Genomic DNA, 121896 nt, shown 5'->3' on the forward strand with positions numbered 1-121896 from the left:
TTATTTTAGATGGAAATGAATCATGCTCCTGCAGTGAAATGCCTCTTTAAAATTGCTCAATAGAAATAATAGGCAGTCAGTTTTAATGGTGATGAAAACAACATTCTGATAGAAAGACTGGTGAGGGTAAAAGCACTGCTAGATTTCACACTCATGAAATGGGAGAAGATTTACTCACACATCACTGAATCTGCAACCAGTGGGTTGCAGCATGAAAGCAAGAAGTCTGAGGGCAGTTACAGTTCTGGTGGTGGATTTTACAATTATTTTTAACAGCACTCAGTCATCAGGACAGTGTACTGATTAAATAATTAGATTTGTTGTGGATGCCAACAAAAGAGGCAGATGTGCAGACTCCACCAGGAAATAGAAGTAACCCTTCAGAGTCATGAGGGTTTGCCAAGAAAATTAAGACACTCTCACCCCACCCTTCAGACTGAAGCTGATGAGGATACAGAGGGCTCTGACACTGTAGGTATGACAGACAGGCAACATAAAATAGAAGAAAAATGTATCCAAGGTGAAAAATTGCTCAGAGCCAACATGTATTTGCCATGCGTAGCTCCAGAACTAGATTAGCATTTTTATGGGGAGGGACGTGAGATTGGGAGAGAAGGTAATATTAACAATGGATTATATTATTTGACTGGGCTTTGCAAATGACAGCAGCGTGCACAGCATGGACTGGGGGATTGAAAACACTGCCTTAATTCAAAAGAATTAGAGCTGGACACAAAAGATTACGCTGCAGCAAAAGACAAACTAGCAGCCCAAAAGCACATACAACATTTGCAAACCTTGAGTTGGATCAAGAAGGTGTAGAGGCAAAAACTGTGCAGAAACAATAATATTAGCACTACAAAGATGTTAAACAGCTAAAAGCTGGGCTGTGTAACGTTGGTCTTACAATAGAAGATGTGACTATACAATAGAGGATGTTATTATACAGGTAAATACCAGCTGGTAAAGAATCTGTTCTGTAACAATGCTGAGGAAAAAGGTGGTTACATGACTGTGAAGCTCTTAGTTTCATCTACAGTGCTGCTGCTGGAAGTGTGTTAAAGTGACTGAGGAAGATACTCAGGGCAGTAGACAGGACTCAAACCTTACAGACTAAAGCTGAAAAGCTCAATAACCCAAGGTTAAAACTCTAGGAATGTTACCATTGCCTTAGAGCAATATAAGCCATGGAGGATGGGATTCAGGCTGCAAATAAAATACCTCAATTAAGAAATACATAAATATTTGCTTATGCAGAAGTTGTCCAAGCTCCTAGTAAAGTCAAAAGAGATTTGGAATTAAGGTTGGTCACTCATATATAAGCATGTAACCCTCTCTAGTGAGACATGGATTACCTACAGGTCATGTTTTCACGTGTTTCATATTAATGTCTCCACTACCCAAAGGAGATATACACTGGGCAGCATATGTTTGCCTAATCATGAATGTTTAATGTCATTGTAGGTCGATGGTTTATTTTACTGAGCCTCCAATGGCTGCACCAGCGACGTACAGATTTCTAAGTGGGTGCTGCACTAATTTACCAGTCCTTTGTGAAGTTTATTTGATAGCACTAGAGCCTTTCAGATGGCATGGTACCCATGGTTAGAAAAAATTAATTCTAACTCTAGCAACTGATCATGGTGCTGAGGAAAGATCTTTGGGCAGAATGTAGGCTCTGATTTGCCAAGCTACCTCCAAGAAAAATTCAGGTACTTAGTACAACAATGAAATATTTGATCTTTGTACGTCAGCAAATACCAGTATTCTGTTGAAGAGTTATACTACAGACACTTTTAATACTTTTCTCTAACATTGCAAAAAGAATATGTAAATATCATGTACAAATTTTAAAAACTCTGTGAAGAAATTCTGTGTTTTAGTCTCGCCTTAGATAAATGACTTTGTTATAGAAATGGTCAAGAGTATTTAATATCTCAGAAGTTGGGTGGCTGGAGCAAAACAGACTGGGGAGAAAACTTGTAGGAATGACACCCTATTCCCAAAATAAATTTTAAAAAATAACTTAAATTCACCCTTCCTGGTGCAGCCCTGGCACAAAACACACCAGCTGGACAGAACCCTGTCTAAAGGAAACATGCTAGACATGTCACTCAGCTCACTCACCTCATATTGTCTCTGTGTTTCTCTTTGCCCTAATCCCTAAATATGCATGTGTGTCTGTTGGAGGGAGGCAGAAGGGAGTTCATGTGGAGGAAGAAAGCGGTGCCTGCAAAGTTGTCCCCCGTGTGGGGTTTGCCCTGGCTGCCCCTGAGGCCCAGCTCCCAGCCTGGCGCAGCTTGTACATTGGGTGGCAAGAAGGAAATGGCTGCCTATGACCTGCGTCACGGTTCTATCCCCAGCAAAGGGAATGAGCTGACACTGCTGCACATTGTACAAAATCCTATTAATACCCACTGGAGGATTTCTTCGGCGTCATGAATTTGCTCTTGCTGAAGTCACAGCAGTACTTAAATGCTACTCTGCTGATGAATGCAGTTGCATCAGCGTGATTAAGTAATGAGGCAAGTGAAACTTTACATATTAAAAACATAATTTCTTGTGCGATAAAAATTACTTTCATTGCTTAGGTAGCATACTCGTAGTTATTTCAATGAAAAATCCAGGTGTTACAAATTATCAACTTAGAGAATTTTGCACAGTGCAGAAAAGACATTAATTCTTAATTAAACTAAATCTTTTTAATAAAGAGCTAATATTGATTTGTCAGACTACAAGTACAAACTTCAATTATAATTGATAAACTACTAGGCATTCTACTTATGTAGCAACTATGAAACAATATCAATAAAAGTACTAGAAAAAAGGTAGTCTATGAAAAGGATTAGATGAAAGTTGCTGTCTTGATCCAGAGAAAATGCTTGAATCCAGACATAGACCCTGCAGGTAAGGGTGACTACACAGGAGGTAAGGCATCGCGAATAGAGATAGTACAACGGCATCTCGTAGACCTTGATTCCACAGTATAAAATATTGTAACTATTTCCATTCCAGAAGCCTCAGTGTTAGCTGAGCTACCTGGGCCTCTTTGCATTCTTGCGTGTGTTGGTTTAAAAAAGAGTCTTTTTACCTCTAAGTCAGGATGCAGTGATGCAAGTTCCACATTGAGCAAAACATCTGTGTTTTCAATTCCAGTGATGAAGATTACCCAGGTCTTTGTGTTAGAAGACTGTATTTGTAGACAAATTTAATTCAAGTGGTTTAATGGAGGAAGAATGACTTTTATCAATTTTTGTACACTTTTTTTTTTTTTCCAGTGGTTCTGGCTCTTTCATACAACTGCAGTTCAGATCTAAATTTTTTTTCCTGCTCTCAAATGTCAATCACACTTTTGCCAATAGGAGCTATAGGTATAGCGAGAAAGCTTAGCTGTATATTTGGCCTTTCTAGACCAAAATATTGTATTTTTAATTACTTAGACCATAGGGGAGACATTTTTAACTTTCATAGATTTCTTACTAATTTTCTGGATTTTTTAGCATGATACTTTCCGGCTGTCAAATGTGAGTAATAGCTGATGTATTCTGACAGTGACATGGAGCCTACCTTCTCTTACACTTCTGCAGAGGTGAGCAAAATGGATTCAGACAATTTTAAATGCTACTATAGATTTTTAATTCATCTTCTGACACAAGCTCACAATGAATCATGAGAATAACCTTATTTCTTAGTCTGGCAATTCAAAAGCTTATTTTCTTTGCTAGTAGAACTAGTGTACCTGTGTTTTCACTCTGGTTCATCTTCTCCCAGAACCCTGCAGCCTTATGATATGGCAGCAGAAAATTCTTCTAGCCTAATGCAGAGAATTAATTGACAAGAATAATTGTCTGCTGTACAATTATTCCATTTAGTTCACCTTAGTCTATGATATTGATTATAAAATGAATAGTACATGGCCCACCTACTCTCTTCTTGGGCCCCATAAATTTTTCATTTTATGTGGGTCCTGAGTGAATTTCAATCTAGTACCAAAATTCTGTGTGCTTCAATGGTTATTAGGATACATATTTTCTTCCGAATTTCTTTATTTACCTGTCACTGTACCATCAGGTTATTCTAATACAAACTTTCAGAAAGGGAAAGGTTCATATTCCCAGTAAAAGAGTGGCCAGAATACTAAAGACATTAAGATTTGTTGGTGTTGATATAAGGAGATACTGCCATAAACAGAAATGTAAATGGAGGTCTTCCATGTCTCTACTTATGCCAAAAATATGACTTCTTTCATCTTGTTCTCGTGATGCAATAAATCAGAGAAAAATGGTCACTTGAAAGAAATTCCTGTTAAAATTGAGGTCAGAATTTTAAGACTGTTGACATCATTCCCTGAAATGTTTTTGTATTTCTCCTTATTTAAATCCACTTTTACCTTTTCTGTCCAAAGAATTTTTAGAAGAATCTCATAGCTCTGTTGGCTCTTTTGCAGATGTAAGAGGATGACAAGTAATTCTCCTTTTATGAAATCTGTCTGTTGCTTCTGTGGTACTTCATAGTTTATTATATCTAGTCTATTACTATTCTTTCAATTAAAACAACCTTTTCTATACATGACATATTTTCTTTGCACTTACTGAGACCACACATGAATGTGTCATGTCACTTCACTCACTCTGAGTTTCTTGAGAGGAAATCTGGGTATTTTTCAATGTTCTTCTCTTCAGACTGCTGAAATAAACAGCTTTTGGCTAATTCCTGCAATTCAGTCTGTAAACTAGTCTTAGTTACAATTGCTATAAATAATGACCAAACGGGAATGAACTGATTTTAGTGAACTTAAATAGTTATGAAACACAGTTATCAAAAAATGTACAAGTCTAGAGTGAGCTCTCATAAAAGTTATTATGATAGAGCAGCAACTATCAAGATCATCACATATTATTACACTGGCAAGTACATTAAAAAGCATATTTCTGCAGGTATTAAAATCATATGATTTTAATAGTTTTAATATTTGCCTTTAAAATTGACAATATAATGGATTTCATGGAAGTGACTAAAGAATGAGTGCATTTGGCATCACTCCCTGCCTCAAAATTTTGGGCAAGCAGTTCTAAGAATCTTAACAAAGGAAAAAAACCAAACAACCTGACGTAAATCTCCATGTTATATCTTATGCCAGTGTTACCTGTAATCTGGAGATATGATGCACCATAGAACAAAAATCTGAAGAGATCTCAAACTGGTTATTTAGTTCTGAGAGCCCTATTATTAGCAAAGTTTTCCTAATATCTGACGTAAGTCTTTCTAGCCTGTCTAACATGAACTTTTCAAACTTGCTACTACTGGAATAATTAGGTATGAACATGAACAGCAATTTCCCCCCCTTCCTTTTACATAAATCATTTATCATTTTATTCTCTGAAGCATTCCTAGTATTTAGTGTTTTCCTTATAGTGCAGTTTCCAAAGCTGGACACAGTATTAGAGCAAAATCTTTACTAGTGTGGTGCAGAGAGTAAGGATTGCTTCTTGTGTCTTACAGGCCATATTCTAATACTACATTCTTTTTATATTAAGATGTTTTTAACATTAAGATGTTTTTAACTGCTTTCCAGCTTGTGATCTCCTTGAGTTTCTAATGAAATATTTCCAATGAATTGTTTCCCTAGGCATTTATAAAATTCATATCCTTAAATAAACACCTTGTACTTATTCTGGTTGAATTTTGTCCTTGTTTTCCAGAGCACTCCACAGTAGCTCATTTTGTACTGCAATTCTGTCCCCAAGGCAATCTTTTTTTTTCTCAGGCTCTTGTTATCTGCAAATTTAACAGCATGTACCTTCTGTTCAGTTGTCCAGGTAATAAATGAGGTATTGAGTAATATAGAATACAGGACATATCATAGAACCTCAGATTGGTTTGGGTTGGAAGGAGGACCTTAAAGCTCATACAGCTTCAATCCTTCTGCCACGGACAGAAACACTTCCACTAGACCAGCTAGCTCAAAGCCCCATCTAAACTGCCTTTGTGCACTTTCAGGGATGGGGCATCCACAGCTTCTCTGGGCAATCTGTGACAGTACTTCACTAGCCTCACAATAAAGAATTTCTTCCTATTTAATCTTACCCCTCTTTCTATTTGCAGCCTTTATCTCTTGTCCTATCCTTATATCCCTACAGAATAGTACAATCTTCAGTTTTGATAAGCAACGAAAGATAACTACTATCTGAATGAAGTTTTCTAATATGCTATATCCAAACTATGGTAGTCGTATCATATTTTAGAAAAGTGAAGCCTAATTCTTGTTTTGCTTAAGAAATTCTATGTGATACTTGACAAGAACATAAAGGGCTTGTGTGAAAACAAGTGCTCTTCTGCCTGTCATGCAGTCATGGAAAAGCTATACGGGTTTCAGAGTATTTGTTCATAACAAGTTGTGTTAGTGTGTCTTAATTTATATGCTTATTTAATTATTTTTAGCAGAATATCTATGATAAGTAGGTTAGTTTGTAAGTTTGATTCCTCCTTTTAAGGAAGGACACTGTGTCTACTTTCTTTCTCTATCCTTCACAGCTTCTCAAATAGAGCAGGCACTCTTCTGATGCTGCTTTGACAGGTTCTAAAGTGTGGTTTATTAAGCATGCTAGTCCTCTACTCCACTCATTGAAAGCTGTAGTTACGGACTGAGAAATGAATGTGTGAAAACATTATTTGCATTTTATTATATCCTGTCTGTATACAGTTTTGGTCAGGGCACAGAAAACGTACAGTTATAGTGTTGGCTGGTAGTGTAGAAAAAAAATAGCTTCTTCATTCATACAGTTATTTTTTTGCCATGTTCTGTGGCTTGAAACATGCACTAGGACATACTGATGATCTAATACTTTGTTCCAAACTCCCTTACTCTTAAAAAAAAAAGGAAAAGAAAAAAAGAAGGCTAAAGGAAACCAGGAGAATATTACATTTGCACTTCAAGGACAATATTGTTTTCAAGTGCCAGCGGGATTCCCTTCTGAATTGGGAAGCCCTTAATGTAATTACCTGAAACACCCTAATCTAACTGTGAATTCCTTACTGAGATTGTAAGAAGGTAATTAGAAAGTAGTTTGATTTTATTTATATAATGTGCTACATTCACTATTCCCTGTTCCAATAAGATTATGTCCAATTAAAATGCAATTACTTCTAGATTTCCTCAGAAAAATGACTGCACAAGGGAGCCTTTTTCAGGCTTGGGGAACCCTTTCTTGTCCCTATTCACCCTTCCTATTAAAGTGTGATGGCATTTTGGTGGGTTTTTTGTGGATTGGGGATTTTTCTGATTGAGGTTTTATAATGAAGATAAATCAGTAAGTAACATCAGCTGGTGGAAGTAGATGTTCGAATTATCAGAGGTCTTTAAACATTAGCAGGATTTTGTGCAGTAATAGCTGGACTTTGCTTCTTGGCATCTCTGTCTTCAGCCTCCTGTCTGTTCACCTTTATCCTTACACAGCCTTCTAGGCTTTCTTTTTATATAGTGTCCATCAGAGTAAGTTTTCATTCTGCTTGCTTTAAAGTGTCATAACAAAACCAATGTCACTAATAATGAGTGAAAAACTATGGCAATGCAAATTGAATTGGTCAAAGCAAACAGGTTATGAAGATTGTGAAGATCTGTGAATTTTGTGCAAAGAATGGTGGTGCTTTTTCTCTCACCAGCCTGCGTATCTCCTCTTCTGGAAGGCCTTCCCTCAAAACACTTGAAGTTTTAGATGGCTTTGTGAAATTTGTGGTAACTAGATTTCATTGTTAATTTGGGTTCATTTTTCAGACAGTACTTTCACAGGCTTTTTTCTTGTATTCCATATTGTCCATTTTCAACATTCTCAAAGTTATAAAGTGATCCTTAGGCTTAAGAATATTTTGTTTAGAAACAATAGGCATTATATGCAAATTAGGGTTATCTCCTTCAAAAAAAACCTGGAAAAAATCTGGAGAAGAATTGCTTATATATTTAAACAATTATATCATTTTCATAGGCTAACTGCAGTCAGGTGACCTTTAGCAGGATGATACTCTACTAGGTTTGAAAAACAGGAGGAAGGATAACATCTGCTCCCAAACAAATGTTTAAACATATGAAACAATTTGTCACTGAATATAGGAACTGTCTGTCTTTTCCTTCTGCATCATTGGCCTTATGTATAGCAAGCATGAGATTCTCTGCCAATGAAAAATATTTCTGACACTGGCAGATGTGTCATCAAAGGCTTAAAATAGCCAAAACAGGCTACCCTTCCTCTAGAAGACATTTGGACAAGGCTGACTTGCAATGCCAAACATCAGCATAGATCTAAGTGAAAAATTGGCTGTACTGTGGATTTTCTTTTTTCTCTCCTTCCAAGAAATGGTATTAGAAACATAACCATGTAAATTCATGAAGTTCCATATTTTGTATGTAAAAAGACTCGACAAAAGGAAAGAAAGATATCCTAATGAGAGAGGTCTTCATTTGGTTGTGCAGCCTGTTTGTGTTGGATGAGTATGGGCATGCGTGGTAGACATTACTGGCATTTGTAAAGTTAAGTCTTGGGAAAGCTTAGGAAATTTATATTGTCTTTCACATGCTCTTGCAAAACTCTGGGTGAAGCTTTCACTTGTGATTTAAGAATTTACAGACCTAAAAAGTAATACATATTTTTAACATAAGGAAAGAAGAAATATTAAGAAATGTACCTAACTGTTCTTATATTTTTGGTATATTTTCATAGATATCATCTGAGTCTACATCCTTTGAAAAGGACACTGATGTAAACTTAAATCTTTGCAAGCACTGTCTTTTCTTTTTTCTCCTCTTGCAATTTTTGTGATGGAGATGATTACCATAACATCCCATAACCAGTTTAATAACTGAGCTTCCTATGCAACTGCTACAACTATTAGGCTCTGTCAGGTTAATCGTCCTGAAGTAAGTTATTAAAAAATCTCCAATGAAAAGAACTTTCATAGAAAACCAAAGCAGAGAAGTAGTCAGTGGTTGTGTCCAATAAGTACAACCAAGAGACATATATTTGCTCAAAACATGATTCAGATCCATAGATGATGCATAAAGCACATGTGAAAGTTAAGAATGTGTTTTCATTTATGCATTTCATTTTTGGTTGAGATCTGACTCTAAATTATTCAGCAAAGATATCTCTCAGGTTAACCAACCCTGTTAATACTCCAATAAGAGTATTATTTCCTTTGATAACATTTGGAACATTTAGATGATACTTCACTTTTAAAAGATAAAGTGGTTCTTGTAATTAGCTTGTAAACCAAAAGAACAGTTCATAACCTTAAAGATTATAGAAATACCCACTTTCAAGTACTGTAAACTGACGCATAGCTCAAACATAAATACACTATGATGAAAACAATTGAGGTTGCTAAGAGAAAAAAAATCCATGAAAAGTAAATCACCAGTTTTAATTCAGTTTATTCAAGCAATGAAGTTGAATGTATTCTTGTGTCACTATCTCATATGTGCATACCAAAGTCTATTACACCCTGAGAATTTACAATTCAAGTGCATATATTCATAATAACAATGTTCTTTCACATAAGCATCTCACAGCTTGAAAAAAAAGCCAAGGTTTCAGTTATAGGAATTCATGTTCTCCATAGATCTCCAGTATATCTCTCATTATGCATTGAAATGATGGACACTTTACTCCACTGAAAAAAAGTTAATAGGTCCCTGTGCCTTATGCCTGAGGAGTAATTGTCAGTTATACAACGCTATTTTTTCCAAACAGGGAAAATTTTTCTTTCAATCTGTAATACTGCTATTACATAGACCCACATTTAGAGGGCTGTAAATGAAGCTAAGGCCTAGCGAAAACAATTAATGAATTTAAAAATCAAATATAAGAATCAATTATAAGTTTCTGGATAACATGTTCACGCATTAAAAATATTAAACACCTAGCAGAAGAAAACTATAACTGTATTCTCTGCTTATTTAACTTTAATCTGAATTTCTGGGTGCTAAGCATTGGCACAGAAAACCACAGCTGCAGTAACTTTAGGCAGAGACAGGTTCAGATGCTTCTAAATCAGAGAAACTGCAACTGATCGTGCCTCGATGCTCTTCTGCAGCCCCTAACCATTGAGGTTTCAGAGCACCTACAGTGTTTAATGCTCTATCTCTCATAATGGTGCCCAAAGATAAGAGCAGCTAAAGCAAATTGCCTGGGAAGCCGACTAAGGTCAGCCTGTGCAGAAACAGTGAAAACAGGATATGTATTAAATGTCATTTTTCTCCAGGGCTGAGATACTTCATGCAGGGTGGCAGATAAGTGCCACTTGAGACTCTCACCGCTGCATCTTTCAGCAGCAATGGCACCTCCACCACTTTCTTTCTAAAGCAGAAGGAAAAGTTTCTTCTTTTAAAACTGGAACTTGAGTCTTATGCTGCTGTTCTGGTGCAGTATTTTAGCACTTACTCAGAATGTGGTATCCTCACATTTAATTACCTCTTGTACCCAAGTGTACCTCTTTTGTCCCTGGAAACATCCTAGCTTTAAGTTGGGTTGTGATGTTCTCCACTTCTCTGGGTTTTGTACTTGCTGAGCAGCAACAATTCCCAATCGGAGATGACGTAACTTCCAGCTTCTGCCCTGCTCAGCAGGGTGAGAGAGGTGGAGCTGCAACTGCCTCATGGCTCTGTTCCTACAGAATTCAAAGACAGAAAGAGCAGGCCCTATAATTCTATAAACTGCAATTCACCTACGTGATTTTTTAGCTTTGGTTTATCACTAATTACAGTCCCCCACAAACACAATTATAGGTCATTATATTTTAGCGAGGCAGCAGAATTTTCTGTGAGCGACAGGCTACGCTTTGTGTGGTATGACTTGGATCACAATGTCCCACACAGCATGACTGTATGAAGTGCAGAAAAATTGGATATAACAGAGGGAGGAGATAATTTTAGACCTTTGACTTGGATGCATGTGTTGGGACCTCAGAGCCACTTTGTAGTAAAGGCAGCCTTTAGAGAGTAATTGAGAACAGCAGAGCTGGGAGCCTCCCTCACTCCCACATGGGCTCCCACCTTAGGCACAAAGTTAAATCCCTCAAGTAAGGAGAGCAAATGTTGCCATTTTCATTTAGCTTAGTAGAAAAGACAAAAAGGCCAAATTATCATGTGCTGATGCCCTAGCAACCTTCCCATGTAGTGTCCTTGCTGTAACAACAGACAATTTGGTCCCATAAGATTCCTCTACTGTTTGCCAAGAGAAAGGTTAGGAACAGATGAGAGCAAATATCCTGAGAGAACAAAATCTTTGGGATTTTGCATTGGATTATTCCTCAAATAGTGAAAAGCTACATGGAAAGCCTGAAGCTAAATATTTCAAATCTCCATTTTGCTGGTGGAAATTAACCCCCTCCTGAAAAGCATAACCCAGGATTCACTCCACCTCCTCAGTGTGTGCGTCTCAGCTGCAGAGCTCATCACTCCAGTAACCTGGATGCTTTTTGAGACACCAGGTGCGTTTATGAAATTCTGAGTGGCTGCTGCTGCCATTTATAGTACCAGGGCTACTGCACTTCTCTCAGTAGCTCAGTTGAGCTGGAGTGTTTCAACCACATTCACTTGCAGTGGCAATGGACAAAGGAGCCCACGAACCACTTTTAATTCTGCAGTTTCACATTAAGGCAACTGAATGCAAAAATGCATGGATCTTTACTGGGGCTTTAGAGGGGGACTTCTGAAACTTTGTGTATAGTAGCACTGCAGAGGAACTTGCACTAATGCTAAACTGTGTTATTGGGGAACTACAGGCTGTGTCCATCCTGGTACGGTCATTGTGGAAACAGAACTAGTTCAAGTTAGCTCAGGTGATGAATAGGTGATTTTCCTATAGAAAGTCCAAATGGGATTTGGGATCCTCATTCACACTGTCTCCTGAAAGATCTTGCCATTATGGGCTACTTTTGCTGGGCATTTTCTGTTAAAGTTGCCATAAATTATGTATTATCCTCAAGATTTCTGGTTGTTCTTGTGGTAACTTTTTGAAATAGAGCTGTGGAAATGCAGAGGTTTGTTCAGAACATCTTATCTGAGATGCTGTAACACTTCTTTAGGTTACAGCAGCAATTTTAGTTTCGAGGATAGCAAGGCTACAGCAAATACGCAATCAGCATAGGAAAAGCATGCATAGGTAAGAAATCAAAAGTAATGCTTCCCATCTATTGTTGAAATGGGTAAAAAGTGTATAATATTTTTCCTCACACAGAATTAAAAAAATAAAATATTAAAAAATTAATGACTGCACAAGGAAATAGGAGTAGCATTGTAATATATTCATAATTACTTTGGAAACACACGTGCAGGACTTGCAGAGTTTCATTTGACTTTGCAATATTGCACTCAGTGATTCCAGTGTGTCATAATTGTAGATATTAAAAACTTAATACTAGATTTTATGGTATATGTATATGTAACAGACTACATTTCAAAATTCAATATTGTTTAGATTATTTAATTCTAAAAGAATTAACTAGAACTGGTGATCATTGAGTAATGCAAGTACAAGAAAGTCTGTGTTATTCTTTCCTTTCTCACTTAACATTAAGAAGGATGTTATATATATGACGTCACAAACAAGCACTAAGATTGAATTTTGGATATTACCAAAAAGCGGAAATATCAGAAGTATCTCAGAGAAGTCTGAAATATATTTTGGCCTTTCTCTAATTTATGAATGTGTTGAAATGTTCCAAAATCAAGAGAAATGTAAACATATAAGTAAAAAAATTCTGTGTGTTTTTGTTTTTTCTTTTAATCAAGGTGAAAAATAAGAAGATAAAGCTACTGTAAGTAGAAGACTAGACTAGATAACCTTCAGAGATTCACTTCAACCAATGTTCCTGTGAGTAAATTAAAATGTATTTTGTCAACCTTCAATACATTACATAATTTTGACTTTCATCTCATTAAAGCAAGAATTCTTGCCTCAGCGTTGAGCCAGCCTGGGACTTCATTGTCCTGGATTCAACTTTGTGCTCAGGTACAGACTTCCTATGAGAAGCTTTCTGGGAGTTGAAAAGCCCTTTAGCTCATCTCAAGGTGTGTCTCTAGAGATATGTAGATGCATCACTTCTTGATGTGTTCTCTCCTTAGTCCAGAAGCCTGTAACAGCATGACCCCTGCACTGAGCTCAAGATAAAGCAGAGTAATCCCCCTCCTTCGTTATGACCACGACATTTCTGGAATAGCACAGAGGAAGCATATCGGTGTGGAGTGATTTGATTTTTAGTAGAACATACTTATACGAGCTGGTCTTCACATTTATTACAGAAGGATTTCATGGATTTACTAACCTTGGCCTTATATAGTTGGTGACAATATTGATTTTTGCAGAACAGGAGAGTATGAATCCGGTGAATGATTTAGACGAGTGATTTGAACACAGATTTTGTTCCCATAACAAATAAATATTAGATTATTGACTCTTATAAAGACATGACATCTACATGTCTGGCCATTGTTTCTCATTTCCTTTATTTCTCTCTCTTTCATTCTCTTATTTTGACCAGAGTTTTCATCCAGGATGTAATAAATGTTTTCTGAACAGAAAATTATAAGTTTCAGGGAAATACTTGGGTTTCATTAAAGAAAAAGTTTTCTTCAGGTCTAGCTGACATTACAAAAATATATTCTTCCTGTAACTTTGGAAAAAATTAATAATCTAGTTTTAGAGAAATACAGCAGAAGGATTAACCTTTGTGCTCTTGAGTCACCCACTTATTGGTATCTTCAGACCACTTTGCTTCTGCTTCTGTTAATGTCACTGCTTGCACTGGGAATTACTGAACAAATAATTTTGCTTTGTTGAGGCTATTTTATTTCCAAATCAGTACAAAATATATGTTTTAGGAGCTCTTCACAACAACAAGAAGCAACATTTTGTCATTATCGGGCTAAGGTTTTTTGGTGTTGTTCAGTTTTTCATAGTGGAAAATATCAAAATTCTGACCATGGACTTTTTGAATTTGAAATTTGAAATTTAATTTTAAAGGTAATTTTATCTTGAACAAGCAGTTCTCCCACCAGAGGCAAGTTAGATCAATGTATTCCTGCTGTGAGAGATGTAACATCTGAGAAGAATTTACCAACAAATCTACATGAGTAAGAAATGTATATTTTAGGAAAAACAGGGATTTACTTGCTTAGACTTCTGAACAAGTTCTAAAAATAGGATCATAACTGTTGTTTACTCTGTTTGATTCTTAGGGTAAGATTTTCCCTGTTCCAATGAAGTGATTTCTGGTGTAGATGGTGTTTTACTTTCATCATTCATGACAAAATACAAGGTTCAGCTTATTCACCCAATAGGAATCTATACGTGCATTAGTTTTCTGCCAGTCTGTTGAGTTGGATCAGCTCAGAGATCAATCTGCACAAGGTGCCAGAGGTAGCAAAAGGCAAACAGGTCAGTGGGATGGAGGAGAGTGGAGCGGAGATGAGGAATGGAAACTCTTCTGCTTGGAAGCAGTGAGTAGCTTGGTTAGTTCATCCCCTTTTGTGAAACAGCATCTACAGTTAGGTGAAACATGCCCACAGTTGGATTTATATCTTGATTATCTACATCTGAACAAGAAAATCCAGACAGGTTTCAAAACTACTGTAAGTGGTCAGTGATGTCCAGTGACTTGGTAGATCCTGTAAAGCAGACTTCTGGCTCAGCTCTGAGGACGGGAAGAAATGACAATCATTTTATCTTGATTTTGCTAAAAATCAGGAAAGCACTAATTATTAAATTCTGAATAGCCATCTATAAGTGTTTACTATCACTTTTCAGGTACCCCTAATGATCAAATGAGATTCCACAGAGACTTCTCAAGATTTCTTAATTAAGAAATAATTATTGTGCAGAGAAAGTCATAAAGGGTTTTTCAACTGAGAGTATTGGAAAAAAGTTATGCATGTATGTACACGACCCTTTCTTCACATCTGAAGATTGAAACACTGAACTTGCAAGACAGGCACAGATTTGTAACAGCTACTCAGTTTCACTAAACTATAATAATAATAATGTTTCAGACCTTCATTAGGCATTTGCTGACTTATGCAGTGTTGGCGAGTTTTGGTAGGGTTGTCTTGGAAATGTGCTCAGCAGAAATCCAACAAAATTCATCACAAAAGTAGCTGGTAATTACGTGTGATACGGGTATGAAATGAGTTCCTCCATCCCTGTGGATTTACATATAACAGAACAAAGGTAAGAATCACCTTGTCTTGAAGGTTCTGGGATGTGGGGATGGTACTTGTCCCGACCCTTGGTTTAGGGCAAAGTCCCCACAGACATTAAACAGCCCAGCACAGTGGAGATGGGGCAAGTGGTGCATGGTGAAGGGACTGTAGGCAGACAGAGCAGGAGAACTGCTCATGCTTCTGAAGAGTTTTTATTGCCAACTAGCAGATTTCCAGAGTATGCTTTGGGACTGGGGACTGCATAGTTATACAGATGTCATTGCAGACTTAAGCATTTCATGTCAATTTGTCTTTTTTTAAAGGCAAACTGCTCCTGTGATGGGAGATCATACTTGTACTCTGATGTACCTGGTAAGGAACCGACTGGCTAAATATTGTCCTCTTTCAGGCCTGAAGTAGTTATTTTCTTTGTGCAACAAAGTTTTCTTTGTTTTTTTGCCAAAATGTTTTAATGAAGTATTTCTGTCAGAACTGCCAGAGGCATGAGATGGGCATTCCCAGCTCTCTCAGCTCAGCTCACTCTCTCTGGATGGGGTGAGATGTGTCATACTGTCTATAGAACAGGGTGACTTCACAAAGATGGAACACGAATCATGTGTTCTTGGAAGAATGCATTTTGGATTAATCTGAAATTAAGTTTTCTGGAGTTTTAAAAAAGTGCTAAAATATTCCCATTTCATAACAACTTTGTTTCAGCTGTTGGGTTTTTTTTCTCTCTTCATTTGGGCATGAACTAAAGAGGCATTATTCATACAGCTGTACATTTTAAGTCACTTGCATATTTTACACTGCACATACCATCATTGAAGATAAAGGCTTTTGTCTCTAATCCTTTCGAAACATTATATCATTCTGTGTTTATAAAATCTAAGTCAAGAAAAATAATCCAGAATTTGGGTATTACATTTACAGGATAAATTGCTATTAGTATCTCTGGGTTTTCAGGTAAAATCCCTGAAATCTGGAGAGGTTAAGACACTCACTCTGGACCACACAAATAGCCCAAATGAGATTCTGCATAATTTTTCTGGTTTTTGGCACAAAATAGCGTCATCTGTGTTTTCTTTGCTATAGGAAGTATAATTAAAGAAGTTATGCAGATAAAACTTCAAGCACACTTTATCAACTTATTTTTTTTCTGAGGTATTGCTCTGGGAGATCAACCAAAACCAACCGTAAATAGCAATTGATTTACAGAGTTTTTACTAATACTCTCCGTGTTTTCTATATTATAAATCTTCTTTATTTTATGGCACTCTTCAACTTGGTGATTTGGATAGGAGCACATATGCATAGTCAATTTGGCTCATAAAGTACATAAAGCAACAGCATTTCATCTTACTCTAGGAAAAGATTATGATCTGTTTTCAAGCAAACAGAGGCTGGTGATGCATAGAAGCAGCCTCATACATTTCTCTATTCTTGTTAGTTTTATCTTTCACTGTAGAATTTCCATGATCAACAGTTTGATTTATATCTCTCAATTGCTGCTCTTTTCCTTTACAGGCAAAAACAATGTTTAAAGGCTCTGTTCACTTTACGTGAACAGTTCTATCTGCGGGATGCATTTTAAATCATCAGATAAAAAAGTGTTTCACAAAGTACTGAAAAAAAAATCAGACATAATGAAGCCTCTGTCAGCTTGTGAATCTTCTCATTTGGGGATGTTTGTATGAAAAAGAAATATCGCATTTGAATTTTCAAAAATACCACATGATTAACTGAAATGTAAGCATAGCCTGCTACTCTTTCAAGGCACCATCCAACCAGAAGGAGAAGGGATGGGCCTGCCAGATACATTCCTGCTTAAGCATGGGTAAACCATGGCACTTTGCTCTTTCTCCATTCTTGGTTATAGACTGCAGATAATCTGGATCTCATAAATACTTGACATACTTAGTAATATTTCCTCGTAATCCTTTCTTCAAAGCGGATATTGAAGAGAGCATAGATGGAGTCAGGTGGATTTTTCACATTAATTCTTCTTTAAAAAAAGAAAACAAAGCTTTTTCAGATTTTATTATTCTTTTTGTAGGAATATCTGCAATGTTGTACACAAAAGTTTTAATATGACCTTACCAGAAATCTTTTCTCCCCCTGAATGCCAAGCTATAGACAAGCCAAAATCAGATTTGTATGGATAGAATGTTTTGCATATGAAAATTTATATCGTGATATGCAAGTCATGATATGAAAGATGGTTTGCTTGTGTAAAATAACATTAACATTATTAAAATATGAAGATTAAATTTCTAATTTTTTTCTTCAATAAAAGAATGCTCACCCACATCACAGAACTAAAAACATTTCAGGCCTGTAGCAGATCTGCAAAAAAGCACAGAGCATGAAAGAGTTTCCAGAAATCTACTGAAAAGTGTTCTAAGAGACTGAATGCCTCATCATTTGGGAAAATGGGGAACATTAAAGAATAGTTAGCTAACTCAGACTTTTGTATAATATTATAATCAGAAAGCTGAATTGTTGCACAAAATCAATGGAAACAAATATGTTCTTATCACTCGGTGTTTGAGTTGGTAGTGTTTTGTTGGTGCATCATTCACAAGTCTGCTGAAAAAACAGGGCTGAGCTTCTGCATCAGCCGAGCAAGGGAGTTCTCTGATTCTGCTGCTGTAAAGCTCAGAGGCTGGGGGGAGTTGCTGAGGAAGCATTAAGGTATATGCCATCAAAGGACAAAAAAAATCCATCTGGAAGTAGTAGGATTCCCCTTCTAAAAAGTAGTTTTACACCAGATAGTGGATATTGAGTCAAGGAAAAATTGCTGTTCTCTGTCTTTTGTTGGGATTCACTTCATCCAGCTTCAACTATCTGATTTGTGCAAGCTGACTAGTGTCAACAACAGAATCAATATAGGAGAGGAGCTGTGAGAAAGCAATGGAACAGAGCAGGGTGTGTGTACCTGACTGCAGCTCTTAGGACATCCAAAAGAAAAACCAAAAATATTTTAATGAAGTTTTAATATGTACTATTGGAAGGTTCTTTCATGGTAAACTGAACTTTTAAAGTTCCTTTAGTAAAACAAATAAATAAACAAATGTGTGGTGTCCTAGGAATTGGTAGTCCTTAGCTAAGTTTGTGCATGTCCATGTGCTTGTGTGTACGGACAGTCACATAAACACATGGACAAAGCTCAGTGGCTCCCTTCAGTCTTTTCACACCCAGAACTGAGAAATCTCTGAAGTGACTATCTTGTGTTTGAAGACCTGTTGTCAATGCTGCTAAGCATACAGAGCACCCAGTGCACTGCATTCAAATTATCTTCTGCATGACAGGAAAAGGACACTGCTGTTCCATACAGGAGAACTTTCTCAACATTCTCATTGCTCAAAAAAGGGTAACGAGCCTTTCTAGAAATGCTTTAGAGGTGGTAATGTTGTTGTATGTATACATAGAATAGGACAGGACATTCTTTCTCAAGAAAACCACCTCATCTAATGGGCAAAGGCATTATGGACTTGAGAAACTATAATGAGATCAGACTTCTGCTTCTTAGTTTGAATTTATTTTTAATGACACTTACTGGCAATTTGAAGACTAGAAAAGGATAAAAAATGAGCTTTTGAGAGGCTTTTCAGGCAGGGACTCATAACTCACACAAAAGATTTTAATACTGCATGGACAGTTGTGGTAAGTTGTGCAATGGAAGGCACAGGGGAAGAGCTAATATACATAATAGAAACAGAGAAAATTTATTTGTGTGAGTTACAAAGACAACCAGGAATCTTGATACAGACAGTGTTGTTCTTCTTTCTGCTTCTCATCTGTATTGAAATTGATTAAATCAAAATTCTTCTGTGCCTTCATTTATCCATAATTTATTCTTGTCTCTCAAAATTGCTTTAAAGATTCATTAATTAATTGGTGTTCATGTAGTAATTAAAGTCCATAGCTGAAGTAATTTGTAAGTGCTGACATGATAGAAAAAAATACGTATTGAAACCTATAGAAACTGAGGAGGGAGTTCAGGGGTAGTGCATTTTATCAGATATCAAAATAAGAAATATAGGATTGTTGGTAGTTTTATTATTTATATTGCATGAGAATGAGAATGTAAAATAAAAAAAATAAAATCAAGCAAGTAATTGTATATGATAAAAATTAAATATAGTAGCACACTAGATTTGACATTTTTCAATACAAGAAATGTAAGAATGCTAATTCCCACAAATTAATTATTTAACACAGATGGTTAAATTATTCTGGTTTGACAATACACAAAGCCATGCATGGCAAAACTTGTTGTGTGTTACACACGAGGTAACTCTGCGAAAAGCTCTGAGATCTTCGTTCAGCCTTTGCTCAGCCCAGATTCCTATCAGAAACTTCTAGTGGAAACTTTGTTGAGCGAGGGTAACACTGGAGCATTCTGTGAGGATTTCACAGTAGCTGAAGAAGGTTTAGGTGAAAATAAGTATCAATTGTTTAGGGTTTGATGATTAAGAGAGGAGAAATCAAGTTCTTAAAACTACTCAGATCTAAGGATTTCACTGGGAAATTAAAGCTTGGCTGGGCTGTTCTTCTAATACCCTAATGGTAATTAAGAATTAATGGTTTAATGTGACAGCTTTAATGTGCATATGTAAACTGTGATGCAGCACTAAATCAGTGCCAAAAAAAGACTGGAACAGACTCATAAAAAAGGAGTGCATAATAATTTCATAATACCATGTTTCAATATCTTCAGAAACAGACTGCATAATAGTGAGTTATTGCTAATGGATAATTAATCAGGAACTTAGATTGCCTCATTTAAATTTGATATATCATGCACTCAATTAGGACTGTTGAATGGCTTCCATCTCTACCGTATACCAGCAACAACATCTAATAGCCTAATAAAAATTGGTTGATATGCTTGGGAAATTGTATGGTGCTGTGAAATACCACCAGGATTTCTATGCTTTTGTCACAGCTTCAGAACTGCCAACGGTTTCTGCCTAAATGATACAATGAAGTAGCTAGCAGTATTTTAAATTTTTAAGGATTCTTATTCAGATAAACTTTCACACCTCCTTTCCTTGATTAAGGTAAAAGAAACAGTTAGCTCTTCTTCAACATTTGTTTTTGGCATGCCTGAGAGTGCTATCTGTGTCATACAGATGGAGAATGTAAGGCATGGGGAAACAAACATCGTACAGCAGCTAATGGCAGAATTAGCAACAGGTCCCAGTCAGATGCCAACAGGTCCCAAGCCTGTGCTCAGCCCATTAGATTGTGTTTTGTCTGTTACTAAACTCCTTCATAAAGTCAAAATAAATGGCTTCAATGGGACTGAAGATGAGAATGGGAATCACTTCCATAATTCTTTGGAAAGCTTTGTAATGCCTCTGTTGCTATGGTGGTAAATGAGATTTTGTGCATCACATGAAAAAGAAGGATAAATATGGTAGTCAGAGATTCCTTTGTACTGAGGCAGTTACAATAGCTGCACCTGAATCTTTATGTTGTTGATATTACCTTTTTTTCTTTTGATTCAACATGATTACTAGTCTTATCATGACTTGTCATTCCCCAGATGAGCACAATCTTTGCAGTCATAAGGTAGGAAGGTGTTGGTGTTCAAATGAATCATATAAGACACAACACTACCACCAAAATAGCTTGGAGAGCTGCCATAAGCCCATTCAACTCACTCCTTTGCTTCAGGAAGAACTGCTACGAGAAATTTTCCAGGTATAAGGTTTAATTCCAAATGTAAAATGTAGAATATTTCACTTCGGTTAAAATTTTCAAAAGGTGCCATTTCAGAAGCCAAGCAGCAAGGCAAATGAGCCTATGACTGTACCTTCATTGGTATCTGAAGTAATTTAAAGCTAATGCCTATAACCCTTTACTACTCTGTCATTAAATAGTTGGCTGATAATACAAGGGAGATCAGGGTGCTTTCATGTATTGGTCTATACACAGAAATTTATTCCATCTTCAATTTGACTTAGACTTTCAACACACAAGTTCAAAAGTTATGAATGCCTTTTTGAGACCAAGTTCACCAGTACTGAAAATCTATCTAAGATATATTTATCCAGGAGGGAGACAAGATACAAAAGAGAACTCCTGAAGTGTGTCATCCAAGTTCCATGAGTACCATACTGATTTTCTCATAACGGACAATTTTTTCAACTAAACAGAGTTTAGTGACATATTACATCTAAAACTGAAATGAGAATGTAAGTAAGGAGCAGCAGGGAACTAGGAAAGGAGCTGTGACTGTAGTGGCAGTAGGATCAAGTTTAAAATAGGGATTGTCACCTGGTCTTATGTTATTCAAAATAATAAATAGCTGTGTTAGAAATCCTTGGTGTGAAGAGATTTAGCTAATATCTGTCCCTAAGGATAGCTTTAAGCTGCTACAAAGCCATCAGGTACCCAACCTTGCCACCGGAGCCCAGAGTAGATGGACTATGAACAGGGACTCTGGACACAGAAACTCAAAGCAGGCACATCAGATTGTAATGAAAGTTTAGCACTCATGAATGTCCAGGCAAAGGGTCAGGACTAAAGCTGTTACACCTGCCCTATTAGGGTTTTTCAGGTAACTGTTACAAAACAGTAAGCAAGTAAAATGGGTTAACAGAGCAATCATAGCTATAGGAACACATCCCACAGTTGTAACATCTCTATTAACTCCTTACCTTGAGGATGAACTTGTTTAGAATTTGGACCCTCTTTCTGCTTATGGTTCTTTAGGTTGTATATATTTTGTAGAACAGGTGAAATTTGCTCTCGGTTACAAGGCACTGGAGGAACCTGTGCAACCTCCCGGCTGTGGAACAAGAGCATTGGAGGCATCAGCAAGTGTTAATCACAGAGAATGCTGCACTCTCAGTTCCCCTAGAAAGTAGTTCTGGACTAAATTATTACAGTTGTGTTTAAATCAGAATGAGAATCAATAGTGTAGGAAAAAATATTAGTATTTCTAAGAGTAGAATTTGGAACATACGATTTGTGGACTACCCAGTTGTCAGAGACATATATTACCTTGTGTATTATTCTTATATTTCTCTTTCGCATCCTATGCAATGCAGCAATATCTCTGTGTTTGGAAATTTATACTTTCTCATATCCTTGAGCAGCTGCTGCCTGTTCTCAGCAGGATGGCAATGGATGTTGCTTAACATATAACTTTAAACAGAACTGTGTAATTGTATTTATTACAACTAAACTATTCGAATTTTCTAAATCTGTTATGACTGCTTGTCAAAGGTCAACTCTAAGACTTCTCAGTTCCGCAACTGGAGATTCAGCTCTTCTGATTTAAATACTGAAACCTGCAAAAAGAGCATCTCAGATCTTCTGAATTGCAAGATATGGTTTCGAACACAACACTTCATAACTTAATGTAATTTAACACTCCTGTGTGAAAAAAGAGCTTGGAAAGGCCCTTTTGTGGCTTCTTCAGTGGGTAAGAACAGAGTATACAGGCAAAAGGAACTTCCCAGAACTGTTGTCTCTACACTGGGAATCTCTGAATTTATTTTCCCCTTATAACTGGAACCAATTCCTATTCTGCTTGGAGTCAAAATCAATCTTAACACTAAAGCCTGAGAATTATTTTTTAACATAATTCCCAAGCGAATTTTTCTTTTCAAGTCCATCTTTGCAACTCAGAGTCCCAGAAGCTTTTTTCACTGAGAACCCTCATGCAAGTAACATGGTCCCAAGAGATGATAAGTGAAGATGACCAGATTCCTTAAGACTCAGGTTTCCAAATAGCAATTTACAATATGCAACACTTTACTCAGAGACAAATAACAGCAGTCTTGTGGTTCAGAAAACAGTTCCATGGGAATTTCATCCATGAATTTATTAAATAAATCAGTTAAACCACAAAAATTTAGTGTCTTCAGTGAAAATGAAGTTCTGAAGCAAACCATTGTCTGAAAAATCCTCTTTAGAATGCTACTGTGATCTTGGCAATCTTAGCAGTTCTTAGAAATCTCAGTGCTACAGAAAAAAAAAAAATTAAGGGAACAGAACCCGAGGATTCATTTTTTGCAGGTTGCTTATTCCCAGCCTTATAGCTTGCATGTTCCTTTCCAATGGAGCAACATAGACTCTCAGAAAAGTATCACAGTTGAAACGACTTACCAATATTTATCCATGGTATCTTAGCACAGAATATTGATAGAACCCATTATTATGGAATTTTAAGAGCAATTCCAAAAACCTTCAGTCCTGCATAGTTCATGTATTGAGAACTTAGCATACACATAGTGCCATCATAGTGAACAAGGTTGCCCACATAGACCTAAAAAAATCTATAAAATGTCAAGATGCAGCAACTCATCAGGAATTTGGTGGCTGAACCTATAACTGGTGATTCTAAATCCATCCATCAAACATTCATGATATAACAGATTATAAAATTGCAAGCAAAAATAATTCATACAATGACAATTTTCAAAGTAATTTTCAACAGTTCTCAGTAAGCAAGGCCAAAACAATAAAATGTAATCCCTGACTCATAGTTGTCAGAGTTTTTGGTGTTATTACTAAACATTAATAACATAAAGATGCTGATCTAGCTCATCCAGACAGATGAGATTTGCTTAAAACTTTGTCTCAATTCTGCTAATACTCAGGATAAATTCTTAGTTCTGTTTTAGTCCACTGATGGCATGATTTCCATGGATTCCAGTGGGATCAGAATTTTGTATCAGTAGTTAGCTTTCTGGTGGACTATCTATGGGGGCTGACACCAGTACTTTGTCAGTAACTCAACACTGCCTGGAAAAATAAAAATGCTAATTAATGGGGAAAAAAATCGAGTTTATTTGGCTGATTTAAGTATTTAACTCTGATAGTGTTTAAAGTACTTTGAACTGATTTCAAAATTTCAAGTGTAATTACTAAAATCCAAATAGAGTAAGCACAAAAAAAAAAAATCAAGGGGATATATTTTGAAGTTACCAAGAATGTTTGTTTTTCAACTAGGGATTTAATTTCTTTCCAAGACAAAAACCTCTCTCAAGTAATAACTGAATATTTTTGCAAGTCTATGTCTGCTGAACATTGCAGAGAAGAGTTTTGTGTGAAAATTTTCATCAGCTCTAATCAGAATATAATTAACATTATGCAGGTTAGCTCATATATCTTGGATATGCAGATAAAGATTCAACATTCATGTATTTTTAAATCCTTCAATATCCTTTCTTTCTGACTTTTCCATAGAATTGTTTGCTAAAGGCACAGATTACTTTGACAGAATAAAGTAATCCTTTTTAAAATTAACTTATTGTTGTTATTAATCAACACGAAGCAAAACTAAGGGTGTTGGCTACTTGGTACAATATGGATAGTTTTGTGGGTACTATGTATTTCAGGTAAGTTTTTGGTTTGCCCTTGTTTTTTCACAGAAATGTGATCTACAAAAATGATTCTATGGAGACCAGCAGAATATTTAGTTAGTCATATTTTTAAAGATGTAGAGCTAAAAATACAGTGGTTCATCTATTTATATTGATAAGGAGGATTTTTCTAAGAGGAGATTAATTGATGATGCAGTTTGGAGGACACAGACAAGATTAAAAGTATATCATACAACTCTGGACCCATATAGGTGACATGGAACGTAACAGGATCAGTGCAGGACAGTCGCATAGTTTTTATTACAAATATACTCCTTTTGGAGTAAAATCTCAGTAACATCTAATTTAGTAAAAAACATCTCAGAATCACGGTGAACTGTGCAGAACAAACTGTTCCACATAACTGACATGTGTGTAGCTGTGTGCAGTAGATCACTGCTGTAGTTTGCATATCGTTAATGTATTTTTCGCAGTCTGTTTTCTTAAGCTTTAAGGAATCAGCAGACTGGTGAGAATCTTAGAACTGTGAAGTCTGGGACATGATGTTTTGCAACTGCCAAGTTGTTTAACAACTTCACCTTGGTGAAGAAAACAGAGACCTGCTGAATAAACACTCAAAAATCTGCTAAACTTTAACTGGAAATATTGAGTGAGTAGCTCATCTCTCAGTAGGTCTGAATTATTCAAATTTATTTCAATATATTTCAAATATTAAAAAAAAATTAAAAAAATTTCTTTATTCCCAGACAAACTTTCTTTGGGAGAATTTCTTCAATGTATTAAACATAAGTAATCTTTCAAAAATTGACCATGTCCATAAGACTTAACTTTCAATCCCATCTTGTTTTTTACATATGTATTTATCTGTTCTTCATTTATCCTACTTGTCAGGAATGAATTGAACATCCCAGATTCCTTTTGTGGTGTTTGTGCATACTGATAGTTTGCAGAATCTCATCACACATGGTACATCTGCTCTCAGAGGATAAAAGGAAATCCTTGCATTTTCACTGAAAGGGAAATGAGCATAACAATTCAATGCCTTCATCTTTACATGTTATTCCTTTGCTAGCATTATTTACAAATACACTCACCATAGAGATATTTTACAAAGCCTAAACAAAAGTATCCAACGAGATTTTAATATTGGCATTATTTGTTGCTACCAAATGTAAGAAGTCAGTATTTTGGAAAGTCTTTCTAGATATCAGTTGTCATAAGAAAATGGAAAAAACTTGAACCTTTCTAAAGATGTAGATTTTCTCCGATTCTTAACGAATATTTTTAATCAGAAGGGGAAAACAGTATTCCTTAGAGCTACTCTTCTCTCTCTCTACCCGAACCTCATCCCACTCCTTTAGCGGTATAATTTTATATTAAAAAGTCTCTACTAAATTCTAGAATTGTTTTTCTCTTTCCTTTGAGGGTTAAGTGGTCACGGCATGAAACACAAATACTATTTCATCATTGCCATTTGCAAAAGGGGAGTCTGGAAATATATTCCTGTTTAACATTTTCCCAGTTTTTGTTTCTCATGCCTTCATGGGATGTGCATACATCTATTACTACAGCATGGTCTAAGTTTTATGTGATGACTACTGTGTGAGGGCCTATATGGTAACAGGTAAATGATGAACTGTGGACCAGAATTTATTTTACTTACCTTTTGTACATTTGCAATGTAAGAATCTACTTCTGGGGTACTTATCTCAGCTTCCCTGAAGATCGCTGGTGGAAAATTTCTTCCTGCAGCATGCAATTAATCTAAACCTAAATAGATAGACAATTTCCTATAGAAGAAGCCTAAATAGCTATATGTCTGTGTTGTAAACATCCAGATAAGTGAAAATTACTTTCCCCTGATATGATATTCTTAAAAGGCTAAGGATGATGTGTCTCTGCCTCCAAACATACCTTACATTTTTATTCCCAGCCAGTATCACTTCATTGTTACTGCAGATATTTTGGTAACAGATTAGGCAGATGAACACTGCAGTGCATTTTGGAAAGTCTATCAGAAGCAAAGCTTTCTTTAGAGAAACTGCAGATGGGTCATAATCTATTTCACATTTTAACTTTTCTAGATTGAAGTAGATTTTACTTACATGATGCTGTTTTTAATGGATATGTTTTTCACAGCTTTCAGTGGACTGCAAAAATTTTATATGTTCTTAGTTGTCTGTTATGGTTTTATAGAAATCCTTCCAAGCTATCGAAATTTTCACAGAACAAATAATAGGAAATTTTGTAAAGCAAATGTCCTGACTGCAAAACAGTTGTGACTCAGACAAAGAGGTGTGTCTTGTATCCTGAAGTGGATCTGAAAAGTCTGTCTTAAAGAACAATCTGTTTTATAGGCTTTGCCTTTACTTCCTGGAAATATTAAGGAAGAAAATCCTCAAATCATTAGACTTTACCATAGCTCATAGTATATTTATATCAAAACTAGAAGTTGAAAGCTTAAATCTATGTCCTGGGTCTCAAACCAAGACAATCTATCCATCAGTTAAACTAATAATACCAGTATAGGACACACTTCAACAGCGGAAGTAGCTTTGTATCTAACAAAGGACTATGAGCCATTATATTTTTTTAACTAAGTGGTTTGTTCTGGATGAAAGAAATTTCACAAACTATGTAAGCAGTGACCAACTTTCCTGAAGTGCCATGATGTAAAAGGGGTAGGTAAATGCTATGCATTGTGGTGTAGATAAACTTGTGGCACCTGCGAATTACTAAAATAGTGCCATCAACATCATCATAAAGTATTTTTTGACACTGTGGTGGTATAGCCAGACACAGTGAATAAGCATCTTGCTTGTGTCAGTGATCTAAACTTTGAAAGGGATAATAATTTAATATTTTTAGAATGATCCTGTTTGACAAGACCAACTAATCTGTCAAAACTTGTGTTCTGCATCTGACAGTAATAGATGCCCAAACACAGTGCAAAATAAGCAAACATAAAATGATACCTCTCTTTTGGTTATTTCCTAAAGGTCCAGTGAGTAATGTCTTAGAAGCATTTCTGGGGTCAGAGTTAATATCCTTTGCTTACTGAAAATTGGTATTAATGCATTGAACTAAACACTCTGCTGTCAGGGTAGCAGTGTTCTCTGATTATAAATACCAAGCTTTTATCATCTGGAAACTCTACAGTGCCCATTCACTATCACTTACTCCATCTCAGGGATGCCCAAAACTGTGAGGCTGGTGCTCATGGAATAAAACACAGTGTTTGCCTCTCAGAGGTGCACTAATTGCTAGATCCATCATGCCATGAGCAGAGAAATATTACAAACAGACATGATGACTCCAAGCAAACAAAATGTAAACAAAATCTACAGAAGTGCTGCATGATTTCTGTCCTGAAGTAATGCCATTTTTGCCCCAACCCAAAAGCGTAACAATCTAAGACTTGTGTAAAAACTGGCAGCATCTAACGTATTTTAACATCTTATATTCCAGAGTTTATATTTGTCTGAATTTTAGAAAGCAAGACTAGCACTTTAAGAATAAATGAGATGAATAAGACATGGCCTTCTTTGATAATTGCTACAGAAATTAACAAATTTCCCAAGGGAGATCATGAACAGAAATGCTATGACATAAAACTGAAGGGAAGGAATAACATGAAAGTCTTCCATGCTCCACATGACAGTTCATACACTGCTACCACATGCAATTTCATTTTCATAAACTACAGGTAAAATGTAATTAATAGCTGACTGTCCCATGTGGTGTCAGGGCACAGAGGGACTACTCAGGGTCTGAAATCATGATGGGTAAAACTGATTGTTGAAACATGTCCTGATAGATGCCACCACTGCTCAAACTACTGGAAGGAGGACATATGCAAGGAGAATATATTCGTAAAAGACTTTATCTTATCCAGAATATTGGGTAGAACTTGTCAAATTGTTTGTCACAAGCCCACTATGTAGCAGATTGAGTTGTCTTACATTTTCTGCATCAGCCCTGTTTTCTTTCTCAAGATATATGTATTGCTATGTTATATATAGTATGTATTATATATTTTATAATTTAGTTCATAGAATTCAACAATTAAGATATATAAACAAACTTCATCCCAGAAATCTGTTTGTGTCATTAAAAGGGAAAATTGAAAATATTTTATTTCTTTCTATAATGAAAGAATGTAGAAAAAAAAGAAAAATCTAATTTTGATCTCACTTATGCTGTAAGTCTATCGATTTCTGACCAATTAGTCTTGCTTTTCACAACACATATGATCTCTGGTCCAATGTTCCTTTCCATACTCTACTAATTGGAAGTTTAAATACTTTTCCATTTCCTTGGAAACTTGCAAGACATTTTCCACTTGATTCTGTCTAGTTTTGACTTTAAATGTCCTCCTACTCACTTGTAACAGAGTATCTTATTATCTGTAATGGGAAAGAGGTTTGATGACTAGCAGTGTTCTTTATCTTTGAGCAATAAGCCTCAAACTGGGTTGAAAACACAGTATTTATTCAAAACCCACAAAATTGTGAGCAATGAAACTGGCTTGGATTTAATGACAATATTTCAATTGCACTGCCTTTCACAGTGTAGATAAAGTGGGTGTTAGTGCATTTCAAAATTGTAAAATTAATTGACAATAATTAATAACACCATATAAATCAAGATAAATGTAACATGACAAATCTTGTGTGAAGGTGCGTAGAGAACAATTGAATGTTTCTGACAGCGAAAAAGGATAATGGCTGAGTGGATCCTGCAGGGTGTGTGTGTGCACATATGTAAGAATCCCTAGCAGTCCAGCAATAATGATGCTCCCACAAATCTATGTCTCCCCACAAACTAGAGTCTTGAACATAAATGTCCGTGCAGGAACGCATCACTAAATTCATTCTTTCCCATTGCAGACCCTACTTCTCTCTCCAATCTCTTACAGTGCAAAAATCCTTCAGTATCTCTGGCCCCTGAACATCCCAGGATCTTCTTAGCCAAGACATTTTGGACAACTTTTGAGCATGTTCCTACTGTTTCTGTGATCCAGTCCTAGTGTTCTCATCTGGCTCACTAGTCATCTGAGCTCAACTCCTCATCAAGCTCTCCTTTGCAGAAAAAAGGCCCATCTGTAATTTTTGACAGTGATTAAAATTGGCACATCAGTTTCATAAATGTATCCAGGAAAAGGAATACGAGTATCACAGCCAAACCATAAAATCATAGAACAGTTTGTGTTGGAAGGGTACTTAAAAGATAATCTAGTTCTGGCCCCCTCCATGGGCAGGGACACCTTACACCAGATCAGGTTGCTCAGAGCCCCATCCAGCCTCCAGGAATAGGGCATCCACAGCTTCTCTGGGTAACCTGTTCCAGTGCCTCACCATTCTCATAGTGAAGAATTTCTTCCAAATATGTAATCTGAACATGAAACAGCATGTTGGATCATGGCCAGAAGAGACTATACAAGGGAAGAATTTTAGAAATAGGAGAGGTTTCTAGGTTGGCACAACAGGATTCTGTCCTAATTCACATTTAGACAAAAACTAATCACAGAAATTAGCTGTGATTAGAATTAGTAGTTGACAATGGTTATTCCGGTTTTGTTATGAAGAGAACTAATAAAAAGTAGAATGGTTCGATTTTCAGGCTTTCTAAAAGCAAGCCTTGAGTTCTGTACTACGCAGTAGGAAACAATTCCATCAGGCAGCTTACACATCTGTGTAAGTGTGAAACTTCCAAGAAACCAACATTCCATTGCTGTATAGCACTGCTCTTTTCTTTCGAAATGAGGCTCACATCCACGCAGCGACACTGCTTAGCTGTGGCACAATTATGCTGACTTGCACTCTTCCTGTTTTATTCACCAGTGGTTTTGACAGTATTCCCAATGCAGAATAGAAAACCAGAAACTGACTGTGGCATGTGCTGTAGTACCTTTGTTAGTACACTCTAATCTGCTTATGTAACAAGACTGTGGTTAAACATGAGCAACCAAACATCATTCCGTGAACCCTTGAAAGTTTCCCTGAAAGTACAGGTTAATGTGTCCACTTCCTTTTGTTCCTGAACAGGTTTAGGTTAGTCTGCAAGTGAAAAATACAGGTGCACATATATATATTGTACTATATAGAGATAACCTTTATGTGAGTTATTCAGTGAGACTGAATCATGGTACTGTGCTATTCTGCATGGCTTCTTTTGCAGCTTTCATTGCCATGGTACCCAAGTGACTTCTAGTAGTACATTAAGCAGTGTGCCTGTCACTCGTCAAGAGAGTTCATTTCATCTCTCCTCCTTTCCCTTGTACAGGGAATAGGAGCTTTCAGCTTTTCTTTTTAATCTTTCTGAGTGAAATATCTCAGTCACTAGACTTGACTGAGTGAATGATGATGGAACAGTTTGTAACTGGCTGTCTGCAATGAAACCAATTAAACCAACTCTAAACTACACTTCCATTTCACACTAAATGCATCAGTTCTTCTTATCTGAGAAGACATGTATTTTCAGATTATGTACTAAAAAAGGTTCACGTAAGGGGGATAATAAGCAGGTAAATGTTGCAATTTTTGTATCATCAGTCAGGGTTATATATTTTTTACTTCAAAAGAATGAAAGGTTAACACGTGTACAAGTCAGATAAAACTCAGTGGTGGGTTGACCCTGACTGGATGCCAGGTGCCCACCAAAGATATTCTATCACTACTCTCCTCAGCTGGAGATGGGAGGCAAAATATAAAGAAAGGCTTACAAGTCAAGACAAGGACAGGGAGAAATTATTCACGAATTACCATTACAGGCAAAAGAAACTCACCTTGAGGAAAATTAATTTAATTTTTTACCAATCAAGTCAAAGTAGGATAATGAGAAATAAAATTTAAATCTTAAAACACCTTCCCTGAAGTGGTACAGGGGGACAGGTAATGGGAGTAGCGATCAGTTAATCACATGTTGTGCTGCTCCTTCCTCCTCAGGGAGAGGACTCATCACAGTCTTCCTTTGCTCCAGTGCAGGTACCTTCCATGAGGTGCAGTGTGTCAGGAACAGGTTGATTCAGCATGAGTCCCCTTCATGGTCTCAAGTCCTGCCAGCAAAGATACTTCAGTGTGAGCTCCTCTCTCCCCGGGGCCACAGGTCTTGCCAGGACCCTGCTCCAGTGTGGGCTTCCTATGGGGTCACAGCCCCCTTTGGGCACCCACCTGCTCTGGCACATGGTCCTCCAGGGGCTGTAGGTGGATCTGTGCTCCACTGTGTGCCTCCGTGGCCTTCAGGGGCACAGCTGCCTCACCATGAGCTGCTCCATGGGTTGCAGGGCAATCTCTGCTTCAGAGCCTGGAGCACCTCCTCCCCCTCCTTCTGCACTGACCTTGGTGTCTGCAGGGCTGTTCCTCTCACATATTCTCACTCCTCTATCTGCCTGCAGTTGCTCTTGTGCAGTAATTTTCCCCTCTTCTTAAATCTGTTATCCCAGAGAAGCTACCACCATTGCTGATGGGCTCAGCATTGGCCAGTGGTGGGTCTGTCTTGGAGCTGGCCGGCGTTGGCTCTGTCATACATGGGGGAGGCTTCTGGAAGCTTCTCACAGAATCCACCCCTGCAGTCTCCCTCCTCCCACTACCAAATAACACACAAACTATGGGAAATACCGCCGTGAAGATCTGATAACTTTTTCCAGAACAGCAATTTCATTGTAATTCAAGTTTAAATAATAATAAAACACTAATAAAACACTAATAAAACACTGCATAAATATCAATAATGGCTAATTCATTAAAAACAGTATATGTTCCTCTTTGCAACAGAAATACCAATGCATTAGCAAAGCCAGAGTAATATATAAGTTTCATTTTGGTGTTGGAAAGACCTGCAAGAAAGATAATGAATACTTAAAGTAATACTCTGATAAGAATCTCCTTTCTCATCTCTCACAAAAGGAAAGGACCACTCCTTGCTTCTTCATCTAAGCATCTTGGCATCACAAGTAATTTTCTTTAACCTCACTAGCTTTCAGATAGTTACAAAATGGAATCATCATCCTTAGACTATTACTCAAAAAAGGAAATAGATGCAAGTTCACTCCTCTGCTCTGGAACCATTCCAAAACAAATATATCAAAAGGACTGTAAGGACACATCACCTTTAGCCAGGGTTCCCTGGCTGTCTTGTGACTCAGACATCAGAAGACCTGTGCTTGTCTGACCTCTAGTAGAAGTATGTCCCACTCCTACAGTGCTGTGTGTTTTTACCCTGTAAACAGACAGTGGAGACAAGAGAATTGCTACAGTGTGTTGAAAGAGAACTTTTAAAAATATAAATCAGGTTGAAAATATTCAGAATTTCAGCTTAGCATCCTTTTCTCTTTCAAGGGTGCTGAACATTTTATATTCCTATGACTTGGTCTGCCCAATGTTTCTGAAAAATCACACAGCTTTGTCATCACTGCAAGTTATGAGTGTGGCTTCAGAATTTGTGAAAAGTTTGGGACCTACGAGAAAGTAAGAGTACCTCTTGGAATACCAGAACTTATGAAGCTGAAATAAGAATGAAGACTAAGGAAGGTTTGGGACGTAGGAAAGGCTGCAACTGAGAAAATGAGAAATGTCACCTGGAAGCTGAGAGAGATGCACAACTATCATGGGGAATATGGGAAATAATACTAGAAGCACTCAAACAGTAAGCACAAGATTGAAGGAAGCAGCAAAATAAAATAGAGAAAGTGTCTATGAAGGCTCTGAAATTAAAGGTAGGATAGTATTAGCTTTAAGAACGAAGAAAATATTCCAGAGGGGAGTAAAAGAAGGACAGAGGGAAGGGGGGTAAAAAGGTGGCTGGAAGAAAAGATTTGAAACATCAGTTTAATATCAAATAGACTAGTTGAAATGAAAGGGAGAAAAAAAAAAAACCTTCAAATATTTTGGGAATATAGAAAAAAACACTAAGTGGAGAAGCACTGTATCTTCATAACAGAGTAGAACAAGTGAAATTAAATGCAAAAGAGCAGTGGAATACATTAAAATTCCTCCCATCACAAAATATTCTGTTACTGGCAAACAATTTTCTTACAATAAAAATGTGAGATATTATCAACAACATATTTCTCAAATGCAAAGACTGCTCATAACTTTGTAATATCTGTTTTTGTAGTAATATGAAATAAGAATCAGCATGAGAACTATAAAATACACATAGTATCATTGGTACTAAACCTCCTATTTAAAACAAAATATTCTTTAACAGAAAAAAATTATTTTCAAAGAAAGGAAGATTTCTAAAACCCATTAGAGAGTGATTTTAAGAACCATAACTAGGAGGACAAAGGAAATTTCAGAAATTTGACTGCAGGTATTTCTGAACCTCCTCTAAAGACCACATAAATGAGCTGTGGATCTCTTTACACACCTTCTCCTCTTGCAGTTCAGTAGGTGAAACGAGTCTCAGAGGCTCAGGCGCTTGTTAAAACCGTGGTCTGGCAAGGGCTGGTGGAGAGTACAGGCAATGCACGCCTGCTTTGCAAATGACTGTACTGGGGTTAGCCCAGTTATTTTCTCAACACATCACCAAATCAAGGGAAGGTGTGCATGCCTAAAGAGTATAGGGCTGTGTGCTGTTCCAACACAAACACTGGCAAGAATTTCAATATGTGAACATAACCAGGAATGAGGGAGCAATTTTATTTAGATGCACTAATTTTTTAACTGTACACTTACATCATTTAGCTCTAAATATTCCCTTATGAAATAGCAAGTATTATGTTTAATGTAAAAGATGACTATAGGTCATGCTATCTCTTCAGTGCCTTACATTGTTTCCTAGTAAAGTTGTAATTATGTTAGTATATTTCAAGTATTACAATGTATCTAAGTAAAATATCATCCAACAAAGTGCTACCAGTGAAACAGAATTGAGAAATACAAGTGGACTGAGTTTTGCTAAAGGTTATTACTGCAAAACTATTGGGTTTGGGTTGGTTTTTTTACTATGATATGTGATATTTTGCCCCTGCACTTAACTGAAATTATTAGAAGTGATTCAAAACTGGTTCTTCACTGAAACAAGTGAACGGCACTTGTAAAAGGATGTTTCAGAGATGAAAGAAAGAGGCAAAGAGCCTGAAAAGGAAAAGGAATTTGCAGGGAAATATTTCAATTTCTAGGGAAGACATAAAGTTGCAGATTTGCTGCGTTTGCTGGATTAGCATTAATTTTCAGTTACGCTCTCCCTAGACCACTTACACCAGAGCACCAGCACAGAGCAGGCTGAATTGCCAAGCCACAATAAAGTCGAGAGTTCTGCTCCCCAGCCGCGGGGAGACACTGTCAGTCGCTCTGCCGGTCCTGCCGAATTCCCAAGGGAGATTTCGGTGGGATTCATTGTAGACCACCGCGGGCCGTGCTGCAGGAGAGCGGCGGGAGGTTGGCATTGTCCCCGCCGACACGGTCAGTGGGACATGGCCCGTCTCTGGGGCAGCGCTCCCGTGCTGGGCTGCCCAGGGGGCTGCGCCGTGCGGTCGCAGGTGAGGCGGTGTCACGGCCAGCTCCGCTCTGCCGAGGCGCTGCGGGCCCGGCCGCCACCGCCGTGCGGGGCAGGGGCGGCCGGGAGCCGGCGGGGGCGGCGCGGAGGGGGCACCGAGCGCCCCAGGGGAGGCGAGCGGAGCCCGCCGCCCTCCCACCTCCCGCCCCTTCCCGCCGGCCGGGGACAGCCGCGCCAGCTGACGCCCGCAAACTTTCCTGCTCCCGCTCCGAGCTGCGCCTCGCCTCCGGCGCGGCGGGCGGCACCGGCTGCCGGTGACCCCTCGGCGCAGGGGCACGCAGGGAGCGGCCCCGCAGCGCTGCCCGCCCGCCCGGGGGACGCGGAGCTCCGAGGGGACACCCGAGCCGCGGTCCCGTGCGGCGGCGGCTGCCCGGGGGAGCAGCGCCTCGGCCGCGGGACAACATGAGCCAGCAGCAGCCCTATGGCCCGCGGAAGAGCAGCTCCCCGGCGCCCGGGACCCGGCGGAACGACAGCCAGGACTACCTGCTGCTGGATGCGGAGCCCTGCGAGGAGAGTGCCCTGCCGCCCTACGCCTTCTACCCCGTGTGAGTCCCGCCGGCCGGAGCCGGGGATCCCTCCCTCTCTCCCTGCGCTGGCGCGGAGATCTGCGCTGCCTCCCGTGGGAAGGGGGGAGGCAGCGGCGGGACAGGTGGTGGCCGGCGGGGGGCACGGCGTGGGGCTGGGGCTGAGCCCGCGGCGGGCACCTGTCATCTTCCCTCGCCCTCTCCGGAGGACGAGCGGGGTGTTTGTGTTTGGGAAAGGCGGAGGAGCAGCGTTGGCACAGCCGTGCCCAGCTGGCACCTGTGTCCTCCTCTGCGCAGCCCGTGGTGCCTTCCCCACTGTAAGGGATGCGGAGGGTGGCTTGGGTTCAGCTGTGGAGAGTGGGGCGAGAGACGTCGGTTGTACATAAACCCAGCAGATACCGTGAGTTTTAATATAATTACAGAAATTTTACCTCCTGCAATCGGTTGCTCCGACTGAGAGAGCACACACTGCAAGCATATGCATAAACCCGTCCTCCTTTCATTACTGCATTTCGTCAAAGTCGTATAGCCTCACATAATTTCATTATGTGAGTTTTGGCGGGTGAGTTTTGCCAAGTATTTATCATTTAAAGCAAGGTATAAGAACATATGGAATAAAGCTAAATTACATGAGCATAAATTACAAAGGTTCCACGAACCACAATTACATCCAGGTCGCTTAACGTTCAGTGTTGATAGAGCCCTTCTGGTTATGTGTGGTTAGCATGACTTCTGTAATTACCACTTGTTAATGCCTCTGAGGAGAAGCTATGCCACAGAGGGGGAAAATGGATATTAAGCGGTGTAAGATGAGTCCCAAAATCTCAGATGATTACCAGAAGATGTGTACTTTCCTTTGTACAAATTGTATTTTGTTGCTTAACTGGTAAATTTCTATTATCAGTCTTTCCTAATATTTGCTGCTTTATCTTTGAGCAACTTATCAACCACTTACCAATTGCTTGGGTACAGGCAAGGAATAAAAGCAATGAAACTGGGAACACTCACAGTGTTTGAATATTTATAAACTCAGCTAAGAACAACCAGAGTTTTCAGAATTCACTGCTGTTATTGCTATTACTAAGTGTCTTTGTGGATCACTAATTCACTATGCTCATGTAGCTATAACAGTATACATTATGGCACATTGGACTTGAACCTCACCTCAAAATATATGAACACACCTGTTTAATGAATCCTTTCAGAAGAAAAAACCTTATGATGGTTAGTTCAGAGTTTGGTTCTCACCAGTAGGCTTCAGTTTTGAACTAATATGGCAATTCTGAAGTTCCTTTGCCGTTTGCTCATTCAGAATGGTTGTGCAGCTGTGAAAGGATAGATCTTGCATACATGTTTCAAAGCTTTTCTTAAAAAAAAATCCACAAGTCTGCGGGGTCCTGCTGTCTTAACTTCAGGAGTATAAGGTCATGGTCCAGCACACTCCCAGTGTGGAGTTTGCCTCTCATCATCTCACAGTGGCCAAAAGGAAAGCCTACATCCCAATCAAGTTGCTCTATGGAACAAGGGGAGCACTAAACACAGGAATTTATCTCCAATTACGTCATGTCAGGAACCTAGATGACTGCTTCTGTTGTACAGGTAAGTCCAGTACCCTGGAGTCCCTCACTGATAGAAGATGTTTCCATTAGTCTTTGAGAGAATAGACAGAAGCTACTTGATATGCATAGAAGGTGTTAATTTGAGAAATGTGCCCCTTCTCAAATTTATATAATCACTGCTTAAAAAGGGTGCTTTAGTAGGCAGTGCTTTATTTTACATGCACATTAGGTGGGGGAAGCTGTCCTTTGGGGTTTCTCTGGATATGGAAAAGAACCACTTCACATACATCCATAGGCAATGCCTACATATGGGCACTGCAAGGACTTCCTTGGCTGGCAGGGATGAATGCAGTGAGTAAGTGGGCTCCCCCAGGATACAGTGATTACCAAGAATAGTTTCTGAATTTTCCTGCCTAAATTCCACCTCCATCACATTTGAGGTACATTTTGCAGATCTGTCTTTTCAGCCAGAAGACATTAGTTTTGTTAGCGGCCTTCATAAGGCCAAACATATAATCAGATGGGCAATGTTTAGGATATAATTTTTTTTACTCTTTATCATTTACATTCAGTAATAACACTTTTATCTACTTTTTTTTAAAATCCTCAAATTACCAGTATTTCCTGATACTATTATGGTGATTAATGCAGAGTACAGCTGATGTCCAAAAAAAGCTGAGTTGTACCTCCTTTTAAACATTGCTGAGAGGGTAACATGCTTACTGGTGTAATATGGCATGTGACTATTGTTTGAAAAGTAGTTTGATACTAAGGAATAGTTTTTCTCAAGTGGTGATTTAGTGCTAATGCTGACTGGGTGTGTTGTTTGTAGAAAATATTTTTCATATGTTGTTTTGTGACTGCTGTTAAGTGATATAGTGGCTGGATAATAATAAACATCCAAACCATTTATAGAGAGCCATTTCTGGTGGTTTTAGCTCTTCTTTCTGGAGAACAGTTCTATTGTGTCCAAGGTAGCTGCTACCTTTGTTGTAAACAAGACTTCAAGACTGTACCTTGACCTCATCAGCTGTGCCAAGTAGGGTCACACTGTCTTGTAGCAGTGGATAGAAGGTTTTTACCTTTATTTGTGGTATGGTGCAAAACAAAATTCTAATGGGATTTTGTGCTGAAAAATCTTGCTTTTCTTTTGAATTCAGAACCTTTGATAAGAAAATCACAATTTGAGCAATCTGTAGAATTCTTTTCAAGAATTTAACAATTATGTGTTATAAATTATATGCAAGAAATACTTTCTTTCTAATAGTCCTCTTCCATCTTGTCATCAAGTCTTGCCACTTATGTATCAAAAAACATATTGCAACCTATATGTCAGAAGATTGACTCCTGAAATGCAAAAATGTGGTATGTTGGTTTTTTCCCTCTTGTACAAGTATTTCATTGGCAAAGAGCCCCATTTTAAATTTTAAAATAGAATGGAAAGTACACTTTAAGGTCTAACCCCAAATCCTAGTGCTGATGTGCAATGGGATTTGAAAGTGATAGCACTTGTATGTAAACTTCCCCACTGAACAAATGTTATTGAAGAACAGATTGTTAGTGTATTAAGCTAGTGAGAAGACACTAATTCAGTCAGACATCTGCTTATATTGCTTATTTATACTTTAAAGTATTTTGTATTGTGAAAAATAAATGTTTTCTTATACGTGTGAGGAGGGATAATTGTGTATTAAAATGTCAGTTGTAAAGTAAATGAGGTACACAAATTATCAGATGAAAACAGGGGAAGAAAGGTTCTGTTGTGCATAACTGTCTTGAGGCATAGATTATTCCTCAGCATTTGTGGTTTTCTGATGAAGTGTTTCTTGGCGTTATCAAACCTAGTACATTTAAGACCCATTCTTTGTTAAATAATATATTTTACGATTTCTTTTCTGTCTGCAATATAACAGTGTTTGCTATTGACAGCATAATTTTTATCTCTAGTCTCAACTGTCTTGCTTGAAATGACCTGTAAAATTATCTTCCAGAATCTTCATTAGACATAATCTCTTCAGGGAGTACTGTACAATGTGGCAGCTGTGTTTCAGATTGCCAGTCTCTTTGCTGAGATGTTATGTCTTCTGAAAATATGCTGTACCAGTTTTGTTGAGATCAAAAAGGTAAAAGAGTTGATATGGAGGGGGTTCATTTCCTTTTATAGCCTAGTGTATGGAACACTTTCCTATGATTTAGGATGATTTAGGATGGATGGATCTACTTCGTAGTGGGCACTGGAAAAAAAAAATCATGTCTGAATCTCTCATATTCTGAGTGACTGAATGTAGTCTCTGAGGTCTTGAGTAAAAGAACAACACCATTATTTCCAAGGCCCAGAAAATGCAGCCTTTAGTTTGCTTTGCATATCCTGCCAGTATTAAGAGAATGCTTCGCTTTCAGTGTTAAGCATATCTTTATTTCAGTTAGGCTTTTTCCCCACATATGTTAATTTCTGGTGAAGGCTTGTGGGATTTCTTGGGTTTGGTTGTTAGGCACTTTTGTGTTCACTATGTACACTCACTAATTTAACAGTGAACCTCTTTGGTCAGCTATAATATGTGAACAGTTTCCTATGCTAATACTTCATAATCAATTTTGCTTGAGCCATTGCAATATATCTGTAAGTTTATTTATACCCTAGCTCTTACATAGTTACCAAACAAATGAAAGTCACCTCCCTGTGGGACCTAATTTTATAAAACTGGAAGATTTCCATGAAAATATAAGTCATTTTTTAAGTTTATGTGAGGAAGGTGGGGTAATGATTAAGAAATGTGTGGGATGTATATGGGATACTTTTCACTGTAAATGTTAATAACAAGCATGCTCTTTGTCAAACACTCTCCCAGCAGTATTTACCACCACAGAAGCTGAAGGTTGTAATAACTGGCTACTTGAAGGATTCCTGCCAACTATCGGTATCCCCAAATAAAGGCAACTTGGCATGGTGGGTCTGCGTCATCAAGCTGTGTTAGATTTTCCAGCTCTGTAAACATGAACAAAAGAAAATTTTGGCAGTTAAACTGTATTCATGAAATTCTTTATAACTCGGTTTCATATTTCAAGCTGTGATGCAGTCCAGGCAATGACATAACAAAAAGCTTCAAACTTAAAGTGCATACAATGAGTCTTACATACATGTTTGTGCACATACTTGTGAGTGTAGCCACTCGCACACAGGGTCTACTCAATGGAAGGCTTAAAGGATTTGCATTGATAAGCAGTATTTAAATGTAAGTTTTGTTTATTAAACGTTGACAAAAAGCTTAATGGTAATTAAATGACATGTAGTTTTCTACAGAATGGATTAACATTTCTGTCTTGCAGTAGCATGGTTATTATTTGTTTAGCACTGACAAAGTGCAAGCAAGTATACTATTTTTAGTGGAATAAGTTGTGGAGTATAATGTGAAGATGACTGAATGAAATCTGGGTTTATTTTTTATATCCATTTCTATACAACTACAGTTTTTCATACTATTAGTACAATTGTCAGCACTGCTCTATTGTACCCCTCCAACCCAATATGTTTAAATAAATATTTGTCAGTATTGGGGGTGGGGGGGAAGCAGGCTTTGACACTAGGAAGGAAATGAGAGATTTACTACAACAGCCCCGAGTAAGTGAAATATCAAGTATTGTCATTTTTAGGTGTGCTCTCAAAGCTGTGTGGGAAGTGTGGATAGCTTGTTTTCTGCAAGAGTTGAATGTAGGTTCCTTTTATTTAAAAAAAAGTTACTGATCTGAGCAAAATGCCAGTGTTGTAGATGTGGATTTGCTGAATGAAAACTTCATTGTGGATGAGCCACTTTTTTAATGTGGAATTGCAATGATGAAATAAAACATGAAAAATAGTAGTAATAATAATAGTAAAAGTAAATCATGACGAAGCAGTGCGACGCCCACCTCTTTGCTCAAACATTCCTTCAGTAGTGCTCTTAGTCATAATACTGTTATTAATTAAAAACAAAATGAACCTTGCCCACTACCAGCTCAGAATAACATGACCAGAGTTCTTTTTTGTCCTTAGAACTTGATTAAATACTGGTTTTGATGTCAGTATTTACCTTATCGAAGAGATTAAAGAACTGAGGATATTTTAAAAAATATTTAGAATCTGTGAGGCCTTACTATGCAGGTAGAAAGAAGGATCATAAACCAAAAGATCATGGTTGATGCACAGAAAACAGAATAGAGACCAGAAGGTCTGGTGCTGCTGCAGCACTAACAATTTTGCAGAATATTCAGTCCAGAGGGTTTTTATGAAACTTTGTGCTTTGTTACAAAATCACAGTCATAGAATGGTTTGAGTTGGAAGGGACCTTAAAGATCATTTAGTTCTAACCCATCTTCCACCCACTAGATCAGGTTGCACAGGGCCCAACCAGGTTGGCCTCATATACTTCCAGGGATGAGACATTCACAACTTCTCTGGCCAGCCTGTTCCAGTGCCCTCTGAGTAAAGAATTTCTTCCTAACAGCTAATCTAAAATCTTTCCTGTTTTAGTTTAAAGCCATTCCCTCTTGTCCTATCTGCATGTGTAAAAAGCCATGCAACCTTGTTTTCATAAACCCCCTTTAAGTACTGGAAGGTCTCAATGAGGTCTCCCTGGAGCTACCTCTTCTTCAGGCTCAACAACCCTAACTCTCAGCCTGTGTTCAGAGCAGAGGTGCTTCAGCCTGCTGATCATTTTCATGGCCTCCTCTGGACCTACTCTAACAGGTCCAAGTCATTCTTGTGCTGAGGACTTCAGACCTGGGTGCAGCATCTGCTGACCATGCAAATTTTGAAAAAAACAGTGGATCTCTTACAAGTGGCACCTCATATTCTTTTGATTTAAGTCCTGGTCTATTGACGGTCCTGGGAGTTATCCTAGATGGCCCAGGCTTTCAGCAGGTTCAAATTACAAACTGACTCAGTTGTAAGTGACCCCCAGCAGCAGCAGCCCCTCCTGACCTTGTGCACAGACAGGTGTTGTAACAGATCTGCGCTCGGCCCGGTGTGGTATGCCAATAGATGTGCACACGACAAGTTGTAGTCCCTGAGCTGCACAGAGGACCTCATATATTTCCAATCAGGGCAAACTGCTATACAGTTGAATTGTTATTTTGAAGAGAGAGAATCTTGATTTCACCATAACACATAGGGACCCACCACATGCAAGAAGGCAGTGTCTGACTTGGAGCTGCACAGTAACTAGCCTGAGACCGAGGAGTCATTGGAAAGGTTTGACAACCACAACCATCTTGTTTTCTCCTCAAATGTATTTTTAAGTTGATCAGCTTAACTAGCAAATAGGTATGTGCCCAGCAGACTGAAGGGGTGGACTACTGAGCTGGTCTGTTGCCTCCTGTTGTCTGCTGTCAACACTGGAGTTAGTTCAGATGGACACTTGGTTGCGCTGATTTTCCTCCTGGCCCAGTCTGGGTTTATCCTGTTGTGCTTCTGATTTACATTTTCTTTCTCTTCAGTAACATATTTGACTGTGGTCCACATGTTTCAACTTTTCTAGTCATGATTTTTCTCCCCTTATTTAGAATGGATAGCCAAGTCATACTGGTAAACTTTGTTAGTCCTACTCTACGTGTACATGTCTTAGACCTGCCAAGTGGTAATAACCCAATACTTGGAGCTTTTTTCACACAGTCCAGCTTTCAGCTTTCCAGCTGCTGGGTGCTTGGCAGCAGAGAGCAGTTCTTACAACAGCAATGCTTTAAATCATGGATTGCATCAGTCAAACACCTCTACAGCACCTGGCACATCACAGGAGAACTTAACATCAGTACCACCAGTGTGAATCTAGGAAATAGTTTTAACTGAGGTGCAGCCTGTGGGAGGATTCTTTGGAAACTGGCATCATGAAACTTGGAAGGTCTGTGCCATTGAGGCATGAGCTGTGAATGTCACAATTAGCATTTCTGTGCTAACTGTGGTGTGGGAAAGTGCCTTCCCTTCCCTATGTGCCCACGCCCTAGTGACATGTAGCAGAAGTCCACTTAGAGTGGGGGCTTGTGTTGGGGACAGTGTCTGATATGTCTGATCACTTAGCAGTGGGCTCCTGCATCTGTCCCACATGGAACAACAGAACTTGAGACAGAAATACGTTTTAACTTGCAAGTCCCGCCACATAGATAGCTTACTGCCATGGATAATCCAGGTATTAGTTAAAAAAATGGATTTTAGTTTTTTTTCTAAGCATTTACAGTATGTGCCAATGTTTGCAGTCATGAGTTTCTAACCATATTTAGTGATTTATTTGAGATAGGAACCATTGTATTGATTTTTTTTTTCCTTGGTAAATCTTTCAGAAAACATAGTAAACTTCTATAAGTTTTCTAGCTAACTGTTTTTCAAGACTGAAGACTATAAACCAAATTTCCTTTCTGTTTTGCAATGCAATTTTTGATTGTCTATACTAGTTTAATTCCACTCTGTTAACTTTTAGTTTTATGCTTTGCCTCCTTAAGCAAATCTAAAATTACTTTCAATTTTCAAGTGTTTTAAAATTTTTCCTAATGAAATATCACATGTACTAGACATTTCTAATTTATTATCTGCACTTGCTAAGTTTTTTGGATTATACATGAGCTGAAAATATGTTTCTTTTGTTTTTTTTTTTCTTTCTGGATTTATTAATTTGTAGTTAATTCGAGTAGAACTACAATGATGCAAGTATATTAAGTACAGAATCCTACTTTTCCCCATGTGATACACGATTTTGTTTTCCTCTCTCTCCTTAAGTGTAGAAATCTGAGCTAAAAAATGCAACCAAAGTGCAGTAGGGCTTACAAAACTTAAATAATATGACTTATTTTCAAGTAGTGGGCATGGATGAAACTTTTCAAGGATACTGGGTGCTTTGTATGGCTTTATGTTGGTGTTCTCACATCAGGATCTTAAAAATTAAAACACAATAGCAAAATCTTTAGAAATCTTGGGCTGTAATCTGTGTAACTGTTCAAGTCCCTTGGATGCTGGTGAGGCTGAGAGTTTCTAACAGCCCCTTGCTGACCAGGGAAGACTAAGGAGTTACGGCAACATGGCAGATATGGTGGAGCAAGAATAGCAGTCTTGAACTGACATCTAAGCAACAAATAAAACTACCAAAAATTAGGAGGGGCGAGGGACTTACGTTTCTGAAGATGCAGTCTGTGTTATTTGAAACATTCTGTAGGGCACTGCTAACAAAAAAGTCAGCAATAGCAATATCTCCAGAAGGTCTGCAGAATGAATGCTGCCCATGGTACTGTAGAAGTTAATGTTCTCCATGTTTCTTCAGAAAGGAATTTTAGAGGTTTAAATCATTTAGCTCATCTGATGTGAGCTCATAGGTTGGTAAATAGCAAATGATGTGATAGTGAAATTTTATTTGTATAATAAAATACAATACCTGACAAGTTGACATATAAAATACACACTGGGATTTCTTACCCCACAGCCACTTCCACCCAGAATTAACAACGGCATTTAATGCCTAACAGGAAGAGAAACTCTAGGCAGGGATTTACAGAGACAGCAAGGCTGATGCCTCTTGTCCTACAAAGCTGTCTGAGGGTCTTTCATGACCTCATAGGTTTCTATGTTACTGATTTTACATCAAATCTAAAAAGCAGCAAAAATTACACTAGTTATCAGTGAGAGCACTAATAATACCTTAAAGGGAAGGAATTTCCTTTGTGGATTATCTGGTTTCATGCAGGATTTGTGACACGACTCCATGGATGAATGAAGAAGATGCTGCTGGCAGCACTGCTAGGTGTGTGTGTGCCTTTTTCAACCTCTGTCCATGACAAGAGTTCTTACTCCCTGCATACAGGTATTGATATCTCCAGAGGGTCAGAAAAGGCATGGAGGTACACATCAAGAAGGAGGGGAAATAGAGACACTCACTGCAGGAGGTTCAGGATGTTATGGTGAAATTCCTGTCTGTATTTCCTTTTCATTGAAATTGAGTGGTGGGTAGGAGGGATGGTGCATGTCCAGGTTTCACCCCAAGGACAGCATGCATGCATGTGTGCAGGAAGATGCAGGATTGGTGATGTATGCTCCTGATTGCTTCATATTCCTAAGTTCACCAGTTCCTGATTTTATGAGTTTGAACTTCTAGATGAGGTTCTGGGTATTCCATATTGTGGATAAAGCATACTAGGATTGATAGAAACTCCACATCCATCCATGGTTTGTTTTCAAATCCTTTATAATTTAGTAAAAATGTCAGGAACTTTACAATTTTCTTTCACTTTTGATTTAGTCACAGTATTTGCAGTTGGAAAGTAGAAATCTTGCTGGTGCCTGCCTTTATCTCAGAAGTGGTCTTCAGACTTTTAGTTAAAGATTGCTGCTCATGAGGCAGGAGTGGCAGCAAGTGTAGGAGATGCCAAGAGATTTGTCTGAAAAATAACATCCAGCCTGACCTTGTGGTCTGGGCTTCTTCTCTATTACACAAAAGGGACAAGCCCTGAAGGGGCTTGGGAGATCTGTCAGATCTCTTTCAGGACTAGGTGAATCATACAGGTGAATAAAATATTGTAGAAGGCAAATGAATGGCAAATCTATATCCCTCAACATCCAGATGCTCTGGTGCTAACTTCAGTGGAATTCATGTCCATATGCCTGTGGAGAATGTATCCTCAGTCTTCATATCCCTGAATGTACATTTTGTCCTATCTTTCACTGTTTCTGTTGTAGTGTAACTCTTATATAAGGAAGATGATCTATTTAAGGACTATGAAAATGAGAAATATACAGTGAAAATCAGCATGTATTTATTTGATCAGGGCTAAATTCTGACAGACATGTATTTATATAGATGGATTTTCTGGCCTTTGACTACTGAACGATACAACATTTGGACTTACATTTTTTTTGAGAGAAGAGTTGAGGAATACTTTGTGTGTTAATCATGTAGTCTTCTGTACTGCATTAGCAAGCAAAGGCAGGAAGAAGAATGTGATATAAATGTAGACCTGGATGGCTTTATCTTTTGACAAAAGTAATTTTGTTTCTAATTTAAATTCAAATTTGAGCCAAACAATGCATAGTGTTCCATTTTTACTAAAAGCTTTACTTACAATTTGCAAAAGTATTGGATCTGATTTTTTAGAAAGAAATAAATCATAATGGTAGATTCCATAAGCATCACAAAATATTTTGTAAACTTTTGGATATTCTTTCCTGATTTTCCAGTTGGTTGTGATCAATAAAGTAATATTGTCAGTGGTGATATAATTTTGTGTCAAAATAGACTTGCCTACAATTAAGGCTGTTTCCTAATATGCTGTGATGTTGGATTGTATTCTCCCATCTTGAGTTCCATACATGGCTTGTTGACATCATCTTTCATTAATTTAATGTTTCTGCAGTCTGCATGCAGGCTAGTACAAGCTGAAGTTGACAATGTACCTCAACCGCAAGCAAGATTTTGCTCTGCAATTATTTAAAATTTTAAAACATTAATTGCATAAAATTTGCATTAAGTTTGCATAGAAAACGGGAACATTTTCTGTTCAGGAATGAATAAAAATCTTAATTTTCAATGTCTTGGTGACCTGTCTGTTCATACAAAATTATTTTCTTCCATTAATAAATTATTTACATGTATACAGATTTTTGTTTTTTTCAAGGTGGCTAGTGACTGTCTGTTGAGTTTAAGGAAGGATCCTACCCATTACTAAGCAGAGGGGTAGCATAATGTTTTTTCCTCAGACCTGAAAGACAGCAAAGATAAGCGTCATATTTAGAGACATGAGGGCTGTTTTGGGAAATCAGAATTACATGACAGATGCAGCCACAAAGTGTCTTTTCTGAGTGAGATGTAATTTCTGAATAATTTCTGTATCTGGAGTAGTTCTTTTGAATCTATCAATATTGTACTGGGAGAGGGCAAATGTTTCCCCAGATATGAATTTCCAACCAGACAGCCCCTGGGCAGTGGTACAGTACAGCTGACTGCTCTTTATGGTAAGAAGCATGGAACAAGATTTGTAGTGCTGAATGGTGCCAGAAAATTCAAGTGCGCCCATCTTTGGAAGCTCACATCCAGACTCAGAAGGAGTTCTGCTTGTAAGGGATGTGGGATGACTCTTTCAGTGTGTAATGCAAGTCTGGGATCCTGCCTCTGTATCTGCTGGGGTTGTAGTGCTCTGCTGTGTGATGACAGCAAGCAGTCAAGATAATTGAAACTTTATCATCACATTATATGCCTGTTTGTACTAGGTAAACATTTTTTTGTAATGCTCATTGGGCCTTTTCTCATGTTGCTGTACTTAAAACATTTTTCCTGAACATAGACAATGGGTCATTAGTGGAATGTACTCACAGGTATCACTATCTTGCCTGAAGATAGGATCACCTTACCTCTTGTTCTGCTTGGTAACCCCTAAGTCCAAGACTGAGACAGATGGTAGAAAAAAACAAGAAAGCATCTATTGCTGTTCTGTATTCTTGAAACTACCAGTTCTGAGGATGTAAGAGGTAGTAAATATCAAATTATGACTGCTTAATACTTACAAAAAAAAGGCAGGGTGCTAAAAATGCTTTAACTAGAAGGGATGTTTAAAATGAATTTAGAAAGTTAGGGACGTACAAAATAAGAATGCTGTTTTTTCCACCTGTCTCCCAGTCATCAAGCAACAGTTTACTAAAAATTCAAGGTAATTTCCAGAAAAAGCAAAGTCATGTGAAGCTGCTGCTGTATATTCTTATACACTGGAGCTGGATGTCACAGAGTGGGGGAGAGAGGCAGTGAAACTATTTTCATGACACATTTCATATGCAGCATCTAGAGAAATGATATGTTGACTAGACTAACTGTATATCCCAGAATATTACTGCTGCATGAGAGCATGATTCTCTGTTCTTCACACTTCTGCACTTACTGCTGCTCCAGAGAGTACACAATATAACACTTACAAGAGGATCATGAGGAAAAAAACCCAACTTCTAAGTAAACAAAAATTTTAAGTAAAACTCTGAAAGTGCATGTTTTGTCTTTTTTTTTTTCTCCCTTCTTCTGTTACCTTATAGACTTGGCAAAGTAGAACAATTTCATTTTTCTGATAGAGAATATATATGAAGGCTGTGTTCCCATTTCCCAACTCCTATGTAAAAATGAAAGCTGATTAACTTTGGAATTTCAATTCACATAAAATGTTATTGGTTTTGTATCTGTTTTCATGGTTAAAAAAATTAGTATTTCAATTTTTTTTCCAAATAAGTCTTGACAGTGTTGTTCTCAGAAGTATTCACCTTCTACTTTTTGATCAAAATTGTTTAATTATGTCTGAAGTAAGGATGTTTACATTTGGCTCGTTGAAGCCACCATAAATCATACATGAGTCAATTCAATGTTAACTGCTTTCGAATTCCCCCTTGGATGTTGTATAGAGGACAATCTCAGCTCTCTGCTGAACTCTTTCCCTCAATGTGTACGTGACTCGACTCCCTTGGCACTCAGCAGTATTCAGGGTGTATCTGCTTGTTTGTGTTCAGCTGATGATGTTCTCTCAAGAGACCAGCTCAGGCAAAGCAATTGTGACCAAAACTACAATTCTGTCTCCTTTCAGTAGGAAAATATAGCCAATTCTACTGTGGAACTGATGCAAAGGGGTGTGTTTCATTTGGAGTTACAAAACAACCATATGAATGCTTTCTTCTCTACACCATGAAATTTTAGATTCAAGTAACAGAGCTTCCCCTTCTCTGCTTCATTTTAATGTATTTGGTTAAAATCTGATAAGTGAAGTTAGACAGTTAGACAAGCATGAAGAATTCCACATGAAAGATTTTGATGTTCAGAACCTGTATTCACCACCAAATAAATGAAAAGGCCACTTTGATTCTCATTTTTTCCCTGGTTTAGTGTATTTCTCCAACAGAAAAGTTTCCTTCCATCCCAAAGAACTACTGTTGGATGGGTCTTAACTCTGCTAGTGTACATGCAATTTTATTGTAAAAAATGCTGTGCATTGTTATTCTGCTTTGGTTCACTGAATTCTCTGGATGTTAAAATCATCATTCTTTACCACTTAACACTATGTAACTAAAAAAAGTTTTAGTTAAATTATAGTTCTCTGGAGTATGTTGGAAAACCGTATAATTTGCTAGTAAGGAGAACTATGTAAAAATTGGTTTTGTTTGGTATTTACCTTGCATTTGAATGTCAGTGCTCCTAAATCTGTGCTTATGTGTCAGTTTGAATAAATACAGCTTAGGAAGATTTCTCATGTCTATATTTCACCATAGGGAATTATTTAGTGGTAAGGTACATTTGTGGGGTATCAAAGACCAAGTTTCAACTCAGGAAGAACAGAAATCTCAGTCCACAACTGCTACCTGCCAGAAAAATATCAGCAAGTCGGAACCATTCTTCTGCCTGTTTCTTATGTTTTTTTTTCTTGAAGATAAGGGTCTCAAGGTTTTCTCTGTATATTCTGAAACTTTATTTTTCCCCTGTGAAAATAAACCCCTTGATTTCATTTTAGCTATAATAAGAGTCTCAGTTAAGTAATTGTAAAAGCCTCTCTGTGTTCTATTATTATTACCTAACTGGAGAGCAACAACAGCTAATGATATCGTCACATATGCTAACTAGCTCATGGATTTCTGCTATTCTGTGGGATCAGAGGTAACATGGTGTTCAGTGGAGGCCAGGGCTTTATAATCTCTGTTGAGTGGTGGGGGGTGGAGAAGATTCTTTAAATTTTACAAATGTCACAGGAAAATATTCTGCATTTATGAAGTAGCAGTAACTGTTAAAGGTCTCATTTTATGTCTCTGATCTATCAAATCAGATCATCTCTCTCTTTTACACTGTACCATGTAATGGAATCACCATTACATGTCAGGTCTGAGAAAGGCAAATGATCTTTTCCTGATGGAATTGCGTGAGTGACTTGCCACCAATTCTGTTTTCACTAAAAGTGTCACTGAGGTCATGATACCAAGTACTTTATTTGTGCATAGTGGGGAACAATAAACATAATTGTTTCTTTATTCTTATAAAGAAATTAATTTTTAATAACAGTAATTGCAAATATTAGAAGTAAACCAAAGTAATTCCTTTTTTTTGATTGTTTTACCTTTTATGTATGCACACACTGAAATGCTAAGCTCTTCTACAGGAGCTCTTCTTTATCCTGAAGTTATATTGTGCTAATTTATTTGGAATTTGTGTGTGTGTGTATGTAGAAAGTATATTTTTTCAAACCACTTTGCAACAGATAGTGCAGAAGTAACTGCTCCCCCCTTTTTTCATGGAATTTTTAACTCTTCTTAGTTTTCTTCTGAGTCACAGCATTTATGTTCTTTTTGTTGAATACTGCTTTGTTTTTAAGCAGTTTTAAGGTAAATTTTATCATATTGCATGGATTCTCCCATTTACTTAGCAATACATCATCACATTTACATAATGAAAATGACTTTTTTCTAACACAGATGCAGGAAGAGTATATATAGACACATTTCATTATTTTCCCCACAAACAGAGGAGGAAAAAAAATGTATTCTTGTACATGAATGGCGTTTATTGTGCAAATCTTTATTTTATCTAAGAAGGAAAAATTTGTTTAAATCTAGAGTTCTCTGGAGTTGGTAGTTAGTGCCAGTATTTCATCATTGGTTGAGCTACAAATGCAGTTTTTCAGTGAAATTTTAATTTTGTAGAAATACGTGGTTAGACCAAGATTCATATTAGGTGATGGATACATTTCATTGTGCTACAGAGTATAATGAATGAACAAATGGATACATGTTAAGTTCTTGAATAAGTCAAATATGACTGCTAGAATAATCTTACCCATTACCTTTTTTCAGTTGTATTTGATATATTATTGCATATCTGTGTTACAGGAAACACAATTTTCTCTAGGTTAATTACTGTCTTGAGTATAGTTATGCTCTCCTGCTTTTTTTGCAAAGCAGAGACAACATACTGTTTGTTCTTCCTCAGGTGCTGAGCAGAAAATGTACATGCTGCTTCTGCAGAAGGGAATTCTCTGTCACTAGACCCTAATCATTCATCCAATTCCAATAGGTTTTCCTGTTGCTCTTTTCAGACCTTTGAAAGACCTTTAGTGCTTTTTCCTGTACTCTGAGTAGTCCTGAGGTTGTCAGTTGTCATTTTCCTAATTAGTTGTTTACATGGCTTTCATTTCATATCCAATCCCTTTTATCCACAATTACATCCACTCATAACTTGCCATATTATTCTAGTTCTCCTTCAGTCATGAGGCATGTATTCAGCATTGATGGTCTATGATATTAATATCCATATTTTTCTCTCATCGTTATTTTATTGGCAGTTTTCGTCAGTTCAGAGCCCTCACCCATGACAGGTAGAGATAAGTGAGAGATACACAAAGAAGAATAGCTTGAAAGATATATTTATAAAAAAGAATGTGATCTGAAATTAAAAAAAAAAGGCTCTGAATAATATTTCAGCATGAAAAACTCTGAATTTGGGGACTATACCTAGGAATTGATGTTATTTGATAAGATCTTAGTGTTGTTATATTTCATATCTGCAGTTCTCAGTTTCTCAGATTTCAGCTACATTTGGTGTTAATAGTCAGATTCTCAAGAAATAAATAGAGACTGAATAGATCTGAGGATAAAAGAAATACTCAGTTTTTTGCTACAACCCGAAAACTGACAAATCTGATTAAAGCATAATTTATTCTTATGTTGGAGTGCTAGTTCAGTGGTGACTGGAAGGCATGTTGATCTGCAATATGCCTGTTACAGGCTCACTGGTTTTTGTTGTACACTGTAGGGTTTGTGGATAAACCGTATAGGTGTATTTCCTCTCATTCAATTAACCATTTTTTCATTTTTTTCCCCACTCTTTTCTATCTTCACTTCCACTGCATTTGAAAATAGATGGCATTAAATGGAATTTAAGGAAATTACACTTTGTCATTAAATGGTCAAGGCAGTGAGAGATTAGCAGAGCTCTTGTCAATGCCAGGACAAACTTGTGTTATCTTGTCAATATAATTTCATGTTCCTCCTCATCTGCTGAAGAGTTCTGTGAGTAGATGGTGGCTGGACCTTACATGGTGTGATTTGTGTAAAGGTAGTCAGGAGTTCCTTCTCCTTCTCCATCACATGGCATCACTAAGGGGCCTTGCAGCTTCCAAGCTCAGGAAATGCATGGCACTGCTGGCAGAATACCCTTCAGCAGAGTGGAACAGGGAGAAGATAAGAGCATGTCTCTCTCACACTCATAAAAAAAGTGGCCAAGGTACCCAGCCTTGTGGGATGTAGAATAAGAGATATTTTCCACCTTTTACATACACAACTCTTTTATTTGGGTAAGTTTTTGAAATGTGATGTTAGCCACCACATGCTCATTCAGATCTTGTAAATGCCAGTTGACACTGTTTAGAGGCTTGGACAGCTTGAACATGAGTTTAGGGGAAGCCAGCATGTCCTAGCATCACACCTTCTAAATACAAGTCTACAGAATGTCTGAAGCAGAAAGTCCCAGTGCCAGAGCATCCCCTGTTATTGCAATAATATAACTAAGTGCTGTGCTCTAGCACTTGTTAAGTGATTGCAAACATAAGCAAAGCAGTTGAGTCACAGTATGGGGAGTATGGCATTTTTCAAACAAGGTGCTACAGAGCTAAAGACACAAATATTTACTGCTTGATCTTAAATCTGTTGTCTGGAAAGAAGAGAAGATTCTAGAGTCTTTCTGTTGTCCAGGCATATAAAGTTGAGAGGAAAAGCAAGTGCTGGCAATCATTGTCGCAGATGGGTCTTGTTTGCAAGGCTGAAATCAGCTGTACTTCCTCTGTTTCAGTGTATGTTGGCTAATAATTTCATACTTTCTTGTGGTTGCCAAAACCAAGTTGTTATGGAGAGAAAAAGAAAGAGCTCTGTAAAGCTCACGTACTGCTGGTAAATCATGATATTAATAAGGTAGGCAGTTAAACAATGTTTAAATATTGAAAAATCAGCATATGTCAAAGAGGCTGAGAACTGAAGAGTAAGACATATAGCTTGTAAACCTTTTAAAAGAGAAACGTACTAAATATGCGACTGCAGTAATGCAGCAGCCCAGCAGAATGTCATAGAATCTAGTTTGACAAAAGCAACAGTAGCTTTATAATGCAAATGATAAGATGGAGGATGCCACAGTTCTCCTTATGGTTTGTCCAGTTTCTTCATTCTGCTTAATCACTGCTGCCAGCCAAAGCAATATTTATGTCCAGGGAGGCAAAATCTCAGGTAGTGTTACAGAAGCTACTGCCTTGTCTGAGGCTGTGTCTAAGTATGGGGGCTCCATTCAAGCAGAATAGTTACTAATTTGTGACCAGGAATGCATGAAAGAATTGTTGTTAGTAGTTTAAAAATGAGTGGACTACAAGGCACTTGATAACTATTAGTTTGTTTTGACAAATGTGATTCTACGGACTTAAGTCAGTTCTGTAAGCTTTTGAATTCATCTGTACAGAAAAGGTGTAGGGAGCAGTGTAAGTAATATGAAAATGTAAATTATTTAAGCTTACAAATAAATGTGTATTCAACCTTAAGACCCCTCCAATTCAGAAAGCACTCGACCTTGTGATTGTCCTAATGTTTTTAATAGAACTAAGGTGAAAAGAACAGTTTCTTTTATGAACTTAGAGTTCAGTAACAGTAAAGGAAAGGGAAAGAACTCATTCTGATATCTTACTACTCTCATGCTTCTACAAAAATATTTTTGCTAGTTTCAGATGTGTAGTATATTCATTATACAGACCTTAAACAAAAACATAGCTTTAAATATATTAAAACAATTCATTTAATTTTCCTAGTGTGTATATTATATCACATTCCTGAACATGATTCTGGAATTCAGTGCTTCTAAAATATTTTAATTATGCTGATATTTATTTTTTTCTATGATTTATTACATTTAGAAGCAGTAAATTAAGTTTTCTGTAGTATTTATTTGCACATTAATGATAATATGAATTAGAAATTTTGAAAGATGTAAAAATCTAGTTCCAGCATGTAACAGTAGTGAACAGTGTTCATATGATTTGATAGAAGGATGGGTAGTCATGACAGTAGTGCACATATATTGAGCTAACCTGTTTCTGTATGTGGATTTTATAAAGCATGTTATAAGGCTTTAATGCACTTGTCAGTTTTGGAGATTTAAGGGGTTAAAACACGAGTTGATTTGCGTAAATAGAGATTGACAGTTGATTTAACATAGATGAGCAGTAAGACTTTTATCTGCCCAGAGGTTTTATTGATTGTAAAATACTAGAATGAGAATTAATTTAACACTGATGCTTTCTTTTTTCTACCTGAGATGATTCAAACATGTCAGCACTGAGTAGTGGAGAATCACAAAGTTTCCTGCCTAGTTGAAGAAGAAGAAATTGATAATAAGGACTGTTGATTACAGGAAAAGAAATTGTCCACTGGATTAATTTCAAAGAGCAAATGGGAGTATTTAAGCACTAAGAAGCAAACCTAGATATATCTGAGAAAGTCTTTAAAAACACCGTGTATCTTGGCAGTAGTCAAGTTGTTGAAGTATCTACTTCAGCCGTTCTTACAGATGACAGTGGAAATGGGAACACCAGTGCTGTAATTTTATAGTTCTCCCGAAGTAGACTTGAAACTTATGTTTTATAGAGAAGTAAGTCATCTCACATCTCTGCAGTTTGTTTATTGCAGGTAAACTGGATTTGACTGCGTATTGCTGTATTTATGCAACACTTCATTTTTAGTTATAAAAATTGTGATATTTTTTCTGCACTTCTCCAGACATTTAGTGGTTGACTTTTTCTTTTGCAGGCTGTGTGAATTCTCAGTTACCTGGATGACTTACATTCTTACTGATTAAACTGCCTTTTGTGTGTGTGTTGTGAGGGATGTTGTGTTTTGATTTGAGAACCTTAACAATTTGCATTTTTAGTAGTTAAGTATGACTGGATGATTTCTAATTTACAAAACTACAAAATAATAATTTAGTGTTATCCACTTTCTTTGATGAGAGTTCAGGCCTCTTTATGGTTATCTTTAGAGTTCCTGTCAATTTATAGAAACAATTCTGTAGGATAATGATACAGGCAATGTCATAAATGCAATAAAGTGAGTGACAGGTAAATACTGTGGTCATAATGGGACATTTATTCATGCCAGCATAACTGGGAAAAAATCAGCTGTCTTGTAACAGTTTACACCATCTGAAGATTACCCTTATTTATGGCATTTATGGCTCCATTCCCTGTGGGAAGAGAGTAGAGTTTGATAAGGTTTATATAAATGGACAACATTGAGAAATATTTTATTTTAAGACCAACTTATTATGAAATTTAAAAAGCCATTTTTTCATACATGCAAAGCCCTCCAATTAGTAGATTTATTTTAAAATTATGAAGATCAGTCTTTCTGATTATGGATGTTCATTTTGTAACACCACTTCTAGAATGAGTAACTTACTGTATGGGCAATTATAACTACTGCAGAAATAAATGTCCTCAGTTTTTTGTATCTGACATTGGATTTACAAGATTTCTGATTCCGTGACTTTTGAACGAGTTTCTTAAGCTTCAAGGTTTGATAAAGTTGCCTGTGTATGATCATGGTAGTATGTTTTTATGTGCATTTGGTCAAAATTTTATCCTGAATCTAAAAACTGTAATTACTAGTCTGTCAGCAACTCACTACTCACTTAGCTATATTTTTTCAATTACAAGTGTAATAACTTCAAGGAAGGTTAATGGTGACCTTCAAGTGTGAACAATACTGAAATATTTTGAAGTTACATTTCAAGATATACAGTATATGTACAAGCTGGGAGCTTTCATTAGGGATTTCTATACTGTGAGTTGATGTGATTTTGATTTTGGGGGTTTCTGAACCAGATAGAAGCCATTATTTGTTTTTCTTCAATAGGTGAAGTTTTTCAACTCAGGGCAGATGTATACTCTTTGACAGCCTTCTCTTCGAGTGAGCTTAGTGAAGCATTTATAGTTGTTTTCATACCCTTTGCTAATTGTAACTTTACACAAACTTTGGTTTACCTAGCTCCATCCATATGTGTTTGGACAGTATCTTTGTATTGAATCAAATAGCTTCCTCCTTATTCCATCATCTCCATGCTTCCTTTTTACACTTACACTCACTCAGGACATTGTTATTTATCCATGCTGGTCTCCTACAATGCTTGTTTGACTTGTGGTATACCACGAAGGGCAGTTTTCATGCTTTTGAGGAAGATGTCCTGAAGACAAAGTTCTCCTTGACTTTTTGCCCTTCTACAGGATGCTGCTGAGCAGGTCTCTGAACATTTGCTCTCCTGAAGTTCAAGGCTAATTCCAATATCTATCTTGCTACCTTCTTTCAGGATTTGGAACAGCACAACCTCACCATCCCTTCTGACAAGGCTGTTGTTGACATGTTAACATATCTTTAACCAATTCTTTCTTTGTGAGTAACAAGTTGGAAAGTTCCCATGCGTGCTTTTTACCTAATCCATCTACAGTTTCTCAAGCAATTCCCTTCACAGTTTAGGAGTGTTGCTGGATCTGTTTGCTGTTTTTGGTTTTCATTCAGCCACCCTGTTTTCAACAGTAAAAGAGTTTACTGAACTGAGCACAGTGGTTGTAGTTGTGGGCTACTAGCAGCTGACTGGCACTAATGACCTGAAACATTCATTTTAACCTGTGTAGACGTAGCTGAGGATTAGCCTCACAGGTCTGCTGTGCAAGCAGTTGACTAAAATTGTGAAATACTCTGCACCAGCTAGTGCCAATTAAAAGAACTTATTTCTTTGTTCTGTAAAAGAAGACTTTCTTTAGCTCTAAAATGGGAAAGATACAGAACAAATGATAGAGAAATTTGTGTGTCTGTATGTGTTTTCCCAAACACTCAGCCAGTCCTGACCTGGGGAAGTTGTAAACAGAGAGTTTGTTGATAATAAGAGACAAGTGGTCTGTCTTATCCCCCCCATACCTCTGTTGCTATACTGGTTTTCCTTGCTCCAAAAGTTTCCCATTGGACTTTAGTTTGCTCCATGCTGATTCTAGAAGGAAAGCCTGAAAGAATAGCTGATGCTCTTTTACTCTGTCTAAATTGGTCCATGCACGTTTGCAAAACCCTGCACCTGACATATGCCCTTACAGGATCACAGTGTGCTTTCCCAACTTCCATCCTTCCCACCCCTCTCCTGCCTCCATTTGGCATTACAGGAAAGCAGCTCTTATATGCAGTTTGGAGGGAGCCATAACTGCAGTTTTCTCAATGCTTAGTTTTGACTTAGTCTTAATAAATAAATCTTCTGTGACAGTTTAATTTAGCTGCATATTATAGCCACAATGTAGCCATTGAAAAGAATCTTCTCTGACAATACATTGAAAGGTAGTGTATTTATAGTTGTACAATAGAGGTTTAAATGTGTTCTTAAATCTCTCTAATAAAAATGTGTTGCAGTAAAAAAAAAAAGAGAAATTGGCCAGAGGAACACTTGCATATTTATTCTATAATAGTATTTCATTGAAAAATTACTCTGAGAGTTCTTGGTAGAATTTATGAGTTTTTTAAATTTTATGTATATACTTCCACTGCGATGTGCAATCTAGTGGATGTTTTACTTCCATTAGCTCCTCTATAAAATACTCCTTAAACAGTACTCCTCTATGTGATACTTCTTATCTGTAAGTCTATTGAAACTAGTTATGAAGTTTTGCATTTGTAGTGCTGAAATTTAAATCTGTATATTGATGTAGTTCTGCAGTGAGTGACGTCTCATTCTGGATGGAGATGCTGTGACTTGTACTGAATTGGAGCTCATAAGCCAAGACAAGTCAGAGCTGGCTCCTGCAGAGTCACCATCTCAGCATCAGTCAACATTGCTGCAAACATGTAGTAGCTGTGTACTGCAGGATGTGGCTTTACTGTACCATGTTTAATTCAGTGCTGCATTCAGTCGTTTTTCATATATCCCAGAGTGCTGGGACATTGCAAGGAGTCCTGCAGACTCAATAACTCCAGTTTCTTCCCAATATGGTAGCTCTAGGCTGGCTTTGTATAGTGTGAGTTCTGTGTATCTGCAGCACGCTCCCACTGTGCATATTGTCACAGCTTCTTCATTACCTTTGCAATTTTACAGTTTGCAGAAAATGAAAATTGCTTCTGTTCAATGGATCATGGAATGAGATTTCCTGCAGAATTAAGTAGCAGCCAGATCATGACTGAAAGAGGTATCCTCCACAGCTCAAGATGTATATAAGGTTCATAAATATTCCTTTCTGCTGTGAAAAAGTTTCTTATGGGAATTTTTGTTGTTAAACACAGATTGTTTTCTTCCTGTTGTGTATGATATGTACATTCCCCTTGTTAAAAACAGGTAAACCAGAAAACATTCTGAAAGGAGATGTGGAGACAGGACATACCTAAAGTCTGCAAATAACTACAGAAACAAGGCTCAAATGCCTAAAGTTTAGTTGGTCCTGGAGGATAGAAAAACTTGCTAGATGAATAACAGTGTCTTAGAAAGCCCCTCACATTTTATGAGTAGTATCTCCAACATGAGAAGCCACCTAAAACCCTCTTTCAAACCCTGTAGAAGAGATTTGGAAATACTTTATAAATAATTTTGATTCAATTTTTAAAGTTTTCTTTAATTTCAGAATTAGTTTTTTAGTTTACAATTTTCATAGATACGATTGACTATCTGAGAACTCTGGTTTCAACAGATAAGTATAAAGAACTCTCATCAGAAAATTGTTCAATATTCCTCTTTTCGTGTAAGTAACTTCTGTTACATGAGGCTGGATTTGAATTTGTGTGTCCATTGTTTCTTTGTAACATAAGAATGAGCAACATTCCAATAAAGTGTGAGAATGATAAAGTTAAGAATTTTTTCCTCCTTCAGTATATTCACACCTGAAAAGTGAATGCAGGTTTCTTGAACCTCAAAATCATTACGCCATCAGCACCAATGAGATTCCGTGGTGACAGGATACAAGGAGTTATACTCCTGTATAACAAATTCAGATCCACTCTATGCTGTTAAAAATGTGGGAAAGATCCTTGCTTAAATAAAAATGTCATACTAAATTGAACTTCAAGAATCTAACTTCAAAATTTTTAGTAGTCTCTTGCTCTGCATTCATAAGAAATTACTTTGCATTCTCATTTTAATTTCATGGATACTATCAGCATATATGACCTAATATTTTTGGCTGTCTACAAAATTAGGTATTTCATATGCATTATATAAATAGCTTACTGTTCCCACAGACAACCTGTACGTGAATACATATGCACAGATATTCACATGTGGATGTCAGCTTGGCCTGAACTTGCTGTTAGCTCGTAAATGCCATTGGTATGGTGCAGCATTAGTGCAGATCCCTCCCAACCATCTTCTAATTGTAAAATAATATTTACATTTTTACATTGCAAACAGCATGTCCAGAAAAAACAGATGGCTATTTCTTTTTCTAATAGATGTAAATCTGAATTGATTAAAAAGGAATTAAGGAAAATTGGAAAGAAAAGTTGCTGCTTCCTGTATGAAGGACTCTTTTGGTTTTAGAAATGTTATACATTTGCAATAGCTGTGAGACCTCAGGTTTTTTTGTCTCTCTCTCCTCTCAAATCCATGAATAACTGCACAACATTCTTTCCTTCTCTTTGTTTTGTTTCATTGCTTGTCCTTGGAAATATATGGGGGGAGGGAAATCTTGTCATTCAGCTAGTGATGTTTCCTGGGATATGCAAGGTTTATTATTTGTTTTGGAAACAGGAGCTTTATTGGGGTTATCCTTGGGCATCTGCTCTCTCTATATTTTTCTTTCACAACGAAATGTGCCTTTTTCAACTTTTTGTGAGTATCCAAGAGTTTCACAAAACACCTGCAAACAGAATCAGTAGGTACTAGGAACTGAAAATAAATTTATATTTTTGTCTCCCTTGTTAACCCATTGATCACAAAGGTACTGTCTTTTCTTATGTGTCTGGACAGCATCTCACACAACAGGTTTCTGCTCAATTGCTAGAGTCCTTATGCTGTATCTGTATGAATAAACTAATAAGTGCTGGGGAATGTTCCTGGGCAGCAGAACTCGGTCATCTGTATTGCTAAATTGTTAGCATGGTGTCTGATATGTTTTTGGACTAAGCCAACTAGCACTCCCAAATATTCCCATGCACCACTCAGGAGTTAACCCAGGGAGTAGAAAATTTCCATTAGCTAGTCTGAATGCTGCCACCCTGTTTTCATAAATAATAGGATTTAATAAGGGGTCAAGGGCTGTTCAGCACTGGTTCACTCCGGTGGCTCCAACACACCTCATTTTTTAGTGCAGATACAACACCAGTTCCCAGATGTGTGTCCCACCCATATGCTTTAACTTCAAGTCAGAAAAAGAGCCAAGAACTCCTAATTTTCTTCAGCTTTCCCTCCCAGGTCTTGAGACTTCCAAAGAAAGAAAATGCATCTTCTGGCTGGAAGGCAACCAAGGACAGGACTAGGACAATGCAGTACGTAGCAGAAAGCACCTACCGTTCTCTTTCTCTATAATCTCACATAACGTGTCCCATTCTAAGCACAAAACAACTATTTCAACTCTTGTTTACTGGGAAATCACTTGTAATGCAGGAACTTGAAGCCTATAATTCTTTTCAGGACCCCGAGTGCCAGAGGCAGCTCATTAGCCTTCCCGGTTTTCCAACAGCTCACTGCATTTGGCATATGAGACCAAGTGTGAATGAACAGAAGCTGAAAGTAAGAGAAATGAATGAGCTTCATCCTCTCTATCTGGAACATTTATATCTTAATTATGGGGTTAAACTCAAGTACACGCTTCTACCAAAAATGTGATATGCAAAATTTGTAATGCACCAAAGTAGAATACATTTGTTTTTTCAAAGTTGTCATTTTGACATACAGCTAAGTCATACAGTGAAATCCCAGACTCATTAAAGTGCGCAGCAAAAGTTCCATTGTCTTTGATAGAGTAAGAGTTTTATCCCTGTTTTGGGTTTTCATGGGTGTTTGTTCATTTGTTTTGTTTGTTTTACTAACGTTGATGTTCTCATACAGTGTGGTAACTAAAGTAAGATGGTGGGATATTTTGATAGTGATTCATCTCTTCCAAACAGATAGTATTATTTCATCTCATCACAGGATTTTTCAGACCTTTTTTGCCTAGTTCCCACACACATCAGTAACATTTGGATCAGATCCAAAGAGATGTTTGGCTTTATCTAGTTTATGCTGCCGTGGTACAAATGCAACTGTGTGGGGAATTTTCACAGCATTATTTGACCTTTTGCAAGATCTTAGATTCAAAATCAGAAAAGTGTTTTTAAGAGGGCATTGGTTCCTATGTAAACCTCTGGGATCCATGTGTTAAATCTAATTTCTGGTACAACTTCAAGCATAATTCTCTGCCTTCTGCTTTACAGATAAAGAGGTATAGTTTGAAAAGCTAGTATTCTTCAGGTTCCAGTGGCAATGTTATACTCAGAATGATTTAAATATGTTGGCAAGATAAGTTTTTGGAACAGAGGACCAATCAGTGTAGACCTGAATCAGAACATGAAAAAGGCTTAATCTTCTCAGATAACTCTAGTGAAGTATATGTAGGTATCTACATCTCAACTAGGCATGCTTAGCTCTTTTACAATCAGTGGAGATAAATAGGCACTTCTAATGAGCAATTCAATTTAGATGTTTGTGTGGGGCAATGAATCATGCTGTGGAAGGGCTTATTTCTGTCCATCAGCAGTGTTGGAGGTTTGGGGCGCCGAGCTCAATTGCAGATGTCTGCATTGTGTACATCTATATTTAGTCAAATCAATTGTATCAGATTGTATCACACATAATGGATATGATTAGATATTATCTCATTTTCCAAGTCAGTTCTGGTGTCAACATGACTATACTCCATTAAAAGCATTGGATTATTTTCTACTGTGCTGAATGACTAATGTTTAAATTTTTTAGAGAAAGCTACACCATACTGACATACAGTATGTTTCTTACTAGTGGATTTTTTGTGCAGTTAAAGTCAGAAAAATCTAGTGTAGTGACATAGACTACGGAGAGCAAGAGAGAGGCTGGTTGACAAAAGAGCTCCCTCCAGATCTCATTAGCAGTAGAAATGTGAATGAATCAGCATTCTGAGTCCTTTGAAGGACTATTTGGAAATGCCTGGGGTGTTCTGCTCAGGTGTGTTGAAATATGTGTAACAGTGTGAGGACTAAAGGCTAATTTGGTCCTTCTATGCAGAGGTGCTGGCATCAAAACAGTCCTTCAGAAATTCTGCAGCCGCTCAAAGGAAAGTGATCACTTTACTAAATTATATTAAAGAGCATTTAAGAATTAAAATCAAAAGAAGAGGTGCTAAGGAACTTGTTGCTTAATTACAACTGAGTTGTAATTAAAAAAAAAAGCATTGATTTAGAAATAACACTTATAGTTATAGACTTAGTCATACCAAGCACTGCTAAAGCTTGAATTTGATGACATATTTTGATATTTCCCCCAAGTTATCAGTCAGTATCTGGACTTCAGCATTGGGAACAATTACAGTACTAGTTTTAGCAAGGAGCCTATAGTGCCCTCTAACAAACAGCTTGATGAGATATTTAGAGAAGTTCAGGCAGGAGTGTTTATGGGGTTGCCTTGTATTGTGTTGGCAGGTGCTCACGCACGGATGCACCTACACAACCAGTTTTTACTCTCTGAAGTTAGGCAATACTAAGGACACCTGCAAGATAATAAAAATAAAAGTGTGTTACTAAAGGAAATTTTACATCTGTACAGGTCTCCCCTGCTCTGACTCACCCTGGGCACCGCAAGGCCTTGGTAAGTGGCTGCTGCCAAGAGGTCTCAGCAAGGTAGATCATCCCAGGAGTGGTCATGTGTAGGGCAGATGATTTGAATTTTGTCCCTTTATGAGCTAAGCTAAAAATTGAGCTGGTTACTTTGGAAATGAGATGATGTAACATTTTATGGAGAAAATGTTCTCTGAAACCTCTCAAAATGAAACCTACAGAGAGTCAAGGTCATTAATGATCATATAAGTCCTATATTTTCATAATATGCTTACTTGTAGCCTTGCCATAAAATGGATCGAGGTGACAGAGTATGTATAGGGAACCCAGAGAGAGCTGTGATAGTTAATGACTGGGTTTGATTGTCAGTTTGTCATCTTTGAAAAAATGTTACTATGACAGATGGTGCTCATAGAAGTATAAATCAAGATTTCTTTAATCTTGAGGAATTCCTCAAGATTCCTGTACTCTTGATAATCTTCTGAGGCTTCCTGGGTGTCTGTGGAGCAGCCAGTAAAAGAATTAGGCGACTAAATAATCATTAGGGCAAAACCTTTCTCATAAAATGAGTGATATTTATTTAGTTTTGCATATTATTTTCAAGTACCTCCTGTTGCATCATTGAACTCAGCGCACATGAAATGGACGTGAGTTTTTATTCAGGCATAGTGTCAAAAGTGGCTTTGATGTATGCAGGCATGTACCTCATGCAAAGAGCTGTTGCTATCCATGACGAAAACAATTTTAGAAGCTCAGGAAATAGAGCACAAAAAGTGATGTTTCACAAAACACAGGGCATTTATTAGTTCTTTACCAAGGCAGTATTCAGGAGATACTTCTTTAATCCTAATAAAACAGGCAACTTGGGAACATTATTTAGCTTCTAACAGTGTTCAACAAAAATCTACCCTAGACATAGCAATGTCTACTGCCACATAGATGTAAAAGGTTATATTTTACTCCGGATTTATGATATATATTATTCAGTTTCTAGTAGTTTTGCTTTTGCAAAAGGCCTGAGGAAAAGCACACTTACTCGGGGATCTGGTGACACAGTGACATTATTTCCAGAAGCAAAAGCAGACAGAAATTGGGGGTTACATCTCTGGGCCAGTAACACCAAGGATGTGACACAAGACTTGTTTTTCCTTGTAGGGCACAAAAATGGCAATTTAGCAACTAGCTTGTGATGTTGAAGATCAAGATTAAAGTATGTCCTTCTGACACTGAGCAAAGCACTTAAGACTTTTTTAAATTTTGCACTGATGGGCCTGCAGCGAATCCCAAGTTAATATTCGGATTTTTGCTCCATGCCTGCAGTAACTAAAACCTTTCATTTCCTCACTAATGAAGTTCAGAACACACATACACAAAAAAAAAGGTGTTTCACCAGAAAATAATGTTTTACTTTGCTATCTGCAGATTTTGGATTTGAGTTGCTGCTATTTTGAGGGAAGCAGAATCAGCTTGAATTGTTACTTATTTTGGGAAACAGAATCAGCTAACAGATATAAAGTCAAGTAGATTATGGATGTTCCAAGTTCCAGGTAGTGACAACTGCAAGTTTCTTTCTTGGAGTTTAGTTACTTTCTTTTTACTTCCCCTTGAAAGAGTAACTCAGGTGGGAGGTCTACTTGCAGATTTTCAGTACTTTTGTGGAATTTGGAATAAGTGTAAGAAGCCTTTCCTGGGTACTAGGTAGAATGAATTTTGGCAGTCTAAGAAAGCAGCATGTTCAGACTGCTTCTTTGTATTTTATTGATGTTGCCCACGTTTTCACATGAAAATAATGACCAAAATGCTACATCACCTGCTATTTCACTGGTTTTGTTTTCATTTTTTTTTATTTTATTTTTTTTTTTTGTGCTGCACACAGAGACCATAAAATAGTATCTCTACAGCTGTGAGTAGAACTGGTGTAATCTTGTTATGCCAGACCAAAGCTTCAACCAGGCTCTGTTGATTTTATGATGCAAGACGAGAAGGGTGACATGCAGCCAGAAAGGGCTCAACAGTACATTTTCCTGGAGTGTGTATGATCCAAATTCCAGCTGCCTCTGACACCCATGGACTTCAGTTTTGCAAAGTATTGTCCAAGACAGTGCACTGCTTCAGGAAACTGAGTTTGTATTCTTGAGTAATTTCCTGACCTGAGATTGTTAATTTTTCCTTTAATTTTCTCATGCTCTTCCCTATTTAAAGAACATTTTTTCCCTTTGAATCAACTGACTGCCTTCTTGTCATTTTTTAAAGTGCCTTGAATAATCCAGGTGCCAGCATGAGAAGTAAGTTTTGAGCCAAATTTCTTACACTGTGCTCCTTCTTGTCAACAGGGTTTCCTGATAGAGCTGTGGTATGATAACACAACACTTTTAGGTCAACCAACCAATTTTTTATGGGCCAGTTCAGCAAGTCCTACTCAGAAGGCTCTCAGACTTCATTCAGGGGCTTTTTTTCTCTAGGAAAAAAAAATCTCTAATAAAGATTCATGTTGATGTTTCCATACCATTGTTTGATATTTGATATTATTTATTTTGATTGTTTATTTCTGATGTTAACTTATTTAAAAATATTTTCCCTTCCTTACCTTATTTTAATGTTTGCTTATCTTTTTTTTTATTAATGGAAATTAGTCAAAAACCTTGAGAAATTATACCTCAGAGTCAGCACAAGTGAAAGGAAATATGTAGTCTCTGTCTTGGGATTGTTTTTCTTCCGTAATCAATTTGCAATAAATTTTACATCCTTTCAACGAGTTCGTTATTGCTCAGTATTGCAGTACCTCGGTTTAGTATTGTAAAGCTGTCATGATTGTTCTAGCAATTACAGTAGGCTGCAATTTCAAGAGGTGCACTGAAAAGTTATGCAAAAGATCAGCGAAGTGTTAGACCATGATAAATTGACTGTTATGTTTGATGACGCAGATGTAACGTATTAAGCTTATCTTCTCCCTGCCATAGCAATGAAAACACATTTATTTTCTTGGAAAAGTTGAGACTGAAACAGCAAATAAGCATACTTTTGCTTTATTGACCTGTGTAGAGAGTGGAATAAACTAAAAATAAATAAAACAAATTCTGTTAAAATCTCTGGCCCAATTTTCAGAATGTTTGTAGGACTCCAGTTAGAGATTGATGTAGAAACTGATGAATAGAGGACAGGAAGAAATAGTATAACTCATATATTAAGACTCGATAACAAGGTCACTAGGTTTTGTATTTGTGCATAATTCTGGGCCACTGAGCAATTTTCCATACAAAATGCATTAATTAGGATAAAGGTAAAACTGAACGGTTTTTATAAGGAGCACTGCGTAGTCATATCTTTATATCTGTTGTTTCCACTGTTTGCACTTTATTTCATCTTTTTCTTTTATTCAGTATTGAAGCTATTTTTAATTTGCTCTGAATTCTTTAACTGTTTCTGTAAATTTTCTTGTAATGGGTGATAGAAGTCTATTCTCTTCTGCATGATTTTTTCAGACTCTTATAATGCCTTTTCCTTTTCCCCCAGCAGTCTTTTTTCGTTACTGTCTAAAGTTTTGAGAAATAGAAAACACAATACCCAAAAGCATGCAAACCTCAAAAAGAAAGACCTGAGACAATCCACCTTATTCTACATAAAATTTTTAACATATTTCTCCTAGTGCCAGGCATTGAACAGCTTTAAGGGGACACAAAAGGTGCTTCCGTAAGAAATTAATCTGTTCTGAAAGTAGAGGTGGCACTAAATGGGTCTGGTCACATTTTTGGAGAGCTGAACTAGTTTGTGTACAATGAACTTGGACCAGATGCTTCATATCACTATTATTTACTCAAAGATAAAACATAAAGTATTTTTAGAAAAAAGGAAAAGCTCATTCTTTACTTACAGGAGTTCTTTATTTAGGTCACATAAAAAGAAAGGAGTGGGAAATTTTATACATACATTTTATACATATATTAATTTATACACAGTATAAATGAAATGTGAATAAGAAAATGTAGTTTTATCTGTTTCCAGAGATACCACTCTAGGTTCAAGCTGCAATGAGACTTGTGGCAAAGTAAGGAAAGGATAACAGTTACACCAGACACAAGCTTCTTTCAGCTGAATTCAGCACATCTCTAGGCAATCAGAATTACTTTTTCTGCTTCTGAAAATGAGATAATCAGATACTTATTTACCCTTTAGCATTAAGTACTGGAATGCTTTCACTTCAGTTTTTGGAGAAGAGATAATTTTCCTGTTGCTTGTCTTGTATGTGGAGATGTTAGGTGTCTCTGTAGAAAAGTTTTCTTCAGGCAGCGTGCAGGTAGTATGTGAGGAGATTTTGTTTATTGGTGTAATAAAGTTTAGACTTTAGAATGGTGACTTGCTCTGCTTACTGTAAGAAAAAGCAAATCAGGATGAACCCGGACTAGTGAACAACTTGACTAATGTTGAACAAGCAGTTGAACAGGTTACTAGATAAACAGCCCAGTACATTTGCTTAATATTCTTTATCAGTGTGGAATTGAAGTATTGCACAAACTCCTAGAGTAAAATGACAGGATTTTTTTTCCTCATTCTCTCCTACTTGATATTCCACTTTGTTATTTTGTGATTGTTATTTATCATATCTGACATCCATTAATTTTTCTGCATGCAAAACCCAATGTACCAATGAACCAATGAAAGCCAAAGCTCAGCACTCAGCAAGGAGGTGGAGTGGCCACTCCACTGACTTCTGCTGCAGCAAAGTCCTCTGAGTGGCGCTCTTCTCCTCAAGAGAAGATTTCTAAATATTTTAAAGCCTTTTTGATGACAGCTTGTGTGAACATGATTACCTTACTTCCCAGTCTCTTACATTTTTTTGAAGTTGTGAATTTATTTTCACCAAAACTGGCTAAAGCATAAGTTCACTTTTTTATTTATTCCTGAAAGACCATGACTCACATAGATTTTAGGTAGAATTATTGTTTGTATCGAGAGACAGATTTTTAGCGCAATATGGAGAGAAATCTCCTCCTGAGCAGAACAGAGCTGGAGACAAACAGCAGTGGTTTAGTTGTTCTCAAATACAATTTGAGCCTGAAATACTTCAGTGCACCTTTTACTTGCAGAGGCAATTTCAAACTGATTCTTTTCAATCTTCATATATCTACTTCATCTCTGTATCCACAACAATGGCATATTCATGAAGTATAGTCAGGATGATGGTGGGTAAAATAGGGAATTTGCATCAGGAAGACCCAGCTAGGGACCTGTCATATTCTGATTCCTTTGTATCACCAGTATTCTGTGAAAGCTCAACCAAAAACAAGAGCAAGAAAATTGAATGCTTTAAAAGGAATGGGGAGTGGATGTATTCTTTTATAAGCTTAATTAAGAAGTCTTCAAAGTTAATTACTTGGGGTGGTTAGTAAATCTAATGAAGAATAATGATTCCCCTTTTTACTCTGCAGAAAAAGTAATGACTGGGTTTAATATAATACTATGTTATTACTAAAAAATTATCAGTAGTGCTAGAAGATGACCTGCTCTTTGTACAGGTTTAACACTGTTTGCTATAAAATCTGTGGATGGAAATTTGGTATTCTTGAAAGTGGAAAGTAAATCCAAGCTTTGTGTGGCAAGTCCACCTAAACTTACAGCTTGTGTTCCGCCTGTGGTATTTCCAGGTCTTGTACTTCAATGACCATCTTTCATTCTGTTGCTGAAAAGAATGGTTTGGTTTGTGGGAAAGCAGCTATATACGCTGTGCATGACTATAATATTTTATTTGATAAATTGTTTGTTGTATGAACACTGTGAAGTTTCTATGGCTTGAGGAATTGGAGAATCCCTGAAAATAAATCGTCTACTTATCAATAGCCAGGAGAGTTTGAAAACAAGGGAGCATACCTTGTTAATTTTCTGAAGTCCTTTCTAAGTACCATAAAAATGTTGCATGAGATAAGTGTAACATACCTTAGAGGTAGCATATTTATGTTTCCTAAATAACTTGACAAGATTCCTTGCTGGAGATTATGAGATGTGGTAAAATGCTGTTGAATGAAAGATGAAATAGGATATTGGTTCATTGCCAGGAGCCAGGTAACAGCCATAGATGAATCTTTTCCTAATGGAAAGGAGCTAAGGTTGGAGTAATCCAGCAGCTTGTTCCTATCAGAAGACAGATTTTTATCATGCTGCTTGTCTTCTCTCTGTCTCAGAGGTGAAAAACAGTTGAAGAGTGGTAAGAGCACAGAGAGGAGAGACAAACACTGTCGTACATCATGAGAATAATTGTACTATGTGCTCTGGGAAAGTAAACATATCCTCTGTATTTTAAAATATCAGAAATAGAAATGGTAGATGATTTTTTTTTTCCCAAAAAATATAATTGATTTCGATTGTTGGAGTTTAGGTGTAAAACCTCTATATATATTTCTTACAAGGCAAGAGATTCTGAGCACTGATTACCTGGGTAGATTGTTTTCTGTCTGCCAGAATCCGATGTATCTCCGTGCACTGCTTGTGCAACTTTTTCTCTGTGTATATTCCCTGGGGAATTTCTAAGTAGGGTGCCTTTTCTGCGTGTTCCGGTTTGGTTGATTGTTATTAACAGTTATTTTCTAGGCTCAAATCATGTAAAGTGCAGCCCATCGCTGCCTTAAATACCTTTGATGTTACACACAAAACCAGAATCCAAAGTATTGGGAAAAACAGTGCATTGTTTTTCATTTTTTTTCTAGTATTTTAGTTTTATTGCATATTGTTATTTCAAAACAATTAATTAATTTCTGCTGGCAGGTTTTGAATATGGATAAAGTAGGTGACAATATTGTCTCTAATATTGTCTCTGTTGGTTTAAAAATAAATGAAGGAGTTAAGAAAGGGCTTGGGAAGAAGCATTTCACAAATGAGGTTAATTATCACATGTCAGTAAGCAGAGTACAGTTTATGAAAAAAACCCCAGCAGAATGAACAAGGACTGGTAAAAAGGCACAGTTAAAATAAACTGAAGAGAAGCAATGCTAGCAAGTGTCTGAAGTTTCTCTGCTTTTAAAATATCTTCCTGAATGTGGCAGCATTACTAGCTGAAGTGAAATTAATTTTTAAACAGATTTAGATAGCTGCTCTACTACTATCAGAATGCTAATGCCTTAGGACATCACTTCATATCTGAAGCATGACTTATATATATCCATCCCCAGCATTGCTTGACTTTTCTCTCTGCTTTCCTTTTTTCTGGTCAACGATATTCAGCCAGGACCTTTTTTGTACCTCTGTGCAGTCTTCACAGTTCTTCCTATTCTACCAAGCAAAACAGAATACTGCATTAAATGCTGTCACTAAAGGCTGCTAAGTTAGGCTTTTCCGTTGTTTCACAGATTTAGGCTGCACCTTTTACATGCTGCACCTACCCACAGTGTTCAGCTGTGGCCATCTGGAGTCTTAGCCCGTGTAGTTCCACAGTTGGGATTTTACTGGAGCTCATAAGTGCATCACATTACTCAAGGGTCCTACCTTTCCAGCCCTTATTCTTTGCTTTGGGGAATATGAGCTAGTGACTATGGATTGTATCATTTCCCTGACTGCAGAGAGCCTGAAACCATAGCTCCAGTAAGTATGAACCGCTCAGTTGCCTTAAATTAGATATCTGAGGTTTCCTACCTTTATTTCAATATTACCTGGTCCCAGCAGCATTAAGCTTTACACATAGTAAAGCACTATTAAATGGGATTAAATGTGCCTTACTGAAACCCCATGTAGTTACGTCTCGTGTTTTTTCCCTCTAAAGGTCAATATATACCATGCGATGTATGTTTCATTCATTATGGTGTGTACTATTCAGAGGAGGGTAACTACTTTTAGAAAAAGGTTCTGACTGTGCTGTCAGGTACTTTAAAGGACTCAAAGGACTTGAAGTTCAAACTAGAGTTGGAGAACACAGGGAAAGATTTTCCTCAGCTGCACTTTTTGCAACTAGTTCCTCTTATAGGCAGAAGTTGATCATCAGAACTGTGAGGCTTTACATCTTCTCTAGCTGTGAGCCATAGTTGTATAAGATTTTGCAAAGGCAAGAGGAGTGGGATTTAGAGGATGATAGATGATGGCATAGGTCATCAATGTTTCTGCAGAGTTTATAGGCTGTTACTTCAGCATTGAGAGCTCATGCTGTTGAACTTTAACATTTCAGCCCTGGAACTTGCAGATGAAGAATGGGCTGCTACAGAGATAATCAGTTAATGGTCAATACCCCATCTTTCTGATACATGGTACTCATATGTTAGCATCTTTTAAAGCTATTGTTTAATTTCAGACATTGATAATTATTAGAGAGGAACTGAAATCAAGAGCATCTGTCTGAAAACTCGAGTTCTTTAAATTCTCCAGAAACTCAGGACAGTTTCTAATCCTTACATTTATTTGCACTAATCTCTTGAGTGTATTTTTTCTCCTAGGTGTGAAGTGATTTTTATAAACATGAATCCATTAACTCTAAATTACCACTATACTAAACCAGATTCCATGTCTCTCTGATGGATTGTGGCTTTAGAGGAGGAACACAAATGTAATTTTGTATATATATGTAAAAATATATAGTATATAACATATATAATATATTATATATATGTAATTTTGTCTGGTATATAGATGTAAGTTCATGTTGCCTAATTTAATAATCTTTATCCATACTCAAGTTTATATAACAAAATGTTCATACAAAAATGAATGTTTATTAAGCTACATTGTTACAACATGTACACATCTCTGTGATACTTAAAAATAGTAAATTTATTGGCCTAGCTCAAAAGCTATTCCAGTTCTGGTCAAAGAATAAGAAAAGAAACAATCCTTTGAAGAGTTTTTCTTTTTTATGAGGCACAAATAGGAAAACTGTCACCTCTCAGGATAAGCTCAACAGCCTTAAAACTGTAGAGAATATGCCAATGCTATGTACTTGTGGTGGGCTCTCCCTGGATGAATGGTAGGTTCCTACCCAAGCCACTCTGTCACTGTCATCCTCAGCTGGATGAGAAAAAGAAAATATAACAAAAGACTTGTGGATTGAGATAAGGACAGGGAAATCACTCAGCAATTACTGTCACCGTTGCTGATGGGCTTGACTTTGGCCAGTGGCAGGTCTGTCTTGGAGATGGCTGGCATTGGTTCTGTGGGACATAAGGGAAGCTTCTGGCAACTTCTCACAGAAGCTAACCCTTTGTCCCGCCTCCCCACTATCAAAACCTTGCTATGCAAATCCAGTGCAGTGCTCTTTGCTGCCATGGGGATCAGAGCAGATTATAACAGAAGCTGTTAGAGTCTGTGGTAGGCTGTGCAAACAGCTATGGGCATGGGAGCACATTTACTGAATCCTTCTGCCCAGTATAAAGGATTCAAAAAACAAACTACTAATTTTTCTCAGTTCTACTTCTGGTTCAAGAAAACCTTTTCAGTCAGGAACCTATACATAATTATATACACGATTAGGTATGCACATGATTCTGCATATAAAAAGACATATAAAAGGGGTAAATTACAGACCTCACAGTATCCCTTCTCCAAGAGAGGCCAAAAGCAATGTCTAAAAGAGATTATAAAACCAGTGAAGACAAAAAGCCATACTTCCCTAGCTTCCTGCAGTTTACTGCTGAGATACTTCAGAGACTTGGTATTTAATACCAGCAGTGGATTTCTGTTTGCCGAATTTGTCTAGTTGCCCCTTGAACCTATTGTTAGTTTTTAGCACCTGTAGCATTGTGTGGCAAGTTCCCCATATTAACTGCATAGTATGGGGTTGCATCTCCTTTGGCTTGCCTTGAACCAGTTATCTGCTAATTTACTTGCTGCTCTCTTTTCCTCAGTTTCTTTTGTAGGGAAGAGTTACAGGCTGTACTTGTACTTGTTACTGGAAAAAAGAAAATGGAGAATAGACAGTATAAGCCATCAGTGCTATTTAAAAACATGTCTATGTGCGGTCAAAATCAAAGAAGGAGCAGCAGAAGGAAAATACACACTATAGAAGCATAATGTCGCATTGCCAGATAATTTTAAATACATTGTTCTTTCAGTTCATTGGCATATGCTCTCTAGACAGAAGGTGTGTGTATGCATGTGTGTAAATGGGGCTTTACTCTTTATAAGCTCCTGACAGATCTCTTGAGTTCTCCATAGCACTTCAGTAGTTGCCTTAAGATGACTCAGAGATTTGAGCAAGAGAGCTGTGCATGAGCAGGCCTTGGGGCAGAGAATCAAAGGACACTGACTGCAAGCATCTCATTTGTGAACTATAGACAGTGAGCAGACAGTAAGGCATTAAATGCTGAGAAAATAACCTGGACCTTCTGAACATATAGGTTTCAACCTGTTTTCTGTTTAGGATTCACTGAAACTAGAGATATAGTTGCTTTCAGGGTTGCTTTTTCAGGTTTTTCAGCTGAAGTACCACTATTACTGATTTAAATATAAATAATATGCCCAGGTTCTGTTTATATGGTTGTGACGTGGGCAAGCACAAACCAGAGCTTGATAGAGAAAATCCACATGCAAATTACATTGTCTGTTCTGTTGTTCACCTGTCTTCTAGGTCATCTATCTAGTCACTTCATCATCATCGTAGATAGATCACTTGATGAGTGAATGAAAAATATTGATAGAAAAAAACCCCAGTTTTTTGCATCACAGCAATTTTTGCATCTGAGTAAGAGGTCAAAATGGGGTAATTCAATGTACGAAGGAGGAGCACAAGAAAAATACAAATTGTATTAAGCAACTTGGTAGACAGTAGTCTTCATGGTATAGACCAGTATTACTGTAGATGTTTGTTAGGTAACATTAGTCTATAGATTTCCGTACACTTTGGGGTGACCTTAACAGGCACTATCACCACAAGAATCAAGTATCCCTCTCTTCTTGCTCTCTGGTACTGATTCCTGTTCTCACACTACCCACCACCATGGTCCAATGCAAGGGTTTGCATCTGTATAATAAACCAGGTTGAAGATCTGGGCTTAGAGTAAGCACTGTTTTCGGTTTTTTTAGGGGGGCACGGGTGGGTGTTTATTTCAGAAAGGTTATTATTCATTTAGATAAGTTCCTTGATTGAGGTCAACATAGAGATATCCCAATACTTCTGTCAGAATATCGAATGACACGATGCGACAGTAGCGATGAGCAGCCAAAGCACAGTAGTGTGTTGGGAGTGTTTCTGCAAGAATGCACATGAAACAGCATCCTGACCTAATTTACTAAGCAGTTAGCAAAACTACTGCACCATATAAATTGTGACAGTACAGGAATTGACCTGTTAAGTTGAATAGAAATTCATTTTAATCCTTGTGAAGATAAAAAAAAAAGAAATTGCATTTGTCCCTCAATCTCTATGGGATCAACATTTTGTGTAACAAGTTTTGACTTGGATAAATGAAACATTGAACCTTGTCTGTAATTTTTTGTTTGAGAGATAGTTTCTCTTTAAGAATTTTAGAGTTTCCAACAGGAGAGTTACTTGTATGTAATAAAATTTTGCTTTGTTTTTATCCAGTTTTAGCATCGGTACAAGTATCCACACTCTATTTTAAGTGCTTTTATTTATAACCAGTGGGACACAGCACTAAAGCACGTGCTACGTGGTAGTGTAATGTTCCAACGATCTGTGAGAGAAATGGGTTTTGCTTTTGTTTGAACTTCTTGTCACTTTGTTCCTAAGGAACTCAGAGAAAATAACAAGGGATATGGTGTTGATGTCTGCTACTTCATTACTAATGTAATAATGTTCTGTTTATAGAGGCATGTTTGTCATAGACAACCAACTGTGTTTGTGTTACAGCCGCTATATTGATTGTCATCCTTCTAACTGAACAAAGTTTTAGCTTCATTTTAAAAAAACATGACCTATTAGCTTTGATGATTTAATCTACAAGTCGTTGAGAATAATCTCATGATAGTAATAATGATAGGAGTTATGGAAATTTCAGTGGAGGAACTTATATGAACTAGATGTACCTTTTCAGGGGGCCCATATCTAGGTAAACAAATGGATCCTAAATTGCCATCTCAGATGAAGTCAGACCTTGAATTTTTAGATTGCTAACTGCAGTAGCTTATTAACACAGAAACCCCAGTGATCCGTAATGGAAAGGAGAAGCTTGCATGAGGCAACCAGTCACCTAGCAATTGTTATCTACAGTAGTCTTCTTAATAGTCAGCCTATAGTGAGGTGAGTAATGAAAGCCAGTAACTCACCAGAGATTGTGAACACAGCAGACTGCTTGCACAGCACCTATACTGTACAGTATTAATAGCTCTGTAAAAGACATGACTTAAAATGGACAGCAAGTGCTTGACTAGAAAACTGAGTTTCTGAAAGCGGAAACAGTTCCAGAACTAACAGAAGTAACCTCAAAAAGAACCATCAGCTGCAATAGCTGCAATGACAAAGCTAGACATTGCCAGATAACTGAGGAAGGAACAAGGCATAGGACATTAAGTTTACAAACATACAAGCTCAGATAGACCTGTACAAATTGTTTTTAGCCCCGACTCCAAAACCGTATAGATACGTGCAGAATTGAATAATTATTTACTTCATATCACAATGTCTATGCATAAGACTGTCGGAATACAGAATTTAACATAACCCTTGGAATATGCTGTAAATGGGATACCTCTGTAAAAGCCTGGCAGTGAAGACTGTGATGTACTTTAGGTTTTCCAAATAAAAACTACAAATTAACAAAGCAGCTAGCTGTTAATTTATGCTAAAGTCATACTTTGTATTTAATTTACTCCTAATTTTTCTTTTATTTCCCGAGTCTTGTAGATAAAATACTAACTTTAACTTGAATTAGTAAGAATTCTTGATCTTTCACTGTTCTGAAACCAGTAAACTACCAGAAGGGTAGAGGATGTAACACAAGCTATGCAGTGGGTACCAAAAGGAACTTCCTGGAGAACATGTAAGGAATTTGGAACTATAGGTTTTTTCTTGAGATGCTGAGTCTGGCAGGGTATAGTGGTGTTATCAAGTGCCAAGCTTAGTAAGGTGTTCCCTCTGGTGGGCACACACCAGTATTCTTTGCTACACTCGGCAAGAATCAGTCCAGAAAAACAAAATGCTTCCTATCTTTAAACAACCTCAGAGTAACATATTGATCAAATAAGCTGTGAAAATAGGCAATTACACTTAAATTAAAGTGTGTTTTAAAAGATGAATGCATTCAGCTTTTTTACAGTTGAGGAAAATATTTGAGCAGGTATTAGATAGAAAGGAGCTAGCTTTGCGGACATAGCTAGATACAATTCTGAACCTGACCAACTACTGGAAAATAGGAATTCAGTTTTTCAGCAATGATACTAAAATTAGGCTTCAAATGTTATATTTAAAGTTTATTGTCAAATGTTTTCAGCAGTCAACATGAAATTATGCATGTGCTCAGATCCATGACCTTCAGACCCACAAGATCCAGTTCCATAGTATTTTATGGAATTTTCCATAATTTTAAGGCTTAAAATTACAGTAATACTCAAAGAAAGGGATAATAAAATAAAAAGATGTCTTTTGATGCTCCATACTAAGCAGTCTCAACCCATTTCTTCACTTCATCTGCCTTGCCTTACCGTCCTATGCTGTTTAATCTGCTCTGTTTTCTTTTCCTTGCAAGTATGGTGTATAAAAGTCTCTGGGCTGGTAAAACACTCTCTTCTTTTTTATTTTTAGGAAAGAATTTAAAATCTCATTTCTCTGTTTAAAAGCTTCAAGCGATCAGAGTGCTCTTTTTTTTGTTGTTTCTAATAAATCTCCTTTAGGCAGACTCAGTTACACGTTTCCAGGTTACCTTTCCTCCTTGGGCCATTTTTCTCCAGACACTGTTTCTGTAATCATTTCCCTTAATATTTTTGTTTACTTGTCATTCCCATTTCAGTGGTTAGCAGCTACTGGTTTTATTACTTGAGGGTAAAAATTAGAGTGAATGAATGACAAGTGAAATGAGCCTGTGAAGTGCTTGTTTGCCTTATTTTGGGTGCTTTGCTGCACTAACCTACTTTCCAGGAGAGAGAGAAAAATCTTTTCTTATTTGCTGAAGAAAATGTTTGTCAGACCATTACCCTTTCAGATTCACAGACTGTGATTGATGAAAGACTCTCTAAAACATAATTGCTTTTAACTGCTTCTGTATAAAAGCTTTGCACAACATAATCAATCAGCTTGGAGAAAACACTTCTCAGCAGTCTGTAAACAAAAACCTTTGACAGTCCAGGTCTCAGAAGAACCTCCAGGACAGTCACAGAAGACACATCAGTTTCCACCAAAATTTCAAATAAAAGTCTTAAAGATGACATATTTCATACTTTGTGTTGGATGTGCATCTTCTGATAAAAGCCCCATGTGAGTAAGATTACTCTTATATGTACTTTTTGTCTGCTACAAAATTAAATACTTAAGGGATGTTTGTTACAGGGTTTTCTTACTTCTAACACAGTCACTGTCACTGATTATTTGTAAATTGTATTGTAAATGTCCAGAGACAGTTTTCACTTGTTACTTACAGTCCACTTACAATTTACCACCATATTCTAAGGGTTAAGGGGGAATCATGGATCCTCATGCAAACGGATGGAAAATCTAAGCGTTTTCAGGTACTTGTTTCAAGATGTTCCCTGTCTTTATATTTAGAATTTCAATGTAATCTTCCTTTCTACAGACTGTCACTTTCTGTCCCATAGAATGGAATTGTATAGAGGTTGAGATCACGTGTCTGTCTAAGCTCCCATCCTATCTCTGGTTGGACTAAGTATATATTACTGAATTTTATATATGCAGCTATTATTTTATAAAGCTCAATTAGCAATTTTATAAAATACATGTTTTGGAAATTATTTATAATATATTTATAATATATGTATAATATATATATAATATATTTATAATATTATGCTTCGTACTTCTAGCTAATTTATTCTGAGTGATTGGTGCTGATGGTCTTGTTTGGTATTACTTCTTATCTGTTCTCCTAGCTAATTACTAATTATTGACAATTTACCAACAGCATATGAGAATTAAATTTGAAAATGATTAATTTAGTTTACATTGGCTTTTTTTCTTTTTTTGTAAAAACAGGTTCATGGCCTTTCAATTTTTATGGAAGCTTGCGCACACGGTTGGTTGAGAAGTGATTACTAATGGTTTCAACATTGTTTCAGCTGTGTACTTGAGTTTGAACAAGGAGTGGATACTATTGTCACATTTAATGACTGGCTGATTTTCAAAATTCTTGATGGAGGAGTTTGTGATAAAACCAGCATACCAACATAATTCTACTTGCTCTATTTAGTTTGCTTTGAGAGTATTTATCCCTCTGACTTTTTTTCTTTAGAATTCTGCCAGTAGTCTCAGCTTGCTTCTAGCCTGTAGATTTGCATTGCTGGCAGTGTACATGAGTACGTATTTGTTTTCTCTTCATGAGAACTACAGACTTTATGCCTCGTTTTGCATTAATATACTCAAGTAAGGGACTTCAGTGTAGTCTCTTACTAAAGCATGGTCTTTACAGATAGAACCAAAGTTGGATTTTGTGAGTTTGTATGTTCTGATTTCCTGAGAAGTTGTATAGTCTTCTTCTAAAGCTAAAAAACGTCTGAAGGGAAGCCAAACCTCAAGTTTAAGTGTTTTAATGGAGTATTCTTATATGGAAGTTTAGAGCATAATAAACTCTTCTATGTGAGTACAGGAAGAAGAGGAGGAGTCTGTCCTGTCACTATGCAAGATTTTTCAGCTTCTAGCAGCTACTGCAAACTCTTCTAAAAGTATTTTACTTTGGATTATAGTGCTGTGGATGCTCACAGTTGTTTCCCATGTCCAAACTTTCCCAGCTCCACAACTCTTTGTAATGACAGTCTATGTCCTCAAAGGGAGTTCAGGGTCAAAATCAGATCTTCCAGCATGATTCTTTCAGTTCGTAATCCTAAAACTCACTGTCTGACACCTGATTAAAGAAACTGAGCAAAGGCAGAAGACATCTCTGGCTCACAGAGGAATTGGGATGCCTAAATGATTTCTTGGATGTAAATCCACCAGAGAGATAGCTAAAGACACACTACATAAAAAACAAGGTGGCTAATCATTTTACTACAAACACTGACACAAGGGATTACTGTATTTTAAGTTTAGAAAGTTCTACTCAGGCAGGTTTTTGTTCTATGGTAGATTTAACTGTATGGATGTAGCAGGAAAGGAGATGAGCTTAATGTAGCTCAGCAAAATGAAGGTTGAGAGACGATATTATTACTGCTTGTTTGTTGTAGGTAACCACTGTCAGGGGAAAGTGGGGGAAAGTGCTACTTAATTTAAATAAAATAGATCTAAATTGGTGATTTTTAAATTTTGGCCAAAAACTAGATAATTCTGAGTACTACAACAGTCAAATTCAAGATTAGCCTTTCAGTGGGATTAGTGAGAGAAAATAAAATTTCAGCAAGACAACAATTTCCTTTAAGACAGAATCTGATATTTTAATGGGAATTGTTTGAGGTGGCATCTGTACTTGTAAGGACTTGACTCCATCATCCTTCTGTGCTCTATATTGCTGCTAAATTCTACTCATTAAAGTAGGCCTTAATCTCACCAAATCGCTGATTAGATAAAATTCTTTTTGAAAAAATGGAAAAATATAGGTGTTCAATTTAAAAAGGAGGCAGAAGAAATGTCTCTCCTTTATATACGGAGAAGATCAAAATGACTAATCTATACTTGAATTGTACCGATCCTGTGGTAGAAATGAGATGAGTACCATCCTGTATAATTGACAAAATCAATCTTATTATGCTTAAAGTGGCAAATACAGTAGAGACTGCGTGACCTCTGCTGCTCTCTTGCATTTAATTTCTTATTTTGTAGAACTCCTTCCTGTAATATGATATCCAAAATGTTGACACTATTCCAGGCTTGGTTATACTGGCTCTTCAGTAGTAAGTGGTGATAAGTACAGTCATTTAGACCTTACCTGCCCAAAAGTGCATTAATAGTCTGTTGCAACCAAACAAGTTTCAAATGGCTTTAAGACTTATGTGGCCAACATCTGCAACAATAGATGGTAACATGGGCATCTCTTTAATAAAATTGGACTGGAAGGAATTTAGTAATGTTGAAATAAATGTAAGAACATCAGAATACAACAGGACTGAACATAATCTTTCAGATCTTCAAATTCCTTTCCCTGCTCTTGGAGGCAATCAACTATCTTATAAAATTTAGTTTTCTTTATTACAATTAAACATATTTATGATCTCATGCTTCAAGAACCAGTTTTCATTACAGACCGTTAACTTTAATTAACTGAAATTACAAATGGACAAACCAGGAAATTTATTTCATACCTATAAAATATATTGATGCAAGGAAAGTGGATTACACTGAGATTCTAGAAGTGTGCATCAGGCATGCATTACAGCATACATGTCCAGCAAACAATGCAAAAATCTTCTATTTCTTTCTGCAGTATGTTCTAATCTAAAAGAGGAGCTACTATCTAAGGAATGTGTATACTCTATCCTCCATTTAAGCAATGATTTTCTTCTAAATGCATGCAAGGAAAGAGGAAGTGCTACTAGACAAAGCTAATTCTAAGTATTCTTCACTATTGTTTTGATAAATCATACTGAATGTATTGCTAGAATAGACATATAATCTGTTTCCATTATTTAAAAAATGAAAGAGAAAGTGTTTAATGAAATGCAGTTTTTGTCTGTGTATTGGGTCAGTTCACCACACAGACTGATTATTGCTGGTCGACACAGTGACAAAGGATACAGGTGAGACCGAGGTACTCAGTGCTTTCTTTGCCTCAGTTTTAAGCACTGCAGTCAGTTGAACAGTGTGAGAGACTGCAGAAAATGATCACTGGCTCAAAACAACTAAAGTGAGGGTTGTTGGCTAAGGCAGGGCAAGTTCTGTGTAGGTGGGATGGTGCACTGCTCCACAGCCCTCCCCTGGAGCCTCTAGTCCAGCCCAGAATGGCTAGTAGCCACTGGCACACGGAAAACCCCATCTGAGGGGAGGGCCCCAAGAGACCAGAGCAGATAAAAGCAATTGCGCAAGTATACATGCGTAATGTCCCTATTGTCTTGGATTTTATACCAGCTGAGACCACACTGGAACCAAGACAGTAGCTACATCTTTCTCTTATCTCTCTCCTTCTCCCTTTTTTTCCTCTTCTCAAAATCTGGGTAACTTAGAGTTAAGTGGGTTAGAGTTTATTAAGTCAATGCTTTGTGAAATGGTTTATTTTGATTGAATGTTGCTTTAGAATTTGCCAAGTATCCTTATTTTCTAAAATTTGCCAGTAAAAAGTTTGTCTTTTAACCTCCTGAGTCACATTCTTCCTTGCACCTGCCTCAGGGAGTACCTAAGCCCCCTTTAAGAAACTCGCTGAGCGAGTTTGGAGCTTTGCAAATGTTGGGTGCACATGAATTCCATTAATCTTCCATTTGTTTCTATTGTGCTTTCAGAAAGCTTTTCTTGCTGCTTTTCACATTCCTTGCTACTTTTAACTCTAGTTGAACTTAAACTTTCCTAACTACATCTTTGCATGCATATGTATTGTCTCACTGCTTCTGTCAAAAGTGAGAAACAGAAGGATAAGGATAAGCAGTACAGTCATGTTATTATGGTTGAGCAGATGTGAGGACTTCAGGCTATTTATCTGAGGGTAATATAAACATAACATATCTAGTGTTATGTTGATGATGTTAACCATGATATAGGCAGCTCCTTATGTACAAAGAGGTGGAGTTCCTGCTCTGAATCCTGATCTCATGTAAAGGCATCTCAGTTTGCCTTTACTGACTGCAGAAGTTTGAGAGATTGACCTCATTAAACTAAACTTAGTCTTAAATGCAGATCCTGTGAACTATACAAATGGAGCACAGATAAAAAGCTATATGCTTTCTATTTTATATTTATCCTAGTTTTCCTGTATATATGTGTTGAATCTTGTAAGCTTGCTATATTTTCACAATTCAGAGTATTTCTGTGACATCAGTTTTGTTGAACGTTTTAAAAGCAGTACAAAGTTTTTGTATTCATGTTTTATCAATTAGTTCTTTTGCATTAGAGAAACTTTCATTTTTATCAATTAAGCTCTAAACTCCAACCATGTGTTATTAAATTTGGTAGCAGTATACATACATGTACAGGACACATAACTACACTATGCATTATTTGTTTTTTCTTTAGCTCTAGTTAATTTCACTATGAAAATGACTTTTTTTCCCCCACACATTGCACAATTTGGAAAAACAATGGCAATGGTGAATGAAAATCGGTTCTGATCAGTTGATCAGCATCAACTTGATTTTTTTTCTGAAAATTTTATGACTGTTACTCTGAGCCTCTTTTTTCTAGGAATCTATAAAACTCAGGTAACATACAGCCCAGTTAAAACCCTTGACTGTAGGATTAACTTAATTGCTGTAGTTAAGTTCTTTATTTTTTGAGCACTGATTCTCTTACAGAAGTTAGGGAAGTTGTCTTCTTGTCTCCCTGTGGTGTTGCTATGATCATCTCTTAAGAGTTATTCAGTGCATAAATCTTAAAACCCATAAGGTTTGGAAATTTCCCCTTGCATTCTTTTCTCTCTCATTCCCCTCCTCCCTACACCTTCATGCCTTTAGCTTCCTTCTCTTTCCTGACACCCAGTCGATTTTCACCTCATCTGTAGTACACTGTCATATTCTGTGTGTGAAAAAACTGTTCAGAACCACATTAGAGTTCTTTAAGATATAATTTTGAAAACTGGAAACCCTGGTGTCTGCTTTCTCTGTTGTGATCTCTTCTTCCTAGCATTTCATCCCTGTTCCAATTTATGACACACATTTCCAGTCAAACAATTGTAGATACAACAACAGACTGGCTTCTATTTAGTGAATTTCAGGTTTTGGCACCAATAATGTCATGAATGTCAGTAAAATTTTCATTCATTTAGTTTTCATGTTTTATGAAACCTCTCCAAAGGCTGTCTTTTCAACAAATATAAATATACTTTTTAAAATATCTGGAAATATGCATGGAAAAATTTCAGCCAGCCATATAGCATATCCGTCTGTTAGGCATTAGCATATATTCATGCTCTCTCTTATGCTCTGAACATGCAGGAACTGAGACAGCCTTTGCAGAAATCTTGAGGAGTAGAAAATGGGATCTAACATGGTTCCATAACATGAAATGACCGACACAGTGCAAACCAAGGCTGTAAATTTGCCATTGCAGCACAGTATTAGTCCTGTTACATTGACCGTTACTCTTGTCTGTTGAGATATATTCCACATTCCATACCTATTACTATCTTACACAAAAATTGTCCTTCTATATGTAAGATGTTGGCAATTTGAAGCATTTACAGTGCTGCAGAGAACTGTATCTCTGGAACTGAGAAGGCGAGAGGAAAAAAAAGGAAATTTATACTAAAGTTAAATATAGACATTTAAATTCATATTCATTAGTAAGTAGTTAATGAATAAACTATTGCTCATGCTTAGTATTTTATGGGAAATACTGAATATAATGAAGTGTGTTTGAGCATATGTATGTAAAGAATCATTAAGCTACTATTCAATGAGAAAAAAAGATGAAGTTGTGGTGAATATTATGGAGTTTAGCAGAGTAATTCTAAAAGAGAAAATTATTCACAACTGAATTTCTATTCAGGATTGGGATCTTAGTTGACTGAAATAATAACAGTTGCAAATTGAATTTTCTTCTTGTTAAAGAGAATGTAACATACTTTGTAGCATTCCTGAATAAACTTAACTTCGATATAGTTCCCTTTATGTTTTAATAATTAAATAATTATTAATGAAGTAATTAATAATTACTATAAAAGGTTAGGAATGGCTGAGGGCTTCAGTAGTAGCAGGCTGGACAACATTTCAGAAGTATCGTGAATCAAGAATTGGCAGGATGTGTTGGCAAGCTACTGAGTGAAGGAATAAATAGTATAGCAAGGTTACCAACTGTAATAATGAAAAGGATGGTGGAGATGGGGAGTAAGAAATGTCATACAGTGTAATTGTATGCTTTTATCTTGTCCAGATTCAATCTATGACTGAACATTCAATTATAGATGACAGAAAAACATCATCAGGGTGAATAGGAGAAACCAGAGCCCTGAAGTCCTGACCAATCCCTCATTCCTAATCCCATGACTGCTGATTCCTTTCATCTTGTGCCTTGCTTTCACTCTGAGCTGTGAGGACAAAATAAGGAAAAAAGTGTAGTGTTAAATTATGATTGATTAGGGCTTTTTCTTCTTGTTGAATAAAGTATCTGGCTACTTATTCCAGGGCTGTGTAGTGACTGTGGTTACAAAGTCAGTGTTTCTGGTCTTCCCGATGCATTAAAAAATATGCAGAAGATAAAGGGTTAAAGTATTTGTATTAATTATTATTTAAAATGGATATGCCCTTGCATAAAACTGAACTGGTAATTTTTCTATTTCCACACAGCCGAGGCAACGAGAACAGACTAGCTCTACGAAGACAGACCATTCTCCGGGAGAAGGGGAGGAGGCAGGCCAGTCGAGGCCCAGCATATATGTTTAATGACCACTCAACAAGTCTTTCCCTTGAGGAGGAGCGCTTTTTGGATGCTGCAGAATATGGAAATATTCCAGTGGTTCGCAAAATGCTGGAAGAATGTCCCTCACTCAATGTGAACTGTGTGGACTACATGGGACAGAACGCTTTGCAGCTGGCAGTTGCCAATGAGCACCTGGAGATCACAGAACTTCTGCTGAAGAAGGAGAACCTGTCTCGGGTGGGGGATGCCTTGCTTTTGGCTATTAGCAAAGGTTATGTTCGGATAGTGGAAGCCATCCTAAACCATCCCGCTTTTGCCGAAGGCAAGAGGCTTGCATTGAGTCCTAGCCAGTCAGAGCTCCAGCAAGATGACTTCTATGCATATGATGAAGATGGCACACGATTTTCCCATGATGTTACACCAATCATTCTGGCTGCTCACTGCCATGAGTACGAGATTGTCCACACTCTGCTGAGAAAAGGAGCTAGGATCGATAGGCCACATGACTATTTCTGCAAGTGCACTGAATGCAATCAGAAACAAAAACATGACTCTTTCAGCCATTCCAGATCCAGAATCAATGCCTACAAAGGTCTGGCCAGCCCTGCTTATCTGTCTTTGTCCAGTGAAGACCCTGTAATGACTGCCTTAGAGCTCAGCAATGAGCTGGCTGTGCTTGCCAACATAGAGAAAGAGTTCAAGGTGAGTAGAGGGATACTGATTCTGACAGACACAGAATTGCAAAGCTCAATCAAAGGTTTTTCTCCCATTCCTTGAGCAGTAAGAGATCAACATTATCTTCATAAATCAGCAGAATAATTTGGGAAAAGATATAATTGTTTAATCAATGGAGTATTTAAATCTTTGGGAATGTCTTATTGCTGTGTGCTGAGCGTAATTCTTGATCCTTGTGTAGAATGTGCCAGTGAACTAATTTTCTACTTCCTATTAGGCAGGATAGTAAAGGAGGCCCTTCAAATCCATGCTGAAGCTGTCTTAGGGCAAGGGAAAGAGGAGACTAAAGTGGTACCCTTTGGTACTGTTTGGCAAGACAAGTTGCATGATTCTATTAAACATTTGCAGATTCTCATTATTTTCTCATAATTGGACTGGAAGCTTTCTCATTCCTCACAAAGTTTTGCATTTATTCACAAAAAACGGCTCTAAATAAACATCCTTCTCCTTTTTTAATGTCCTGCTTTCTTTTTTTCTGGTATTTCTAGTGGCTTCTTACTCTTTTTAACTTACTTGTAGTTCGTTATATGGGAACTCTCTAACATTAAAGACTTTTTCAGTGTTATAAAGAGTTTTGTAATATTTTACAAATACATGATTTTGAAAAAAAGTGTGATTAGTTGAGACTTGAAGTGTGAGTGTTCTTTGGTTCATTTTTTTGTTATGTAGGTGCACAACCTGCAGAAATATTTTCCACAGTTCATTTGTGTTAGGACAGTAAGAATGTAACTTTCTTTCTCTCAGTAAATGCAAAGTCAGGCTTTGTGCAAACATTGCCGTTGTTAATTATGACTTAGGTTAGCTAAAATCACTTAGACTGGGTTTGCCTTTTGGGACCTTGTTGAAAGCAGATGCTTCTATTTAGACTTCATTAGCAGGAAATAAACCCCCTCCAAAGCAGTATATAGAATAATTTTCAACATTATGTTAGGAAGAGTTTGAAGTTGGCATGATCAATATTTGATGTTCATCTTAGCAGTGGCACAGTTCACAAGGCCCTGAACCTTTCTCGATTTAGCCAACCTGATCTGAGATGCTGAAGTTCTGAATTAATTACTCCTGAGTTGTGGTCATAAGGGTATCTTTATGGCACCAATATGTTGGAAGAAGCAGAAATATTTCTTGGAGAGGGAAAGCAAGGAGAAGGAACGTGCAAAATGATCTTAAAAACAACAACTAAACATCAGAAATTGGAGCAGAGGAGAATTTTTATTTTATATCAATAAAAAAAAATGGTGGGAGGACCATTTCAGCTTAATGTGTTTATCTGCCTCATGAAGTCCCTGACATAAATCCTTAGGACCTCAGTGGACTGAGATTTCATCCACTGCTTTCATGTACAGTTCAGAGGAGAGAATTTAAACCACACACTCATTTCTTGCTCTTTAGCAGCTGCTGATGGGAACAAAAGGAGTTGATTAACTTAAAGAGGAGTAAATTTAGAACAGAACAGAAAACCATTTTGCATACACCATAAATGCAGCCTGTTAAGTTCACAGCTATGTTGAGATAATAGCATGTCTGATTTGTAGGAACTGTATAGCTCCTTTTACCACAGTTGGAGTGACACAAACTAAGATTATTATAAAGATAAATAAAATCATCTGGAACAGTCAGCAAGAACTGTCTTTCAAATGTATGCTGCATACGCAGTCAATGGGATGAATTGGGAACACACTGTCCCTGGCACCACCAGGCAGGGAATGGAGTACACAGGTGAGAACAGGTGGGCTGGGTCACAGAGCAAGCTTCTACAGCCTGCTCTGAAGCACCATAAGAAGGTCTTTCTTCAAGGACTTCTTTTTTTTCTAGTTCCTTTTTTGTTTCAGTTGCTTTCTTGAAAATTAGAGCTTAACTTCTAGTGTAGTGTTGTATAAAGAATTTCAACAGAGATTTTGAGGTACTGTCCCTCAGCAGAAACAGGAGGCTAGATGAGAGACAGAGCAGCTCCACATTACTGGGCATTAATCATCCAGGCTCTGCTGGGAACATACATACTCTTTGAGTAGAGTGGAGGTGGATAGGAACTGTGAGGAGCAGGAGCCGTAGGCAACACAGAAATTTAACTCTCCCTTAATTTAAGGTTTCACCAGGAGCAGGCAACATAAGGTCTTTAGGGAATGTTTTTAGAGGTACTAAAATCCCATGGTGTTTCTGGATAAATATTAAAGACCATTCACATTTATACGTGAATTATTGAGAATTAACTTTTACAATTTTGATAAGTGATTAACATTTACAATATCTAGACAGGCTAGGGACTTGACTGCAAAATACCTATCTTAGTTTCAGAGGTGGCAGTACAAGTGTGTGCAAGTTACAGGAAATGGATGCTGTCAGCTTTACTGAGTGTGGGCTAGCTTGTGCTCCCGCAAGCTCATATCCCTTTGCTTGCAGCAATTTATCTAACAATTGTTAACCTTACTTTATTTCAGGAGTTTGCTACAAATACCTGGATAGTGTAGTTGCTGCATAAAAATGTGAGTTTCATAAAAATGGGCTACACGTGTTACTGTAGTCAGAACAAGTATATTTTTAGTGCATAGGTTAGCTGGGCATGGCAAATCTTTAGCTCCACCTGGGGTTTGCCTTAGCCACTTGAAGTATTTCAAACCTTACCTAAATGGAAATTGAACTTTCTGTAATACACTGTTATAACAGTCACCTATTTTATAGTGCTGATGGGGTATTGTTGCAGGGGAACTTTCAAGTGAGTGCCTACAGCAACCAGTGGCACAGATAACTCCCAGATCTTCCTCAGAGGCAATAGAAAGGGTCAGTGCTAAACTGGAGAGATGTGTCAATCACAGTATAGGAATATTTCTGTAGCAAATAGCTAATTCAGGCTTCCTGAGTAATTCTGAGATCTTCAGGATTTTCTGAACACCATTTAATTTAGTTTTATACATATATATATATATATAATGTTTTGGGTTGGAAGGGACCTTAAGGATCATATAGTTCCAACCTCCCTGCCAAGGGCAGGGAACCTGTCACTAGACCAGGTTACTCAGAGCCCTATTCAACATGGTCTTGAAGATCTTCAGGGATGGGGAATCCTCTCTGGACAACCTATTCCAGTGTCTCACCACTCTTATAGTAAAGATTTTTTTCCTAATAGGTAATCTAAACCTATGTTGCTTCAGTATAAAGCCATTCCCTCTTGACCTTTGTCACATGCCCTTGTGAAAAGTCCTTCTCCAGCCTTCTTGTAAGACCCCTTTAGGTACTGAAAGGTGCTATAAGGTCTCCCTGGAGCCTTCTCTTCCCCAAGCTGACCCAGCTCTCTCAGCCTGTCTTCATACGAGACGTGTTCCAGCCCTCTGGATGTGTTCCAGCCCTTAGTAACCCTTCTCTGGATTCATTTCAACAGGTCAACCTCTTTCTTCTATTGGGGGCCCCAGAGCTGGACACAGCACTGCAGGTGGTGTCTCACAAGAGCAGAGTAGAGGGGCAGAATCACCTTCCTTGACTTGCTGACCAAGGTGCTTTTGATACACCCCAGTATATCGATGGCTCTCTGGTCTGCGAGCACATATTGCTGGCTCACATTGAGCTTTTCATCCTTAAACACTCCCAGTCCTTCTCCCCAGGGTTATTCTTGACCCGTTCTCTGCACAGCCTCTACTTGTGCTTGGGATTACCCTGACATGACTAAGTGTGCAGTTTTACAAGGTTTGATGTTATATAGAATATTTTTACTTTTGGAGATTGTGATCATGTTTTCTGTCATCTCAATCATTCGCCCACCCTAGAGCTGATATCTCTATTATGTCCATAAAGATGCCGATGATATATGACAAATGTTGTCCTGCAGAGATGTGACCTGGAGTTTTGAGAGGGACAGCTGTGTCCCAGTGCTGTTCAAAATGGATAAGATAAGCATTTAGTACAAAGTCCATTGCAACTATAACAGCAGTAGGCTGGTTTATTGTGTCATGGGACGGAATGGAAAATGTATTTTTAAGTTAAATATAGATATGTTACTGTTTACTGTAAATTACTTCCCCTAATAAGGTTGTCTGAGTTTGCTTTTCTGATAAGAAGCAAAATTCAATGTATCAACTCAAAGTCTGATTTTCTGCTGTTTTGGTTTTTTTCTTTTCTTTTATACAACCCCCATTACAGAAATTGGATCCCAGTCTTCATTATGGCTATTAAAATTTGTCATACAACATTTCTGAAAGTGTTTTTTTTTTTTAATTTAATTGCCTCAAAAGCTAGTCTAGAGAAGTGACTGAGGTGCAGAACTTGATAAGGTAGATATGCAAGCTAACCAAGGGGAGACAAATCCCACTCTGAACATTTTTGGGGGGGGGGAAGCGCATAACAAGATGCAAAGAAAATATTTGCAGAGGTGTGGCTGGGATGTAGAACTGTTTCTGTCATGGTGGATCTGAACACCAAGTCTTCTTTCTTCTGTTTTCTAGAATGATTACAAGAAACTGTCTATGCAATGTAAAGATTTTGTAGTCGGACTCCTTGATTTGTGCAGAAATACAGAAGAAGTGGAAGCTATTTTGAATGGTGATGTAGAGATGAACCTCAGTAATGGAGAACATGGTCGCCCCAGCCTTAGCCGCTTAAAACTTGCCATTAAGTATGAAGTTAAAAAAGTAAGCAATTATGTTGATCAAACAGACATGTCATGATAGTGGTATTAAGTTGTGCCATTATTAAATGTTTATTTTTTGGTAGCCTACGACAAATGAACATTAGGGCCCTTTTGCACAGTGTATTTTGCAAACAGAAGAATCCTAGCCCCAAATAGCTCGCAATATAAACAAGAAGAAGATGTTGAGGGTGGATACTGGTCACAGTGAGTATGAGAGCAAATGGCTCTAATACAATTTGTAGCTATGTGCAAAATAAAAAAAAAAAAGGCTTCAGGCAGTGTCAGTTACAACAGTTATCATCCCTTCTTTGTCTTGCTTTCATTTCTACTGTCAGTTTAATACTATGGTCTCCGTCTGAAAAGCTCTCAGTGAATCTAGCAGAGTTAGTAGCTGCACAGAGACCCTTGAATTACCCAGGAAACTTGTCTTGGATAATAGAGGTTGTAAAATTCTAGGTGGCATGTGTGAACCAGGGAGAAATTATTTGTGTGATGAATCTTATACAACCAAAGATCAAGAAGATACAGATCAGGACAATACTTGAAATGCATGTTACCCTAAAGAAGAGCCTTTTTTACAAAAATTGAGCTCACATCTCCTACATGAGAGGTGTATTTATGTGTTCATGAAAGGAAGAAAAGAAGAAAGCTATTTTGGCTGAGCACTCACCAGTAAATGAAGACACTGTAAAACACTTGGCAAGTTATGGTCACTAAAGAAAGATGAAGCAACTACTGAAGAGAATATGTCACAATGAGTTTGTCCTTCATAGTCTTAATCCTTCCCTGAATGTGAACTTTCTTGCAATACTTTCTCTTATCTCAATAAAGATATTTCTTGCACCTGCAGCCAGTCATCCTTTAAGTATAGAGAAGATTATAGAAAAAAACAAGCCTAGATTAATTTAAATTTTTAGTTCTATTAACAGGTCTGGATAGAAACATACACAGTGCACAAGGATCTACTATTTATTAATACCTACCTTTGTAAGGTTCTTCTTATACCAACCAGAGGACACAAAGGGGTTTATAGGGTAGACTTCTCAGTTTTGCAGAGTTTGTCCAAAATATTCTAGAAACAAGTTATAAATAGTCCTTATCTGATTTCCTGCAAATATGACAGCTGTTTTTTTATGCCAGCATGTTAGCATGTAAAAATATGTCAAAATCTTTCTTTCATAACTGAAGATTATATACCATTTTTTTGCAGAACAAAAAGACTTAAAGTTTTGGAATTTCTGAAGCATTAAATTTAAAATTATAAATATAAGAAAGTTACAAAGTTTGATCAGATAAATTTTATGTTTAATTAACTTTAGATAAAATTAATAGTTTGTGATTGAATACTAAATAATAAATGTGTCAATAAATAGTAGTTTTTTAAATTAATGTATTTATTGTTGCTGATGGCAACACGTCTGTTTGCTGGGAAATTTGGCCTGTCAAATAGTTTTTCTTATGAGCTTGTTAGTTCTCTTTTGAACAATTCTCCTGAGCTGTTGCTATTCCAGAATTATTAATGTGCTTCATATAGCTGTATTTTAATAAAGGTTATTCTGATAGCAATATTATTTTTGTGCTCTTTTTCTTTATTATAGTTTGTAGCACATCCAAACTGCCAGCAACAACTTCTCTCAATTTGGTATGAAAATTTATCAGGTTTACGGCAGCAGACCATGGCAGTGAAGTTTCTGGTTGTTCTTGCTGTTGCAATAGGACTGCCCTTCCTTTCAATGGCTTACTGGATTGCTCCTTGCAGTAAGGTCAGTCTGTGAAATCTTGTAATGGCTTTTTATTAACTCCTGTATCATCTATGCATAGATTCCTGTCTGACAAAGACATGCTTAAACAATAAAAGTTATTTTAAAGCCAAGTTAGAATGGAATGGCTGCAAGACTGCACGTTCAGGCAACTGTAATTAAGACGGTATATGTGTTGTGTTAAATGTAATATATATTAACTTAAGTTACAATAGTTGAGCAAGAGTTGCTTTGTAGAAATCCTGCTTTAGAAATTAGTCAAATTTTTATCGTTTAGTTCTTCCCTCTATAGGCAAATACCAAGGATACTCTTTTTCCATTGTTTCAGATTTAGACTAAGTTCAAGCAGGGGGTTGATTCCAATTAACTCAAAGGCAATTTTATTTTTCATGATTAAAAATAAATAGATAAAAGTCACTGAAATATGAATGCCAGAAACTAAAACAATCATCACTTTTCTAGAAGTCAAAATTAACAGTGTTGGCTTGACAAGACAGTGCTAATACTCATTATATTTCACGAGGACTCCAAAGTAGTCACACAATCTCCCCTGCATTGATTTACAATGCACTGTCTGAATTGGGTGACAATCTCTGACCTCACTGAACTTTGTGTTGAATCTCTGTTTGAGTTGGTCACTATCCATTTTGAGTGGACACTGATGGAAAATTTCCTTTCAAAGTATGTTAGAGGGAAAAAATGGCATCCTATAAGGATAATTCACCATGTTGCAGTATAATATCCCCAACTCTAACAGGTCAAATCCTTTGCACATGCCATGATTTCAGAGGAAGGTTGAAAGAGAGGATTGAGGTCATTGTGGGGGGGGGCTTTTGTCGTTCTGTGGAGGAGAAAAGTGGATCTTTTTTGTTTTGCCATATTTTTTCATTTCTTTCAGTCTGGGCAATAAAAATCAGTTATATTATTTTCACTTTTCTGTATAGTGACTGGGTTTTTGTGAATACTTATTTCTTAAGACACTCCTTGAGATTCAACACATTTCATTAATTGATTTTCTGCTATAGCAGTGACTTATCTATTTGTCATTTTCCATTTTCAATGATTTATTGGATCTTAAACTAAATTTGAACCATTGTACATTCTGAAAAATATATTTCAGGGTAGCTTTTAAAGTCAAGGTACAAGTAACAACATTCATTAAGATTTCAATTCTGTCACTATTTAATCAACTCGTCATGTGATTTGAATGCTTTTTGTTTCCTTGTATTCTGCAAATATAAAATCTAATCTACCTTTTTCACCAGTTGCCATTTAATACTGTATGCTTCACTTATACTTCAGAAGTTTAATCTGGTTTTTGAAGACAAAAATTTTCAGTGTATAGTCTCAAGATAGGATGGCTCCAATATAGAACATCTTTATCAAGAGTCCATTCTGTGTATGAATTGATGGAATTTTACATCTTCTCTTCCTACCGAGATAAAGTACACATTCTTTTTCCAGGTTTGGCAGTATAAGGCACAGTGACAGAAGAGAGAGAAAATGTTCACAGTATTTCTGGTGAAAATAACAACTTACAGTAGAGTTCTGACACATTTCTTTATATTCTCATGTCACAGCTCTGAGAAAGGCAAAAATGTGTTTATGACTTTTGCAATATCTCAGTCAGTTACCTGTAATGCTGACCAGCTTCCTCTTTGGGAAAAAGTTAATTTGAGTTTGGACCACAGACTGAAGGTTTGAATTGAAAGTTTCAGATGTGGAAAAAATTTAATGGAAATATGAGGTCAGTCCTGTTGATTTGGAATGAATTCACTACTCTCAGATGCCAAAAGACGTTAAGATTGCCTCTTATTTGGATTTCAACCATTGATCCTCGCAGAGACATTTCAAAATTTTGTAAATTCTTTGCTCTGCATTTCTAATTGTTAATTCAGTGTAACTACTGACATCATTAACACAAATTTCTAGAATAATATTTTATTACATGACATGAAAGATTAAAGCCTTTTTTCAGTTATCTGCAAGAATCTCTAATGTCTCCGCTGTTCAGCTGTAGTAATAGAATTTAGATTTTTAGCTTTATGAACTCACCTCTGGCCAAGATGAAGGATCTACATTTGAAACTGAGTCGCCTTTTGCTGTTCCCAGTCACCTAAGGCTGGCATTTCTAAAGAAGTAACTTGAAAAATTCCTAAATGCTTCCTAGAAGCTTGTTCTGAGAGTTTTACACATACCTCTTTTGCATTGTGGTAGAGGAAAAAAAATTGAACATTGTGTCCAGTATATGAGGAGCTAGAAAATTGTTATTACTAAAAAAGTATATGCATAATCTAGGTGGTTTTTTTTAATCAGACCTTTTCTCCTTTGCAATAGCTGTGCTACCTGGAGTCCCATTTTATAATTTCTTTATCAATGCCATACTCCATAATATTACAATACTAATTGTTTCTGCAGAGTTACAAGTGGGGAATAATGTGAATCACTTACTACAGACCCCAGCAATTACAGGTGACCCTCTATATGGACAAATAACTGTCAGTGTCCACCATGTAACTATTGTATATCTTGTCCTAACCCAAAACAACATATAAAACACTCTCCAAAACTCCATAGCAAACCAAAAAACATAGTATAGAGTATCAGAATCCAGAAGAGAACCCAAAACGAAACTCCAGATCACTTAAAACACAGAGAGATTCAGAGCACTTAGAAAATCATGTCCTTGGAAGTGCAGGGGAAGGAAATTTATTACATCAAAATACACAGTGAAAGTGTATGAGGGTGATTCTAGTTCATGGAAAAGTCCAGAGTTGCAAGATTATGGCCTTGGCTTTAGATGCTGCTTTTTTTCCTCCCAGTTCATATTTTCTGACCTATATCTTCTCCATAAAGAAATTCAGAAATTTAGAAGTGTAATTTCAAAATTTCATTGGATCATTGTTATATAACAGTGTCATAATAACTTCCAGCAGTTTTGTAATCACTTCAACCAAAATTCTGCTTCTAGAGAGATTTTGCTATATATATGCAAAAAATACTTTTCTGTTTCTTTAAAAGGGACAGGAGGTGGGGTGCTAGGAATTCACTCTCTTAAATTTTATGTTTTTTGATCAAGGGATATATTAACATTAACCTACGTCAATATTTTTTCTTCTTTTCTGGTTATGTCTCTCTCTGGCAACTGTCTCCTAACTCATCTTTATTTGTGAATACAAGAATAATGCATTTAAAAGGACACTGTCAAGGTACTTTATCGTTTTCCAGCTCTGCTTTATTGTATGTTGTTTATGACTGCATCTTCCTAGCTTGAAATAAAATTTTTCCCCATGACAATTCCCTGTTCTCTTTGTAGTTCATGCAAAATAATTGGTTGTTGAAATTCATCTCATGAGGCTGACAGACTGTTTTATTTAATAAAAAAGAAATTAATTTAATGGAGTGAGAAACATAAGAAATGGCATGCATTTGAAAAGTAATATAACAAATCTTATGCCTGCTAATCTTGACAGTGTTCCTTTAACAGTATCTTATATTTACATTTGTCTAGTCTTCCTAATGTGATTTGTATTTGAGACCTTACCATTGCATCCTTAGCTCCATCCTCTTATTCATGTTTCTGTAAAAGCTGACTACAAAATTCTGATTTTCTGCAGCAAAAATGAGTACCAATAACATACCTCTCTGTTTCCAGCTACTTTTTCCAGACCACAGATTGTTATATGTTTTAGCTGAGATCTGTAACACTTGCTTTCAATCATTTCCAAGCCAATTTTTTAGATACAAGCACAGTCTTAGTCTAAAATGAAAGAGCATTTTTCTGCAGCTTCCAACTAAGTGGACAAGCTAAGACTTTTAATATTAATACAACCATTCTCTAAAATAAAGTAAATAATTCCTAGAAGTTCAACCTTGTGTGAATTTGTATGGAACTTTTAGGTTTTTGAAGTGTTGCACTAAACCATTTTAAAGTTGTTCTTAGTCATGACAAAGCTGAAAACTTTTCCATTGTAGTAGTCAGGAGGAAATTAAGACTCTACATCGTTAGAAACTTCTAAAAGCAACTGTCAACACTGCATCATAGTACCCAAATTTTTCTAAATATTTGTTCCTTTGCATTATTGAAATATATGACTTTCTGTGTTACTGCTCTTTTTATATATTTTTTTGTTTTGGAAGAAGTCAATGCAATATCTTTGTGTTTCATAATCTCTGTTGCAGCTGGGGAGGATAATGCGTGGACCATTTATGAAGTTTGTAGCCCATGCAGCCTCTTTCACCATTTTTCTTGGTCTGCTTGTCATGAATGCAGCTGACAGGTTTGACGGCACCAAACTCCGACCTAATGAAACAACAGACAATGTAAAACAGCTGTTTAGGATGAAAACATCATGTTTCACATGGATGGAGATGCTCATTATTTCTTGGGTAATAGGTAAAAAATTTTGCTTAAATTTGTCTTGCTATGATTTCAAGTGAAGCTGAACTAAATGAAATCCTTTGCTATCAATGTTTTGTGTAAAAATTGTGACGAAGGGAGTTTATTCAGTTGTCTGCATTCCCACACGGGCCTCATGTTTTATGCTGGATGTCATCAGGATTCACATGTTCCCAGCTGATCACATTCAGATTAAGGATTTAGGTGAAATCTACATCATCCTCAAATCTACATTTGCATGAATTCAGTTTTACAAATAACAAAGCAAAGTGTCTACCAGTTTTCTGGGGGTTTTGAGTCACACTGTGTCAACCACAAAGGGGAAAGATTTGCACATGATGGGCCAAATTTTTTTGTGTCCAATTGTCTCTTTCTGCTAAGATTCTCTTTTTTTGCAAGTATGTCTGCAGAACTAACAGTATTTAGCTGAATGTATTATTGACAAAAGAGAAGAATATAGACCCCTGAACATTTGGCAGTAGATTTTCTCATCCCAACATAGGGATGACATGAGTGCTATGAGTAGTACTCTGAGCTGACCCACTGAATTCAGTGATGTAGTACTATTCAGCATCAGAACCTGAGCTCAGGCCCTCCAAAATATTTTGGCTGTCAGATTCTCATTTACAAGTCTAATACCTTTTAATCCAGTGAGAGTTACATGCCCAAATATTTTAAGGGTCTGGATTCTGACTGTTACTTAAGGCAGTGATGTGTGAAAGTTAAATTCAAGCTAAGTAATGTATCTTTCCTTACAAGAGCTTACACATTTAAAATATTCTGCTTTTATGATCTCTCTTTGATTGATATTTGTACACCAACTGATTCTTATAGCTTTAAAAGACATTGACAGCCTTTATTTATTTAATAGCAAAACTATTTATAAATTAATATAGTTGTGTATTATAGGGATAATATAGCACTTAGATTTCTTGAGTCTATAAATATCAATATTTTCATCTGATAAAAAAGAAGGAAATAATAGTTTCTTAATTTGAAGTTCTAGTTTGGTAATTTAATCTATTTTCGTTTTTATTTATTTCAGTGTCATGCATAAGATGGTTTATGAAAAATTGATTCAGTGCATACAGATATAACATTGAATGTAGTTACTGCAATTGACATTATTATTGTCCTTATCTGAAAATTATGAAAAGTTCCTTCAGACAATTTGATAAGTGAAAAAAGTATTCCATTCAGCTTTTTATTAAAGACTCTTTTTAAAATCCTAGAAGTGTAGTTTATATTTTTTCTCTTGAAATGAAAAAAGATTTTCTCCAAAAATAAGAAAATCTGAGTTTCTCTATTAGCTCTACCACAGATCACGCCAGAGCATTTCTGCTCTTTCCATCTCTTCCTGTGCCTGTAACAGGTGGTAATACTCACATCCCATTCCTCTCTTTGAAAGCTTTTATAGTTGTACAGGAAAAAGAATTCTGAAAGATTGCTATTATTACTCGCATGAGAAGAAGTCATGAAATGTATATGAATTTTCAGATTCAAGGATTTTATTTTGTGTTTGAATTCCCACTGATCAAAATTGTTTTGAGTTTGACTGCAACCAAGAGCATGTTCTATATATAATAAAAATATAAAATAAAACAATTGTGAAGATAAAAGAACACATTGTTTTCTCTGTTCTGTCTTAAACAGGCATGATATGGTCTGAATGTAAAGAAATTTGGTCTCAAGGTCCAAAGGAATACCTTTTTGAGTTATGGAATATGCTTGATTTTGGTATGTTAGCAATTTTTGCAGCATCATTCATAGCAAGGTTTATGGCATTTTGGCATGCGTCCAGAGCCCAGAACTTCGTTGATGCACATATGAAAGATCTGACTAGTCCAACACTGGACCCCAGCATAAAATACTACACCTTGGGTGAGTTGATTGAACATGGTTAAGATTTACTTCTGGGGCCAAGATGAACTGATTTTTCAGTAAATAAGTCTCCAATACCATAGTTCCACAATGTACTACTAAAGAAATTCCCACTCCTTCTCCTTCTCATCCTTATGGTAAACTGAATATGAGTCAGCAGTGCCCTGGCAGCCAGGAGAGACATCCATGTCCTCGGATGCATAAGCATAGTATCACCAAAGTGATTGTCCCAGTCCACTCTGCACTGGTGTGGCCTCACCTGGAGTACTGTGTGCAGTTTTGTGCACCACATTATAAAAAAGACACTAAACTATTAGAGACTGTCCAAAGAAGGGTCACAAGGATGGTGAGGGGTGTGGAGGGGAAGCCATATGAGGAGCAGCTGAAGTCACTTGGTTTGTTCAGCCTGGAGGAGACTGAGGGGAGACCTCATTGCAGTCTACAACACCCTCGTGAGGGGATGCAGAGGGGCAGGTACCAATCTCTTCACTCTCATGACCAGTGACAGGACTCAAGGGAATGGCATGAAGCTGAGTCAGGGAAGGTTTAGGTTAAATATCAGGAAAAGGGTTTTTACCCATAGAGTGGTTGAGCACTGGAACAGGCTCCCCAGGGAAGTGGTCAGAGCACCAAGCCTATCTGGATTCAAGAAGTATTTGGACAATGTTCTCAGGCACATGGTGGCATTCATGGGGTGTCCTGCACAGGGCCAGGATTTGGACTCAATGATCCTGATGGGTCCCTTCCAACTTGGCATATTCTATGATTCTACTATTTGATCACAGTTCCGTTGGCTGTGCTCACGCATCTTTTGGGGAGTGTTCTAAACAGCAGGCACTGAAATGATCTAAGATCAAAATAACCTTACTGTCATCCCACCCCTTTTCTAGATTATTTTAATCTATTCAATTACACAATACTGTCTGCAAACCAATCTGTGTTGGTGCAACTGTGAATTGAATCTACTGTAATCTAAGCAATGAGATGCATGAACTTCTTAAACATGCTATGTCAAAATAACCAATATGTCTTTTATATATTATTTTTTCAGAGACTCTGTTGTATTGGTTTAATATTTTTCAATCCACTCTCTTTACCAGCAAGAGATGAAAAATGTTAATAAACTTGCTTGGCATATATGAGAAGTGACTAGAAGCTATTTTGCCTGAATGAGAAAAAATTAAGCTCTGTTGATTAGTGTTCGCTCTCAACATCACCACATCTCTCTTACTGTTATTAGATTTTTTTTTTCTGGATATTGAACTACATCAGTTTCTATATCTGTTCTGTGCCTCAGATACTATTTCTCTTAAGGTTACATTTCTGCATTATCCAGGCTGTAGAAAAGCAGAGCAATTAATATATAGATTCTGAAACACATTGAATTGTAAGTCTGACAAATTTTGCTGGAAAGTTACAGATTTCACGTAAGTCCTAAAAGCAACTGGTTAAATATTAATTCAGTTTTCAGAAACACACACTTGAAGAATGTGCAAACAGAGACTGTTATTTATGTTCACAGTGTCTGCTATGACAAGCACAACTCTTGTAACTCATTTATGCTACACAATACTGCATCATTTAGGAAGGCACTTTCCATTCATATCAGTCACGGGTTGTGACTTTGTTATGCCCTGAAGCACAGTTGATACATTTTTTAGTGGATGCCTGTACACTGAAGCCTGGTTGGAGAGTACCCGTGTCTGGTAGTGCCAACATGGATAATGTTATTTAGTGCCACGGTTTTTTTCATAGGGTAGCAAACATAACTTGATGGACACCAGGTTGAACATGAGCCAACAGTGGGCCCCTGTGACAAAGAAGGCCAATGGTATTCTGGGCTGTGTTAGGTGAAGTATGGACAGCAGGTGGAGGGAGATGATCCTACCCCTTTACTCAGCACTGGTGAGTCCACAGCTGGAATGCTGTGTCCAGTTCTGGGCTCCCCAGTACAAGAGAGATGTGAACATGTTGGAGAGAAGGGCCTTTACAGTAAAGTAGACACAGATAACAACACTCTCCTGGGATATAGGTATCACATCCCAGGTTAACCTCTTCTCTTTGTCTGAAGCACAACAGTGAATGAATTTAAGCCTGCCGCATCATGAGAGAATGCCTTGACTTACAGCAAGGAAGTATTCTGAAGGGTATTGCTTCGGACTTCTGATGCTTTTCTGTAAATATTTATTTAAGTAAAAGTTTGAACTTAAATGTTCCTCTCTGCAGTTGAATGCGTCACGTTCCCCATTAAAAGACATTCAAGTAATTCATGAGTACATTAGCTTCAGCAGAAGATACTGATAGAAATGATGAAAGAAAAGGTGATGGAAATGGGTGTTTGGTGTTTGCTGGGAAATGACCACTACAATTTAATTATAAGTAAGACAATAAAGTAGAAAAGATATAGAAATATTATTGTTCATGTAGTTTTGGAATTGTGAAGGCCATTTAATTAATTCAGATCCCCACATCAAAACAGTTCGTTTTGTCACAGCTCGGTTGTCATCACCTGACACTGTAAGCTGAATTTTACTTCAATTCTATTATAGTCGATGATTCAACTCCCAAGAAGTCACCTCAGTGATCTTACAGTCCACCTTTATAATCACTGGTGATCTAATCAATACAGTCAGTGGAACTGTGGAAAATTTTTAGAGTTAGTTACATGGCTCACTTCAGTCAGCTAAAACCTAATGACTAGTGCTGTTTGAGTTGCCACGGGTTTCTTCCCTCACCTTGAAATCACAGAATATCCTGAGTTGGAAGGGACTCACAAGGATCATCAAGTCCAAATCTTAGCCCTGCAGAGGACATCCACAAGAGTCACACCATGTGCCTGAGATGTTGTTCCAATTGCTGTTCTGACTACTGTTCCAAAAAGACCCCCCCATAGATGCATACAGTTTTCCTGAAATAATGACAGTTCTCATCTTTTGTTCCTAGCCAGAATAAACTGGGATCCGTCCGATCCTCAGATCATATCTGAAGGGCTGTATGCAATTGCGGTTGTGTTAAGTTTCTCAAGAATAGCCTACATCTTACCAGCTAATGAAAGCTTTGGACCACTGCAGATATCACTTGGCAGAACCGTGAAAGACATCTTCAAGTTTATGGTGATATTTATCATGGTGTTTGTAGCTTTCATGATCGGCATGTTTAATCTCTATTCCTACTATCTGGGGGCAAAACAAAATGAAGCATTCACAACGTAAGTACAACTGATTAAAATGTAGCTTTTTTTCTTAACAATAAAGCAACGAAATACAAAATGTGCTTTGCAATGCTACTACATTTTGGACACGGGGAACTGAGATCTCCTTAACAAAGCAAGGGAAAATATGTCTTCAAACAGATGGAGATAGATAGGAAAAAATACCTCAGAGGTTTGGACTTCTATGTATGTATAAACTGATTAAGAGGAAATAAATGTATTTAAGTGAACTAACTTGAAAAAAATCAGTATGCCCACACCATGGTTTTACACTGAAATTGTGTAACAGCAAAAATTCAGCTGGAGGATTATGGTCTGTGAGACTCATTTTTCTGAAAATTGATGAATTGCCCTCAGACATCCTGTCTTCTCACAGTTTCAAAGTGTTTGTCATAATAATGGTGAAATAATTCATACAAAGTGAACTAATGGTGCAATTTAAATAATTTACAGGTTAATTATTTTTTATTTACATTAATTTACATTCAGCAGGCTGTAGCATGTAGATTAGTTAACAAGTAAATCGTTGTGATATTCTTTCAAGGATGGGTATATAATTCCTAAACTGAATCAGATGGTTTTATTGTCAGTCCTAAGTTTTAGGAATTTTGTATCGTGAAACAGCCTGTACGCATGAAATTAGACAATCTACTGTTATGCACTGTGGTAGAGTTCTGCATTATGATGATGGAAAAATTTGTACACCATATAAAAATGGTAACTGGCAATTTATATAATAAGAATATACAGCTTTTCTTCAGTATTATATACCTGTGTTCAATTTCTCCTTTCAGTGTTGAAGAAAGTTTCAAAACATTGTTCTGGGCTATATTTGGACTCTCAGAAGTTAAATCGGTTGTCATCAATTACAAACACAAATTTATTGAAAATATTGGTTATGTCCTTTATGGAGTCTATAATGTTACCATGGTCATCGTCTTACTGAACATGCTTATTGCAATGATCAACAGTTCATTCCAGGAAATTGAGGTAAAAACTGATTTTATGATGAAGTATCACCATATTTACTGTTACAACTAATTGTATAAATCTCTCAGAAAATTTTCTTGTTGACGTCTTGTTTAAGAAAAGTAACACATAGGCTTTTGGAATATATTAGGAGAAAATACTAATTCCACTGTACATTTTTGTTATAAAATACCTGGAAGTTACCTGTGCTTGCATTAGTAAGAATTAAACTGGAATAAGAAAGTGCTGCTGAACTCTGTTATGTTCCTGAAGAGGATGGTTACAAGGTGTGACTTTGTGAATTTTTCGCTTGCCTCATTTGTAATTATTAGAGAAATGTCCCTCTTGCTGCAAGGATGTCCACATTCCTACGCCTTGGCCTTGCAAGCAAGTCTCTAACATGTTGTGTTCTTCTTTTATTAAATAACTGTTGCTCTAGACCTCTGCAGTGAACAAAACTTTACTTGACAAAGTAATCAGCAGGGCTACTGAAAATCAGCGTGAATTTTGCATGTCATGGAAAACAGAGGGCTAAATCATTATCATTGTTTTGAAAAAAAGGAAGCAGATCTCCAGGAGCTAGGCCATCTCAGACCTTCCCAGACGCCCTTGCCACACAGCTGCATGCTCAGGTTTGACACCGCTCTGGTCCCCTGTTCTAGGCTCTGGTTTGGGGCCGTAGCATAGTCTGGCTTGAGCAAGAGCAGTGCACTCTCTAGGGAGGTTCATATTCTTCTGACTCAGAAGACACAGAGCAAACCTATCAGGTTTAGAGCATTAAAAAGCAGTCTCTTATCCAAAAATATGCTGACTGGATAAAAACAGCTTCTAAAAACAGGCACAGCAATAGTGAGTTATGTTCTTGGACATGATGTCACTCCTTTCTGCAGAAAACCCTCTTAAACTTTGCAGAGTGGAATAAAGTGATTGTTTTGACGATCTTAAATGTTAAACATAAACCATGGTGATGGTAGCATATCTGGTTTAAACATGTATTCCAGCAAGTGGAAGGAATTATCTAAGAATCATCTAATCTTTTTTAACTTCATGTTTAAAGTAATAGAGTAATAGTGTCTGTAGACTATTAGCAGGGTCTGTCGTTGTAATCATATATTGCAGACTATTAGCACTGACCCTGGAGTAAGCAATGTTTAAATTACATCCATTCTGTTCTTCTGTAATTGCATTATTTTAAATGGATTAATAAGAACAATTCCATTCACTGAAATTTGGGTTTCATGGATCATAAGCAAGTTCTTGATGTGTTTGAGATTAACTTCAACCATTATATTCAAAACACACATAAAGTTTAGCTAGACCATCTTTAATAGTCAAAGAGGTATTAACAGTGTATTAACAGCTGTGTTTCCATTTTACAGGATGATGCTGATGTAGAATGGAAATTTGCAAGGGCTAAACTTTGGTTTTCTTACTTTGAAGAAGGGAGAACTCTTCCAGTACCCTTCAACTTAGTACCAAGCCCAAAATCTTTGCTGTATCTCCTAATCAGAATCAAAAAATGTATTTCTAAACCATTTCTGTGCCAAAAGAAAAACTTTCAGGAAGATGCAGAGATGAACAAGGTAATTTTGTCATGCATATATTGACTTCTAATTTTAAAACATAAAAATAATTTTAACTTCATTTTTGTTGTTGCCCTGTTTTATTCATGAATTTCCCAATATACTTCATCCATACTGAAGTCAGTCACTAACATGGGTACAAGAACATTCTAGAATAGAGTTAAAAGCCTTACTAAAGTCAGGTCAGAAGACATCTACAGCTCTCCCTTTATCTGCAAGTCATTTTATCTCAGAATGCTGTCTAGATGGTCAGGCAGATTTTACTTTTCATAAATTCACACCTACTTTTTCCAGTCACCATCTGTCCTTTTACGTACTCCAAGAGGATTTGTTATTCATTCCAATTTTTTGCCAGTGACTGAAGGGAGGTTGAGTGCCCATGTTTGCTCAGATCATAATTTTGACCTTTTTTGAAGACGGGTTTGACATTTGTCTTTCTTCAGCCTTTTGGGACCTCTCCCAATATCCATGTTTTTTCAGAGATGATTCCGTATTTGCAAGGGGTTCATCTGCTCTCTCAGTACCTGTGGATGCAGCTTTTTGGGTCCAAGGGACTTGCCTGGGTCAAGTTCTCTCAAGTAAGCCCTGTCTCCTCGAATCCCTTCACTGAGCACAGAGGCCTGAGAGACTGTTGCTGAAGCCTGAGGCAAAGAAGGCATCAATTCCCTCAATCTTACCATCATCCACTGTCACTTAAATCTGCTTTCCCACTAAACAATGAGCCCACATTTTCCTTGTTCTCTTTGTTATTGTAACAGTAGAGGTTCTTCTTATTGCCCTTCCAAATGTCAGTTTAAGACAAGCTTTGTCTTTCCTAACACCACACTCACATGCCTGGACAGTTTCTAAATTCCCCTTGATGGCCTGTCTCTGCTTCCACTGAAAATGCAGCCTACTTTTATCGTAAAGCATTTTTTTATCTGTTTTATTTACACAAGTGCAGTAAAAAGAGCTTGAGTCGATTCACTGGGCTTGCTTAAGGAGGTTGTAGTCAGTGTATTTTTCCTGCACTGTCTTGGCATAAACCAAAGTAATTGCTTTAGGAGAATATGGAATGTTAGGTGATATTGGAAATTTAAAGACTACCACTATTCTAGCACTATTGTAACATGTTAGGGAAAAAGAGCTGTGCAAGACAGCTGATCAGATGTAGCGAGTGGAAGGGTGAGCATACAAAGAAAAGGAAGGTTAAAATTTGTCATGGTAGCAGAAAAAAAATGTCTTCTATGGAAATTTAAATGTGGAGGATCTTTGTTAAAATGTATAGTAGTCTGAGCAGAGGCCTGTTCAAGGTTACGAGTTCTTGAGTCTGTAGTCGAGTCATTAGCCATTAGACTAGAGAACAGTAAAGAATTTACGTGTGTCTGTCAGTTCTCTGTCACCAGCATGACAAGCATGTTTTCCAACACAGAGTTGAAGAGTAGAAGAGAAAAACTGGTTGCAACCCTAGATGGAAAAAATGGAGTTTTAGGAAAAATACTGTGCCTCTGACAAGCCTCTGCCTCTGGTTAAGCGTATAATAGTTTATGAAAACAAACGCAGGCATTACAAACACTGTTACCAAAGTCAAGATTATTGTTAACTTCAAATGTCACATGTGTACTAATGGTAATTTTTCTAGTATTTCACGGTTCTCACTTCATTTTACTTGGGAAATCTAATCCTAATGTATTTAAGACCTGACAGAGGCGATACTTCATTTGCTCAGGTTTTTAATGACTGACATTTATAAAACTTGATTTTAAAACCTCTGTGAGTGATAAAGTCATCACCGAAAAATCATGCAAATAAGGAGATGCATATAAACTTAAAATTGAGTGATGGTGAGAAACAACAAATGGTTCTTTTCTAATTCACTTGTGACTTTGAAAATCACATAAGTAAGTTAAATGCTTGTTTTAGTGACATTTTAGCATGAAATTTATGTTCTTTAAAACAGGTACTCTTAAAAATCTCACTTATACACCCTAAGGAAAGAAACTGTATTTTTATCACTCCTTTCAAATCTAGTAATTCAGATTGCTAGAAAGGTGCAAAGTGTAATAATTACCAGTTCTAGATAAACAGTAACAGGTGTATCGGCTTTTACGGCAGTCCCTCTGAAATAGAGCTATAAGGATGTAAACATCATTTATCAGAGTTTTTCCTAGGCCTGAATTAAATTTTAATCTTCAAATATTAGTGCTTTAAACTCACTGCAGATTTTAGTGTAACTAATCCTAAATGAAATGTGCTTACTCCCCAGCCAAAGCAGCTATAAAACTGCAAATCAAATTAAAAAAAAAAAAAAAAGCTTTTAGGTTGAAAAACATAAAGCATTTGAGTTACATTTATTCATTCACCAGCTTTTGCAGCAGGGTGACTGCTATTGCCAGATGATTACATTTTTACTTACTTTTTGTACCACTGCATGCTGTGGAGATGACTTTATCTGAATCTGAGATACTGCCATCCCGTGCACTTCTAAAAAGTAACTAAAATGCTTTTGTGTTACTTTTTGATCCACTGTTGATAATTTGTTGTTGTTGAGGCCAGTTTATGGCATCTTTTCAAAGGCATTCTCAGGCTTTTGGATTCTGACTTGGGACTCATTCAGTGCTGAGTGTGTTGGTGCTGCTGCGACTGCTGAGCAAGGAACTACTACAAATGCAATGAGCTGTGCAAAGATAAGAAAAGATTTGACAAGACCAGACCCAAGACCCTAGACTTCATGGCTGTGTTCGTACTAGTGAAATGTGAAGCGTAGCTTATCTGGGCATTGAGGCCAATTTGGGAATGGCTTGCCCCTATTTAAGTAGTTTTCCTTGCAAAGGATTGCTGCAAGCTATAATCTTCAGACCATTCCTGTTGCCAAACCATGCCTAGGAAGGTAGAAAGTTGTTCTGAGGCAAGTCCTACCTGGGAGGAGAGTAAAAGTTTATTGATAGAAGACATTGCATTGCAGGGCCCAATAATGTTAACACACACTTGAGTTTACTGATTCAGATCCAACCTGTGGGTCTTTCTGCTGCACAGCCAGCACCTTCTCAGTGCAAAAGCGTCAGCAGCTTCAGGGTGAGCATGAAGACAGGAATTAGGATTGGAAGGGGGGAAATTCTACTCCTAGAGCCAGCTCTGCCCTGATTATTGTTGGCAGAAAACAAAGCCAGATGCTGTCAGTGCTAAGCAGCAAGTAATTTACATAGCTGTGTTCAAAGTGTACCACACCAGAAGTTAATTTCTTGAGACATCTCTGCATATAATACTAAAAGCTGTGAAGATGTTTTCTTTCAGGCTGTTGATTAAAACTTGTAGATTTCTTGTTTCAGGCTAGAATTGGAGTTTCAAACATAAAGTGAACAACAAACTCAAACCAAAAAAGGGGAGAAATAAATGAAGGAAAAGGAGAGTTTTAAAGAAACGTACTTTGATTTTTATTCTAAATTTTAAAATTGCCTTGCAATTGAGAAAGTTTATTGTTTAAGAGTCACAGAAATTATTCATCTTCCTGAGCTAAAAAACAGTAGTTGCAGATGATGTATTTAAGCCCTGTTCTTGAAACATGGCCCTTCAGAAAAAAATTGAGGGACAATTATTTGTTGAAACCGCTTTAAAACTCCATTCAAATAAGAAAAATTTGTCAGCTTTTACTCTCCTAGTGCAAAACAGTGTTTCTGGAATGTTCATGGGTGGCCTTTGGTTATGGGAGCACAAACTGAGTGATTTACTCTGAACCCTCCCTTCTGGTCCAAGCATTTTTGCATTCCAAATCATGACCTGCTTCTGAAAATTGGAATTTAAGACATTAACAGAGTGGTAAACAAAACAGCTACAATAATTACATTACTATTCTGATTGCATTCAATTTTAAGTAATACTAGAGAATAATAAAATGAGAAGAAAGTTTAAAGACAAAGGTGTTTTCTAAGAGGAATGATGCATATGTGCTGCATAGAATCATAGAATTAACTGACTTGGAAGGGTCCTCTGAAATCATAAAGTACTCTTGGAGAAGAGTTATTTTGGGGGGTTTGTATCATTGTTTTATTTAATTTACATTATTTCCCCTCTGATCACTCATGTTCAAAAAATGTTAACTTGAAAATATGAATTCTAGTTCAGTTATCAGTATGACAATCTGACTGTACTCTAGTAGTAATTTTGGGGAAAGAAAAAAGCCATAGGCGTGAAAATTAAAGAGAATTTAAAAATGTTATTTGACGTTACGATGAAATCTTGGCAATCTCTGCCACCAAGTGGTCATTCGGCAACACACAGTAGATATTCTGTCCTGTTAGTGTTGCATATAAAGAGTTTTAATGAAGTTACACACTTATGATTTACCTGCCAATTTTAAGGTGCACTCTCTAGCTAAGTACATTATTCTGTCCAAAAAACGTGCTGAAGGGTAAAAGTTAAGATAAATTTGTTATAATGTGCCTGATTTTACAAATTTGCCGTGTCTCACTTAACTGATTTTGCCACATAATACCAGTTTTGCTATTTCAAGTGAAAATCAAGTTGTAGTTAAGCATTTGATTAACTTTTGAAGTGAACCAGTGTAATATAAATTTGAAACTGGTAACCAGCATAACAGATTACTTTTAAAATATCTAATAAAATACATAGTAAATACTAAAAATTTATAATAAATAAATGAATTAGTAGATTATACATAAACTGGTAAGTAACAGGATCATGAATGATATCACAACTGCAAAGTCAGAGATCCAGGAGTGCTGGGACACCAGCCACACATCTGTAGCCCAAGCTCATGGCCTAGAGCAGCTTTACCCAAGGAAACTTCCCTCTGCTACAGCAAAGAAGCATGCTTTTCCTCTTACTTTATTATATTATTTCCAAAAACGGTGCATGAGAAGTCCAGGGGATGAAATAGCAGGAAGATTGTTTTTCTCTTTTAACCTAGTAGTAAACGTGAGGCCCAAGACAGTATTAATAGTTCTAAAATCCTGAAAGACATAGTGATTAAACAGTTGTGTAAACTCACCAGCCATTCCTTTTTATCATAAATCAGATACCTAGTTTAAGTATCAACATTTAGATAAACTTATGTTTTCTAATATATATTCAAAACATTTAAAGTAGCTTTATTCAAGCAAGAAAAAGAAACAATAACTTGCCTTTTTTATACATATTCTATTTAATTTCCATCCAAATGTAGATTAATATGTAAGAGACAAATGTTAATTGTTTTATATTTATACTATTATATATCTTCTATCATTATTTTTGCTTAGTCAAATAAAAATAATCTGAATAGAGAGATAATGTTTTTTACAAGAATGTACATACAATTTGTGAATCTTTCCAAAGAAACAATCCAAGTTCATTGTAAACTTTATATTAATTGCAAATAAATGTTTTTTACCAAAAGGTATGAACTTTTCTTCAGGAAAAAATATCAAAATACAAACCTGATCTAGTGGAAGGTGTCCCTGGCCATGGCAGAGGAGCTGGACTGTATGGTCTTTGAATATCCATTCCAAAACAAACCATTCTTTGATTCTATGAAATTCTAAACAAAATCTAAAAGTATTTAAATTATTCCCAGTGTACAGCTGCATAAGCATCTAACCCTTCCCTGCTTTCCTCCATAATGAATTATATCCCAACATATCCCACATAGTACTTAACAGGCTTCAAAATGCTCCAGTTTGCTTATCGGTAGGTGCTCTATGTGTTGAGACGCAACATAGAGAATTTCTCTGGAAGTACAACAAAATCCCACAGGATCTGAGACACTGCAATGATTGTCTGGTCCTTTAAAATCATAAAAATTTTATTGGACCATGTAAAATTTCAGACTTTCTCAGTCCCACTTATTCCTCATCAAGATCAATCATTATTTATATTTCACAATCTTTGTGTTTCTAGCACTACTTGTTGAACTGGCCCTGTTATTTATGTAAAGTAATAATATTTGTTTTGACAGTTGCTGTTCACTCTTACTGCAGCCCGGTCATTCAGCTTGAGTCAGTTCACCATTTTGTGATTCTTTAGTCCTTCTCAAAGATGTTAATCAATAATGAAGCCTACAAATTGCATCCTCCATGTTTCGTGAGGGATTTATGCCCTTTCAGCACGTGCAGCAAAGAAGATGCAACTCAAAAAATGTCAGCTGATAATCTTGTTGTCCCTGGCGTGAACTGCATAAGAAATTACTTTCAGACAGTGAGGGGAGAAGCAAACTCCTTGTGTATTTTGTGGTAGTGGAGGTCATATTAATTACAGGCAAGTGTTATGAAAAAAAAGGAAAGGGATAATGCTGCCACCCCTCTTTCCTTGGCTTCTCACACACCCGCCCTGATCTTCCCTCATTGGTTGCCTACAAGGCAGTGCCACACCAGTACTGCCTTCCTCCTGATGTGGATTCCCCCTCCTGTGCATCAGAGGAGCAGGAGAAAGCCCAGAGTGACGTGGCCACTCTATTATGGTCCCTTGGACATGTTAGGAGCAGGTGAGAGGCAGAGTAAATACAGAAAACCTACCAGTTCTCATTTTACTACAGCACAGTCTGAAAGTGGGTTTTTTCACTCTTGTAATGAAATTCTGTACATGTATGAGGAGTTTGGCACAATAAATTAACATTTCCCAGTTGAACTCAGCAGTTAGTGTTCTGTCACATGATGTATGTATGCACAATATATACAAGATATATCTGTATTTTTCTTTTATTTATTTTGAATTATAAATAATCTTTCCATTTCAGCTTGGTCAAAGGAAGCAGTCAAGTATAAGAAGCTCAGATGAAATTCACTTAAACAGTTTAAACAATCCTCCAAGACAATACCAGGTAAAAACCAGTTTATTTTTGAACAAAATCAAGAAGTAGTAGAACTGGCAGAGTGATGTCTTGAGGACAGTTTTGAATTTATGCTGAACAACATGAGTCAGGAGTAAATTCACAGGCCATGTATATATTCGAAATAAATGTAATGATTTAGGTATTTGCAGTACAATCTGGGCATGTTTTTCTCTCCTCTTTGCTTCTTAAATGCTACCCTTATAGTGTAATATTTTAAAGTGCTTGAGAAATGTTTTTAATTTTAGAGACAGGATGAGTCTTCAACTGTACAATGGAAATTGAGAAAACCAAAAAAACCCTCAACAACTTCCCATTCCATCTGCTGAAGCAGCTCAGATTATTGTTCCACATCTCTGTATACAAACACTACAAGCACTGCAAATATCTGACAGCCTTTATGCTGTCAATACAGTCTGCTTTTTCTTTGCCTCCTGAACAACTGCAGTAAGCCTTTGTGCAGTTAAGTATACAGAGACCCAGCACAGTCCACCAAAGGGCCAACTATTCTGATCCAGAGACCACTACTTTCCTTCCTGAAATACTATACAGCAGGTGGAAAGGAAGAAGCAAGAGCTGCCTGGTAAATAGAACACGACAATCCGAATTAAAAGGGTATAGAAAACAAGTATACTTTATTGACCATAAGACAGAAAAAAAGCTCTTCCCCCTGGGCAGGCTAGGTCTGCTCCATTCTTATGTTATACAGTGTCTGCACAAGTGTGTACCAAAAACTGCCTCACTTTTTCACAGCCAATTTCATTAGGGCGCAATGATAGATATTAAGATTAAAATTTTACCCCATAAACATGTAGATGTGTGGCTTTGTATTTGAAATGTTCTTGGATTACTAGAATAAACAGTACAGCTGCTGACCTTGCAAGCATGACTGTAGTGATGGTCTGGAACCACTAATCTGGGATGACTCACCACACAACCAGCTCTGACTGATTTTATTACTGTGCAGACAAAAGCAGATGCATAAATCTATGTACATTTTATATCTTATGGTGAAAACCAAAAAGTATTTTGTTGTGATGGACTACACCATATGAAAATATTAAACCCAAAACAGAAATATAGCTCCTAAAAGGTGTTTGGATACCTTGTTCTTTTTCAAGTCATTTGAACTAATGGGAGAATCAAGGACAGAATTCTTTTTTCCTGGAAGGGTAAAATTTACAATGAATTTGCTGGCCTAGGTTCCCCTTATTATTAGTGGAGAAGTTAGCCATTCTCATGGTGTGATCTATTTGATCAGTTTTAGTTGTCTGAGATAAACTGTGCTCTCAGGTTTGCTCTCTTTATCCATAGAAGGAATCAAAGGTGACAGATATGTGTATTTGCATGACAAAGTACTTGGTTAGATGAGTCCCAGCTGAGACACTTAAATGACTTTTAGAATTGTGGGTCCCTTTTTCTCTAAGCCCAACATTGGGTAAACAAAACTTATTAAATATAATATCAAAATAGTTTAAAATAAACTGATGACAAAAGGGTTTAGCAATTAGCAGTGCTAAACAGGGTCATTGTCACCTTGTGGTAGCAGTAAAGGTCAGATAGTGTCACCTATGTGGAGATCAAAGCTACAATTGTATTGATCATTCTTATAGACTCCAGTTAATTAAGTTAAGCTTCGTGAATTCTGACATTTGTAAAATGTGTTTAGTTTTCTATTTTTCAACTACATATATGTGCAGAATCATAAAGTTTAAATATCTACTATAGATGAAAGCAGAGATTTTTACATTCTACTTCTTTAACCTGTCGAGTCCTACGCTGAAATGTCTAAATGCAACAGAAGGTAACAGAACTGTTGTAATTTAACCTCAGCTGTCAACTAAGTACTTCACAGTTGCTCACTCACTCTCCTCATACCACTCCCAGAACCCCATGGGATGAGGAGGAGAATTGTAAAAGGTAAAACTTGAGGGTTGAGATAAGAAAACTTTATTAATTTAAATAAAGTAAAATATAATAATAATAATAGTAGTAGTAGTAGTAGTGAAAAGGAGAGACAGAGAGAGAGAGAGAGAGAGAGCGCAGTGATTGGCCATTTAAGGCCAAGTCTCCCCAGTTTGTATACTGAGCATAACATTCTGTAGTATGGAATATCCCTTTGGCCTGTTTGAGTCAGCTATCCTGGCCATGCTCCCTTCCTGCTTCTTGTGCACCTCCTTACTGGCAGAGCATGAGATACTTAAAAGTCCTTGACTTAGGGTAAGCACTGTTCAGCAACAACTAAAACACCAGTGAGTTATCAACATTATTCTCATAATAAAACCAAAAGTCAGACTGTACCAGCTAGTAAGAAGAAAACGAACTCTGTTCCAGCTGAAAGCAGGACAAGAGCTCATATTTTGAAATGTCATAAAAATACTAGTCCAACAAAGAAATCTTTTTTCTTCCTTTCTTCTCCTTAGAAAATAATGAAACGTCTCATTAAAAGATATGTATTGAAAGCTCAGATAGATAAGGAAAGTGATGAAGTCAATGAAGGTGAGTATGTTGATGAATTGTATGTTTAATCAGAGAATCAAGACAAATTAAAGTGGTTACATATGCCACTTGAAAAAAAAGTTTCCAAAATACTTAATTCGCTTAACATGTTTACAAGTGTTAGATATAAAATTACCATGAAATTGAAGTTAAAGAAGAGATAGGATTCCTGTCTCTTGTCTCCCATCAGAAAACATCAGTGATCTGACAAGTTGTCAAAAGTGTTGCTACTTCTAGTAATAATAGAAACATAGGATCATTTGGATTGGAAGGGACCTTAAGGATCATCTAGTTCCTTAAGGATCATCTACTTCCAACCCCCTTGCCATGGGCAGGGACACCTTCCAGTAGACTAGGTCGCTTAAAACCCCATCCTTGATCACTTACAGGGATGGGACATCTGCAGCTTCTCTGGGCAACCTGTTCCAGTGCCTCACCACCCTCACAGGAAAGAATTCCTTCATAATATCCAATCTAAACCTACCCTCTTTCAGTCTGAAACCATTCCCTCTCATGCTGTCACTGCATGCCCTTGTAAAACATCCCTCTCCAGCTTTCTTGCAGACTCCCTTTGGACTTGGGAAGGTTGCTATGATGCCCAAGGCATTTCCCATAGTGAGACTGCATTTAATGCAGCAGTTGATTTGATGCATTCCCATATGAATTTTCATTTGTGTCGGGATGTGTTCTTATTGTGAATTCATATATGGGGATGCATATGCTTCAGCTTTTTCTGTGTTTGAATTATTAGCTGGAAACATCTAGTAAATGCACTTCACAGGGATGTTCTTGTCTGTTTGCATCCCTCTGATGCTAGAAAGATACTTAATGCAATAGTAAAAGGAGAGGACTACTGTCTTTTGGACAATGAGAAGTTTTGTTGCTGGCCAAGAGGACTGAGGCAACACCAATCTGCATGATCTGCAGAAAAGGACCTGGGGGTGTAGGTCAACAGGGGCTGAACATGAGGCAGCAGTGTGCCCAGGTGACCAAGAAGGCCAATGACATCCTGGCCTGTATCAGCAATAGTGTGGCCAGCAGGACCAGGGCAGTGATTGTCCCCCCTGTACTCAGCACTGGTGAGGCCACATCTTGAATCCTGTGCTCAGTTTTGGGCCCCCCACTACAAGAAAGACATTGAGGTGCTGGAACATGTCCAGAAAAGGGCAATGGAGCTGGTGAAGGGTCTGTAGCACAGATCTGAGGGAACTGAGGATTTTAATCTGGAGAAAAGGTAGACCTTATCACCCGCTATAACAACCTGAAAGGAGGACGTAGTGAGGTGGTGATTGGACTCTTTTCCAAAGTAAGAAGTTACAGGACAAGAGCAAATAGTGTCAGGGAGAGATTTAGACTGGACATTAGGAAAAATGTCTTTACAAAAAGGGTTGTGAAGTATTCAAACAGGCTGTCCAGGGAAGTGGTTGAGTCACCATCTCTGGAATTATTTGAAAGACATGTAGACATGGTGCTTAGGGGCAAGGTTTAGGGGTGGACTTGGCAGTGCTTGGCTAATGATTGGACTTGGTGATCTTAGGGGTCTTTTCCAACCTAAATGATTCTGTGATTCTATGATTCTGTGATGTCTCTTGCAGCTGAACAGCAGCTTCCATATAAGAGATCATGTGAGTTTTGTGAACTGATGTGGCCTCTCACACTTTTGCCTTCAGATTTGTTTGATTCCTGAACTGCATCTTCATATTCCTGTCTGTAAGCCACCAGTCACCAACAGGCAACAGAGCATCTGCTTTTTCTGTTTCAACAAAGAAATACAGAGAAAACCAGTGATAATTGTGAGATATTTGGATATGGTGTTTTTTTTCTTTTGTTTCTTAATAGTATGATCTTCTAATATCTGTTACAGGTGAACTGAAGGAAATTAAACAGGACATCTCAAGTCTCCGGTATGAACTCCTTGAGGAAAAATCTCAAAATTCTGAAGATCTGGCAGAACTTATAAGGAAACTTGGGGAAAAACTGTCAATTGACTCTAAGGAAGAAGAAAGCAAAAGATAACCGAAATGTTTAAGAGATGCAACAGAATGTTAACAATTCACTTAAAGCCATATTTCCATTTTTTTCAAGTCTAGCTCACGTTTATACAGAAGATTCAGAAATTAAATCATTCCAATTCTTTATTGAAAAAACACAGTGACAAATCCTGTGGGTCTACGGTAGGGAGGGGATGCCACTTCTGTAAAGATATTAATTCTTTACTTGCTGAAAAAGAGTTAATTTGAGATAATTTAAATATTCAATTTACCTCTTTTAGAATTCCAGTGGAATCTTGATAAGGTCAGTCATGAAAGATTAAAAGCATAGATCTAAAATTTTCCTACGTTACTGTTTCTGTTTATTTTTTGCAAATTTCCTTTTGTAGAGATTCTTACATATATTTTAGTGAAGCAAAAGAGAAAAATTCCACGCTTTTACATATATATATATATATATATATATATACCTATCTCAAAAGCTATTTAATTTTTCCAGCATTCCCAACTGGGGGGGGGAGGGGTCGGGTTCTTAAAAATGAACGGGATATTAAAATAATTTAGGAATGTTTCCATGCAGAGGTAAATTATCAAGATATGCATAGCACTGTATTACACTTCTCCCAACTTATCCCTGTCGCTGCTGGACTGGACTATCCTGAAAGATCCCTAGGTTCCAATGGGAGTCAGTGCATTTATAAATAAGTATTTTTCATCAAGTTTATTAAAAAGCTATTGCTGAGACCAGAAGAAAAATTTTTTTAATCCATGATATTTAATCATTGATGTTCTAATCTCTTTCAGAATTCCCAGGCTCTTCAGCTTTTATGTCTTGAGCTGAACCTCCCAAACTGCAGGGTGGGGGGTTGAATGTAACAATTTTATTTAAGGTAGAAGATACTAAAATGTTAGTTGAAACCTCTCTCTGAATTCTGGCTGTAGCATACATGGGGGGACCATGTTTCCCCATAGTTAAATCTGTTTAAATCATAACATTTTCTTCAGATCTCTCCATAGCAAACAAAAGCATCTTGTTTCAGAAGTTCATGAAATCTCATCTTCTTTGCATCCCTCATCCTTTTTTTCCACTGGAGAAAGCTCAGTTCTTGTGCTGTGTTCTTTAGGGCTCCAAAGAAGAATCTCCATGCCATCAGCAGAGGCCTCTAGTGCTTTCACCCTGCCGACTGCAATACTTCTATGTCTCTTTCTGTTAAACTGGAGATGAGGTGTCTATCTCTGGCTGTTTGTTGTGTCACTAATATGCCCATGCAGGACAGTCTGCTGGTTTCTGTCTCTCCAGGTAGATACAGCATAAATTCCAGATAATTTTTTCCCCAGTTAATACAGTAATTTGTATTTCTCACTGATTCTGTGACTGTTATAAACATATATTATATTGGGCATCTCTCCTCTCTTTAAGCTTGGTTGCAATTAGTGAAAGGGTTGTGAAAAATTGCAACAGGGACATCAAGGTGTGAGAATGCACCTGTAAAAGACTTGTATGTTTAAGAAACAAGGATGGAAATATCAGTAATTACTTTAAAATTAGCTTTGTGAAATTTATTTATTGTGGAATGTATCTCAATATAAATAACCTCAACCTCTCTTTTAGGCTGAGGTTATTTTTTAATGAGTTTAGATTAGTTTCCAGCTGAATTCACTGATAGTCCTTTTAAAAAAAATTTCTGGTGGAATCACTGTGTATTTTCAGGGAAAAAACCCCAAAACGTGTATTAGAATGGGTTTTGAAATCATATGGAGACAGGTGGAGGCAAGGGTCTGAAGTCAGCCTGTCCTGAAGTTGTTTGTCACGGTGTGGGGGAACTGCTTGGCACGTTAGTTTAGCCACCAGTGGAGCATGTGGGACAATCTGTGTCCTTGGGCTGCAGGCGTAATGAACTCAGGGTTTATAAACTCCCAAGGCTTCTTCTGAGGGAGAAAAAAGAAAGTGAGGTTTCCAAAGATAGTAGAGCATGGGCAGTTGGTGTGACCTCAGACTGGAGGGCAATGTGACCATAACTTCACTGCCTTTTGGCTCCTGGACAGTTCCTGGCCATCTCCCTCGGGCAGGACTGGCCACTGATTTTGAGTTCCCACTTGAGTATTTTGGGCCTGGTTTTCTGAAGCAGTGAGCAGTTAGCTCAGCACCATTGAATGACTGTGTTAGAGGCCATGCTGCTCAAAGCATATCTTCTGCCTGTGACAAGCTCCTCAGAAAATCTGTTGGTCAGAATTTGAGGTAACAGGGACAGTCAACATTTGCTTTTGGTAATCAGAAGTCTTTAGTTTTGGTCATTGTAATGTGCAGTTTGGACCTGCTCTAGTGCTAGGTGATGGTAAACCTTCACTCTCCATAAACTCACTGAAAAGAAGTACATGAACACAGTTTAAGATCCAGGCACTTCTAAAGATTTTTATTACAGAGGTAAAATGTACACTGTGAATTTGTTTAAGCCCAAAATTTGGCTTACCTTAAAACAATCAGATCATAATGTATATATTGTATTTCATTAAGAAAATACATATGGATTTTTTATTTCAATGAAGATATTTTATATATAGTTATTACTCATGGAACAATTTGTTAAATATATTTGAAGTGGTCTATTACCAAATGTAGTGTGACAAGCAATGTAGTACTCAAAATGAGCACAATACCAAATATATTATTCTGTTTAAAAAAAATTAAATGTATCAGACTCAAAATATCTTTGTGATGCATTGTATGAACATGTTGGTATTTCACTGGGAACCATTGGGTGCTCTTGCTTGGAAGACTAATGTGATAAAATACTTTCATTTGCTAGCAACACTAATACGAAAAGAGTTTCAAAGAAGGTACAAGGGTCTTTTCATACTTGATTAGATTCAAGGCCAAGTATTTTGTCTGCTGTGACTAACTGTGACTCATGCCAGATGTTTCAGAACATCTGCAGTAGGTAACAGATAATTTTCATCTTATATAGTTCTTCTTTTGGTTTCTAATAAAAAAGATTGATATAATTTGATGAGGAAGTATTTCCAGATTTGTTTGTGAATTATTAAGATAACAAGATAGTCTTGATACCTACTTATTGTTTCTTGAAATTTTTTGAGCTCAGCAATTCAGTTTCTGTAGCAGCAGCTTCCACATCTAAACCAGACCTGCTATGAAGAAGTATTGCCTTTATATATTTTTTTCCCTGAGTATTTCTTAAGCTTGAATTATGAGATACAGTGAGTAGAATCTGTTATCTCTTAGACATTCTCCTTTCTGTTCCTCCAAATGTATTTCACTAAAAGATATAAAAGGGCTTAAGAAGTTCTGAAGAGAAGAGAATACAGTAAGAAAATCCACAAATAAGCAAATCTTTATTCAATATTTTCTCACACCTTTCTGGATGAAATAGAGTCATGTCTAAATATTGGGAAAAAGCTTTATACATTCTGGAGAACCATGAATTTTATTAGAGAGCAATACTGCAATGCAAGCTTAAGGTACTCAGGATTTACAGTGAGGTCATGAATAAGAGCTGCAGGATTTCACATGAAAATTCAGATATGACAAGTAAAAATCTGCTGTATTTCACCCTATCTTAGAGCACTTACATGCCAAGCCAATGAATCCTACTGGTTTTAGAAGTGGGATCTACAGGTTCATCTGATTTTAGATACCAGCCATGAAGACTTCTGCCTCTGAGCTTGTCTAGAATTTCTTTGTATTCAGTGGATAGAAGTGGTCAAAGGTATGATTTTGTGTCATCTTAAGATAGACAAGTATCCCAGGTGAGTCACATTGTAGAGGTGATAATTTTTCTCCTGTTACTCTGAAGAAGCCACTGTGACTGTTTATATTGTAGCAATGTTTATATTGAAGTGTGAGAAGTCCCAGCTTGACAGAAATGAGCACTGCAGCACACAGCAGGGCCATAAACAAATGCTCATCTGCTTGTAAGTGCTTGAACTGATGAGGACACACATTGAGAGGGGCAGGATCTAACTTGCCTTCAGAAGACTGTAGCCCATTCCCCAGAGATGGTGGGTGAGTAGGGTCTTCTTTACTCTGCAGGAATATTTCATTTTTTCCTTCATTAGTGTTACTGTGTGTATGCATAAATGAAAATACCCATTAACCAAATCTGTCGCGAAAGTGAGAAAAACTCTGTTAACAGTACACATGGCAACTAAATTCTTGTTGATAAACTAGGAATTTTATGACAGAAGTTTGTATTTCATGTTTTAGTACATTGGGGTGAGCATATATTTTCAATAACATGTCTTCAAGATTTACAATATACAGCTTGTTCTTGGCAGTACTTCAGCTATAGCAGCTGCATCAAGTAATTTACTAAGAACATGTTCTCATGACTGCCTTGTCCCAAAATGCAATTTAGTCCAACAAAATCTTGCATTTGCTTCTTAGAGATTTCTCTCAAGCTTGAAATTAGTAGCTGAACATTGCAATTAATATGTTGTAAACCACATAATGTGGAACTGTACTCACTTGCAGAACAGTAGAACTTGTCCTTATAGTGCAAACTGCTAATTTTTCATGTAAATATTTAATGCTTTGTAAAATCTGTTACAAAATGCCTAGTGTGAATAATATTTCTAAGACTTATGTTCTTAGTTAAATTTTAATTTGGCCTGTGGAAAATAGAACTCACAAAGTTTTTATTTGGAAAGCTACTTGTACTTCAGGAGCTTATACTGAAAGAGAAGTTAAGCAAGGCTGAGGAATGTACATTAAACTCCATGCACTTAGAAGTCCAGGGAATCCCATGCACTGTTCTACCCTGGTGTATATTACTTTGAGTACCTCAAAACGTTTTTTTTTTCTTTTTTTTTCATTGTTGCAAAAACCAAGTCTCCTGTTTCTCTTTTTGTTCTTGTCACCATCTGTAATATGACAGTGCAGTAGGGATCACAAAGTACAAACTTTTAGTGGTTTCTCTGTCCAAGCAACTGCATTTTAGTAGGATCTGGTTTTGTTTTAAGCTTTTCAGTACTCTGTGATTCAGCTCCTTCACATTTATTCTTTACTCCTTTAATTGATGGACCTCCAATCAAAGCATTTTAAGAAGATCAGATCATATTGTACGTAAAGTGCATTAGATAAATAATTATCAAAATTAATAGCAATATTTTTATGCATTTTTATACATGAACACTTTTATACCACTTCGATATTTCATTGTGCTCTATAAACAACGAGTATACTCTAATATGTTTGCACAGTCTGTCAAAAAGGGCATAAATAAAATGACAACTGGTCCAAAACTTACTTGCTCTCAAATACAAATAAATTTAATTTCCCATGACCTTTGTCAAACCAGATCAACTCTTTGTTTCTCAGTTTCTTCCTTTATGCTAGGGGAGAATGATACTAACTTGTGTCAACATGCTCAAATAAATAGTTTGAGGAATTTATGAAAGAGAAAACTTCAGTTCTTTCTCAAAGGGAGTATTTCCTTGTTTCCACAGAAGATTTTGCACAACTTTACCAGAACTCTGATGGTTTAATCAACTTCAGTAGAAAAAACCCCACAGGATTTCATGAGTTTAATGTCTTCACAGCAAAAGGCACTGCTATGGGATTGTTCCTTAGAACTGCAGTTCTAAAAGTTCCAGTTAAGACAATATGTCAGTAGCCAAATTATTTAATCCCCATCTTCTCATGGTAAACTGAGGCTCTGCAGCTGGGTTATAACCTACTCACTTTTGAATGGAGAAATATCACTGACAAAGTAAGTTGTTTAAAAAACATGAACATGAGCAAGTCTTTCTGGTGAACAGAAAATAAGGTACAATATCAGGTTGCTATCAAATCATGTTGGTAGTAAAAGATTCAAGACTACTTTATGTGACTTGTGCTAGAGCACATATGGTCTCTCCTAACATGTAATTCCTCTTTTCAAAAGAAAATATTTCTCCTAGAAGTGACCTTGGCTTGAATTTGTCAGCATCATTTAAGAATTCTGTGAGTTTCTTCCCTCTGAAGTGGACCTTGTACTATATTTGCACTTTATTTGAGTAAACGAAACTGCCTGATACAGCAGTATTAGTGGCTACATTCCTTCTGCAGAGGTTTCTCTCTGACCCTACAGGAGGCAACTGATCACAGTACTATCAAGAGTGTTAAAGACAAGCCCTGGCTGGACCAAGAAATATTTCTCAGTATCAGACTGGGAAGAAATAAAAAGAAAATAATTCCCAAAGAGTCTATGGTTCTTTTAATGTTGTAAGTTAGCCTGTATCCAACTGTCTGGAAATTTTGTCTCTTCTAGTTTAGATATCCACAGCACACAAAACACAACAAGCTATCTAGGTTCCCATTCTAGTCTCTGAAAACACAGAAAATTCTAGGGCACAGTTTTAGATATCTGTAACATATCAGCAAATCTTGCTTTCAAAACACTTCTTTCCCTCCACTGCTCAGATAAGTCCCATCCACTGCCACAAACTCCTAGTTGTGAATGTTTGTGTGGACACAAGAGCGCAGGTCACCAGCACCTTCTGCTTCAGGGCCTTTGCTCAACACAGGCTTTTATTGCCTGAATGTTGTTTCAGAAGTAAATATTCACTTTGAGTGGAAGCGTAGCCATGACCCAATCTATTGTAGTTCAAAATCTCAAGAAAATGGGAAATCCCTTGCTGGGTGACCAACAAGGTCTGCATGAAGTATTGAGCCAACAAGAACTGCTGGCAGTTGCATGTAAAAATATGATGAGTGCTTTTTGCAGATGTTCACAGCTTCAAATGATGTACTTTAATAAGACTCAGATTTTAGATAATTTGTGAATGTTACAAATTAATCCCCATTACACTTGTCTTTAGACTATAATTTCCAGCAGTTTCAGTTGATCTAGTAGCTGATCACTCAACCTCAAATTATTCAATTGTTGCATTAGGCAAGCACCAAGATGTTTTTATTTCATGCAGGTAAATTTTCTCATCATCAGCTAAAACTAAATATGAAGGAGACTGTGTTGGGGATAGGATGCTTATTGGTGATCCCAATGAGGTAT

The 121896-nt window shown here is 37.1% G+C and overlaps 1 protein-coding gene across 2 annotated transcripts; it reads left to right on the plus strand.

Annotated features, from left to right (window-relative positions):
• Positions 1-35442: 35442 nt before the first annotated feature.
• On the plus strand, positions 35443-115349 carry TRPC6 (transient receptor potential cation channel subfamily C member 6). Of its 2 annotated transcripts, none has more exons than XM_032680848.1 (12): positions 35443-35585; positions 84372-85146; positions 89610-89795; positions 91393-91557; positions 95737-95950; positions 97607-97834; positions 100778-101042; positions 101840-102035; positions 103394-103597; positions 110307-110390; positions 112823-112898; positions 114763-115349. In XM_032680848.1, the coding sequence occupies exons 1-12, from the start codon at positions 35443-35445 to the stop codon at positions 114912-114914; spliced, it is 2688 nt and encodes an 895-aa protein (XP_032536739.1). In that variant the 3' UTR covers positions 114915-115349. The 2 variants fall into 2 exon arrangements, with proteins under 2 accessions (XP_032536739.1, XP_032536740.1); XM_032680849.1 differs by having other exon boundaries at positions 97607-97690.
• The last annotated feature ends 6547 nt before the right edge of the window (positions 115350-121896 follow it).

The sequence above is a fragment of the Chiroxiphia lanceolata genome, chromosome 2 (assembly GCF_009829145.1).
Source record: "Chiroxiphia lanceolata isolate bChiLan1 chromosome 2, bChiLan1.pri, whole genome shotgun sequence".
Lineage (NCBI taxonomy): Eukaryota > Metazoa > Chordata > Aves > Passeriformes > Pipridae > Chiroxiphia > Chiroxiphia lanceolata.

Coding starts and splice junctions, on each gene's coding strand:
- TRPC6 (XM_032680848.1), top strand. CDS start 35,443: ATGAGCCAGCAGCAGCCCTATGGCCCGCGGAAGAGCAGCTCCCCGGCG. Junction 85,147..89,609: donor ACATAGAGAAAGAGTTCAAG/GTGAGTAGAGGG, acceptor TCTGTTTTCTAG/AATGATTACAAGAAACTGTC. Junction 103,598..110,306: donor AAGATGCAGAGATGAACAAG/GTAATTTTGTCA, acceptor TTTCCATTTCAG/CTTGGTCAAAGGAAGCAGTC.